The 135648-nt window shown below is 44.5% G+C and overlaps 3 protein-coding genes and 1 long non-coding RNA gene across 6 annotated transcripts in view; 1 reads left to right on the top strand and 3 right to left on the bottom strand.

Moving 5' to 3' along the window:
- Nucleotides 1-4528: 4528 nt before the first annotated feature.
- On the bottom strand, nucleotides 4529-60492 carry FOXK1 (forkhead box K1). Of its 2 annotated transcripts, none has more exons than XM_075058786.1 (9): nucleotides 58931-60492; nucleotides 32083-32280; nucleotides 21485-21641; nucleotides 20055-20201; nucleotides 18096-18289; nucleotides 16755-16921; nucleotides 15780-16061; nucleotides 13685-13912; nucleotides 4529-11393 (listed from the first exon to the last, which is right to left on the bottom strand). In XM_075058786.1, exons 1-9 carry the CDS (start codon nucleotides 59809-59811, stop codon nucleotides 11173-11175), a joined length of 2475 nt encoding a protein of 824 aa, XP_074914887.1. In that variant the 5' UTR covers nucleotides 59812-60492; the 3' UTR covers nucleotides 4529-11172. The 2 variants fall into 2 exon arrangements, with proteins under 2 accessions (XP_074914887.1, XP_074914888.1); XM_075058787.1 differs by having other exon boundaries at nucleotides 13685-13909; nucleotides 58931-60487.
- Nucleotides 60493-85994: 25502 nt separating this feature from the next.
- On the top strand, nucleotides 85995-97920 carry LOC142045112 (cytochrome P450 3A9-like). Its single transcript, XM_075058272.1, has 13 exons — nucleotides 85995-86134; nucleotides 88868-88961; nucleotides 89391-89443; nucleotides 90546-90645; nucleotides 91272-91385; nucleotides 91667-91755; nucleotides 92789-92937; nucleotides 93985-94112; nucleotides 94783-94867; nucleotides 95252-95412; nucleotides 95844-96070; nucleotides 96912-97074; nucleotides 97294-97920. The coding sequence occupies exons 1-13, from the start codon at nucleotides 86064-86066 to the stop codon at nucleotides 97390-97392; spliced, it is 1533 nt and encodes a 510-aa protein (XP_074914373.1). The 5' UTR covers nucleotides 85995-86063; the 3' UTR covers nucleotides 97393-97920.
- Nucleotides 97921-111582: 13662 nt separating this feature from the next.
- LOC142045310 (uncharacterized) lies at nucleotides 111583-116421 on the bottom strand. The gene is made up of 3 exons (XR_012654560.1): nucleotides 116384-116421; nucleotides 113926-114025; nucleotides 111583-112554 (listed from the first exon to the last, which is right to left on the bottom strand). It is a non-coding gene; the product is annotated as an uncharacterized LOC142045310 (long non-coding RNA).
- A 7395-nt stretch (nucleotides 116422-123816) lies between these two features.
- Nucleotides 123817-135648, bottom strand: part of LOC142045447 (cytochrome P450 3A29-like) — a 13826-nt gene continuing 1994 nt past the window's right edge. Inside the window, exons 3-13 of one of the 2 annotated variants that reach the window (XM_075058969.1) lie at nucleotides 135242-135294; nucleotides 134011-134110; nucleotides 133469-133582; nucleotides 132782-132870; nucleotides 132028-132176; nucleotides 131411-131538; nucleotides 130987-131065; nucleotides 129832-129992; nucleotides 129397-129623; nucleotides 127778-127940; nucleotides 123817-125601 (exon numbers count right to left, since the gene is read on the bottom strand). In XM_075058969.1, the coding sequence (XP_074915070.1) occupies nucleotides 125506-125601; nucleotides 127778-127940; nucleotides 129397-129623; nucleotides 129832-129992; nucleotides 130987-131065; nucleotides 131411-131538; nucleotides 132028-132176; nucleotides 132782-132870; nucleotides 133469-133582; nucleotides 134011-134110; nucleotides 135242-135294 (1359 nt within the window). In that variant the 3' untranslated portion in view covers nucleotides 123817-125505. Of the gene's footprint in view, nucleotides 125602-127431; nucleotides 127941-129396; nucleotides 129624-129831; nucleotides 129993-130986; nucleotides 131066-131410; nucleotides 131539-132027; nucleotides 132177-132781; nucleotides 132871-133468; nucleotides 133583-134010; nucleotides 134111-135241; nucleotides 135295-135648 lie in introns of those variants that run through there. The other variant, XM_075058968.1, reaches the window with a different exon arrangement.

The raw sequence follows: 135648 nt of genomic DNA on the forward strand, positions 1-135648 counted from the left end.
GTGGGTCGGTGGTGGCAAAAGCAGCCCTTCGACTCAAAGGGATCCTTCATGGCGCATAATCGGATGTAGGCAGTACTATGGTAATCAGCTGCAATCATTTTTATGTATATGTATACATAATCTGATTAATATGCAATTAGTTACTCTATAGAACCTGTTTGTGCTACAGCTGTGGTATGCACGCTAGGTGGAACTATCCCCCATGCATCTAGCACTGCAATAAAGAATGCCTGCTTTCCAAAACTCCAAAACGAGTCTTAGAGTTTCTTTGAGCAGCTTTTCAGTATCTGCATGGCATGAAGGAGAGCAGCTCTTGGGACTCGGACCTCTGGGGAGCAGCACTGCATGGCAGAGACATGGCAGAGTTTGGGGTCTTAAGAGAGTGATGATAAAAGATGCCTTATTAGCCTTTCTGGCAACCCATTCAAAAAACCAATGCTTTCCAAAAAGGGCAAGAGGTATTAAAAATAGCTCCTTGGCAGGTGGTCTGCAGAGCTTCCAAAAAGGTTAAAAAGGTATTAACATTTCTCCATTAGAAACGCCTCTCTCCTCCTGACTGCTAATAAGGCCGAAGCTCTGGCTGCCATGCTGTGCATCACCCTGCAGGGAGGAGAAGATGTCACAGGGGGAAGCTTGGCTCCTTGCCCTTTGGTACTTCCCTGCTCTACACCCCCCTGGCATTAGAGTTCATTAACAGCATGCCTTGGCAATTAGCCTGCAGAGCATCAGGTCCCTTCTGCCCCTCCAAAGATGCTGCAGCATCCGTCACCCCAGCCATTAACAGCCAGAGCTACTGCAGGCACCAGGCTGACGTGCAGAGGCAGGCAAGCATGAGCATTCCCATTTTTCCCTGCACACCTTCTCAGCCAGCTGCATCAGAGAACATCCCTGATGCACGCGGGGAGCACAAAGATAATAAAAATTTTAAAAGGTGCCAAAAACTGGCTCTGGCTGAGTATCTTCGCTACACTGTGCACAATTTATTTAAAAACAAAAAACAAACATTAGTCAAATACAGCTACTTTATGTCAACTGAGGTCTTAAAATACATTCCCATTCAATTTTGAAGCTCAGAATGACTTTGTTTAGTCAAAATAAACCCTGAACTTAAACTGTAGCTGCATTAGGAGGGAGGAAAAACTTAACTATAAGGTAGATGGAAAAGAACTATTGTCTGACCTCATATGCTTAAATGAAACACTTATTGTAAGTTACAAGGAAGTACACTGTTAGTACTTTTTGTTAGTTTATCTTTCAAAATAACAATGTTTCACTTCATGACAAAATGAAAGCTAGAGCTAGAGGAATGTTTATAATCTCCAGGGGAAGCATTACAGCTCTCGAACACACATACAGATGTTCACTCTGCTGCGAGTTAACAGCTTCCCAAATAACTGACACAGGATCAAAAGCAGGGTATCTGTTAACTCTAAAACAGCGCAACATATCCAGACATATACATCCCTCCTACAGCATCTAATGAAAATAATAAAAGGAAAAAACTAAAACACTCTGTCCCCTCACATTGTGAGAAGGGGTAGACTGTACAACACAAACTGCTGCAGGAATCTTAACTCCCCTATGATACTACACTGGAAGGATGCAAGTCTGTCACTCAAAAGCAGCAAACAATTTCAGGGAATTTTCTCTTTCATATATAATTTTATTTCTGGTTATAGAAACAAATGCTAAGAGGAGAAGCAACATTCCCCAACCTCATACATCAAATTAAGATAACAGAACAGAACAGTTAAAATAAATGAAAAAAAATAGTAGAAATTTAAAACTTTGTTATAGCTTTAAAATATTAACGTTCTTGATACATTAGAAATCACATTCAGATCTCAAATTACTTAAAAAATGTATGGCTCCATATTAAAAAAAAACCAAACAAACCACTGTATCCCATTTGATGTGGAAATGCAGGTCCTGCTCCTCAGATACTCGTATTTGCCATCTCCCCCGGTGAGCAGCAGCCTCCTCAGCACTACCAGGACACTCTCCCACCCCTCGTGGGTGCCACAGTCTGCCTGTGCAGTTAAGCATCTCACAGGAGCAGTGCTGCAACATGGCCAGATAAAGATGAACTTCACATCCATTGCCCCAGATGGAGCTTTCTTCCCCCTTGGGATACACACCAGCTTTTTAAAAAGCACTGATAACAAAAACAAGTCACAAAAAATACTTTTGATATCAGCTGTAAAAAAAACCCCCACAAACCCCAAAACATCTGGCTGGAGGTGTCCTGTACAGGCAACACCAGGAACTGAAATGCAAGCATGGCTTTAGTTACCCCATCCATTCCCATCTTTAAATTAAGTGCCGAATCTAGGTGAAAGGGGTAAGGCTCCCCCAGATCTCCATCACAAAACACTTCTGTCAAGCCAGTGAAGTATTTCAGGTCCTCGTCTCACTGCAGCTTTCCCCTAAGGACTCAGTGGGAATGCAGATCTGCAGAACAGGGGGAGATTCAGATTTTTCTGATTTTTTTTTTTTTAAGTAAATATTCAGAGTTGGATCTGAATTTCCAGCTTTACCATCCATTGCTCACATACATCTTCTGATTTATCTCTAAACAGCTTTTAACAGTCCTTTGGATAGCTACAGACTCTTAAATGCTTTTTTTGGCTACACAGAGGCTGGCTGGCAGGCTGGACAAGGTCAGTCTCATTGCAGTACAAACGGCATGTCCAGAACCAAAGACAATATACAGTCTTGTAAGATTTTTGTATTTTAAAGCCATTCCATTTTCTGTAGATGTATATTTGAATGAGGGTTGGGTTTTTTTGGTGTGGTTCCCCCCCCCCCCTCCATTTTCTTTCCCATTAAAGCAAAAAGATCTCACAAACAATACTCCGATTCCTTCTGCTTCAAGCCCATTTGGCGGGGGTGGGGGTGCGGGTGGGGGGTGGGGGGGTGGAGAGAGATAAAGCCAGTTTAGGTTTACAGTAATTAATTTGCTACAGAGCCAACTTGCCTACTTAGCAGCCCGTCCACCTCCCAAGAGTGGCATATAAATCAGCAGAACATTAGGATGTTCTGCACCAGACTTTTAGCAGCAAGGCAGTGAAACAGAAGGAAATCTCGCTTTTTCTGCTCCATTTAAATCTCATTTGTCTTCAGCGAACAGACATTTCTCCTCGATGCTGCTGTTCGCTTTAAGGAAGGCTCTGTTTCAGACTGCTTTAAGTGAAACCGAGGTGGGGTAGAAGCAGGGCTGAAAGGTCTAAATCACAGCAAAGGTGCATTGCTTAACTCAGTGGCAGACACTAAGCAGTAACCAAATACTAGGGGAAGTCTGGTTTTCACATGGGCTGTTTTCTGCTGAGGAGGAAAGCTGTTTCCTTTCACTGCTCCTATTCTGGTTACTATTCTTACCACCAATCCTGTCGTCCCTTAAGTATCAAAGCCCGATCACCAGACAGTAAGCACTGTGGTGAAACGTTCACTCAGGTCCTTGCAGAGAAAGGAATTTCTATTTCTGGAAGAGCAATTAGGATTAGTAAGCCAAGTATCTCACCTGCTTTTAAGAATAATTCTCAAAAGGCCCAAGTAGGTCAAAACACACACTTCTGTGAATTTAGTGATCCTTGTGGAGTTAAACCATGACTGAAATTTGGCCAGTTAGGTAAAATTTACTCCCTGTGAATGGGAACACTAGAATAACTCTCATGCATTTGTTTTTAAGGGGATATACACACACACCTCATGTCCCATGAAAAATTAGAAGCATCGTAAAAGGAGAAAAATCTCACCACAGAGGAAGAGAAACTATTTCATAGTGCCTCAGTGTTAGCTTAGCCACCTGACAGACAGACAGGGAGGAATTCCTCAACCTTACAGCACCCTCATGGACCCTCCCATTAATTTCCTCCGTTAGAAATAAGGTCCCATTACTTACAGAGCAGAATCTGTAAAGAACTCCCTGATACCGCATCTAGAGATAATTCGAGACAAGAAAGGATTCCAGCTTTCATTAGTGCCATTTGGGGGATTTTTTTTTTTTTTGCCAAAAAAGCAGCAAGGACTGGGGTTGCTAAAAGCATGACAAAGCCAGAAGCAAGGCTCCTACACAAGGAAGATGCAAGTACCAAGTCATCTCTTCTGCTCTGCAAGAAGAATGAAAGCAATCACTGAAGTAAAGCTGCTTCTACTGGCTGCTCACATTTGTTACAAAAATAGGTACATCATTCTTTCAGAATCAGTGCCTGGCGCAGGAATTTACCAACATACTGTATAAAAGTCTGTGTAAAGTACCATTTAAGAGAAAGAAATAGTCATGGACCATTTATATATCTATATTGACACACACACACTCACCCACACACACATTAATAAATATAAATTTTATGTTTACACAGATCTAATTTAATATTCTCTGAAAAAAATATTTAAAGGGTTTCTTCCTTAGCTGCCACCCATGAACTGTCAACGTTTTTTTTTCTATCTTGAGAGCAAAGGGGTAGACTTGGCACAACTACCCTCAGGCTCTGAAACTTAAAGTGACACGTAAGGAGAGGACCAGCCATACATTCTGAAGGATTTTAATTCAGTGTTGGTAAATTGAAAAGGTATCAAAAGAATTTTCTGAACATATAAATACAAAGGTTAAAAGTTGATTAAAAGTTTGGAATTTAAATATAGTGCTCCAACAAAACCAAGTATTTTTCAACATGTCTTGCTCAGGCCAAAGTAAAACGCTCACTGCTGTATTACTGCCCCATGAAAGACATCCTAACAGAGAAAGCCCACCATCATAGCTAGGCTAGGTATTTTCCACTGCTGATTATTATATATGCATATATCCACACACATGTACACAAACACAGGCATTGTCCTGTAAATAACCCACCTAGCAGAGAGAGACACTGATCTAACTCATCACAGCCAAATAGCCGCTAGGCAGCCAGAGAGAGGGGCTCCAGCATGAAGTCACAGCTACATTTTTATTAGGTGCAGATCAAAATGCAAGAAGGTATCACTTCCCAATCCCATCAGTTCCAGCAATCCAGATGACCTTGTAGTGTAACTGTTTTCTGCAGCACAGCTGGCTCCATAGTAAGCTACACTTTACGACAGTAGTGTATGCTATAGTAGTAGCAGCTTTGGCATAATTTTTCACCCAGAAGGAAACAAAAAGTTACATGACTGAACAATCTGTTGTATAACTGCGACCTAACACACAGATTTTCACCAGATGCAGACCTTCAAGCAATGGCATTAAATTAGGAGCTGGATTAAAGGACTCTGGAGTTGAAAGAAACAACTACAAAATAGAGGGGAAAAACTGTGATGAGGAGCAGAAACAGGAGCTGCCCGAGAGACTGGCTGGCAAGGGAAGACAAATAATTTGCTGCAGGATGGCATCTGCAAACTCAAAAGCTCAGTGTGCAGCAAGGGCAAAATTATGAAGCTACTTATGTTCCTTTAGAGGTTCAAGTCCCTTTAGAGGTTCATTCTTAATGCCCTAGTCCAACTTATTAGCAGCAGGACTGAAAAACCTGGACGATTTTGCATCAGGGTAGAAACTCAAAGCAAGTCCCACATTGGATTGAAACTATCATTTGATAAGGTAAAGCACAGATATTTTTAAAAGTGATCAGGATCCTTCAGTGCTGCCTCCTGCCCAAAAAACTCCAAGACCCAAGCTGGCACTCTTCCTTGGAAGAGAGGGACAAGATGGTTGCATATGTACAAATGCAATCCAGAGTATTTCCAGTTCACTCTGCGACTCTTGTTTCTTACACTTGTCTTCCAGCAACAGACCAAAGAGGTACTGGGCTGTACTTGCAAAAGTGTAGCTAGCAGGCTGAGGCAAGTGATTCTTCTTCCACTCCATCTAGCATTTCTCAGATCAGATCTGTAGTACTGTGCCTAGTTTTGGGCTCCCCAGTACAAGACAGACAGGGACCTTCTGCAGCTATTCAACCTGATGCCTGGGGGGCTTGAGCACATGACGTAAGAGAGACTGAGACAACCAGGTTGGTTCAGCCTTAAGAAAAGGAAGCAAATGGGGAAAACCTTACTGGTGTCTTCAACTACCTATTTGGAAGATGCAGAGAAGGCAGAGCCAGGCTCTTCTCAGAGGTGCAATGTGATAGGACAAGAGACAAAGAACCCATGCAGCTGCATGGGAAATTCTTCTCAGATAGCCAAGAAAAAGTTTTTACCTCATGGGTGGTCAGAGTAGAACAGGGACCAGAGTCATGGAACCTCTATCTCTGGAGACATTCAAACCTCAGCTGGACAATGTCACAGCAACGTGATCTAGCTGGACCTGCTCTCAACAGGAGCTTATAGCAGAGACCTCTAAAGGTTTCTACCAAACCCAAGTTATTCTATATTTCTACACAGCTACAACTGGCCAAAGGCAGGGACAACAAAAAGACATCTGATCTTTCCTAATACTGCAGTTTTATGTGATCTCTGTTTATCAGAGTCATAAACTATAATTTGTAAGTCATAGTTCAAACCTCAGAAGCAAGGATGGAACAACCAACCAGTTGGAATTTAATCCTTAGATGCAATAAGCTTGAAGAAACAGCATTTGATCCTCTATGGAAAGGTACAGAACTATTGCCAGATTAAATCCTTGTCATCCAAAATCCCCAAACCTAGGTAGAGCAGGAAAATGTTTCTCCTTTCACCCTACATTTTGACATTCATTTACATGCTAGCATGCATCAGAGTGATACCAAATACCTCACTGGGAAACCCCCTTGTCAACAGAGATGAAAAGCTCCAACACCAATTTAACATCCCCAGTGGTCAGTGAAAAGTGTCCCACACCACACTGTATGAAAGCTCAGGTCAGATGCTCTCACTTGCTTATATATAGGTCCCTAACCTTCTGTGCTTCAATTTTTATTTTACTGCTGGCACGTCCCTACTGAAAAAGGGGAAAAAATGCAGAAGTTAACTCTGAATGATAGTTCAGTACACAAGACAGATGTCTAAAACATGCAAACCAAGTTTACTCCCCCAAAACCTGAAGCCAGACTGTGACATTGATTGCAGAAGCACTGTAAGGCTTCAGCTGTTATTTAACTATTTCTTACCTCTTACAAAGCTTTAACATGTCTCTGGAAACACTCTCCTGAATGAGCTGTGCCCAAGAGTAACACGTCTAAAACACAGCATGAAAATTAAATACAGGGTGACCAAATTGACCTCTCAACCTGCTCTGGAACAACATGTATCCCACAGGTATTTTCATCCTTGAGTCCTCGGGCAGAGCTTAACGCAAGGTGCTGTTCCTGCCAGTGGATAAAAATGACTAGATATGCTACAGGGGACAGTGTTAATGGTATGGGGGAGGGAGGAATATGGGAAGAAAAAGGAGTTGAAAAGAATATATGAGCTAATCATGAACTTCAATTTTGTGCTCAGCACTGTGTTGTGTTATCGCTAAATCAGATTAAATTGATCTCACTGTAAAAAGCTTCCTGTATCACAAGAGCCAAGGTCAAGACAAAACAATAACTAAGGAATTCCAGTGCAATAGAACCAAGAACAACTGCATTCAGCTTTTGCAAATGGAGGCAAAAATTGCTATAAACTGACCACAATCAAAGTAAAGTTAGCCTTTGTCATTGCCCAAGGTAAAAAAAACCCAAAGAACAATAGGGAATGGTGAAAAGTGAATTCACACATTAACAACTCGGTTTTAAAGTCTAAGTTATAGCAGGTTAAATATTCAACATGCCTTGACCTTTGTTATACAGACAGCAGAAGATGCAGTGAAGCCTCCTACTCCTCTCCCCCTCAAACCTCCCTCAGTTAATATAATTAATTGAGGACATGAGATGCAACTTTTTACACAATAAAGACAAGTTAGACGATTAACTTAAAATAATCTGAGTACTGTGTATAACCATTAAGGTAAACATCTTCTTTCTAGTTGAAGACTTAATCCTACCCTCACATTAATTTTCATTCCTCTGCAATGCTCAAAACTGAAAGCCTGGGGAATCAGGAATGATATGTAAAGAGTGGTGCTGTCTTCCAGACAGAGCAGTGTGTTGAAAGAATTAATCTGGAGGCCTGAAACAAGATGTCACCATCTCATGTGTTCCAGATGAGGACTACATTTTTTCCACAGCTCTCAACTGGGTTTAGTAAGGACTGTTATTTTACCTTGTATCAGGCAACGATATAGGCAACGTATAGGCAAACCTACAAAAAAAAATATTTCAAGTGGCATGGCTGCTTTCTACAGTAGCAAGGAGATGCAGCAGACAAAGCAAAAATCCTCTGATAGGATGAGCTAACAAATTCCAGACACTTCAAGCAGAATGGGTGAACAGATCAGAGATATTTGCTTATCCTCAACTCACATTTTAACCGGCAGGCATTGTGAGCCAAAAACAGAAGAGCGAGAAAGTGTTATTCTGTTCCAAATACATACGAGGCAGATCTATACCTGCAACCTGAGGAAGGACTTTCAAGAGGTATCTATAAAGCAGCACCTGGTGTATGAAAACACTGTTGTTCAGCTGATGTATTTCTTTGGTGCTGGACTAGTTTACAGAAGCTTAGGGTCTAGCTGTCTAGACTTTCCAAGAGAAAAGAAGCAGTAAAGAAAAATCCATGAAACTTTGGCAGCCTTACATCCTGAACAGTATTCTGTTGGTCGCTCATCTTGCACTGACTCACCCAAAGTACTGGAAACCTAAAGGCTCCTCTGCTTCAGGAAAGCTCCCTAGCCTCAGGGCTGTTTGAGGCGTGCCTGTATCTAAACCAGCAGTCATCTGAAAGTAATGATTAATCACAGATAAACTATGCTGCACTCTCACTTGTGCGTTCTTCCTTGAAGTCCATTATATTGATTTCTGGCTTTGAAAAGGCTACAGAAAACAGAGCTAATCTGTGTGCTTTTCCGCTATGCCACACCTAGCCTTCCTAGCAGGAAGAGTGAGAGCTGGCAGCTGGCCTGCTTCAATTACTTTGTGGCCTGTAACAATCCTCCTTCACAAAATCATTTCAAAGTACTAAAATCCAATCTAATAACTTGTCACTAAAGGCACACACCCAAATTACGAAAGCCTAGCTGTAGATAAATGAACTGTCCTGAATATTATGTGTGCCTCTAACTGCAGAAAGTAACTGCAGATCACGAGACCAAGAAATTCTTTCCTTCTTTCGGAAGTATTTCTCACAAAACAATTGGCTTGAGAATAAAACATGGCTGGGTTTTGTTCAAGCGGTGGGACTTGGCTATTGAATAGGATTTGGCATAGAGAAAGGAAACCTAGAAGGGAACAAATGATGCCAGCTGTTACCTTGCGGATTTCCTCCCCCTCCCCACATTCCAGCAGACATTGAACGGTTGTGTCTTGCCCCCTAATCCCCGTGGACATACTGACAGTATCATTTACTGCACACTGGGGAAATCTTTTTGCAACATGTTTATGCAGTGGGCTTGCCTCTCTGCTCTGCAATAGCATTTTCAGATTGTATGAGACAGCAACATGACAATAAATCAGTACAGATAGGGGGATAACCTACCAAAGGTATATCCCATCCCTCTTAAGTCTCTTTTGCCATTACCGAAGCCATTTTCTAATTTATAAGATCTCTGCTGTGCTGCCAGAAGACACATTAGCCAAGGGGATTGCAAACAGGCATAAAACCAAAGGGGTTAGCTGGAGGCTATGCAGGGGTTGATTTCTTTGCCAGTCACAGGGCATCACATGCACCCACTGTTCCATGTGGCTGAAGTGACTCAAATCTGCTTTACTTGTAAGACACACTTGTACTACACGAAGAGAGCATGGAACAGAGTTTGAGTAAAAGCCTCCTCCTACTGGCCAACCCAAATGGTCCTCAGGGGAGGAGAGATGGGAGAGGAGCCAGGCAATGAAAGGAAACCTCCAAATTCCTTTTGGAAAAACCTGTTTAAGACATCCAGTGATTTCTGCCACATGGAAAACAATAGGCCTCTTTTGCCTTGGTCTCTTACACCGTTACAGAATTTGTAATAAAACACTGTATGAACTCTGCTGCCTCTCACCCCAGCTCTCAACTTCCCTCTCAGAAGAATAACGCAGGAGCTTTGCTGTTAGCCATGGCAGAGGGTCAGTGACAGACTCCTACCCAGCCCTGGCCTCCTGACCATCATCCATCTAGTTGAGGACCATGCTACCAGCAAGAGGTGAAAGCAGACTGTTTTAGTGCAGAAGACCAACCAGTATTTTCCCAAGTTCAGAGACAGTGGCAATGTCTTCACCTACAGTGCTATATTGAACAAAACCTGGTGCTCCAGCACAGGATGTGATCAAATGCACACAGAACCTTCTGGAGACACCCTTCCCCATGTGATCCTCAGTCATCAAGATACTTTGGCTGTTGTCCAGAGCAAGTGATGAATAATTGTAAGAAATCATTGAAGGTACAAAACCCTTTGTTTTTAATATCTTTACAGGAACCAAATTAATACAGTTCCTCTGTCATCTTATTCTCCCTCAGAGGGAACGGAGAGAAATTGCATCTAGAAATCCAGGTGGCTGAGCCCTGTAACTCTTCCTCCTGAATCCCCACATAAATAAACATTCGTTCATATTCAGAATTTTTCTGTTTTAAAAAACAAAATCATTTGCCTTTTTCTTTAAGCTTGGTACCATATTTCTTTAATGTTGTTGTGAGATCCTGCACCCATCTTTCAGCATTTGATTGCCTTAGGTGGCCTTTTAAAAATGGTCCTACGGTTCAAAGCTCTGAGAAGCACAGTATTAAGGCATAGAAAATGAGGAGTTTTCTTTCCAGGGAGCAGACTGTATTTGTGTTACATTCCTTTAGATGCTGAACTGCAAATTCCATCCCCTTGGAGCCAAAAGGGGAAAAGACAGTTAAAAATATCCCAGCAGTCATACAATCAGTTGTCTGTATTTTTTTTGAATCTTTTTAAAAAAACAAAAAGGAAAAAATATCCCATAGGTAAAGACAGAACAGACTTCCAGATATGGGTTCTTGGGAGGGGTTTTCCATTCTTTTTGGCACCTTGTGATTCTAACAGCTGTTGTCCTCCCATTTAAAAATCTGACTTTAAAAAGAGCTCTTTATCCGCTATGTTTTGAGCTGTTACAGTTGTGATTTGTTTTCTTTGAAAGCTGCTTTAGGGCTCCTGCCATCCCATGCCCACCCCGCATCACTCCAGCTCCTCCCACCGGTTCTTCATTCACTGGTTGCCTGTCCTTGTGGCATTGTAGACGTGATGACTCCAGTTTGGGCTGGGACTGCTCCGCTGGACTCTTCTATCCGGGGTCTTTTGACTTCAGGCTCACTGGAAGAGGCTGCTGCTGTCTCTTCAGTCCCTGTCTCACATACCCGGCTGACTACAACAGGAGTGGACGAGCTGGCCTGGGCTGCAAGAAGCTGCAATGGATTTGTAAGAGCTGGGAAGTAGGACAAGAGAGAGAAAGAGAATTAATGTGATAAAGTAGCACAAGTGTTTGCTATTCCAGAAAGCAAGAAAACAAAACACCACAGTCAAATGCAATAGCTGGCACATATTCAAGTGTTGTTTTCAAGTCCATTTTGAAAGGCTTGCTAGCCGTGCCTCTCCCTCTCCACCCAGTATCTCAGCTTTGTGCAAGTTTACCAAACTGGTAATAACCCCTTTCATAGAACTTCCTTCTTCCTATCCGTTGTCAAACAAGGCATTGCCAGCTAAGCATTCATCTCCAGAAGAAGAGGATCAATCCCCTGTTAAAATTACAACACATGTCCTCTTTGAGAGGCATGTTTTCTGGCCACCTACAATCAGAACTTCCTGCAAGCTACAACATCTGTGTCCTGTGCCTTCAATTTAGAGGTCTCCCTTTAGCTCTGCTTGCACAGTAAGAACAGCCAGTCTGTTGGGAAACTAGATTAGAATCCCAATATTGAGTATACTAACATCTCACTTGTAAAAGGGGTAGGAGAGAGCTTACCCCAGACAACCAAACGCATTCCCGTCAGAACTGGGATCAGAGCGTAGGAATTTCTGGCTCCCAATCTTGTATTCCAGTACTGACAAAAGATCTCACACTCCCATTAATAAAAGTGGTGAGAAAAAAAGATGATTTAAGTAGCAACCCTCCGTAAAAATGTCTACAATTCCTAGTTCCAGACAGAGAATGTGCTTACACACTGGCTTTGGCACACAACACTGCTTGGAAAACAAAACACATGCAGCTTTTGGACTCTGCATCAATCGGAGAGGCAGCCAAAGGGGACTCAGGAGACAGCACATCCTCTACCCTCCAGACTGATTTGCAAAGGATGGAATGACAGAACATTAGTGGTGTGTTCACTGCTAAGTGCATCAAAAAAGGAGCCCTAGGATAAATAAACAAAGCAAACAGAACAAAGGCCCTCAAAGCCCAGCAACTTCTACCAAGGCATGGGAAGGAGGCTGTAGAGTATCAAGAGGATGAAGGAAAAACCATAGGGTAAGGATAAGGGCAGTCACCAATTACAGTTCAGCAACTTAAGAGAACCTAAACCATGCAGCTGAGAAGTTAACTTCATACAGGCAAGAGTCAAGAGACTCAGACTGTTTTGTAAAGCAGAAAATTCACTACCACTTACAAAAACCCATGAGGCAACTGGAATACTTTCCAGTTTGATGAGAGAGCTAGAAAAATTTTGGTGAGATTAGAATATTTTAACATAAAGGTGTTAAATAAAAAAACCTGTCTGATTCTACATTAGACAAACACTACTGCTGGGTAGCAGCAACTCCACCTATCTGATCTATTTAATATTTTAATAGCCTAGTTGCATAAAAACCTTATCACTATCATTTTTTCATTGCTCCAATAAGATTCCTGCAATTGAAGTGCAAGCCAGGTGATACTGAGAAAAGATGTGGCAGAAAATTCTGTAGAAACATTCCTACCTTCATGAAAGCCATCAAAATCCCTCCAGTGCCCTTCATTTCAAACTCCCCATAAGCACCAGCCTGGGACAGCAGAGGTGCTTAGTATCTCATTAAAAGGGCTGTAAGAAACCTGGATATTACCATCCCCAGTCATCACCCTTAACTGAACAAAACCTGAAGTGCTGAGCAAGCAATAAGAGGAGGCTGCCAAGACATAGCTAGTATGGGATTTTAAAGATCAGGCTTGACAGATAACTAGAACACATCTTGTATATAAAAAAAGTCCTACATTCATTCACCTGATGGAATAGATCTTACTTCTTTCAGACTCTAAGACCTTAAGATGGGAAAGCATGTTATTTTCTTAATACTCTATGGAGTCATATTTCACAAGATCTAAAAAGCACCATGGAAATTTTATTATTTGGCATGCTGAAAGCAAAGCCTGTTTGTCAGAAGAAAACAAATGAAAACAGGCTCTACAGAAGAATCACTAACGCTTTCAACAAGTAACCCTCAAAAGGTAGAGAGTGTAAGTAGAAATAAATGCACAGCCAAGGACAAAGGAAAGACACTGGACTTTTCAGAAGCAATGTTAGATAGCAAAACTTTTCCACTAGGGAAAGGGAACAAAGGTGGACAGAAGGATATCTACCACTGACATACACAGCCTCAGAAGCTGAAGAATTGGAATACCTTTGAATTGGACACATGGAATAACTTGATATATACTAAGAAGAGAAAACCCTTACAGCTTTACAACCTAACTGCTATGCTCAGAGAGCAATCAAAAAACCAGAAAGCAATGGAAACAAAGCCTACCGTAAGCGCTGCCAGTGATGCTGTTGGTGGGGATGGCATGCTTCCCGTTCTGAGTGACTGCCCGCACAGGGAGCTGATGCTGTCCAATGGTCACTGGAGCTGCCTGCTGAAGGATCGTGACTGTCTGTCCTGGAACACCCTGTGCCATTTGACTGGCGACTGTCTGAATAACACGGCTGGCTGTAGGTATTGTGGCAAATGCAATCGTTGGCTTTTCATCCATGCCTGCTTAAGAGTAGAACAGACAACAATCATTTACTACCCTGGCTTAGGAGCAAGCTTTATTCTCATTAACATTTTAGCAGTGATACATACCCCAGGCTTGCAGAGGTGAAATACCGCAGCACCACAGAAGGTCAGGGATGAGCATTTGAAAACACTAAAATATTCTCTATTGCACATATACTCTCTCAATATTAAGAACATTTTTCTTATAGCGTAAGCCACTTAGCCCCACCCCCCCAAAAAAATCAAGATTATAAACTTGACCCTTTGTCCTAAAAAGGCATCATCTCCCTTATTGTCCATATCACAGCTATAATGTGCCAGCAGTCACTGCAAATCTCATAGCTTACTTTGTAATTACAGCCAAATTGGCCTTATTCTCAATACCACACAGCAGGAGAAGGCATTAAGATATTAAACAATGCCTGGAGCCCAAAGTCTGCAACAGCTTGCTGTCGGGCCTGCACATAGGTTGATTTACAAGGAGGTCTTCCCACAACTGCAAGCTTTTGCCAGCTATAGAAGTATAGGCAGAAACCAGGAGAGAGGGGGAGAAAAAAAATAAAAAAATTAAAAGGAAGGCTGAGTTCCTGGATAGAGATAACTGTTTGAGAGCACTCAACCACTTGTCTCACTTCCCAGGAGAAGTAAGGGGTCAATTCAGCAGATATGCAACAGATACAGGACAGCCTCCTGCTGGGCATGCAGGAAGCACAAACTCATTAGTCCTGTAGGAAGAGAAGACTTCTCCCATTTTAACATTAGTAGACAACAAGAGTGGAGTTAGATGGGACATAAGCATTGAGCTGAGACCTGCAGGCAGGCTGATGAGAAGTGGGGAGAGAAAAGGCAAGGAAAGTAGGGAGATTAGGAAGGTAAATGGAGCAACCAGGAAAAACAAAGGGAAGGTAGAGACTAGAAAAGGATATGAGTGGGAATAAGAGAGGGACAAGTAGAGAAAAAACAAGTGACAGCAAGAACTGGTGAATGAAAGAAGGGAGCAGGTGACAGACAGGCAGCTGCAACTGTTAGCGCTTCAGGAACATCTATGGGATTCAGACAGGAATCTCTAGAGAATGCAAGTGAAACTCAAGCAGGATAACCAGCGCTGAACTAAAAATGCCAGTGGTCCTGCTATTGCAGTAGGGGGGAGATCTCTGTAATTTTTTTCTTTCCCTTAGAGGAGAACCATTGCCCCACTGCCCACATAAAAGCAATCAGAGTAACTAGTCTTGCTGCTGGTACAACACATATCTATCTTGTAGCACTAAGCCCTTCTGAAATGGCAAGCAGACAAGGAGTTGTCTAGATCACAGGAAGAGAACATTTAACTCACTAAATCCCCCAAGGCTGGAATTTCCAGCTTAGGAAAAGACAGGCCTTTGTTGTAACTGGTTTTTGAAGATTGCTTTAATGGGGCACTGCCTGCACTTCCAGAAGCACGTGCTTTCCTCTAGGAATCCAGGCCTGCAGAAAAGAAGGGCTCAGTCGTTTATTTACAGGGCCATCCTGAAGCAGAGAGTTTCAGCCTTTCCCGGGCCATGTCTTTTGGCTAGAAAAAGCACACATTTCCATAGCACATCCAGCTGACCAATACACAGGCATGGTATTGTTATTGGAGATAATATACATATTTAAAGCACTGCATGTTTTTTAAGCCTCCAAAGTCTGTTAGATTTGTTCCCCACAGGAGACAAGGGAACACCGTTGTCCTGCTCACTGGTGGAGACAAATGGATGAGCTTATTTGGTTTAAGAGAAACATCTTTTATTAAGGGCTAAGCACACAGTGAGTGAAACAGTTTGACCACCCGCCCCTCCAAGCCTGCTCAAGACTTATTAGCAAAGTAGCAAGAGAGGTGAAAAGTTACCTCGGTGGTCACCAGCTAAGTCCAACACTGCTCCTGCAGCTTCATGAGCTCCTCCTGCTGTGCCCTGATTTGTGAGGATGTATCCATTTGCAGAGTTTGCAGAGGAGGTCACAACTCGGACCATTGTAACAGTGGGAGCTTGTTGAACTACGTGAATTGCATGGCATGAAGGCTGTTGAGAAGTCACTATTGATGCTGGCATATATGCGACTGGTTTTGCCACCAGGGTAGATGGTCGGGGAGGAACAGCCATTATCACTGGCTGGGCACTGACTGGAGATCCTAAAGAGAAGAGAGAAGCATACATTAATAGGAGAGGCAAAAAGGCCTCCATTCATTTTACCTATGCACTTCTAATCTGCAATACTCAGTCCTTCAGCACTGGCAAGAGTTGGGGTAGGGAACAAAAAATAAGGCTTCAAAAATACCACCTTCAATCTTCTCTTTCCTAACTTACAAAAACCTTACTTGCCATCTGAGCACATTTCTGTGAACAAAAGCCACAATAAGCAAAAAAAAAAGCTTTACCTAACAAGCTTTGCCTTCCAACTTCACCAGGAACACATCACACCAGTTACAGCACAGCTGACAAGCAGATACTTATCAGGGCTTAACTTACCAAGGCCCTGGCCACAGCACCACAGAGCTCTGCATAGCCAAGCCAATCTTATCCAGAAGTAAATTAGTGTGAGCAAGCTACACACTACCATGGCTACTCTATGGTCAGCTCTTCAGAGCCACCTAGTTCAATGTTAGCTCATGTGTTTCTACACATTCCTTTATCTCCTGCCCTCATCCAAAGGCTAGTAAGAAAATGGTCTGAAGTTGCATATGCATCATCAGTCTCTAACAATGAAGTGGAAAGAGAGACCTAGATCCTTCAGTAACACACTTGCAGAAGCATTCCTGCGGTGTCCTCAGTGTGGCTCCTGGTACAATTGAACAGTCACCCTCTGTGAAACAAGAGCTACTCACCAGGTGCACTCTGTGAATACCGATACTCTGGAACTGAGGCTAACTTTGACCCAAAGTCGTGATCATGTGGAATGGGTGAGCCCTCCCGTGACAGGCACTCTGGAGTCTGTAGGCCACTAGAGTGAGGGGACAGCAGGCCAGGGTGAGTAGGGGAGGCAGGAGCACTCCTGAAACACCAGAACATAGTGTTGGTGAGTGTAGATGCATTTCGACCACAAGACAGCAGCAGAGACCAAGAATTATCTCCAGTACAGGATTCTCTAGCAGAAGGACAGCCTTTCTTCCACACTACCCACTGCAGTCTTTGTGGGAAGAGTTGAAAGGTACACAGTAACCTCACAAATGCTCTAGCACCAAATACTGTCATGTTGTTCCCTGCTGAAGGAAACTGGACCCTTCAGAGTACACTTAACATTTCATTTTAAGAACCACTGCTGACAGAGAAGCTCTAAGTGCCTCATGTTCAGATCAGTTTTATGATTTCAGGCCATTCTCAAAGGATATTTGTCAGTTTTTGATGGGGAGAAGAAGGAAGATGCAATGTAGAATATAATGTAGATGCAAGTATCTGGCCCCGCATATGCTTACAGAGCAGTTGCTCCCCCTTCTCCCTGTTGTCTCCCTCCCCAGTCACTTGGTTCCCCACCTCTGGTTCCACATGGCCAAACACATTAGGAATTGTACATTTCTTTAACGACAAACAAGACAGAGCAGCTGATCAGCTGAAAACCTTTCTTCCTGTTTCCCCATTTTAACAGAGAAAAGAAAAGGGGTGGGAAGAACATTACATGAAACTGCTCCTGTTAGTGTTGAATTGCAAGTCTTATCCTCACAGCTTCAGGCTCAGAGAAAGATGTCATTGCACACAGCTCCTCTTTTGCAGTTACACCGCTGACAAGAGCAGCTACACAGAACACCCCACATTGCTTCACTGCTGTCAACCATGATCAACCTGATCTTCCCTATAGGAGAGTGTTTTAAATACCACAAAAGTTATTCCCACTATGATCTAATCTACATCTAAACACAGCTTTCCTGAAATGAGAGATTGGCGTCTGAAAACACTCACTCCAGTGATAAGTGCTTTGAATTTCTTTGAAATGATGCCAAAACAGATATGTTATTTGATGCATTTTTGTAGTTTGGTTCTGGATTTTTTTTTTTTTTTTTTTGGTAAACACTTAAGAAGTCAGAACAATTTCCAGATTATGCCTCAGGACTATCTAACTATGTTACTACTCCAACTATAAACAGAAGTAAAGTTTGCTCACTGTACTTCAGGAGAAGTTTTTGTTTTTTTGTAACGAGTTTGGCACAGAGATTAGAGGAAGTTGAAGTTACCTGGAAGAGAGAGGCCCAAAAGGTGTTCGGAAGCAGGACACTCCTCTTTGCCTTCGTTTTCTGAATGCTTGCTCTACTAGTTTGGCTTCAGAGGCAGGGTCAATTCGCCAAAAGGAGCCTTTTCCAGGCTCCTCCTGGGAGCGTGGGACTTTAATAAAGTAACGGTTCAAGGAGAGGTTGTGCCGAATGGAATTCTGCAGGAAGCAGAAGAATGAGATGATTATTTTACCATGAGGAAGCATATAACAAAGACAAATGGATTTTGCCACACAGCTTGGAAAAACAAAATCCACACTGCCAGAATCAGTGTTGAAGACAGAAACAAGTCAACTCACACAGCTCCAAAGGCACAGGAGAACTGCAAGAGAAAACCTGGAGAAATGTGTCAGTTTCTACCAACCATGCTGAAAGATGGGTTTGCTTGGTGCTACACCATCACTTAAATACATCTGCAGCAAGGCAGTGCAGTGACTTTTCTGTGGAAAGCAATGAAAGCAGAGCTTTTGCTGAGACATGGGGAAATCACTGTAAACCACATCAGAACCCTCTGAAAAGACAGGCTTTATTCTAGGCAAGCAGAAAAAAAAATATGCCTAAGCCTGTGCTAACTGCTTACCTGCCAAACGATCACTGGGGTGCCCAAACATGCCCTAAAGGACACTGCATCTCACAGTAATCATAGTGCAAGCCAGCCAACATGCCCTCAGACAGCTGTCTCTTAAGGAGAATCCATTATCTATGTGGCACTAGTCTAGCACTGTACGGCTCTCCAGATGTTGACAAAACTATTTATCCTTTTCATTGCAAAAGCCCACCTCTCACTGGGTGTAGCGCTGCCTTTTGGGCTAGGGGAAAGACTCAGTAAGCCCAGGTGTGCACAAGCTCATTCCTTTTCCACTTTCAAAAGAAAACAAGAGCTTTTGTAGCAGCTTTAGACAAGCTCTTCACAAGTGAATGAAGCCTTACAATGCCACTGGTAGGGGAGGGGAAAAGACAACTTCAGCCTCCACTGAAATGCAGCTCTCTTTGAAGCAGGACACAGCAAGTGGTTCGCAAGGTACAACTCTGCCGAGCAGGTTAAGGCAGGAAGTGAATTCCACAATTAATTAGAACTGCAGGGAAAAGCCAGGGAGTCAGAAATGTATTTATTCCAACTGTACTCAAAGTGCACCAAGCAGTACTGCTCCTGCCAGTTGAACACAATGAAATCAGCAGCTGCAAGAGTCTTTCCAGCTGTATTAGTATATTATATTCAAATGACAACACCCATTTCAGAGGTGCGATGCCAAGAAAAAGTCTGAAAGCAGGTGGAGCTGAGGTTTCTGGAACTCAGAAAGCAGCCCTCAAGTGAACATTTAAGCTTGATTTAGCATGTGTTAACTACTTCCAAACTCTCCTATGAAGCTGGTCAGATTTCCTTTAATACCACAAGGAAGGCACAGACTCGAAATTCCCCAAGTTCCCATTCTGAGATTCAAAACTTGCAAACTGTGACTTAGGCAATGCAGTTGATACAATGGGAAAACAAAACACCTGTGATGATTTAAGGTGTTATGATTTAAAACTAGAACCTCAGTTTTATGCTGGCATCTTCTGCTTGGACAGATCAAGCCAAAGACAAGGGGAAGGATTAAGCAAGATCCAGGCAAGTATCTGGGCAGAGGAATGACTGAGAGCAAGAATGTGGAAGAATAAAAAACAAAAACCAAAAGACACATGACTACAGCATCAAAAGGGTTTCAGAAAGCAAAGAGCCCAATAGTAACACACTACATTGCCCTAGAAAGCATTTAAAAAAACCTAATCACCCACAAACTAGTTATCTTACATTAAACAAATTCACTCTGGGAATAGTCAAAGCAGCTCTATTCCCAGTGCCCCAAATCTTTAATAAATGCATTTCAAAGCAGAGAAGCCCTGTCAAAGTAGCTTAAAAGCTTGTCAGTGTCAAGAACTCACCTGCCAGCCTTTGTCAGCAGTCCTGTAATACGGATAATGCTTGGTAATGTGGGCATAGATCCCACTTAGTGTTAATTGCCTATCCTGTGCTGAAGATATAGCCTGCACAATTAGCTGAGCATAAGAATAGGGTGGCTTGGACTCATCCTAAGGAAAAAAAAACAAAGAGAAATGTAGTCATTAACAAGTAATTCCTACACTGGAGTGTACCAACAACCCAAACTAAAAAAGCACATTGGGCTGTAGTTTTCACAGATGTTAAGAGAGCATCAGGGGCAACTAGGAGCAGCACCACCCTCTTCCCTTTCACTCCTGTTCTATACTGCCACCTCCCAATTTAGCACAAGCATTTTTGTGCAAACAGGACTATAGGACTGAGCCAGATTAAATTATCTCCTTCCCTCTCCCCACAAACACACACATAAAAGCTAACTTTAACCTGATTCCATTCCCCACTGAATTTACCACATGTGCTTATATCAGGCACAAGGAACCGGATCAGGACAAGCAATTGGAAGCAAAGAGTTAAGAGGGTGTAGGGCACATTCACTACTTTCAGCATTCATGAAACTAAAGCCTTCAATTCCACCCAGCTACAACTACACTTTGTTAGAAAGGTCTCATGCAAGTATGCTATCAGCTCTCCTCCCAGCAACAAGCCCAACATGAAACTTGATCTTGTCCTTTCCCCTCTCCAGCAAGATTTGTTTCATTCTAGGAACTTTAATCTGTTTGCCAGATCTCATATTCCCAGTTCTTCATATTACTCCATCAAGAACAGCCCTTCTTGTCTCAAGGGAGAATTCAATCTACAAAAAAAGCCATCTAGTATTGTGCTTCTCCACCCAATCCCAAATCAGGTGGTTTTGGATATAGACCTTTAACTTTGATCTGAAGATCAGCTCACCAAAATTAAATTTTATCATTATAACCAAGTTATTTTTTAATCTAAATTCCACTTGCTACTCTCCTCATTTAGCGCTTGCTCGACAGGCCTTCGTGTTTGTTTTAAAGTCAGACTACAGATTTCTCATGACAAGGATCTGGTTTCTTTCCCTGCTTCCCCTTTCTCCAACTGTGTTTTGAAAAATACCATTAATTAAAAGGAGAACACAAGACTCTGAATTTTAATGCACTTCTTTATATGTTCTTGATTTATCAAACAAGCAAAAAAATTCTTCTCGCCTAACCATTTTAGTGAATGACTTGAATACATTTTGGGCAGCTAAGCAAGCAGATCTATCATCTACCACTAATAAGACGCTGGTTGGAAGGCACGGTCTGAAAACCCTGGAGGATGCTGTATACAGCTCCCTTACAGCCAGGGTATTCTTAGACCCCTTTTAACTATATCTAGCACTGGCAATAAACTGCCAGGTCTTAATAAGCCTCCCAGTGAGCACTGCTGGGTAAGTAATGTTTCTCTGAACCTTTGGGCTGTCCCCGCCAGATGCATCTGCCTGCTGTTCTGATGCTGCTTTTGCGGCATACTCTGCTGCCAGCTGCAGATCCGAGGTAATGTTGTGAACAAAACGATATCCTGAGGATCCAGCACCACGTGGACTGGCTGGGCAAGAGTTGGGAACACTGGAGAGGCAAAAAGGAAATACAGTTATTCGTTACTTCATTTATTAACAAGACACATAGTTCTTACTCTCTAAGGTACAGTAAAGTTCCCAGGTCACTGAGAAGCAGATATGCACTGGACTTTTTGCCTGTGGCTTACCCAAAGCACAGACAGATTTAGAAAAGCAACTGTCAGAGATAAAACTGGTATATCTACAAAATCCTGGCACTCCCCCCCCCCCCCCTTCCTGCAATCGCAAGATGGCAGAGTCTCAAAGTATTAAACAACTCTGTGTTTAAAGAAGCACTTAAAACAATGAGGAACTTAAAACAACATACACTGTATCAGGGATGAACACTTAACTAAATAATAGCTTGCTTTTGTAACTTGTGAACGAACAACACACCACTCTCCTTATAAGACAGGTAATATTTAATCAATCCTTCTAACAGATACAGGCCATGTTCTTTTACAGTATCACAGTTAAAATATCCAGTGCAGGCATCTGCCATGAAGGTTCCTGTCTAACACAACACCCGAGCTTCAGAAAAATCATACCCCAATCAGTGCCACACAGCTAGAGACAGGCATTTCCTTGATTCAACAGCAAGCAAATGCAGCTAACAAAAGGGAGCTGCAATCACTAGTATACAACACAGAAGGTAGCTCACTCATGAGCTTTGGCTAGCATGGGGAAAAGACACATTTAGGGTCCCAGGGCCACCACAAGATGGCATTACAGGAACAACTACTGAGCAGGAAAGCCATGCTAAAGCTGATAAAAAGCTACAAACAAATAAAAGGTGGCTATAACTTGCAGCACCACTTGGCACACAGAAGTCAGTGCTACAAGATGAGAACTAATCAGAAAGGCTTGTCTAGGGATCACATATCCTTGATTTGCAGGGTTGGAAGGACAAGAGGAAAAGGATGAGTCTGGGAATCTGAAGTTCCCTTTCTCCGTCTTTCCTCTGTTCTGTGCTCTCTGGCATTAAGGGGTGCAATGACAGAGCAGCATGACGCACAGCCAAATCCCAGGATTACATATGTCTTCTACATAAGAGCAAAGAAACAGTGAACAAAAAAGCAAAACAATACACAGAAGATTTACATAGCAAAACAAGCAGTTCAGATTGTATGAAAAGATGCAAATTGAAGCCCACAGCTGGGAACCAGAATTCAGTAAAACTGGCATAAACAATCCTCTTACCAGTCAAATGCCCAATAGCAGTGCTAACCCTGACACAAATAAATGCAGTAACTGACACTCAGAGCACTGTACTAAATGCTGCACAAAAACCACAGAACATGGTCCCTTCCTCAAAAAGGTGACTGTCTAAACAGCTTCCCACACACACATGTACACAGGCAGACAGAAGGGAAACACTGTGACAACCCTTGTTTGCTCAATGGGCAACACCTTCCCTGCATAAGCAATCTGACAGTGTAAGGAATGACTGTTTCCTACCACAGTCCAGCCTGTAAATGAGAAGTGCTGCTTCTCCTTGTGGTGTCTTTGCAAGTGGCTGCAGTGCTGAACTCAGCACAACTGAGACCGATTTCTTTTAAAAGTGAATTACAGGATGGGGGGGGAGCAGAGGAGAGGGAAAGGGCAACAGAAATACTCAGCCACAACAGAAGTTTGCAATAGGAAACCCAACCTCACCCATCTCCCATATACTAGCCAAAGTGTTGCACGGCACCTGGTAACCCTTTCAGCACCCATTGATAGTCCGTGGCATTAATGGGTGATGCTGTTCAGAAGCACAGCAGGAGGTGCAGCTTTCAGGAGGTGCAGCATATATGATGTTGATGAGTCAATATGTATAAATCTCCCTTTGCCAGAAATAAAGGCATTTCTTACCTAGTCTTTCAAAAAGCAGAGACCTGTTTGTGCAGGAAAATGAACCAAAGTTCATTACTCCATGCTTTGAGCCCACTTTGGAAGTGGATAATGCTAAACCACAGAAGACACTCTTGATGTCTTCGTATTCACATGGGGAGCTGGTGTGAATTTAATTATTCTGCTGTCATTTTTCAATAGCTTCTCCACATACACTTCCTATAATGTGTAGATAATTACAAATGAAAGCCATTTTCATACACCAAACAATGACAAACCAAAAACACAGCAATTCTTTTTATCTTTATGTTTGGCACCCAAACAATTATTGTAACACACAGACGAGGTATGGAATAGGATGAAAGAGAGTTTTCTGATTTTGTTCTTTTCAAAAATACATGAACAGCAAGCGACAGAGGCAGTAGCCAAAACTCAGGTCAAAGATATAGAAGAGAGAAAAGTTCTCCAGTAAATCCATGCTCTGCACAGAGCTGTATTTCTTCACTTTTTAAAAAACAGAAAATCCCCCAAACCAAAAAAACTAGTATGGCTTCAAAGATTGTCCCATCCAGTTCAGATACAAGAAGTGATTAGCTTCAAGATCGGCAGAGCAAGTAGTCCAGTTTTTGCTGTTCAAATTCTAGCTTCTGAGGTTGATAATGAGTTTTAAGCATGATCTCTTGCTTTAAAAAAAAAAGAAAAGAAAAACAAACAACAAAGGGAGAAACCCTTACCCTGCAGGGCTGTGATCTCCAACCTAAAGTGTTGTTAACTTTTAGAAAAGCCAGCCTCTCCCAGTAGATAGTCACTGAAGAACATGATAGTCCCCTAAAGAAGCATCTGTTGCTTGGGACAGCCACAGCAGTAGCCCAGGATTTGGAAGGGGTATTATTCTTTTACCAGAATGGAGCACTTTTGTCCAGGTAGACCTGCTTCCTTTCAGCCTGGATCAATGTTCAAATCAAGAGACATGGGTACAGATCAAACAACAGGAACTTTTAGCCGCTCCATGCAAAGAGACAGGGTAACACACAGTGCTAAGTGTTCAAGCTCTCAGTCAATCATAAGAGAGCTTTTCAGAGGGAAGGGAGAAAGAGCTGACTACTGGAAAAAAAGCAAGGAGACACAATCTGTTCTCCCCCCAACATGGGACAGAAAGAGTGAAGAAACAGGTTTACTAAAAATACCCCTCTGAGGGTTAAGTTAAAATTAAACATTAGTGCAGTCAAAAGAAAACAAGCAAACACAATGCAGTGACATCAGTTTCCTGGAGTTCCTGGAATTCTCCTCACCACCCAGAGCCGGGGGCCAGCCAGGGATGCTTGCATGCACTCACACCCCCTTTAAAAATATTAGGGAACAAAGAGACTTCTCCCTACAAACACCTGTTTGTGCTATAAAACAAAAATCAAGTGTGGGGACAGTGATTACGATTTGCTGGATATTAATATTGCCATCAATACTTGGCAATAACTTGATCCATTTTGATACTATAAACTTTTACTGAAAAAAGTATAGCTAGGTCTGCAATTTCACTCAGCTCTCAGACATCCTAACTTACTGCAGTGATCCATGCTTACTGTCCATGCAGGCAATCTCAGCTTACAAGCAACTCAAGCTAATTTGGGTTAAGCTTGTCTGTTACGGAAGAGAACATTCTGGAGAGGAAGCAAGTGGTTTATACCATTGAAGAGACACACAGAGCATGTAAGCAAACCAGCTGCAGTTACCCAGTCTTAATCCCGAAGCACCATGGTTAATGCCCCCAGTCCCAAAGATGTTTGATATCCACTGAGGATTCAGCATCTCAACTTGAAACACTGACTACAGGCAGCCATTGAGCTGCAGTTCCCTAAATACCATGCTGGGAGTCAGCTTCAGAATCAGACTACAACCATGTGCTGAATCATATCGGTCCTTTGCAGCATGTTTTCCATTTAAGACTTAACCCTTCTTCAGCTGGAATGCCAGAAAGATGAGGGCTGAACACAGTGCCTGCAATACATTCACCCATGTAACAGGCAGAATGCCTTTTAAACACAGGGGTTAACTTCTGGCTATTGAAAACGTAACAGGTCTTTGTAGCATCATGATTCACTTTCAACTCCTGCCAACAAGAATCTAGCTTCTCAAGTTCACAGCACTTTCTAGCAACAATTAAGTCTTTAAACGCCAGCTATTAGAGAATGCGTACAACTTACTGCATTTGTGCTGGAATGTCCAAAATCAGTTTGCTTTAACTAAAGAATCAGAGTGCAAAAAATAGGATGTACCACTGTGTGCATGGTGTGTTCATACCCAGGATGCTGTGTGTCGTTTGTCTCTTCTCATTTCAAAAAAACGGATACAGCAGATCCAGAGAAGGTACTGACAGGGACAACTAGGATGATCAGAGATACAGAACAGATTCCATAAAGGAGACAAATAGTTTAAGACAGAAGCTGAGGTGCAAGGTGACAGAGCCTATAAAAATAAAGCCAAGAGGACGTGTTCAGCTCCTGGCCTCTTCCAATACAAGAGATGGTGAACAGGAAATGAAACTAAGTAGAATGTCCAAGACAAGAGAAAGTGCTTTTATGTTTGTAGTTACACTGTGGTACCACATGCTGTAGGACAGGCCTGATGCTAAAAGTTTATGTGAACGCAAAAGGCCATTATACAAATTCTTGGGCAAAAGAGGAAGACAGGGAATCCATCAAGGGCTTTATTAGAGAGGTGGTCAGGAAGTCCCTGCTCTGAGGCAGTCCCTGATCCAAGAAAAAGGTGGAGGCAGACTGCACTTAAGTTAGCATTACTCTATTTTCTGTGTTCTTATGTTACCCCAAAGATACCCATCTGAGGCAGAATACTGGGCTAGAGGGTTCTGGTGCCTCAGCACATATAGAGATTCTTATGCAAAAGCTTCCAGACTCTCTCAATACTAGCTACATTCTACAGACTGGGAAGAAAAAAAACAAAAATGAAGCAACAAGTGGTTAAATTATTTATTTACAGTCATATTACAAGTCTATGAACAAACTGGGAACAGAAACACTCCCAAACTGCAGTGCCAATCTCCCCAGAAGGAGGGGCAGTAGGAAAATGCAGGGAAGTTGCCCTCTTACTTATTTGATCCTTTTCTGCAAGAATGATATCTGTAGGGATCAAGTTATAGGGGCTTAATTTAAGCCAGGTATATGGATAAAGCACATACCCCTCTATGACAAAGAGGAAAGATTACCTGGGATCCCACATAAAATTATTCACCTGACTTGGTGCTAAGGAGGAAAAATCCCATCTCTTCGACTTTGTCGTTTAGGATATGGTATGCACATAGGCAGTGCCTTTGAAAAACGCTTAAGTGCGCATTTGTGAAGCAGGTACAAGAGACATAGTGATAGGAGTTAAAACCTTGGCAACACTGTCAATATACAGATTCCTGTCTGAACAAGCAATTTTTTTAAGCCCCTACTGAATTCAAAGGGAGAGTCTCTTAAAATCTTCCTCAGTCTCCTCAAATGCAAATTGCAGGTGCATTGCCCTGCACACAAGGACTATGGTTCGACAAATGCCACAAACCTCAGACTACCCCTGTATTCCATTTCATGAGTCTGCAAGAAGGGGCACCAAAAGACACAGGGACACTTTTTACACACAATAAGTGAGAATCAGGTCAAAGTACAGCACTTCAGCTTGCGAAACGAGCATTTCCATGATACACCAATCAGTGATAATGGGTGAGAATCCTCTGCCACTCTCTCCTTCCCCAGCCTAGCCCCAACATTGTAACTCAAAGAAAGGCAAGTCCTTGCACGTTGCATGTTTCAGACAGGTTTCAGAAACAATCACAAGTGGTGAGACTGCCAAACCAAGCTGGATTTTGATGTGAAAGGAAAAATCTGAGAGCTACCCTGCCGGCCTAACACCGAAGAAAAAACAAAGCTGTTGAACAAGCCACAGTGAAAGTCAGCAACCCGCAAAGGTTGAAATTCTATTACTTGTCTGTGCTCCAGTGGTTCCCCTCTTCAAAAGGAAGTGAGCTCACTCCGACCGTGAATTCAGTGAACATTTTCAGGGGAAGAGGAAGTGCTCATATAGCTGGTGACATCTGCAACCTTTCCTCCAGCACATGGCTTGGCACATCTCCTCTAGCACATGGTCCATTATCTGAAATAAACATGCGTAGGAACTCCCAAGCCCAGTACAGATTGTTGCTTTTCTTATGTATATGCATCACGATAGTTGGCTTGTGGTTTGGAGACAAGGGTGATTAAAAATAATCACCAGTCTGTCCAATTGTGGGAGTTACCCGAGCTGTATATTCTGCCTGAATGCAGGAAGTAATGGATAACCGAGACAATGCAAAAGAGCCTGCAAAAAGCCTGCCTTGGAGCTCTTCACCGGCTCTTCAGTTAAATGGCTAATAGTGCTATAGGAAGAAGGAAAGCCTGAATGAAATAGAGCAGGCAATATTTATGCATCCTGTTCCAGTGAGTGAACACATCCACTGAAGTCAGGGTTCATTCAGCTTCCCACTACATACCTTTAGAGGAAATGTGCAAGTTCAGATTAAATCCAATCCCAAGTGTTCTGAAACAGTGTTGGATGGCTGTCCCAGAGCCTATTAGAAAGCACTCCCTTTTTCCAAGCCAAGTCTGAATCAAAGCATAGCCAGCATTTGCACGTCTACTATAACATGGCTCACACCCACACAGTCTTCTATCATGCTTTATGGAATAAAAGCTCAATACATAATTTATCTACTACACACTCTTGGAAAGTAGTAATTACACTATACATGCATAAAAATCAGACAATGAATTTAAATGACCTGTTAAAGGCCACAAAACAAGTTGGTGGCTAAGCCAAGATAACTGCAGTTCCTGGAGTGCAGGCCTCAGTAATTCCACTATCAGAGCATGCAACACGTTACTGAACTAAATCTGCCTAGTGAAAATAAGGAAAAAAGGTTTAAAGAATATAGCTTATGAAACCATGGCAATTCAGCTCACATCAAGCTTATAAAATAGAAGATGCAGAAGGATACCAGCTGATCTTTCATTATTCATACCATTAAATTCATTGTAAACTATGTATCGACCCTTCTAGCAATGGCCAAACATGGGCAGGCACATTAAGTACTAACAATTAAAGTACAAATTAGGGTCCACACACAAATATGTACCAGTTTAGCTATTAGCACAGAACCTCACCAGACACTTTCCAAACAATGGTTGTCACAGGGCTCTGAGGGCTCTTCCTCCTCCAAGTCAAAGAATTTTTTTTTTTTTTTACTGATAAAGACTGTGTATGTGAGCTAACTATCCATGCCCTTTCAGTGAAAAAACAAACAAGACAAAGTGTTCAAGCCCAGTCATTCTGGTGCAGAGATAAGCCAGAAGTAGCAGCTGTAAAATATGAATAACGATACTAACCTCCGTAGTACAGCATTTAATATTTCTTTATTGTAGCTTTTTTTAATATTTATCAGTGAGAACATAATTGCTGTTTAGAATAGGGAAGCATGTACAGAGAAATAATTTCATCTTCATCAATACTAAAAAAACCAACCCTGAGGGGCAGTGCTGGAAAGAGATGCAATTTGGAAAACTGAGTTAATACTACAGGGTCATTAACACCAACTGGAAGATAATAAAAGGAAAACTAAATACTGTAAACCTAAACTCCAACTTGGCATGACTTTGAGACCAGGAATAGGCTCCCCTACACCACACCTTCTCCCTGTGGATCTGTTTATAATCCAAGCACAAGCCACTCTGGGGACTAGATTGCAACACATTTATGGAGTCACATTCATACACATATCATGGACTTACAGCAAAACCAGGCAAAGCTAAGTGTTTGTAGCATAGGTGAGGAACTTCGTATCACCAGTGTCACCCAAAGAGGATCCTCCAAATCCAAGGTGTAGAACCTTAAAGCCATGTACCAGAAGACCATCCCTTAACTCCTTAAGTTATGAATCAGTTGTATCTCCCAGCAGGCAGAGCTGAATTTAACCAAACTACACATGGCTTTCACACAGCTTTTCAATGCCTTGAATCTACTGAGAAGAGATTTGGTGCTACCCTGCCCTTTCTTACGTGGTGTAAAATGGCAGGCTGTTTCTACCAATTTCTTACAACCACAGTGGCCTTTTCCTTTTTGGAACATGCAAGTCTGACTTTTTTAAAAGGAATTTTGAACTCAAAGCAGGAAGAAATAAGCCATGCCTGTGTGTAAGCCTCACAGCATGCTGCCAACCAACATTTTCCCTTAAAGCTGTACAACAGCATTCAAAACACATCTACAAATGGCCCCTCCTGGAGCTAAAATACCTAGCTAAGAAAACAGTGGACACATTTCTCCCTAGGAGCAAGCAGGAATCTTGCTTTGCAAAGCTGCTGAGGGTGGCAGGTTTGGTTTTGTTTAACTAAAGCTCATTCCCTCTCTAGGCGGTGCACTTTGCAGAGGGAAAATAAATAGGCTGGAACAAACCCAGAAGCTTGCAGGGGGGAACCTGCAGGGAAGCAAGCTGCAATGTAAACAGGGAGGCAGAGCAGGGCCGGGGGTCAGGAGGGCAGAGCTGGATCTGGCAGTGGGAGTGCAGGTACAGCCCCTGCCCTGCGCCGGGACAGAAGCAGGAAAAGGGGGCCAGGAGCCACTTTCCAGAAAGGAAATTTCACCCTGCCCAGGATTTCCAAACTGCAATAATTTTCCATGGGCCAATCAGGGAGGAGCAAGGCAAACACACCAAATTAGGAAAGTAAATACTAGAAGGGGGAGAGGGAGGAGGAGAGCCCAGCTCATGCAACTACCTCCTAAAGCCAGAGATGGGAGCGGGGTGTGGGTCGCATGCTGTGCCCCTGCCAGCCCTCCCAGCCCTGCCCTTGGGAAGGGGGAGAGGACACTGTGCCAGCCTCACCCACCACTGTGAAGCCACCAAGATAGCGGAGAGCTGCCCTGAAAGCCAGATGGCCAGAATGCATAGCTACATGCTCCCCAAAGGGCATTCCCTTCTTTCTCAGGCAGAAACACCCAAATCACTTCCCAAAGCCTGGCCCACAGGGTATGAGAGCTGCAAGACCCTGCCAGGGGTGAGGGGAAGGTTGAAGGGGCTCATCAGGGATGTTTACAAACGTGTCAGTCCCTCCTTTGTAAGAGGAACTCGGAAACGAAAGGGGTTTGGCAAGTGAAACCTCAGATGTCTTTTGAGGTTTTCTGAAGACTTGGCTGGATTAGCTTCTGCTCAAGACAAACGGATGCAATCATTAATCATCCTTAGTAAACACACTGTTAGGGGCTGAGCACAATTCAATGCTACTATTTCCACTTTCTCCTTATGCAAAAGAAACATTCTCGGGGAGTCAAATATCAGTTGCAGGCATATGCCAGAGTCAAAAGATACAGCCTCTGTTAGTAACACAAACCACACTGTGCTGCTTTGCGCAAGATGACTGAATGGAAACTAACTACCATATGTTGGCAAAGAAACCATTCCCCTCCCCTCCCAGCAACAAGCTTCATCTAAAAAGGGAAGGTTAAATATAAACTAAAAGCAGGGCCTGAACAGAGGGCTAAAACCACAGCTACCTCCAGTCCCCTCTTTCTAGAGTATCTGCACTGCACATCTGTGCAGCTCTGCAAGACTGGCGGAAAAACCCAAACAAGCAAGTGCCTCCAGACCTATGCAAAACAAAACTGGCTTCATTGTGACACTGAAGTAATTCTCAGCCGTGTAAATTTGAATACTACTCACTGAATTAGTGCTAACTATCAGAAGATGTTTGTGTATTATACCTTTTTACAAATGTACAGACAAGAAAACAAACCAAAGGCTATTACTATTACCAGGTACACTCTTGCTATTCTGAGGCCCTGCATGCTTTGAAACTCTAATACATCATCCTATACCATGAGTCTACTTTACTTTATAAAATTTACTATACTTCAAGTAACAGCTTTAATGTTAAAAGAGATTACACTGCAACTCCATAACATCAACTCTTTGCTGAGAAAGAAAGAAAGAAAATATTCCAGACAGTAACTTCATGTTCACGTTATTTCTATTGCACATTCATGAATCAGGTAATTTACAAAACCAGATACTCACACAGATATACATTCAGGTTGCTACAGCCCCTCAGTATGTGGTCAGCACCCTACCCCCATTTCCTTCTATTCCCAGGAAACCACGTGCCAATGGCCACCCTTGTCCCTAAGTTCAGATAACACCAGCACTACCCAGAAACAACAGAATATTTTTGAGATAAAAATAAACCAGGCCATCTTAACATAGAAAGTATTTGCTTGCTTTCTTTTCTCCATGCATATAGGTAGCTCTTCATAGATATTTCTAATTCCACTGCCAGACTAGTAACTCTATAGTGTGAAACTAACACTCAAGTTCCCCCCGAACCCTTTGAGCTCTTAAACAAAACTCTTCTGCCCAACTTGCAGCCACCGTAACAGTTTTTAGCAGCCTTCCATAATTTTGAACACCAGATATTTAACTAGTTATTTTTAATGGGGCATTTCATATGCACCAAGTATACTAAACAAAACACAGCTGACAGACTGATGCCAGAAAACACAGATGGAGTTTCCAGAAAGGACACTTTGGATAGTTAACATCTTACCTGATAGTGCCTGTGGGGGATGGGAGGGGACTGACCACACTCCGGAGATCCGGCTCCGGGATGTGAATCTTCAGAGGTGATATTTGAGGGTAAAGTGGCCGAAGGGGAGGCGATGAGGCTTCCTCTTTTGCTTCCTCTTTATGGTATAAAGATGTGAACTGGATCTTTATAACCGTGCTAGGGAATCGGAAAGTACATCTGTAAGGGAAAGAAAGGGAAAAGTCAGTTTCACACATGATACTAAACATATTTAAGTGTTTTTGTATGCAACTGGTGAATCATTAATTCATTCATAGCACAGAAGTCCACCATTCTCTACAGCATATTTCTGCCCAGTGTCCTGTGCAGAATTACTGATCATTCATAAATCTCTGTAAATGTATCATAGTGTATCATGTATCACCTAGTGATCAGATGCAAGCTGAAGGTTTGGGTAAGTTAAGTGATTTCCCCAAGGCCATGTATTCAATCAATGACTAAGCAAGATGCAGAACCATAATGACAAACTCTTGGGTTCCTGCTATATCAAGGACTCAGATTTATCTTTTATTAGCTCCTTGCACATAACTCAGGAAGATACAAGTTGCTAGAAAGAATCAAACAACAAGCAACATGGAGGAAGAAAGCCATAAAATCCAGACAGAGCAACAAACAGCCTCCAGGTAAGAAGAAAGTGCTATTTAAAGACTGGCCTCTACATATTGTATAACTAATACCCATTTATATCTCTGCACATGATGCTAAAGGATCATCTAGCAGGTTTCAGATTAAAATACATTAATTTAGCAGTGCCTCCCTTTGGACAACATGGGTTATAGCTAGCAGGGTCAGAACAAGGCCCCTGCAAGCCTACAGTGCCTCATTTCTTCTCTAAATAACACTTCTTTCCCGTTGTTATTTAGGAGGGAGGTGGGGTGGGGAAATCACACACCTACAAGTATAGCCTCCAGGAGATGCTGGGAAATTCAAAAAGAAGCAAGCACTGATATTTTCCATATTTGAACAGAAAGCTTTCTAATTTATAGTATCTGCAATAGGCACAAGGCTGTAAGAGTGAGTGTTCTGCAATTCTTCTTATTGTGCTTTAATTAGACAATAATGTGCAATCAATACAAGCTTTCCAGGGATCATTTCACTGATACCAAGGTTAAAGCAGCAGGAAATAAAAACCAGGTTTCATCGTGGGAAAGGCCAGCAGAGCACAGTAATTGTGCTGGCTTCCAGCATCTTGCCTATAGAAGGAAATGAAGGGACTTGGGCAGTGTTATTCTAGTACTGTAAGTGCTGGTGTAGGCTGAACATAATACTTTTAACCAGTGCATTATTGAATCTTGCCAGGTAACAGAACAAGGTGGCGAGCAAGTAAATCTGTATTTGTGACCACCTTATCTTAATGCTGCTATCAATAGAAATGCAGAGAAACATCCTGTTACAGCTCTAAAAACGTACTCTCTTGCTCTTGGTTCTTCTGCACAAGCTAGTTCTGCTGTAATGTTCAGAAACCTGCTGTGAAGAGTATAAAATTATCATTCAGGCATCGGAAGCTCATTCCCATCTCCCACCTCATCTCTCAAATAAGCTGGCTCAGCATTCAGCAGCTTGGACTTACAACGGCTCTGCTACATACAGCAGGAGTTTGCACTGCATTTAATTCACTTCAGAGGTCCTGCCACCTGCACTCATTAATACATTAAATAAGAACATCATTGCTGGCAATGCAGCCTAATTGTGTTTATCTAACCCTTCTAAACACGATTCCCTGCAGACTCAATACAAACACACAATTCAAAACAGCAGAGTGTCTGTGCCTTGCAATGTCTGCCAGCAGCAGGCACACAGCTTACTGAGATGGACCTGAAGCGAGGCAGTTGAACCACTACTCTGGATTTAAAGCTTTTGTACTGCTACATGGATTTTCTTGTAGGAAAAAAAACCAAACCCAGAGAATAAATAAATTTGCAGTGAGCATCACATGAACTAAGTAAGGCTCAATACCAGTATGAGCAAAGCTTCATCATTTCTCAAGCCCCTACCAGGGAAAAGCTGAGCTTTCTTTCACAGAGCAATGGAATTCTTTGCTGTAACACCAGGTGCTCAGCGTTTTTCAACATCTGAGTCAAGGACAAATCAGTCCTTGTTTAACAGTGTTCAGTGCAATCCCAACCTGCTGCTGATCTCAACAGGCCTGACTGCACAGAGCCCTAAGGCAGTTTTGCAGCACTGTTGAGGCCAGAAGATCCCCGCTGCAGCTGCATACCAGTAAGGAGCTCTATCCCACTGCCACTTAAGTCTTCCCTTTCAGAAGGGCCCAGTAATGCAAGATCCACATCTCCTACATGTTACTGCTTCCAGATGATGGTGCAACTAACCCCTCAATTCTACTATACTCACTGATGCTCTAACACTGTTAGACAAGGCAGCAATACCTGCACCCAAAACACTGCAGTCCTATCAGTCTGCAGGTATGGGCAATCTTAAGAAAACCTGTTACTTTTCCAAAACCATGAGTCGACCTGAAATATGAAGTCTAAACTAACCCAGTAAACATGTGCTGAAAAGGCCCATTTAACAATGCTTTTCCCTGAGAGCCTCCCCAAAGCCACCCGACGCAGCCACGTGATTTACCCGCATCTCAGATTGGAAAGAGGGAAGAGAAACAGAGAGGCTGGGTTGGGCTGACTACACAAGCAAACAATTTGTAGGCTGCTGTGATTTCGTTTTTAGAAAGACAGGCTTCCCAATCCACTGAAGCAGAACCCAGGACATACAACTAGCTTTCACAGAATATGCTAGCTAGCACATACATGGCCATTTTGTAAGGAACCAGTCCCAGAAAAATCAGAGAGTAGATATATGCAAGGGTGCTCACAGCTTTAGAAGGCTTCTGCAGCCTCGTCTGTGCTGGCTTCCGGTATTGACACTGCCTGCAAAGCCAAGGTGCCAGTAATTTATCCGAATTTATGCTTTTAGTGCTGTAAAAACCTGGGACCCAAGAAATGGAAATGCAATGCAAAATAGATTGTAAATTCCTGCAAAACTCCTCCCCTCCCTCAGGGGTGAGAAAGTGCCTGGGATTAACATTATTGTTCCAGTCTCTATCACAACGACCACAGTAATGCAAACAGTGACAACAGCACAGCCCAAGACATTACTTCAAATCAGCATACACACACTAATACTGGGGAACTGTGTCAATGAGAAATGGGAAAAGCATGATTTCTGAATCATCTTGTCACAGGAAGCTCACTTTTCCTTATACTGAACCTGAATGCAGTTTTAATGAGCTTTTCTAATTGTTCCCTTAATTAACCTCTTTCCAACCGAAAGAGGATAAACTCAAATTGTATCAGGTAGTCCTATTTAGGAGTGAGGCACATTAACGCAGGATTTAAGCCTATGAGAATTATACTTCTACAGAAGATAAGCAGGACAAGACAGCCCAAGCAGAACAGAGCATGCATTCCTTAAGATTACTGTATATATTTCAAGTTATTTAAACTGAATTATACTATTTGATCCATGTTACATGATTCTTATCAAAGATGCATAGCAATTACTGCTTAACATTTCCATCATGAGAAGATCAATCTGAAAGCACAGATTAGACTCAACATAAAAAGCATAATGAAGTTAACTGGTATTTCCAAGGGTGCCCAAGAGGCAACTCTTTTAAGCACCTTTGAAATTTCCAGCTGATTAGAGGGGTTCATTAACGGTCTGCAAAATCTCTTGGTCTTGGTACAGGCAGGAAGCAACCTGCTTCAGTTCCAGAGCTGCTGAGTTTTACTCAATAACCTGTTAAAGACAGGTACATCCTGCAATCCCTGGCCATATAAACCATATGTATCGTACTCATACAGAGCCATAGTATGTTGCATACATCAATTCCTTGTGGGAAAGAATTCCCATTTCTCTAGGATGCCTTGCAAGACAGTGAGAATAGAAAGGGTTTTTTTTGTTTGTGTTAAAACTAAAAACAAACACACACACACCCCAACCTCCATAAACTGCATAGAAACAATTCTTGCCTTATTAGATTACAAGGAGAAAGTAAAAGAAAATGGATTGCTGGCTCCCTGCTGCATGCTTGAGTTCACAGACTCCATAGCACTTGGTGAATGCATGCTATATATACATTGAAGACCAAGGGGAAGAGGAGTGCACATGCCACACATGGTTACAGTGATATAAAAGATGTTGCCAGAATTGTTTTAAACAAGACAGATTTTCCACAAGTTTCCTGGACAAGCTCTTCACACTGACAACATAGCACCCATGCTATTAGGCATCCTTCATGTGGTGAACCAGTGACAGTGACCACAAGCATTTCATCTACATAAGGTCTGAAAATAAAGTGCTAAGAAACACTAGACTTTACATAAACAGTCACCCCTAAAGCAGACTTCAGGAAAAATGGTTACATAAAAAAACGAACGAAATTACTCCATACCCTGCATGACTCTAAGAAGCAGACATGTTTTCCCCCTCCTCAAAGAACCTTTTACTCACAGATGCAAAGGAAGTGGAGATGCATTTGCCAAAACATAGTACCGGGTTCAATACAAGCTATTACAGTCACCGATTTCTTTGTTAGAGCACCCTGAGTGCTGTTCAACACCAAATGACTTCTGCTAAGATCTGCTGCATAAAAGCAAGAAAAGGCTATTTAAAGATTTTTTAAAAGGAGACAGGAAAGGATGCTGGATTTATGTTTTTACATTTACAACATGGAAAACACAGTGACAAAATGCAGAAGACAAATAATGAAAAAGCCAAAGTGAAACTTATATATAAAGTATATATATACACAAATATATATAAACCCTGGAATAATATTTTTATATATTATGCAATATATAAAAGCATGTGTTATGTTATATATACACATCATTCCAGTTTATTATGCAAAAGGGAATAACCAGAAAAGTAAGCTGGAAGACTGTTACACATGCATTGTCATCAGCAAGTCAGTACCATCTTTGTCTACTTTATCTTGCCATAATTTATGAAATCCTGTTATTCCTGAATGTTGCAGATATAAAAGCACCAGTAGCATCTGTGTTACAAACAGTGCTGAGGTGCAGGTCAAGCCAGAAAAACTGTAGGAAGTGCTTCGTTAAAAATAACACTTTTCACAGTTTGAATCAGAACAGTAACACAGACCCAAGGTTCCATTAAAAAACATAGTTAAGCATCATTGTCTCCCTTTGCTGCAACTGCCACTTTTTCTTTTTAAACTTGCAGATACTACTACCACACCAGTGACTCTATTCTAAATCTTTCCCTCTGCCACTGACTTTATCAGAAATTGCATGGCCAGCAGGACCAGGGCAGTGATCGTCCCCCTGTACTCGGCACTGGTGAGGCCGCACCTCGAATACCGTGTTCAGGTTTGGGCCCCTCGCCACAAGAAAGACATTGAGGGGCTGGAGTGTGTCCAGAGAAGGGCAACCAAGCTGGTGAAGGATCTGGAGCACAAGTCTTATGAGGAGCAGCTGAGGGAACCGGGGTTGTTTAGCCTGGAGAAAAGGAGGCTGAGGGGAGACCTTATCGCTCTCTACAACTACCTGAAACGGGGTTGTAGTGAGGTGGGTGTCAGTCTTCTCCCAAGTAAGAAGCGACAGGACAAGAGGAAATAGCCTCAAGTTGTGCCGGGGAGGTTTCGGTTGGATATTAGGAAAAATTTCTTCACCGAAAGGGTTGTCAAGCATTGGAACAGGCTGTGCAGGGAAGTGGTGGAGTCACCACCCCTGGAGGTATTTAAAAGACATGTAGATGTGGCACTTTGGGACATGGTTTAGTGGTGGACTTGGCAGTGCTAGAGTAATGGTTGGGCTTGATGATCTTAAAGGTCTTTTCCAACCTAAACGATTCTGTGATTCTGTGATGTGAGGGGACAGTAGCCCAATGCTTAAGGATGAGGCAGTTATCTCTACAATCAGTAAATACCTCGGACTCAGCAAAGGTGGGCAGCCAGAGCTCTAATTACAGCAGCACATGTCTTGATGAAACAGAACTATGTCATTACTAGCTGAAGTTTGACCAAGGATGTCCACAAAAACCCCTTGTAAAAAAAAAAATAATTCCCAAACAAGCCCCACACAACAGCTGTTTCTGTCCCCTGTAACTTCTCTGAAACCAATTTGTTTTATGTCAATTACATATAGTTCACCCAGAAGAATACAGTATTATTCCCATGCACAAAGTTCCAAAAACAAGTTGGGTTTCTCAGCAGAAGTGAGAACTTCCCATCAGTCATCTTTGTCAGGCTATTACCATTACCAGTTATTTCAAGGTACCTGACATGATTTTACCAGAGGGCAAGGTGGATTCTTCGCACACCTTCAGTCAACATGTAGGATAAATACCAAAATTTCAGGCCACAATTCATGTGCAGGTACTGTAGATAGCAGCCGTAACAGAGAAGTGCCCCAATTACCTCCTGTAACTAATTTTCTTCATCTTCTGTAATCAGCTAAGAGAAGAACCACATGCCTGCGTCTATGAAAATCAAGTTCCCATTAAGTCATAAATCCACTCCCTATTCCCATAATACTTTGAAGCAGTCTGAAAGGAGGTGCCTTGGACAACATAAAAGACTCACTGGGAAAGTTTAGACACCAGTTCACCCAATATCAAACTAAATTTGGTTAGAAAAAGATAAGAGTTTGCTTCACTTAACTAAACATGTCTCTAAGCCCTGAAGGTCTGCCCCCAGAGAGATAAGCAGACTGAGACAAGAACTACCTCAGATTCACATTTCTTCAAAAATAAGGCTCTGATAATTGCTGTGACCACTGCAAAACAGCTGAGCTGGGAACATTTATTGACCAAGATTTGTTGCTTTGTGCTAACCGCACTCTGCCCAGGGAGAGCAATGCTATTCAAAACTTCAGCTTTTCTACAGCAAGCCTCACTGCATTAACCAGCAAAACCCAAAACGCTTCACCTGCAAAGTATTTAGAAGAGTTTTGCCCCATTTCAGGAACCAAAATAACCAAATTAATTTTCTGCCTTCACAAAAATCAACTAGACCCCTACTCCCCAATAGCAATAATCATCAGAAGTATTGTGCTCAAATTTATTTTGCTGGAACTACAGCTGTTTGAAGCAGCAAGGTGGGCAAAACCACAAGTAACAAAACCACCTTTCAATCACAAGTGAATTAAAATTAATATTAGTTCGAATGAATGTCATAAAACCGTACAACAAGCTCTGAAAGCTGTCTGAGCTGTCACAGGAGATTAGGTACTATTCACCCCTCCTTTATAATTCAATAATAATAATAAAATCATCCAACATTTCCTGTTCCACTCCCTACCCTAGATTTCCCCCCCCCCAAATAACACTTTGTAAGCAATACCAATGAGAAACCAGTTATATCATCCACTTGGCTAGTGCTATCTGCATTCCAAATTAAAAAGTTAATTGCACTGAGACTACAGAAAGAGATCTGGAGGAACGAAGACAAATACATTTTATTCTCTTAAGTCTAAATACACATTACAAAACAAGCATGTACCTATCACCATGGTAATTTAAGAGTCATTATAATTCTTTTCTTTACACATCTCTTTAGGCTAGGGGACACAGGCAGCATAACTGCCAGGTTTTTAAGAGTGCTTGGTTCATTTTGGAGGTTAGTGCAGTCTTAATGAGTTTTCAGCATTTGTTATTTCCCTTTCAATTGCTCTACTGATCTGACCAGATTTAACATCAAGTCCTACTGAAGGCCTACCCATAAAGTCCTTTATCAAACACACATCAGAGAAATATCTGTAACATGGTGGTTGGTAAAATAGTTTTTTGCATTCATGAAGAGATAAGCAAAAGGTCTGCAAGAAATGGTGAAGCCCAGAATCGACATTTGTTCCTCCTGTAATGAATCACTCAATCTCAAGAGAAGCAAGACAAGCACATTGCCAGACAGCAGCAGCAAAAGGAAATAAACTGCAGAGCTCCCTGCAAAAACACCTGTGGTACTATCCACTATTGTTTAATTAGAGGAAAAGCTATAAAAGTCATCATTAGTGTTTTTAACATAACTGAAGGAAAACTAGATTTAGAAAGTACTGATATTATCCACAAATAAAGAAGTATAGCCTTCTCCATCACAGCTGAAAACAACAGAGCAACCCATTGAAATGTTTGGTCATAATTATTCTGTAAGTCACAACATGAGTTTAGGTCAGGAGGACTGGTTTCTAACCCCACAGTTACCCTGCACTCACAAATCACTTGCCTGGCATGCTTTGTAACACAATCGCTTTATTTAATATATACTGTCATGCTTAACATTGCAGATATGCAAAGTACATATATCAGCTGAGTCTGAACTAAATTTGTCTGTCCATATGTGAGTGAGCTCAGGTTTAAAATAATTAGTTGAATTAAAGAGAGAGTGGTCTTACTTCTACTTCATGAATTTTAAATTTTCTTCTGTTGGGAACTTTTTCCAGAAAGTACCAGCAACTATTTCCATTGCCCTGTTACACCAGACACACAAGTAGCTCAACTTCAGTGTACTGGGGTCCCTGGCATTAACCACTTAGGTATCATTCCTATACTAAATCTAATGTAAACCTAGTTTTAGTAAAGGCAAACTCACACTGAAGTAATCAAGAATTCCTCATACCTGAATCCAGTGGAATTAGTATCGACCAGCCTGAAATTCCAGCTTACTGGAAGGATTTTCTGTCCTTCCCCTGAAATGCATCTGAGTTAGCTGGAAATTCTCCTCTTTCCATGGTCACCCTGGACTCGCTGGGATGAGTAACCAGACAACTGGGTAAAAGTCTGCAGCTCAGGAGGACAGCCCACTGGTTTCCTCTGCCTTAAAAATAATCCTCTTCCCAAAGAGATACCAATTATGCCACTCAATCTCATGCAGATTTATTTTAACACAATCTAAATCTGTTTCTCAGCTTAAGAGGCATTTTCTTTACCCCCCCCCAACCCACCCCCTCAGCCATTTCCTCTCAGTGTCACCCTTGTGCCAATACTGCCATCCAAACCACTGCACAGCAAGTCAAATCAGGTAGCTGAAATAATTAATTTCTTTTTTTTTGTTGAGAGTAAGGCATCAGGCAGATCAGATCCCTTATCTTGCCTTCCACATGGCAACACAGGCACCAACACCAACAGAGTCAGTGGAGTGGACAAGCATCAAGCAGAAGAAGGAAAGGAGGAGGTACCAGCAAAAATGTTGCAGATTTAGAAGACTACAAAAAAACCGAAGCACATAACCACAGACTCAGATTTAAGCATCACATGATCCAAACACTGCCTTCTCATTTCACAAAACGAAATGCAATTCATTAATTTTGAGAAAAGCTCTGGTCTTTACCAGGTAAATCACATCAGCCACCATGCTGATGCTCTAAGGCTGGAAATTTTCAAAAGTTCCTGAAACAGAAAAGTCACGATTTTTTGATTCAGCTTAATTATCTCAAACTCAAAGTCACTCAGCTGTATGCAAGAGGACCAAACAAAGACTGAAAATGTTTTTTGCATTCCAACAAGTGCTTCCCGTGGCCCTGTACCCATGGCAATTCTCCCATAGCAACCAGCAGGTCACATCTACAGGAGCAGGAGTGGCTTTGTGGTCGTCTCAGATGGGATATGCAGGCTCTGCATGTTGCAAAATAAGTGCTTTTTAGTACCTTCATGCTTCCAGAGTTTATTCACTAATTGTCCTTGAGAAAAGCAGGTGCAATAAGATGGCTGAACACAGACAATGCTTCAGAAAAAAATGAAAATTGCCATTTCTTTGTCACAGACAAGATCTTTTCCCTATACTCCTTGCTACTGTTTACCTGGAAGCATACACACAGTAAAGGATTTTTTTGTCCTACTGGGAGGGCACCACAGCTTACACTGGTATTTGCCTACCACTGCATACTACCATGTTTAAAACGAGGTTTCCAACACAGCCAGACAAGATTTCAGATGGGCAAAGAGCGTGTGCAGGCAAGTGTATCTATTTAAAACAAATACTACCAGCAGCATCAGGCAAAACCACAACTTATGAATAGCTATGTCTCTTAAAAGCACCAAGTAAATTAGCTGTAATGAATGTTTCTATTGAGCTCAGTTGCACAGGGCTTCCCTTTGTGCCATTTCATCAAGGTTCAAACACATGGAGAAACACTTCCACGCAGAGGCAGATTTTCAAATACGTATTTTAGCAAACTCCTTTGAAGACAGCAATGTTCACAGGAAAGTTTGGGCAAACTCTGCACACACAGACATACAAAAAAATTATTTTTGTTTCTTCAGTCCCTCCAGACTCCCCAGACTTCCCACCTCACTGTGCTGACCAACAGCAAGGTCTCAGCCACTACCCATCCCAGGAAAAAGCAGCAAGTGAAACTGAGCCAAGCAGGTGGTAGAGGGGAAACAGTATAAACACCCCTAGGCTGATCAGGAAGGCTAAAAAGGAAAAGAGATACCAGAAGCCCAACCCAAAGAACATTAAAATGCTGGTTTGGTTCATATGTATCTTCTTTAAAAGTTCACGGGAGAAAACAAGCACTTTTTTTTTTGAGGCTGCAACAACTAGATGTTAAAAGCAAAACCTTCAGGAGAGTTTGCACTATAATACCATGCTGTGACACTTCAATAATCATTTTATTCTACACTTCTTCCCTACAATTTCTTATCTAGCAAACCTTTTAATTGCTGTCACAGAGCAAACTGATAAATCGAGCAACACCACTGACAAATAGTGAATTTTTCATTCAAGTGAGAACATTTGAGGCTGTTTCACACTGGAGAATTAGTAGTGAAGAATCAAGAGCTGTATTTTTTTTATTTTTACATCCCTTACATCTCTTTAATAACGTTCTGATTTTACTCTTTGAGAATTATTTGAGACATCAAGCGCAGCTTCACTTCCAGATACTCCCCTTTGAGGAGTACAGTACAGGAAAGGAAATAAACCCACATAAGATATTGTAGTTGACATTTTTTCAGTGTAATGAAATACCACAACAAGGTCAGGGAATAAATTCACAGGGTATCAAAATAGCATCTCATAGAAGAACGGAAAAGAAATCACCGAAACTGCTGAGAACAGTGTTTCAATCAGCTAATGGAGAGCCAGCAGGAACAGTAGGAGGTTCCCTCTGAAGTCACCACCCTGCCTGGGAAATTCATATTATGGACAGGTCTTTTCCAGATCCTATCTGCAGCTTTGCAGGATGGGTCTCATAGCAATACTGCTCAGTCCAATGCCAAAAAATCCTCTACCAGAAGCTGCTCCAATCTCCTCCAGAAAGCTATCGGAGTGCAAAGGGCCAGGAATGCGAGTTTCAAAAGTGACCTTTCTGAAACTTTTCCAGCAGAAAAGCTGAAAAAGAACACCTTTCCACTGTAAGCCAGCTAACAGTGTCTTTCATTCACTTTAATGCCTGCAAAAAAAGCTGAAGGATATTCCTGAAATACCATCATTATCACCACTTATTTACAAATTCAGTGGAACACCAGTCAATCCACACCTGACTAGGGATTAATTCACTTGCTTATCTATTTAAAACATAGAAAACCCCAACCATAAACTCTTACATTAAAATTAATCCAGAAAAATCTTGACAATTATTTCTAGATGGATTATAAATATGTAAGACAATCTCAGAAACGAAGCCTTGGTATAATTAAAAGAATATCATTAACAGGCTTTTATAACAAATACCATTAAGGCAGAGTTTTGGTACTTTGATCGGGGAGTCTGTCAAAACCCACCACAAAGACCGCCTTTTAAATATGCACACCAAGACAACATGGCAGTTACTTGGTGTCCGTCCATCAGGCATAGAGAAACAAAGAGGTGGTGCTATAATTGTACCTCACTTAGCTTCACATTTCAAAACATTGGAGTCAGTTTCAAAATATGCCATTCACTCCAAACCAGGAGTGCTGGGCACAGGGCTTGCTATCAGAAGACAAATTCCTCTTCCCCTCCCAACCACTCCTATTCCTTTAAAAACAAGCAAGCTGCAGTTCAGCAGCACATAGGGCAGATTACATGGAGTACAGCGAGTCTGAAGCATTGCAAGATCTAACTCAAGTCTGCCGACGTGCTAAATGTATGAGCCTAGGTCTTACCTATGGCCACAAAAATCAGACATGATTTTACATCAATATAAATTAATCTGCAGCCTCAACAGTGACATCTAACTTTTAATCAATATTGATTGGGGTTTTCCTTTGTCTTTTTATTATTAAAGTCCCCCGAAGGCAAATTCTGGCCTCACTTCCACCACGCTGTTACAGAAGCTGCTCTGTTCCTCTGTGTAGTCCTTCCTATAACAATTTCATGTCTCTGAGCAAACTGTTAAGATACAGTGAACTTTTTTCCGTGTGTCATATGGTAAGCCACGTCTTAACCCAACACCACTCTGCCAGTCAATTAAAGTCTATCTCATTTATCATGCCTCTCAGCGTAATGTCAGTGGGGAAAAATTTTGCAGTTGCATTCCCAGGGATGTTAACAGCTAGCTGTGGAAAACATTTAGTAAGCTGCCCTTAAAGTTTGAAATTAACCATAAAGCTGCTGTTTAATTTGAAGCTTGGGAATAGGGAGGTGTTTTAAGTGTCAGAATGAGTGGCCTGACATCAAAAACTTGATATGAAAGTTTGCCACCGAAGAAGTGGGCTGGCACAAAGAGCAGACGATGCTTTTATTTAAATGAGGTTGGCTGCCAGCACCAGAAAGTTTCACTATCAGCACTGCAGACACCTGATATCATCTGTAACATACAGCAAGCCTATTATGTTTTGTTGTGTGTGTGGTTGTATACATAAAAATAACGATAGTTAAGAGACTCTGTAACACTCAACAGCCTGTGTACCACTGCTGCTCTAATCAGGTAGTCTAGCCTGTAGAGGTCTAGATCCTATCTTAACCATTTCTTCACTAGCCAATAAATATTTGATCTTCAGAGAAAACATAAATTACGTGCAACATTTGTGTGTGTATCTCACTTTTATCATCAAGTCTTATAACTGCAAAAATATCTTTCCATATTAGGCTGATCAATCTGTTAATTTTTTTAGTACATTGTCATCATTGTGTTTTAAGTTTTTTCTTAAAGCCTGCAAAATATCAACATCTGATTTTAAAATAAACAAAACCCAACATGCTACATACAGACTCCTTCAAAACCTAAATATCTATTTAACACCTCTGGTTTGTATGTAGCTAAGTGGGGCCAGGAAACAAATTGGTTTAGCTTTATAAAAGATTTTTTTTTTTTAATGAACTTACCTTCTTTCTAACCCTGATATTTTTCTATTTTCATTTGAATTTATTTTCCTAAATAGAGCTCATCTTCCCATCTTCTGTCCTGAACTTCCTTGCCTTCCATATAACAGCATTGGCTTTTAAGGGGTAGGCGTCTTTTTTAAAAGGATCCCTGTTTAAAACTCTTATAAGTCATAACCCTATTAGCATGTTTCAAAGCCTGATCTCTCTCCTCAGTGGTGTGCAAGCCTCTCCCACAGACAGAAAAATAGTGGTCCCCTGCTCAAGAGCCATGGGATGTTGTCAGAATCCCAAGCTCCAGAGGAAGGAGTGCATCCCCTACATACACTCCTTTGCTTGAGCTTTTACTGTACAAAGGAAAAAAGACTGTGCTGACAGGTATCAGTCCCTAGCCACCATGCTTTTGAACAGCAGCCTGACACACCACAGCTGTTGCACAGATATGTAACATCACTATCAGCTGGAAGTAGACACAGATGACCAGCCAGCCACTCCCTCCTCCCAGCCTCCTTTATGTCAATAAATCTTAACCTGGCTGTTTGAGCAATGTTTAATCATAAACAGTTTTGAACATGCTCCAGAATATAAACAAAGGTGAGTAGGAGAAAACCCGAGCGTCCAATACCGAGAATCGCTTGCCACTTGCTGCTGAACCAGGTAACAGAGAGCAAAGAAACAAGGAACTGTTGAGGAACAGAATATAAGCACCTGGTGTTCATTTAAAACAACCACCATGCAGCAACAATAAAGTGTCCAGAATTGCAACCACAGAAGGATTTCAAGGACTAAATGCATTAACATTCTTGGTTCTCTTAAAAAACAAGGAAAGAAAGAAAAATTAAATTGCTTAGAACACCCACTTAGATGCATGGAAATAAACTACCCTCACTGATCTCATCCCACTGCCACTTCTAATGCAGTCATCTTGATTCCCTTCTGTGTTGCTAATCAAGCTAAAATTAACTCTTCTCCTCCTGCTTACCACACATACTAGCACCACAAAAATCAACACCGGGGCAGGATCAATTGTCTCTCTCAAGTGCAGCCCACCCTGCTTATGTGGTAAATGTATATTTAGGACCTACAGAACCTCTCGTGGGATTTTAACTGAATTTATTGTGGGGCTGGATAGCCGTTTAGACTGGGCGACAGCAAGTAGCTCTTACAAACCTGGTTCAAATACTTCTGAACACCTAGTCATTGTTGGCCTCTATGGACCTCTAAAATGGGCTGCTTGAAAATGGGGATTTCAGTCCTGTTTAAGCCAATGTACATCTTAGAAGAATCAACCCCATACTCATCTTCACACTCTGTCAAAGCAGGTGTGACATGCCTTAAGCCAGCATTTCCACAAAGCCCTGGAGGACTCTTCATCAGCACGGCACTTAGTTAAACTGTTTGGGACATACAGAGGACACAATTTCATTTTACATGGTTGCCACTTGGACAACATTGGCAAAAATGTACATATCATATCCTAGTGTTCAGTTATAAAGCAGCTCCATTTTAGATCTCAATGTGATATTTCAAAGGCAAAAAAGCCAAATCAAAACAAAATCCCAATCCTACCAGGTAATACCCGTTAAACAAAGCTAAAGTACCGATCAAACTGGCAGAACTATGGAGTGGAACAGAAGCTTAAAAGAAAAAAGCACTCTGTGGAGATAAATGTTCTTCAAGTGTGTGCCTGACAGCAGCCAAAGTTTTATGCTATTAAAAAAATACAATGCATACCACAGTGACAAACAAGGTTATTCCATCCACCTCCATGCTAACTTGCTGTCCCACTAAGTTAATTCAAGTGCACAATGAAATGCAACTTGTATGAAACAAAGTAGGATGAGACTTATTTCTATATTCTGCTGTCACCACCCTTGTCCTACATCTATCCTTCATGAGACGGTGGCAAACTCTCCACTGTAAGACTGAAATGGCAGACGCTGCATACAGTCTTGGATCAGGAGTAAGTTTTGCTCAGCCCTTGCCAAGGGCTCACAGGTCCGACGCTTCTCAGCTTCCTGTAGGACTTCTCACATCCCACTTTCCCCAGTCCTAGGGCAGTACTGCCAAACCACAGCTCTCAGCCCCAATGATGACACGCAGCCCCTGGCTGCTTCAGGCCCCCTGGACCATGGCTATTCTGGCAGCACCAGGCAGTGAGTAGCCAGTCTGACATTGTTTGTTTTCCAGAGATGTCACAGAAATGGCAAATACTAGCTCTGTAACACGCACATTTGCCCACAGTGTTTCTGCACCAGAAAAGGCTGCCTAGTCCCCATTCATGACATGCTGGGTTCTCCCCCCATCCAAGATAAGAGCCTAAGTCTGACTTCCATTCTACCACAGCAGAGACCACAAGTGACTCAGCAGAGCGTGGTCACCACCAGCATCTCTCACTCCTTCCCTGCTTCTGTGAAATTCAAGAGCCCTTCTGAGAGGCTTTCCAAGCCTCTGCTGCTCACACTGATCTTGGTTAAAATGAAAAAGGTCAATATTAACTATTTTCCTTCTTTGCTCATCTTGGCAGAAACACTCAACTAAGTATGTTTCTCCCTCAACCATAAACCTCAATTAACACCTACCTCAGTGCCAAAAAAAGCCCCACCTGCACCCACGCTCTGGGGAACTTCCCTATAACAGCTTCTACAAAGAGTTCTGTTTTCAATAAGAAATTAAGCAGTACACCAAGAATTAAATACGTAGTGACAACATGGAACTAACTGCAGTGCCACAGCTGGCCTCTACAAGTAGCACTGCTTATTCATTTCCATACCTAACTCAACACCAAGCATTTTAAAACTTTGCTCTACTGCTGGGGAATTTCCAGCTTGCCACAGATGCTGCCCCTTTCACCACAGAAATCTGGCCACGGCTGCCACAGGCAACATGCAACTTTGATTCTACCCCTATTTTCATCCTACCTCCCATCTTCTTGGGAAGACTCTTCCTTTATTACTACAAGTATCCAGATCCTTGGGAAATTTTTATGCCCTGGAGAAGGAGGAGAAACTAACCATTTGAAAAGATCAGTTCATAAAATCTCCTAATAACCATCAGAGAGAGGCACTTGTTTCAGCATCTTTGTTGGATACACTACAGCAGTTTAATTCTCATGTAAATCTCATTTGCAACGCCATCAACTTTCTTCTAATGGGCCATTCACCATTGTACGGTTTGCTTTCAAGGAGCCAGTCCACCTCCTTGAAAGTTCTCACAAGCCATCTAGAAGACTTTCCCTTCCAAATCTAAGGAACCACCTATAAACACATTAGCAAAGACTGTGCAAAACAAAATAACCTCTGTAAAGCTCAGGAAAAGATCCTAATTCCCACATACATATGCCAGAAAAAGCTTGCATGTGGGATGTTACTAACCTTTGAATTCAATCAGACTCTCTAAGAAGGCTCTACCACGCAGAGCATGACTATGATATATTTTCCTTTGAGGCTGGTTCAGTTCATTTAGAAAGTGATTTGAAAGAGCTAATGTACTATTTATGTACATTAGAAAAAACGATCCATATGGAGTCAGACTTTGCAAAATGTTCACTCAAGGTCCTTTCCACTCCCTCTGAAGACATTTCACAATCCATTCGATACCCAGTAGAGGAAGCCAGCATTACTGTTTTAAAAGCAGCTCTGAGGGTAATTTAAATGTTTTAAAAGCTGACATCTTCTGGACTCGCAGCCAAATAAACATTTGGGGCAACACAGAGCATCTCTCACACAAATGTCTACAAAGTGACATCCACCTGCAGCCTCCAAAATACTGACATTGAAAGTAAAGGTTAGAAGACCATCCTAGGCACAACCTTCCTTCCTGCTGAAGAGGAGGAAAAGAAAATTTTTCTGTGATTCAGGAGGAGATGATGTACTGGACTGGCTTGTGAAAGAGCACCTAGTGGGATATGGCTGAGACTGCAAACAACGTAAACCAATCCCGAGATTATTAAAGTATTTTAAATCCTGCCAGCATATACAACTGTGCTGAGGGGTTTCTTCCTTGAAAGGAGTTTAACCAACTAAAGTGACAATGACTCTTGCAAAACAACAGCACGTATGTAAGTTGCTGCCACAGTGGTTTCATTATTTTTAAATTGGGAAATTTTAGAGAGTTACCTTGTCATATTACTCGCATATTCTAAATGCTCCCCTTCCTTTGCTTCAGTATAGTATACAGAATTAGGGAAATATTTTACTTTAACAGATGTATCTTACCTGGAAGCTTCATACAAACTTCATAGTTTGCAATATCAGCTTTTTGAGGAACAGGATTCTAGCCCTTCTCTGCTACAGGTTTGTTTAATAAGAACTGTCATACTTGCAATACTATCTGGTGGAGCACAAAGCAGGATGAAATTGAGAAGAAACTGTGAACCACTTCAAGAAGAGGATATACCCACTTGTCACGGAGAGACCTCACATTTGGAATCACTGTCCATCAAAACAATTTTGTTTCCCAAATTCATTCTGTGGCTCTGTTTGCAGTGAAGCACTGATCTGGGACACTCAACTGTAAACAGATCATGTGCAAGTCTAAACTACTTGATTGCGCCTATTTCTAACAGCCAGTTTGCATATGCCTTGTTTACACAAAATACAAAAAATGCTAGCAACACTTTTATTGAACCACTACACAGTAGAAATTTTCTCCTAAGAATTCCTACACCTGAAGAAAACTTCAGTGCGTGCCTTAATATTTCATTAAGAAAGACATTAGCAGCAAAACATGTGCCAGCCTTTCCTTTGCAGGTCTTCCCAGTGCAAAAAGTTTCATTATGGCTTGTCTCTAGACTGTCTGATGGAGACACGGTGGAAGAGAGTGATTATACAGCTAAATGGACAAGGCAGAAGGAGGCAAAGCCACCCAATTGCCAGGCTTGTTGACAGTCAACACCCCTTTACGCACAGTGGGCAGGCAGCCAATCCAAGGTACACCATGTTACACAAGCCATGAAACAATTAAGAAAAGAAAAAGATCAATAAATAAATAGCAGTTGGCACATCTCCCACACCAAAAGTCTACCTTTACTAGTTTGGGCTACACCTCAAACTGAATATGAAAAGAAAAAACATTTTTGGTCTACCCATCAGGTGGAAACAAAATTTGCTTTCTGTGTCTAGTCCTTTTCTCCTCCCACACAATCAGGATTTTGAGTGTTTAAGAGTCCATAGTTCTTATGCCCTGGAGAGAGGAAAGGCCTTAAGTTGCTCAAGAGCAATTCCTTTAGCAAGTGCACAAACTGGCTCTGCAGGGAGTCCAGTACTGCTTAGTCAAAATGTTGGTGGCTTCTGTATGTGGCCTTAAGGGAGATAGAAGATTAAAACAGTTTGTGTGGGAAGACTTCCCAAGGCTCTCTTTAAAGTGGCACAAAGCAGAAAAAAGGGGTACAGCTATAACACAGTATTTCAGAGAAAAGGGGAGGGAAGTTCTTTTCCACAGTGCTTAGACCACCTCTGCAAAGTTTTTTGTCTCCTCATTCTGTTCTAAAAGATGGAGTGGATTGTACTTGTAGATGAAAATAGTCTCTTATACTAGAAGATTCTTGAAACAGGATAATAAGTGGTAACAATGTGCTTAAAGTTTTATTCCACTTACCCTCCTATCCTAATCACACAGTATATATTAACAGAACCAAAGACTGTCCATATTTCCTCCCTCAGCTAAGGCAGAGCTCCCAATTAATTTCTACATTATTTCTCCCAAACTGTCAAAATGTCCTCAAACAACGTGAAAATTACATATCTGGTACATTTAAAGTAGGGAGGAAAGCCACCATAATAAATTGCACATACACAACAAACGACAACCCAAGAAATTAAACTCACTTTTAAATTACTAAAAATAGATTGGGTAGGGAGGGAAGGGACTATCAATCAAATCTTACTTAAGAGCTGCTGAATATTCAAAGAACAGGCTTCTAATAGACTGGTCTCTCAAGACTGCTTGAAATTTTTATGGTAAAAAATGCACGAGGACATGAAAAAAGGAGCCGTAGGATAACGAAGAGAAAAATACACAACACAGAAGTGGATACAGAGTATTAATTAGGCCATTAAGATCCTTAAATGTTTTACTGTCCAATAAAATATGTATTTCATAAAAATTAAGTGCCATGCAGAAGGAATGCACACATGCATTTTATTGAGCTGTTCTGAAGAAACTGAACGCATGAATTACTACCACAAAACTATTTGTGGACAAGAGTGAATAGACATTAGTTAAATTGTATCTGTGCTATGAAAACAAAGAATATACTATTGGATAAAATTTTTTACTCACATTTACCTAAGTGGGAGATTCAGCTGCTCTATAAGCATCTCGTCAATCTGCTTTTATAAGGAGTCTGCAGTCAACTGCAATAAGGAGACCTATAAATACTTGAAAAAACTATTCAGTGATTAATACCGAATTATTGACTGAAGTGAATGCATTACGACCACACAATAATTTGTACTCACAATTAGTCAATTAACCAAGTCTGGAAGTACATTAAGATGTCTTTTCATAGCCCACATTCAGGAGACAAAAAAATGCTTCAACTTTTTCATCTTACAGATTTATCAAAAAAAAAAAGTCACTGCAAAATGACACACAGATCTCCAGCTCTCTCTGTTTCTTCGTGTCAATCTTGCAGTCTGTTACATCAGGGCCCACCAGCCACTCCGGATGCATAAACCAACGTTTAAAAGCTACCTAAGTTTACTAGTCACAAAGCACCGCACATTTGCTGCCTGTCCTAGACATATGCATTTTTAAGACAACAAAGACCTTAACCACCCAATACACTACAGACTAAGCTCTACAGAGTATTTAGCTTTCATACTTTTCTTTCTTTAAAGTAGGAATCCTGAAGTGGATATCCTAGCCACAAGTCTGCAACCTCAGGAAACTCCTAAATGCAGGGACTGAACCAAAGACACATACCATAAAACAAAGCTGGTGTTAGGTATGGCTACGTGGGAGAGAGGCTTCTGTGTTCTGGACTGCCATTAAGAAAAAGGAGAGGAAAGAATCTGTACTAAGAGCAAATGAGATAATTCTTCTCCCTTTTCATTACCATTGCCAGCTCAAAAGAACATGATTTTTCTTTTTTAAACCACATTTCCCCTTGGATTGGGAAGGGAAAGCTGGCTCATCACATCTAACCAGCAGTAAGGTGAAGCTTGGTTGTTAGGCATTTCTGGTTATGGTGCCCCTTGGCTTTGACTGCAGAATGCTCAGACACTTATTAGAGCTAGAAGGAGCTCAAAGTAAATTAGCACGTCAGAAGACCTGATATGGAGCTGAGTGCTAGTAGAGATCCACCCTGAATAAGAAAGCCAGCTGGAGCTAACTGTCAGATCTCAAACAGTGGTTTAACAAGCATGTAATGAGCCTGTGTCCCCTTTGTTACCCCAGAGTATCAGAGTGCAGCCCCCCCAAAGCACACAACACAGTCACTGAGCTCCACACTGCCACTGCTGCAAAAATTGTCAATAGCAGACACTAATTACTACACATGGGCCAGTAACAAGACTCTATTTGCATGGCATAAGTAGCAAATTCAAGTAGTTTCCTGTTCTTTACCAACATCCTGTTGCCACATCTACTCCTCCAGGAAACTGCAACACTGAGCAAGAGAATTTGGCATCCCACAGAACAGCTCTGACGCCAAATGGCTATCAGAGCACAGTTACTAAGAGCTTGCTTACAAAGAAAACAATCACATTAACCTTGTCATTTATGCGTTCAGTTATTCGGTGCAAGACTGCATGTCCCATTTTCAGGGGCAGGGGGATGAAGCAAAAAAGCATTATTTTCATTTGTTACCAGAAGTCAAAACAGACACTCTGCAGTCAGGATGCTCACACAGCTGGCACCAAAATAACCAAGACAGACATTACTACAGATTTCATCATTTTTATTCCCGTTTTTGTAAAAGCAAAGACTCTCACACTCATTCATCCCCTAGATTTGTATAAAAACACAACAGCAGCAACTGGAAGAATTCCCCCAGTCAGCTAAGCATATGTGTCATGATTGAGAGTTTGTTAACACAAAGAAGTTACACCAGCATAACTTGAAACTACATTTAAACCTTTATAGCTGAGACTCTGCACAAGAATGTACAAGACAAGTGTGGCATGTTCTGGTTAGATTAATCTTTTCATAATCAACACATCAGCTAAACTGAACCAAGCTTGGTTTAAAAGAATACATAAGAGAACATACACTGAGTTTTGCATAGCCTTAGTTTATATTCACAATCTGACTTACAGCACAGCTGTTTTTGAATCAACAAATAGAGTAGTAGTTTCATCAGAGAAACTTTCCTTAAACATTTAATATAACCCATGACAAATTGAGCTGCTTAGCCAAAAATTACTTGACATAAATTCATAATTAAAATCAAGTAATCCTTTATCACCATCTTGCTGTGCAACAAAAAAACCTGTTCTTAAATAGTCTTTGAAATCAAATAAGAGCATGAAAAAATATAAGACAAAACACTAAGACAGCAAATCTTTAAAGAGTTTCTAGTGAGAGTAAAACCACCATCCACAAGTTGTAGCAAACGATGCAATTCAAACAAAGAACAAAAAAATGGTTGCAAACGCAGATTACGCAATATTTAAAAAGTAAAACTACATGAGGAGTTATCAGAGTCAACATACATATGCAGCATTTCAGAAACAACTAGTTCTGTAGTCGTGGTTATGTGGTCAAAGCATTTCCTTAGCATGTGTATGTACAGCTTGCAGCTCCCTCCGAGATGTAAGGATACCCGCACTCATACACACCATGATGGCATTGTTCTAACCACAAGAATGGAGGCCGAGTGGTTAGTGAGGTCATCAAAACACTGCGATACGTTGTATGTTTCTCCATTTTTCTAGATTATGACAATTTTTTGAACTTTCATCAGTGCCTCGAGTTACTAGCTAACAGACTGTACCATCTCCCTTAGAAAGGGAAATGAAAAGACTGTTGATCTTTCAATTTTCAAGCTTTCAATTTTCTGCTTGGTTACTAAACCCCAATGGTAGAGACACCCCCACTACCCAAACGCCAAAGTGAACTTGTGTACTTACAATACAGAAAGATTAATGTGTGCATAAAATTTTGCAGGATCAGCACCTTGATATGTGCTCAGAGTATTGGACTATTTATTTTTATTTTTGTCAAGTTTATTAAGTACCTAGGAAAACACCATTATAAATAAGGCAGCATGCTCTTAATTCACATGCACGGTAAGTTTTCAATTTATGATGGGGCTTATATAATTTTTTTAAATTTTAACTCCATATTTTAATTTATTTTCATACATCCATGTATTTACTTCCCTTGTATTTTATGCTCAAACTAAAAAAAATCCTCCATTTATTTCTTCCATTTCCTAAATGCTAAAAGAACTACAGGTTTAAAAAACTTATTTTTATGCTTAGAAATCTCATACTGGAAGTATCCATTTACAACGGAAAACACAAACTTCAGGCTCCATTAATAGCGCTACTGCAAAAATACAAAACGGTCACAGAAGCAATAAGTAAATATCCCACAAAATATTCCCAGACAAGCACCATTTTCCAATCTACTGAGCTCCCAGCTCAGAAAGCTCAAGTGCTATTATCAGGCTACGCTCAATCAACACTTGCAATTTTTAGTCAATAGAACTTTTGTACGTAGGAGCATTTGAAAACCTGACCCATAGCTGCTTAAAATTCAGGTTAGCAAGCTTAACTTTCAACTGTTTCAGTTCCTTTGGTTCTGGGGACAGGGTGTGTGTGTCTATCAAATAAGTACTTATTTTAGTTACTGGAAGTCTCTAACTTGTTGTCCCTTCTTTCAAAAACAAAGTCAATTTTGAAGATAAAGAAAAAGTTAATAATTCAGAATTAACCTGATCCTGTAAACATCTGATTACACTGTAAATTTGAAAAAAATACAGTCTTCAGCAGGAAAAGGTACTCCAGCTAATGGTTCCTCTCTTATGTTTTTGCTCGTATCAACAGTTTTAAAATCTAGTGCATACCCTACTGACAGTCTTGAGTTTCTCTCTTTTTTAATAGAAAAATACCCAGATATTTATTCACAGATTTCCAGCTTCCACTAGCACAGCTAAAAAAGTTTCCAGCAATCCTTAATTCAATTTAAAACACTTATTTTTTTAACATAAGTACTTCCATAATTTCATCTTATTTGTAATGCTTGCTGTAGTATGGCACTTGTGTTAATTAAATAGATTAAGGGGTCTTCAGCTGCACTACGAGCCCTCCACTCTTCCACCCACTTTGTTTCTAACTGTCGTTAACCTCTAGGAAATGCCCTCCTTGTTGGTCATCATTGTTTAATTATACTTCATAGTTATGTCATCACATCTGTGAAATATAATCTTCCATAACAACACAGCTGTGAAATACGATACTCCTGCCTAGCAGTGAAATTCTGGTTACAGCAGATTATACATACACATGATGTCAATGGAGGAAGTGATACGAAACTTTTCAAAGGCCCTTGATTTTGAACAGGTCTATTGTGTTAGGAGGGACGTACAGTCTTCGAGAAAAGTCTCAATCTCTTTCTCTTTCCTCCCTTCCCCACCTCTCCTGACAAAACTTTCCATTATTTTTAGGAATAACTACTTCTAAACTTAGAAGAGGGCTTATAACAGAGAAATTTTATACAGAAAAAGTGAAGTGAGAAGATACCTCAGAAATATAATCTACGAGTCCAGGATCTATTTTTTAACAAATAGTATGAATTACATCTGAAAGACACTTTTTTTCCTGGAACTCTCTGCTTCCATTCATGATCTCATGATGCACAAGCATCTCCTTTTCTTGTAATATAACAGCAGCAGTGACTGCATTGGTCCAAACAAAAGAGGATTTGCATGTTTCTGCTATCCTTCACAGGTGGGGAAAAAAAAAAGGTGGGGCGGGACACAACTATTCAAACAACTGGTTCTTAGAAGACTACCAGCAAGAGCTCCCCACATCACAAGGACCTCCCATCTATATTGTTGAATGGAATGGCCATTAATTCCTGAAATTTAACAAAAACCATACATTCTGCTGGTACATGGAGAAGGTGTGGCTGTATCAAACAGAGCAGTAGTGTTACCATAAAATAATATTCAGAAAAAAATGTGGTTTGTACCATAAAACCTGTGTGGTACAAACTATCTTCACTTTGTCCTACTTTTGACAATATTAGTTGGCTAGCAGTAAGCATACAGGCTTCTCTACAGAAGAGAAATGGCACCAACCAGTGCTTTGTTTTGTTTACTGGGGGAGGAGGTGTGTGTACGTGTGTGCATGTGGAGGGGGGTGACTGGGAGAGAATTGTCTGATTTTTCAAGAGTGGATGTAACAGCGGACAGGAGAACAGTTTAAAGGCTCAATCATGACTGTGTATACGAAGCTTCAACAGGATTTTCTTTTTTTTTTTTATTCCCCCCCCTGGTCTGGGTTACAATCCCTTGACTGGCCAGTAGAAGGCAAGGAGTTGTTTACCTGTTAGAAGCAAGGGGGCAAATTCCTTTAGATTGATGCAAAACGTTTTCCTACTCTGGAAAAAAGGAGGAGCATCAAGTTTATTTATGTAGCTCAAACAGCAGCCAAGCAAAGAGGATGCTTTATTGTGCAGAGTTCATAACTGTAATTAAACTCCTCCCTTTAAAGCAACGAAGAAGGAAAATTGCCATTCCCATTCCAGGAGTCATGAGCAAATGGAAGGGGAGAGAAACAAGCAACCAAGTCACTGCTTGAGAGAGTTTTTGAGCACAATGCTTATGATTAACCAACTGAAGAAACAGAATGACAGGGAGGAGAGAGCTCGCACAGATAAACTCAGAGCCAGAGGGAGTGACAACAGAAATGCCCTGGGCTTCGGGTGGTCTTGTTTTACAAAGCAAGATTAATTAAACAGACACTAAAGGACATCTCTTTTAGAAAATGGAACACGTTACAAACCAAAACGCCTCAGAGAGCGAGTAGCTAGGGAGTTATAACTAAATTACTAAGTACAAAATGAAGCAGCCTGCAGAGGAAATGAGTAATTAAAAAACCCTCCCCTGAGCAACAGGCTGGTGAGAGAGGGATAACTCCAGGACCCTGGTGCTGGAGGTAAACAGTACCAAAGCCAAAAACTGCCAGATGAAAACAGCTTTTTATACGAAAAAAAAAAAAAAGCCTAGTGGAACATCATAAAAACCCCAATCTCCTGCCTTTACAGCGTGTTTTCACTTAGAGATGGCATTAGACACAGTCTGTCTGGTACAACCTGAAGAGATGCACACAGGAATTACATCACCCACCACTACCATGCTGCTGCCCCTGGGGTGAAGCACTGCAGTCGTTGGACAGTGCTCAGCAACCATAAACAATGTTTTCAGAGGAAGAAATAGATTAACGTCAACCTCATTCTTCTTTCTGCAAGACAGTTTATCTAAAACACAGCACACAAACTACCTCCCTGCGAGCACAGAAAACCCTTCCGCATCCCTCTCCCCTTCCTCAATGAAGCAAAGACACCCCGAGCACCTGCTCTCCAGGGCTCCTGGTGAGCAACATCACCCCTGGCCCGGCCCAACTCCCTCTTTTTTCTGTTAGCCCAGAGAGACACCAGGAACAACACCCAACTTGCCAACCCTAAAAATAAGCACTCTGGCAAAGTGGTTTTCCAACTTTTTCCACTAGATCTTTTCCAAGGAAGACAAGCCCTGGGTGTAGCAAGTTTTAGCCCACTGACAAGAGTCCTCCTCTCATTTATCTTTTGGAAACCCCTTAAGGGCCACCAGTTGAACATGAGTCTGCTGGCAGGCAGGCATGGAGGACAATGACCATGGGGCACAGCCCGCTGGAGGGGCACCCTGCGGCGAGGGGCTCACACTTTTTCCCCAGCCATGGCTCCCTCAGAGAGAGCAGCCCCAGCCCTGACGAACATCATCCCCTTTCTCAGTCGTGGATGGCAGCAAGGCCAGGAAGGTGAGGAGACCCCTTGTTGATGCTGAGGTGGATGTCGAGCGGATCCTCTGGCAGGTCACCAGGCAGACATCCCTCAATGCCACCTCGGGCCCTCCATCAGGCGAGGGTCCCTCACCCACCGTGACCAACTTCAAGCGAGGGGCCCCTCTCCATCCCCTCAGGCTCTCCGTGGTCTGGGGAGGGCCTCAAGGCCACCTTCTTCAGAGGCAGCCCCTCACTGTCCCCTCAGGCCCTCTGTGGGCAGGGGGGGGATCCCTCACTGTCCCCTTCACCCGCGGTGGCCCCTCGCCATCACCTCAGGCCCTTCTCCCGGCAGACCCACGTCCCCTCCCCGGGGCAGAGGCACCTCACCGTCTCCTCGGTGGGGGCCGAGGGACACCTCACCGTCCCCTTCTTCTCTTCGGAGGTCGCTCTCCGCCCCCTCGGCCCCTCTCCACCCAGACCCGGGTCCTTCTCCGCCCCTTCAGGCCCTTCCCCGGCTCCCTCCCCGCAGGCCTCGGGGCTCTCCCTCTCCCTCCGGAGCGGGCCCAGCCCCGCGGGCCCCCGCCGCCGCCTCCCCGCGCTGCCGCCGCCCCCGCGCCCCCGGCCCGGCGCCCGCCTCGGCGGCACTCACTGCGGCGGGAGCTGTAGGGCCGGGCCGCCGCGGCGCTGGAAGGCACCGTCCACGAAGACGCCGTTCTTGCCGAGGCAGCGCAGGTAGAAGTGCGGCTCCTGGAAGCTGAGCTGCAGGTGCCGCCGGGAGATGAAGCTGGAGTGCCCCATGTTGACGTCCACCGAGCCCTGCGAGGAGTTGCGGCCTATGGTGACGGCCGGCTGCCGCATGAGGAACTCGAACTCGCGGCCCTGCAGCCTGGCCAGCACCGGGCCGGCGGAGGCGGCGGCGGGCGGCGCGGCCGGGGGCGGCGGCCCGGGAGGGGGCGCCGCGGCGGGGCTGCAGGGCGCCGAGCGTAGCGCCAGCAGAGCCCGCGCCCCGCTGCTGTCCTCCCCGACTTCGGCCATGTTCCCAGGCAGGGAGCGAGCCAGCGTGCCGGCCTCCGGGGCGGAGCCGGCGGGGCGGGAGCGGGGGGGAGAAGCGGGGCGGAGCGGGAGCCGAACCCGCCGCCGCCGCCGCCTTCCCCTGCCTGCCCGACAGCACCGCCGGGCCCGGCCGCCCAGCAGCGATTTATGGCGCGGGGCGGGGGCTGGCAGCGCCGGGCTCGGCGGGGACGCGGCGCCGCCTGCAGGCCCGGGCGGGCCGGCTGTCGGGCCCCGGGCCCCGTTCCTCGGGCAGGTGCTGAGGGAAAGACCCCCCCTCTGAGGGGAATCCGGCCACCTCGCCCCCGAACCTGACAGAAAAATGGCTTTCTGCCGGGTCCGTGAGTGGAATCGCCTCAGAAACTCTCCGTCCCCCGCCCCGCCGCGCTGGAGAGGTGCCCCCACCCCAAAAACTGTCCCCGCTCGGGGGTTTCTGTGGGGCAGGGACACATCCAGCCCCACAGCCGGGCCCCGGGGCATCGCCCGGCTTTGGGTACAGAGCTGCCGGGGGTTCAGACCGACTTAGGCCGAGTGAAGCGGCGTGGTGTTGTTGCCTCTTCATGTCATGACACCGAAACCCCTCCGCGCTCTTAGGGGGGGATTTAATGGCAATGCGATTTTAATATCCCTGGACTGCTTGCTGAACAGGGAGATTCATCCCAGGTACAGAAAGCTGTGAGTTTAAAACACCTTAACACGCTTTTATAGAGGTTTTTTTATATATATATGCACACACCCATATATTTATATATGTATATACTCATATAGCATTTTTAAAATATACAGCTTTAATCTCGTATAGTTTTTCATTATAAGGGAGTGTGTGTAGGTTGCTTAGCTCACATTACACTATTTATTACTTCAAATTACTTCTTATATTTTTTTATATTATACGAGTTACTTGTATGAATGACAAAGGTCATGCTTTTTGCAACAACAGCATGTATTTGGATCATGTATACTCTATACTGGTTAGATTATCCAGATTAAACAGGTGAAACTTTTCTGTATAGGTGAGCCGGTGATACTTTGCAGAATCCCAAATTGTTAAGTAACCAGAAAATACAATGGATTTGATAATCTTGGGAGAGGGAGCAGCCTTAATTGCTTATTGCTTCAGCTCGTGTGGGGAATATGGCAGCTCGTAGCAAGGCTGCTCGACAGCTTAGAGGAGATGGAGAAAAAAAAATCCCATAACTGGTCAAAAGTGCAGAGCAAATTTCAGCTATGAAGACTGTAATTAAACGAGCTGGAATCGGTCCAGGACCACAAGGTTAACATCCCTGTTCCTGGAACATCTTCCCTGAGATGTTTAATGACTGCTGAGCAGTCGGGACCTGAGTTAGACATCTCACCCGAGACATCATCTTCAGTAAGAGTGCTCTTTGCCACTACAGTTCAATACCAACCGAGAGGAAGAAAGAAAAGGACCGTCTTTCTTACAAAACACCAATACCACTTCCTATGCAGCAGAGTCTGCTCTCCAGCAAGGCTCAGCCGAGCCAGGCACAGCAAAAGGTTGCAGTCCCCAGGGCAGGAGAGGGAGAAAAAGAATCCCTGGAAGGGGCATGGGGAGGAGGGAGGTGATCGCAAGAAATGGCCATCCCGCGGGCCTGGAGTTAAATTGCAGCCGAAATAGTGCTCTCAGATGGCAAGGAACAAATAAGCAGGGTCACTGCACAAAGCGGCGGCATAACCTGGACGCCAGTGTGGAGCTGCTCCGCTTGCACCCATCTGCCTGAGCTCCTCTCCTGCTCCAAACTGCTCAGCATCAGCAAACGCTCATGGCCAGAAAGTAAAATGTGGCCATCTGGTAGGTGAGAGCCAGTGGCACACTGCCTGATGGGAGAGCTAGCTCAAGCCTTTTGCCCGTTCACACCAGGACAAGAGTGCTGCTAAGTGTGCTTAAAAAAGGGACTCAGGCTGGTAGGCAGGCGTGTGGGAGCAGGCAAGGTGAGACCTCATATCACAGCAGTGTTTGACCTATCTAAAAGAATAGAAACCAGCTCCAGAGAGATTTTAGTTCAAGTCTAAAGCTTTTCTAAAACCCCAAATGGTGACATTTGACCAGAAGGACCCTGAAAGGATCAGAAATAGGGTGAGGCTGTTACCAGATGTTGTCAGTAAATGTTTCCACGGCTTCATGGGAAAATGCGTTGCGGGCAGGCTGGCTGGCAAGGCAGGAGCCAACCCTGGCATGGGCAGGAGTGGGGTGGTGGCTCTAAATACAGGAGTTGCAGGCAGCCCTGTGGACCCGTCTGATGTGGGGCCAAGAGGCGTGTCGCTGCCAGGGCTGGGCGTCATTACCCATCCCACATTGGATACAGGCTACGGATTTCTGCAGCTCCAGTCGGGGAATAACCCCAGGGCTGGCACGTGAGGCTGGCTGCGAAGATCCTCACGCTGCTCAGAGGCTTGTCGGGCTCCTGGCGCAGACCCAGTGCAGCCTTGCTGCTCCAGGGCTGCCGAACTGGGGGTGCCAATGGCCACATCCGCATGTGTCACGGTCACTCTGCAGCCACCAAGACACTCCCACCGCTCCAATCAGTGAGATACTTTTCCTAACAAGTCTTTTTCTTTCTGCCTGGACATTTCTTCTGAGTGGAATTTGCTGCTTAAGCCACTACCGCCGCCGAGATAAACCCCAGCTTCATGCAAAATGTGATCAAGCGGTGTACAGAAACAGGATTCCTCCGAGCTGCTTGATGGGTTGTGCTTAGCATCGTGTCTCACCAGCCCATCTGCCTGTGGCATCCGTTCCCTAAGCTCCTTGCGCTGTGAGGAACAGAGCGCTCTGCTCGGCTCTAATCCACCCCGCAACGGCATCAAACCAAGGGCCCTTCAGACAAGGAAACGCTTTGCGCTTCTCCAGTCAACTAATCCTGCTTAAAGTCAAGCCGGCTGCCCCACTGTAAATGCCTGACGTAAATGCACTCCAAATTGTTTGAATTAAATTAATCTCATCCCGTATGGCTGGATTGACTTTAAAGTGGTTCATTTTCCTCAGCAGGGTTTTAGACGGGTATGTCTGCAGGTGCGGCTGAACTTCCTGACTCTACAAGTTGCCTACCAAAATATTCAGGTGGCCGGGAGCTGCCAGCCAGGTACCGTGAGCTGCGGGGAGCCGAGGGGAGGGAGCAGCCCCAGCAGGAGCTGGGGAACAGTACAGTCCTTGTGCCACCCCTGTGATGTGCCAGGCACTGGTGCAATGCTCGGATGCAGGAATGGCACCTTGGCCATCCCCAGCCATCCGAACTGGCCAGCTGTGGGCTCGCTCCAGCCAGGTCTGTGCTTGGGCACCAGCATGGTGCGACGCCAAGACCCTGTACAAGCATGACTGCTTGTGCACATGCAGAAATAATCCCTTCTGGCACTTACTTTGTAGAGACACCTTGAGCCATTTTGAGATGCTGCCCTGCTCCGCCACGTCTATGCAATAGGGCAACCTGAACCGTGAGGAGAAATTAAACATTCAAACGAAGCAGCTGGGAAGGGGACAGCGAGAGCAGAAAGTAGCTGGGATAGAGTCGACGTTAATCAGAGAGCGGTGCAAAACCTGACTGTCCTTTGTCAAATATTTGTCTGGCAGTGTGTCATCTCTGACTGTCTCAATACAGCAATATATGGCAGTAATCTGTTCTGCGCTATCAGTTGTGGGCAAATGAATGTAATGGGTTGTTATGGTCACCCAGATACCACCACATTGGGCAAACACAAATCTTGCAAAAACAGTGATAAAACGGTACATTTCTGCATTTATCTGCTGGATGGCATCTGCTTAAAAACACTTAGTTTATGTAAGTGAAATGCTGCATTTCTATAGCAATTCTGATGCATGAGACTGAATGCATATTTATCAAGCCCCAATTCAGCAAAGAAGCTGCCCGGCTTCGACAGTGCAGGAAATCTGCTCTACCCCCAGACCAAAGCGTAATTGAAAAGCAGCTTCGACAGAAAGGAACGATGTGAGCTGCACGCTGGGCATGAGCTGCTTAATATATTTACCCAGTAGCTAGACAACACATTGATGCTCACAATGAAAGCTAGCCTAATGTGCACAGTGTTGACCCAGGGAAGGAGGAGGAGAAGAGTGAAAGAAACCAATTACTCTAAGGAAAAGAGACACTCCTGTCTCCAGGCTAGCCCATTCCAGCATTTCTCCTGAGCGCGGTGCCAATCTGATGGGGTTAAGGGCGATAGGGCTTCCACTGATGTAAAGTGTGCATCATTAGCGAGCGAGTGGAGAATTCAGGACCCGCACCACACAAATACTTCGATAAAATACAAAAGAAGAGAGCAGTGTTCCCTCAAATTCCTGCCCAGCTCCCCGCAGCACTTTTCCCTTTCCCTTCCCTCAGCCATCAAGTAGGTTTTGAACACTGTTGTGGTTTTTGTCCATACTGATTTGAAGTAACGTAAGTGATAAACAATGTGCCCTGTATCTGTGGAACTACTTTCCCCAATGCATCTGCACTCAGGAGCAGCCTCACTTCTTTCTCCAGCTGGGTGGGTTTTAATTCTGCTTTGTGTCTCAGGGAAATCACAGTGCTGTGACACTGGAGCAAAAAAGGGTTTGCACTTATACACGTCTGGTAGGATTTTCTTAACCAAGCGGCTGCAAGAAGTTAAATAAAATTCATTGTTTTGAAACATATTCAGGTGCATGATAGTATCTGTCTCTCACACACACACACTCTTGCACAGTGTCTAACCCAGCCTCCCATGGGCTTTCTACCTGTTTTCTCAATTCTGTTGCATGATCTGTGCTTTTTACCCCAATCCTTATGTCTCTCCAGTGACGACCCTTGGTCCTGATTTGGGGCAACCGGTATAAATCTGCCTGCCTGCAGAGGCTGCATCCACAACACAGATCTCTGACCAGGAGGGCACCTGTGAGGCTCGCGGTGGCATCAAGGATGTGACCCGCCACTGAGGGTCTGGGGAGCACAGCAGAGCCCTCATCCCATCTGGGACACCCGTAAATACCCCTCCTCAATTAGAACAGCTTTACAAATCTTTCACAGCAGCTCTGAGCCAGGTTTTAATCCAGATGGCCTGATAAGAGAGGGTTGGCCTGTGGAGGAGGTGATACACTGGCAGAGGAATTCTTTCTTCTCCCTGCACAGCTTTTAATCAGCAGAAGGTTGAAGAAAACAGCAGCAGTGAGCCAGAAATGTGGTTGGGAGCACTCATGGTCCCGAAAGCTCACAAAGGATACAAACCCACCATTTTTTCCCTAATGCCAATAGGCTGCTATGCTGAAGGGAGCAGCATCAGAGACAGAAAAAGGCATGCAAACAGTGGGACCTGGTGCAAGGGGGGCATCATTTAAACCCTGCTCGGTCAGGGCTGCCTCCTGCAAGGTGCTATGTGCTTCGTGCTGGGTGCTGAGCAGTGGCCTTGGTGCCTGGCAAGATGGGGCTAAATGAGATGCTGCATCTGTTAGCTCCCTCCCAAGAGCAGCACAGCCTGGAAAGATTGTTCTTTCCATAGTAATGAATTTTTTCATTTTTAAATCAGCTGTGATCCTGTTTACTGTAAACTCCAGTATGCTGGAAATGTTTCTATCATGGTTTATTTAGGTTTCAACAGGGATTTTTTTCAAATCACACTTATCAAGAATGTATTTTCACAGCAAGTTCTCTGAAATACAATAAAGTCCTAGGAACATCTGATGCCCAGACTCTGCCATTCCCTAAGATATTATATGATCTGCTCATTCCCCATGCAGAAATGCTGTCGCTTTTCTAGAATCCAAGCCAGAGCCTGTCTGATGTATGATAGCCCATTTTGGAAAGCCTTGAACAAGACCATTTGTTGTCGAGATAATTTTACAAAAGCAATACCATTTCATGGGTTGCAGTTAAAATAATTCATGAAATTTACACTGGCCTGTGCGCTTTGAGCTTTAAACCTGCTTAGCTAACTTACTTTCATTTTGGCTTGAAACTTAGACCTTGGTGAAATACACAACACAAGCCAGGTCTAAATTATTTGCTTTAGTCATTTTTGAATGATCTCATTTTCTCACTTTCCATCAATGTGAACAGAGGAAAAAAACCCCACATTACTTTTCAACAGCTAAAAACAACTGAACCAATAAGTATAAAATCTGATACCAAACACGAAGTGTTTCAGCCCCAAATGACTATGATTTTGGACTTTTATGAGCAACTGTAGCATAAACTGCCTGTCGCTGCTGAAAACAAGCTCCATGCATTGTCTGGAGGGTTGGAAGCAGCCGCTTTTAAATATCTTGCTTTAACAACCTGCCCGAGAAGGTAGAGGAGCCAGTAAAGCTACAGAATTTGCCCTGTATTATTACAAAACATTTAAACAAAAAGCACAGGACCTGCATATTTACTGTCCCAAACCTTATATCATGATTCACACTTACGAGGTTGTGTATCATGATACGCAGCCAGTGTAACATGCTGCCAAAACCGCAGTGGTCACGCCTGATCCCGACTTCCTTCCTATATTTTTACAGGCATAAACCACACAGGCAATCTGGAATCAGATCCATAACCAGCAGGTTATGTGTATAAATGGCCTCCTTGCTACGTTATCTCTGTGCTGCGACCCAGCAGCCTGGACCCTGCATTATCCCAGGCATCGGAGGTGGCTTCGTTCAAGTGCTTCTTCAACAAATTCCCCCTCCAGAAATGGACAGTGTCCTTTTCTCTTTTAATCAACTATCACCTATCAACATGCTGGATACCAAAAACTTTCCTTCTGAATGGGAAAAAACCCCACTGGGCCAAGCCATGCCAGGAAAAAAGGAAAAGGTCTGGATTCAGCCTTTCTTGCCCTGCTCAGGGCTCCTAGCCTGGAGCATCCCGGGGATGCACGTACATGGTGGACACCCTCCTGCCTGGGCTAGAGCTAGAGGAAGGATGTGGTGGCTGGTCTTCAGGTGGCTTTGGTTTTTCTCAAGTAAGGGACAGTGGACTGAGGGCAGAGGTGAAGGGTACAGTGCCCTGACATGGACCCAACCAAGGTGTCCAGGGACCCATGTGGGAATAGCCCTGGACTTCAGCCGCTGCGTAGCATCCCAGTAGAGGAAATTTGAAGTTGCTGTGACCTATTCTTGGCTTTGGCTGTTAATGGGTTATCTTTGAAGTAGGAACTAGCAAAGGCACTTGTAAACCATATTTGCTTTCAGTGGGTCCTGAGCATCCTTTGGGATCACTGGAGCCTCTCATCAGGGAGCAGGTACTGGAGGAGGGACTCCTGCAAACATCCTGCTGTTTTGCGGACACCTCTGAAGCACGGAGCAAACCTAAACTTTGATTATATTTCCAGCACTAATGCCGGTTCCCAGCAAAATCCTGGATTAAGTGTGAAACTCTCTCCTTTTCCCATTCAGCGCTCCCCTTTTCAGTTGGTTGCATTAGTTAGATATGTTAGTGCAATGAGGGCATTTGCCGTAAGTGCCGGAAACCCCTGTATTTACAATCATCATGCGTCACTTTAAGGGCACACTGTCAACTTTAGAAAAACATCTGCTATAAACAGTTTTACTTACTTACATTACTAATAATAACCATAGAGTATTAAAAGTGAAAGGATTTTAAAAATCCAATTTACTTGTCCTTCAGCTTGGCCAGTGAAAAAATCAATGAAATGCATCTCACTTTAGAGTAATTTTCACTTACCAGTTTCCTCATGCTAATGCCTTGCTTTACAGGCAGGAGGGGACATGTTTACCTGCTTAGAAAAAAACCCTGTGCGCCCTGGAAATTGAAAAAAATAAACCCCCTTCAAAAGCAGGGAGAGAGAAATAAGAAGGCATGTAAACATGTGTATTGATTTGTTTTTATAAATACATGTTTTATAGAAATGAAACAGTTGCTGAATTTAATGAAAGGTCATTTCTTTATCAACAGAATAATAATCATGTAAGAGTTCAATCGTTGAATCGAATTCAGTTTGTGTTCACAAAAGATTACTATTAGGGAGTAATATTTGATGAAACTAAGGGTGTTATTTTTCTTTTAAAAGGTAGGATTTAAAACCCCCAACAGTTAAAAGTAACTTATAGAAAGTTTGGGTCTTGGACAAAGTTTGCATTAGCCAAACTAAAAGATAAAAATAGGAGCTCTGTAGCCTTCAGAAACATTGACTCTAACCCCAAGGGCTTGTTTATGCTGGGGTTATATGTTCGCTTGGGGCTAGAGAGGGAGAAACCAAGGGAATGTGATTTGAAACAGATTTATGCATATTGGTACCCTTATTTTCTGTACAGCTCAGAGCGGAAAGCAATTTGGTGGATGTCATCTCCCAGCAGCCTCCTTCCACCTGCCTGTCGCTCCACCAGCAGACTGTCCCCATCCCGTCCCCGCTCAGCATCTGAACTTTGCCGGTGTGCAGAGATGCGAACCAGCCGCCCAGGCGAGATTTGGCAATCAGCAGTGCCACAGCCCAGCCGGGATGAGTTTTACCACGGGTGTCCCAGCCAGGTCGTGCCAGTTTAATGCGTCACCTCGACAAGCGCAGACCCCAGGGTCTGCTGCTGCAGGACCTGGGACCCCACAACCCTGAACCCACTGATTTTGGGGAGCTGCGCGTGTGCCAAGGGCCTTGCCAGGGTGGAGCTGAGCGACCAGCCCAGGCAGTGGGCGACCGGGGGTCGCGGGTCCCCCCAGGCTCTCTGAGCCATGCTGGAGCCCACGGTCCCTTCAGCCCTTTTAATTCCCAGCATCAGTCACCCTGGGGCGCAACCCTGGGCGATGGAGGGAGCCTTCCCCGGAGGCACCCAACATTAGGATGGCAACATCTGGTTGTACTGAATCCTTTCTGTCCCGTTCATCTAGAAGTTGCTTTCCCTCATCATTTCTTTCCGTTAGGTGTTTGCTCAGACGGGTATGCCGCCAGCAGCCAGTTCCTTTTGGAGGTGCCTGTTTGGAGCCTCGGTGCGTTCACAGATACGTGTTTGTGTTGCTACAGCCGTCTGATGGCACGGAGACCACCCCTGGCAGCGCGCTGGCTCACAGGGTACAATACAAGACCTTATTGCTAAATGCCCGTCATGATAATTTGGTATTCCCCCCCTCGCCCCGTATCCTGGCTATAGTAAATTGGAGTGTTGCTATCTCAGGCTTCCTCCGTGCTTCTCCTGGAGCTTCTAGCTAAAATTCAGCATTAGCAAAATGTGCCTCTGGAATAAGGCCTCGTAAAATATTGTTAGGATTGCTAGGCAACCCGGAGGCATGTTGGGAGCTGAAAGGAGCCTAAGTGGGCGTAGCGAGCCTGCGCTGGAGTCTCAGATGAAAAAGAGGATATTCTTTGTTTCTCCATGCTAGCAACACTTGGCCTTTGATTTTCTTTTGGAAAGAGGTTGAGATACACTGCTTCCACATGCACAAAGGTACATATCTGTGTAATTGTTGGTACGGTGGCCTCTAACCTCAGATTAATCAGCTAGATGAGAAATGCACCTATCCGGGGCTTTTCAATAGCAATAAAAGTATAATGAAGTTTTTATGGTCATGAAAATATCCATATTCCAGCTGCTTGCATCTTCCAAGGGCTCCTTTTGCAAGAAAGAGGGGCCATGCTCAATAATAACATGTTTTATGTGGCCACCAAGGCGTTGCCTGAACCCCTTCTGCACGCTGCAGTGGTATTTAATGCAAACTGACTCCGGAAGGAAGGGAAACGAATAAAAAGCATACAATTTATTGGCAAGGTCTAACACGAGTAATCGGCTATTTGCAGATACATGCACAAGAATAAAAAGAAAATTGAAGTAGGCTTGCAAGAACAAGGGGAGGAATCACTGTAGGTGTAAATGGGGAAGGTTTACTGCTGATATTGTTAGCTAGGAGGCTAAAGTGAGTTTCTGGTTTACCCATTCCTGCTTCCAGCACAAGAGCAGGGGATGCTGGCCCTTCACGAGGGCACATGAATCTGCATCTCATCCTTCCAGGAACACCTTGGCTTGCCCAAAGAGCTTTAGCCAAGCAGGTTCCACCCTTTCCCTGGGCAAGCCTCCTGCTTTGCTTCCACCCCAAGCCAAGCCTCCAGCAGGCAGCTCCATGCCGTACTTTCCTTAGTGGAAAACTGGGAAAAATACACACACTTTGGCAGCAAACACAGCACCCACGTGCTTAAGCTGCCCTTGCGACTCCTGCTTTTGTTCCATCCGTCCAGCATTGCTAAAGGCAAATCCTGGCAGCAGGTCCCGCAGGAGGTGGACGTGCCTCTGCTGAGAAAAGCTGTCCGTGCCAGAGGCTGGCCTTCCAGCCAAGCTGAGTGTGCAATTTGTTTCCCAGTGCTTGATTTAGCATATAATTTTCTGTTAAAACAGCTAGTGGCCAAGCTGACTAATGCATCTATCTGCAGAGAGCCTGTCCGACTCCTCCGCACGAAGGGCTGCTCTCACCAAATCCTTTTGAGAGGTCACGAACGGCTCCCCCTCAATCTCCAGGGTTTTTGGGTGACTGAAATCCCTTATTCAGGAAAGCCCACCCCACTTTCCTCCCGTACTCACACAGGGCTTCGTCTGCTGGAGTAGTTACTCATGCAAGACATTTCATACTCATCACCGCAAATGGGGGTCAATGAAAATTAATGGTGAGAGCAGGAGCTGATGATTCTGGCCCACCCTTTGTCAATGAAAACATTTCCAAAGCGTCCAACCCCCCTAGATATTCCCATACAATATAGAAAGGGACTGTAATAAGCTAGATATGCATTTCCCAAGACCACTAATGAATATTACAATGAGGCTGTTGTTGGGATCAGGCATCCCACACGGCCTTTCTGTTGGAAGCTGCTCTCGAGCTTGATCTTGAAAAACAGAGAACTGATGGGAACAAAACTCAGATTTCCACAGTATTACAAGGTTTCTTAGATAACTACATATGGCATGCATACGATATCACTACACCTTTTATTTCTCATGTCCCTTTCTAGCTACATTCAGGTCAGGAAAGCTGCCTGTGAGGTATTTCTCCATTGCTGGCAGTGAACTGGCTGTGCTAGTTTTCTGCTCTGTTAGCATTGCAGGTCTCCTGGTACATATTTCAATACCAGATGGCCCAGGCCAAAGCACTTGACACTGCCGCACAGTTCCTCTGCCCTCCTGCCAAAGGATGCTGGTGGGCCATGAGGAGCACAGGGGTTTTTTTCTGGATTTAGGGCTCCCCACCTCCTCTGACCTCCATCTCCTTCCCCAATTTCACAGGTCAATTTTGAATGCACGTGAGGTTGGGCCAAACCTGGGCTCTCTCTTAGTTTTCTCAGCAAAGCTCCCTCTTCAGACTGCGCCAGAGATGAGCTGGTCCTCAGCATTATTTTAGTGGTTATTTTAATAAAAAGTGTGGCAGCTGGAAGTGTAAGAAGGATGGGAGCCAGGCACCTTAAGCAATAATTGCAGACTTGGAGCAGTGCTAAGAGTTAACAGAGGGACGTTTAATCCAATTCTCAGCTTCTATTTTAGGATCCTTTTAACTTTCCAAATCAAAAAAACGGAAGAGGGGAGGGGAAAAAAAATAATCCCCATCACAGTGCAATTTCTTAAGGTTGTTCACAGCCCAAAGGTGAATTTTTGTGCGTGTGAGGAGTTTGAAGAAAATCCATTCAGCTGTTTCGGAGCTTTCAGAGCATGAAAGCAACATCTGGTTTAAAAATCAAAAATAAAGAGAAATTCCCTTTGCTCATCAGAGTCAAAATGGGTTTTGGTTTCATGCCTCTGATTTAGTATATCTTGAGCTGTCCCCTGGAGAAAGCTGGCCATTTCTGTATTGATTTGGAGGGGATGAAATTCTATTGCAAACCCCCTAAAATTAGGGATGCCCAGACAGGAGGGCAGGTGGGACTCACACCCCAAGCTCCTCCCCTCCCATCCAGTCCAACACAACACGGGCCACGGTCCCTAAATTGCCAATTTAATTCATTGCACTAAGGATTTTCTCACAGCCTGCTGCCTCAGTTGTTTTTTTGGTTTTTTTTTTTGGCTTCTGGTTTGATTTTTGCAGTGCTGTTTGCTGTGCGCAGCGCTGCGCTATAGATGGCAGTGCAGGATGGAAATTGCAGACCCTTCGCTCTTTAATAACAACCCTGGGCTGCGATGGCTCCTACAGCTTGTCCCAGCAGCAGAGGCCAACCTCAGATCCCTATTTTCTGCAGATCTGCCTGCAAATCTCACTCAATTTTTTTCATCTGGTTATTAATAACAACACAAACGCGAGCCCCAGAATTTACCGTAGGCAAAAGTGACAAGGAAGCTCTCCACAAATTAACTGCTGCTTCTAAGAAAAAACACAAATGCTCAAAATCCACTGGCAAATTTGGCCCTGATGTTGCAACACAGGAATATTTTGCATTTCAAAGGGAGCAGGCAGCTGATTTCTCTGTATGTTTCTCAGTGCAAGATCACATCTATGAAAAGACTCTGCTCATACTGGAGTTCTGCTGCTGTAAATGAAAGCGTGCACCTTCTCATCATCTCATTGGTTATTTATAAGGACACTAAAATCTACCCAAATGTAACCATTTGCAGCAAATTTTGCCCATTTTGTTCTCCCTTTGTACAGTTCCCTGGAGTTCTGGGACTAAAAGTAAGAAAAGAAGCAGAATCCAACTCAGTTCTGCAATAGGAGATGCAATGCTGGCAGGAATAGGGATGCTACCAAAGAGATCATGATGGGAAGTGAAGAATATCATAAACAATTACAGCAACACGCTTTTGAAAAATCCCTCCAGGTACCCAGCTGCATCTGTTGATGCTTAAACACCTTCAGAAATCTGGCCAACAGCCCACTGCTCAAGATGTTAAAAAAAAAAAAAAAAAAATCAGCAAAGGGTAAAAGGCATAAGAAAGACAAATTCCTTTTGCCATTGGCAAGGTGAAAGGAAACCCCCAACTTTTTTAATGAGTGGGGTGGAGAAAACTGCAAACAATAAATGCCATGACAGTTGTCCTTCTCTTCCTTCGGAAAATGGAGCTGGATCGGTATTAAGTACCAGCAGACTTTTTTCTTTCACCTTCAATGAATGGTCCGACAAAGAGTTCCCCTTCACCTGCGCCGTCCCGGGGCTGGATGGATGAACTGGCATAGCCCTCTCTGACAAGGAGATATGCAGCACTTTTCTCTTACAAGATTTTAATGTGATCTTACACATCAAGAGGATTCAAATGACAAGAATGAATGGCAGTAGTCAACCTCATGGCTTGATATTCTGATGAAATGATGCCCTGGCATATCCATCACACTGTTCTGTTGTCAAGAGAACTCCCAACTCTGGAAGATGAGTGTGTTTTTCTTTTACAGTGTTAAAAAAAAGAAAGGGGGGTGGTCGGGGGGAAAGCATCTATCCTCAAGCCTAACTACTACATAAAGGTAACTGAGACGAGACATGGCCAGATGCACAGGATCTATGGTTCAGCTCCAAACAGGGAGGGCACAACTGCGCCTGGCTCCATCTGAAGGCATGTGTGTGGGGTGAAACCCGCACGGCGTGCAAGCACAGACCTGGGACTTTGCAGAACACAGCAGGTGAGACAAGCCGAAAGACTGAAGGAAGATTCATTTCTCGCCAGCGGCATATGTAGGCTTCTTGTGCCAATCCCTGTACATTCACCTTGGAGAAGCAGATGCGGACGCGAGTGAGAGGGAGCAAGATGTAAGCCTGAGCGTGCACGGAAGAACCACGGTGAGGATATTTGCTAAGCACGGGGCTGGGGATATGCAGGGATGCAGATCCTGATGTTGCCCAGGCAACACTCACTTTTGCAAGGTGCCCCTTTGTCTCTCCTGATTTTTAAGTACGTGTCTCACTCTAAAATGCAGATTCTCCAAGCTGTAAATAAGACTTATTATCTCCTAGTGCTCTTTCCCCGTATCTTTTCAGAGCTTGTTACCAGCAGCACTGCTTGTGGCTAGGTAATGCAGGAAATTAAAAGCAGCTCCACAACTGTGGCTTTTACAGGGTGGGAGAGCAGATCTCCGGAGAGAAGCACAGGTAAGACGCGGTGCCTGGGGCGGTGGGTGCAGGACACCCTGAGCTGCATTGCCCACCCCGCCGAGCGAACGCACCGGCTGCAGAGTTAGCAGGATTCAAGGGAAGGACGAGCCTTTACAAAAAGCCTTGAGTTTATCCTGCATAAAGTCCTTTCAGAGCCCCCGATAAAGTTGCGTATCGTGTTGCTGTTATTGCTCTGCGCACTGCAGGGCTTCATACCCAGAGCATAAGGTTTAGCGCTGCACTTCCCACAGGTTACATTTGTGTGCAATAACCAGCGTTTGCCCCCTCCAGACTGCTTTAGAACTTTAGGGTTGATGTCTCCCAGGAAGCATTGGGGACAGTCAGTGTTTTCCCACCATGTCTCATTTCCCAGGATGTAGCACCATGGTTCGCACTAATTATGGGACACTGATCCCATTATTATGGAGCAAAATTACCAAGTGCTGGAAAGAGCACAACAAAAACCGGTGGAGTGGGAAACTTGAAATGAGGTGGAAGTAATATCTGCTGCATACAGGAGGCCCAGATTTGCTAATTGGACATTGCTGAGGTCAGTAAGGTGGAGTGAGGAAAGGAAGACATCGCGAGTGAGATGAAATTACCCTTCCTGATGAAAAGGCAGGCAGGAGATATACGGGATAAACTGTCACTCTGCACCTCCCAGCCAGAAAACACGATTCAAACACAGCGAGAGAGGAATCACGGCAAGTAAGAAACGTCTTCACTGAGCGTGGAGGTGGCACAGGAGGAAGTGGGGCAGCTGAAGAGATGTATTTGCATTTGAAGGAGTGGGGAAGGAGGAATGCAGACCAAAGGCATGAGCTCTGCTGCCTTGTTTAAAGCCCTGGAATGTCCTCTTCACCTCAGCCCAGGCGGCTGCCACAGTCCCTGTGAGTCCAACAGCCCCTGCAGGCAACGTGACCTGCCCTGAGCACAGGGCAAAGCAGGCAGCAGCCAACTCATTTTCGTTGGTACATAGCATTTGGTCGCCCTATTTTGCTGCTTTCCCTTTGATGCAACGAGCCTGTGGGGAATAAGGCTCAGTGGGAGATTGCTTACGTGGTTTCTAACCCATTAGTTTCTTTTATTGGCTGTTGCCTCAATAAAAAAAAAAAAAAAGGAAAAAAAAAAAGAAAATCAAGGAAAAGTAGTTCAAGGTGTGAAAAATTCATATGGCAGGAAAATATATAAAATGTTATTGGCTCTGTCCCCCTTGGCTTCAACCTCAATCATCTCACCATGCTGTGCATTTATCCTTCTATTATTACAAATAATGACAGGGAAATTTTAGCTAGTCCTATGCAAAAAGCCAGCCTGCTCCTCTCCCCTCCCCAACGAGAACCATCCTGGCTTGAGCTCACATTGCTTGGCATCTGATTTCAGCCTAGCAGGGTGTTTCAATACCAATAAACATCTTGTTTTCATGTGAAGAGCTGTTTCAGCTACATTCTTTCCCATCTTTTGTGAGCATCCAAGGCTCTGTGTAAAACTTTTTATTGATCACATAAATAGCAGCTCTGCTTCCCTACAGGCCCCGACTTCACAAAGTGTTTTGATATCTGGAGAATGAAAGGTTCAATAGAAAATGAATTCCCTCGGCTTCCTGGGACTGTAAACCCAGGGCTGCTGGTTTCTCCTCTCCTTGGCAGAGTATGGTCCGGGGACGAGAGTAGGGGAGCAGGGAGATGAAATTTTGTTTTGTCCCAGGTGTGTTTAAGACGGTTTAGACACGGGCACACAGCTAGTCTGCAACAAATGCAGAAGCGAAGCCACTGCGCAGAGAGCTGAGAGGCGATCATTAAAGATTTAATTGCTCTGAAAGCATCCTGAAATACAAAGGAGAGACCTAAACCACACAACTTTGAGCAGGAAACCTCCCAAGCTGGGGAGCACGGGTGGCTTTGCTGCTTACAGACACTGGTATCGGCGTGGTGGGCAGTCATTTGCACAGCCCTCGTGCCAAGAAATTCTCCAGGAATGGGATGCTCTGGCCCCACTGGTGAGAAGCAGCTCCCTGCACCCCTGGAGAAGCTGTCTTGAGCCACCAAGTCTCACAAGCCAAGACCGAGACCTCTCCTTGCAGCTGCATTTCTCCAAGGCACTGCTGAGACATGACAAAGGACCGCCGTGAAATCCGTGGCCTGAAACCCAGACGAGATCCTTCCCGTCCGTGTCCTGGCTGTCAGACCCATTGCACCGCCGCCGTCATTTGTGCAAATGAGTGAGAGCAAACACAAAACCTCTTCAGCTGCAGCCATGCAGAGCTCGCGGGGAAGAAGATTAATGGGAGCTACCAGGGAGCCTCATCAGTCCTTGTTCAGGAATCAGAAATCCCAATCGAAACCTGCCGTGACTCATAGCTATGTGCTGGCACAAATTCGACCTCGTTTGGATAACAAAGGGCAGATCCTGTTCTGAGCTGTATTATAAAACCTTTGTGACTGTGTGTTTATCGCAGCAGGCTAAAAGGGCAGTAGCAACTTTGCTGACCTTGCTGCTTGCAGATGACAGTGCGTGTCAGCCCCGGAGACGACAGGGCTGTGGCAGTGGCTTTTGGAAGATGCAATGCCAAAGGTAATGCCTGAACCCCTCTGCGGCTGGAGGGTCCCAGCCCAGCCCGCCAGCCTGGTGCTGAGCCACCCACAGATGCCCCAAATCAGCACAGCCCTTGGGGAAAACAAAGCTGCCTCCCTCCGTCGAAGGTCTGGCTGGCGGTGGTAGCTACGGAGGGCACAAGTGGAGCGATGGCGAGTGCCCGGTGCGATGGATGGGAGAAAGCATCCTTCACAGGTATAAAGTCTCCCCTCATCTCAAATGCTACACTGTCAATTAATGAGAGCGATTTGAATAGCAGCAATTGCTTGAGACCCAGATGCCTTCGGAGAAGGGGAGATTTGAGGTGTCTGTGTTCAGCTCTTGGGGCCAAAGAACGGACTCGTCTCTATCTCTCGAGGTCCTACCAGGTCCTCTGTGGGGATCTACTACTGAGCTGCCCTTGTCCATGGAGAAAAGGATACAGAATAATTTGCAGGCTGGAATTTGGTGGCCAAGCCGAAATCCAACACCTGTTTCACCTCAAGTACCTGATCCTGACTACTCAGACAACTGCTTTTTAAAGCCTCACCTACAGGAGGTGATGATGGTGGGTTAGGTTTTTTTTTGTTTTCTTTTGCATTAGTAATTTTTGAGATTTTCAATAGGTTTTCTTACAAGGAAAATCCACTCACAAATGTAAAGGCGAAACCTATTTCCACACCAATGTTTTCCCTTCTCTGCTTCTCATACAACTTTATTTGTAGGTTGGTGATAATGAGAAGTCTGCTGCTATTGATTTTTTAAAAAACATATATAACTTTGAAACACTGTAGATATTGCATGGACTTTGGAACAAGATAAGAAGAGGTAATCACATTTGCAGCCTCTCCAGCCCTTTAATTAATCTGGACAGCAAACTCTAGCTGTATTCCTAGAACAGACTGACTATCTCTCCTGTATATTCTCATTTTCTAGAGAGATGTAAAGATACTCGAGGTAAATCAGCACCCCACAGGGATCTAACTTCTGACACAATATTTTTATAACAGACAGGAGAATTGACATGACCCTGCTTCTTTGAGACCAACTGCTGCACAGTGCTGTGGAATGGGCTGGAAAACAGAGAAATATTGGTTTAACTTCTGCTAAAATAGCGAACAGTCTCCCTTTCTCAGAACAACCTTAAGATGGAGCAAAACAGTTAAGCTGTAAGAATGTACCACAGAGAGAGAATAATAGAAATCACAAAATGAGAGGGTTACAGTCCAGCTTCCTAGTGACCTGATTTCAGGCAAAATCTTTTATTCTGGAAGAGCTTGTCCCTACATGTTGGTCCTCAGGTTTGCACCACACGCTGGGGCCCCAAATCCCCCCGAAGTCTCCTGGGGATGGTGCAGGGAGGATGAGGGAGTCGAGCCGAGCCGGTGCTCCGAGCTGTGGTCTGCAGAGCCCGGCTCTGCCTTCCTCCTCACCCTTAGCTCCGATGAAATCAATGGGATTAAATGAGCACAAATGAGAACGGAGCTGGCTCCTTCGCTGCTGCGGTAAGTCAGCGTGGAAGCTGGCCTCGATACATCTATCTAAAGCTCTCTATTGAATCTCAGCTGACAGCGCCAATAATGATAATAGATATGGCCAAAGCCGCTTCGCATTTTCTTTGGAGGAGGCCAGGTTCCTCCTCCCTGCTCACAGACAGGCTAACGGTGCTGCCAGCCCTCATCTCTCAGGCATTTTGAGGGTTTCATAAGCAAACCGCGCTCCTCACGCTGCCAAAGCCCAAAGGGATGACAAAGGATGACCTAGGTACCCCGCACAGTTAACCCAAGCCCTTACTGGGGTTTTTGCAGGAACCCCTCTGGGTTCAGAGGCTCGCTAGCACCCAGGGGCATCCCAAGCTTCACCTTTAATCTAATCTGAAACTTTCCCAGCTTGGATTAGTAAAAGAAATGGTACCGCTGGGATGCCACAAATGCATCCCATGAAGGTCTTCTCCAGGAGAAGGCTGCTGCTGCAGGTCCAGCCAGCTCCCAGCCCCCAGAGCCAAGGACAGAAGTGCCAAGGACACGGTGTGGGCAATGACTATGTCTGAAGATGCAAAGCCAGGCTAAGCTAACCCAAAGCTCAGTAACATAACGTCAAGCCACATCAACACGAAAGGCCTCAAGAAAAAAACAAAAAGGCAGGAAAGTTAAAGTAGCTGGACTTCATTATGACATTATCGACACACACATGCTGAAAATCACTTCCGACACTTTGCCCCTGCAGCCAGCTATGCCAAGTTAACCGTGCCCAAGCACCACAGCCCCGGCGGTGGGGTTTAGCAAGGCTCAGGTTTTACCCCGTGTCGCAGCCCCTGCTGAGCTCAGCTCCGCTGGGGATGTGTCACTAAACAAGCCGGGTCAGGTAGCAATAGAGTAGCTCAGGGATGTTTATAAAACCAGGGGAGATGAACCCTAAAGGAGAGGGTATCCCATGTATTTGGGGAGCTAAGTCAGCAGGGAATAAATTGGGCTGCCTGCAGTAAGTGATGCTTCAGGGAGGCATAAAGCAGGGAAGCAGCTGGGGCACGCGTGGCCATCCCTGCGCAGGGTCTCCGGCACGTTCCGTCTTCCCTGTGTTTATGCTGGTGACTGCGAGCTCTCCAGAGCATCATCAGGTTTTATGGCGTGTACGCATTATTAGTGCTTCACAAGTAAATAATGTCATATTTCACTGTTTATTGCTGAAAATGCACAGTAAAAAGCTAAAGCCTGAAAAGTGCAGAAAATAATTTATGTGGGAGGAATGAATTTCCCATCATGTCAAACCGCTGCCAGAATTTATCACGGTGCCCTTCAATTTGGGTCTTTGTCCAACGTTTTAAAGGTCTGTCTTTGTCATACATATAGGCTCGGGGAAGCTGAAGGTTATTGGGAAGAGCAGGAATTGCTGCTGGTGCTGGAGTGAGAGGGAGAAAAGCGTGTGGTGGGGGTCTCCAAAGAGCTCTTTCCTCAGTTAACACAGAAAATTAACAGCACGGTGGCCATCAGGAACCATCCTGGTGAAGGATGAAATGGCAGGAGGTTCAGCATCAGCTCCGAGAGCGGCTGAACTTCGCATTATATCTGCAATTCTTGAAATGCATAAATCGGCACAGAGGTGGACAAGGGCTGCTGGCCGGACTGTTTGCAGTGATCAATATCTCTTAATTAGGGTCTGATTCTCACTCTTCACTCAGACACTCAACACCTGTAACTCAGATCACAGATGTAAGAATTTCTCAGGAGTATAAGGATTACAGGATGAGGCCGTGAAACTTCAGAAAAAGGTTTTGAAACTGCTTTCCCTACCACTGCTTTTTCCTTGAGAACCTGCCGCACTGCTGGGCAGGAGCGTCAACCTAAGGGAATAATTGTGTTTTAAAGCTACTATTTCTGTCCTTGCCATTTATACATGTCTTGTCAGATTTGCACCTGAATTCACCTCCGAGGCAGCAGTACCAGCCAGCGTGAAACCACAGCCAGAGCTCTCTGGTGAGAGCATGCCGAGCTGTTTTCCAAAATACACTTGTCTCTAAATTAAAAGAGCAGCAAGAACAGCCTACGAAGCTGGGGGCAGCGCAAGTGTCCTTGCTGCAGAGATAAGCTCTCTGCTTCTCAAAGCTCCTGAAAGATTTGGGGCTTTGGGGCTGGAGATGCCCTCATCGGCCAAGCCAGGCATTTCTGCATACAGCCAGGGTGCCTCCTGCCAGGGAATGGGAGCTGGTACGGATAGGTCAAAAGCTAGAGGCGTGCAAAATTGCATAAATGCACAGAAGGCTCAAATAGAAGTCCCCTGGTTTGGAGAAACTAGATGCCTGGTTTCTTGGGACTTGTGGAAATTTTTCTGGTGGGACCCATCCTCTCCCACCCCTCTCTTTGGGATTTCCAGGCTCAGGGATTTGAATACCCTCACACAGACTAGTAACTGGTTAAATACTCAACAATGTAAACTGCATGGGCAAATTGGGCAGAGAGAGATGTTTCTACATGCAGACCTGAGATCAGAACTTGTGACATCCCAAAGGACTTATTCGCACGAGTTCCTGAGTTCAGATAAGCCAGTTTCAAGGACTGTTTGACCTTGGTCCATGCTACTGGATACTTAAAACTAATTGGCCCTCTCAGACTTGTTTTCTTGTTTTCTTTCTTTCTTTTTTTTTTTTTTTTTTTAACAGCGTAACTATCTTAACACAAATGCATACTAAAAAGGACTTATCACAGAGTGATTCAAACAACAGCCTGTATAGCTGAGGTGACCTAAATGCCCATGTATTTTGCTCACGTAAGATAATTTTAGGGACTGGTTCTCAAAATAATCCCATTTACTTTTAACAAACAAAAGGTCTGACTTAAAGCTGAAACTTTAGACCCTGAGGAAATGCTATTTAGAAAACAGAAGAGAAAAAGGATATATCAGGGTGCGCTGACATGTGATATGAAAATAACCTCAAGATAATCCTTTTCTAGCATTACAGGTAGCTGGGAGCATATCAGGTAGCTGACCAGAGGGAGTAGGGGTGAGGGAGCAGCAATTTGGAAACACTCCTATTCAAGTGAAACGCATTAAAAACCAACCATCTTTGTTATTGTGTACAGCCCTTTCCATGAACATCCATGCATGACAGCCCTGACATCGACCGCTTTCACACATCTTCATCGTGAAAGGCTGCCTCATCTATCCCAGTCCACCAAGGAGCGATGAAGAAAGCAAATCCCCCCCGGTCAGATGATGGAGAGGCAAGTGATCTGTGATCTAAAAGCACGCTGAGAAAGGATTCTGGTTTCTTTTATTACAAATGCTGGAGTCTGATGATCCTTACTAACTAGTGTAACTACAGCCACAGTGGAGCTGAACCTGCTGAGATACAGTCAGAGCAGGTCACCCCGTGGAAAGCTGCAGCGGTGGCAGGGACACTGACTGAAGACATTACGTTATTCCTGCTTTAGGCACAATCTTACGCAGTGCTTTGCATAACAAAATCCTTAAGCTCCGGATGAACAGTCTGATTTGTCACCCTTTAAAAGATCCATCGCTCTGAATGAGTCAAGTGCGCTGACTTCACCAGGCTGTGACATACCAATGCAGAAGTCTGCTCGGGCAATGACGTGTGCAGACACTTCTCGCAATGACTTTGCCAAAATTACGGTGTAACAAAGCAGCACTCGCACGCAACTACCCCATCAAAGTGTCCTCCCCAAAAATACCCGGGAAAGATCGTGATCTTACACCTTATATTGGAAATACATCTCTTCTACTTTGCATTTGTCCAGGACTGTTGTTGCTGCTCCCCTGTGGGACGTAACCTTGTCTTTCATTGCATCGTAGGTAAGAAGTCATGTGCAGAGCTAGCAGGCTACTTAATTTTTTTCTTAACTCATTTTATAAGGTTAAAGTGAGAGAACCTCAAACAGACATTTGTTTTGGATTGGGCAAAAGAATGCAGTGCTCAGAGTTAATTAGCTATCCAGATATCATATAGCTTTTGTAGCTGTCATTTCTTAGAATGAAAAGGAATACAATGATATATTGTAAAGATTATGTAGGAAGATCGGTATGTATCAAGGATATTACTTTAACTGAAAAAACATCAGAAAAATGTCCTAGTTTCTGTGTAGTTCCAAAGCTCAGTATATGGAACAAAACATCCAGGGGAATTAATTACTTTTTTGTTGAGGTTTTTTGTGAGCTTTTTAAATCCCAAGGAAATCTATGTGCAGGAGGGTATCAGTCATATATACAAAGAACTACATAAAGTATCATTAGAGACCCCTCCAAATACATTGATTTTTTTTAATCCAGAAGTAGTGTATCAATATTTCAACCATTGACAACAAAATGTAGCCTTCATTATGAAGTATTTTCCTATGGGCAACTAAACCACTGTGTATCGGGGAAAATAAATACTTGCCTCCCTACATCTTCTGCCTATGCAGAAAGTGAACTCCTCACACTGCTCTGGCAGAAGACCGTTGGTAAATTTAATGTATTGGTCCCTCCTCTCACCAGCAGCTGTCTTATCTAGCCCCATTGTACATTATCTGAGTTTTTTTCCTTTCTTTTAACCTCATGATGGGAAGACTTCTGAGCTTTCCAGGCCAGGACTGTGCTCATTTCCAGCCTAGCATTTATTTGTGGCTGGGTTATACCCATTTGTCTCTGCGCCAACATCATTATTTGATTAAATATCTCTTCTACCTGGCATTTATCTCATAGCAACCACTTTCCAGCCCAGCTATCACTTAGCTAGACTAAACAAACAAAGGGTTTTGGGGGCACATCTCCAAGGGGGCGAGAAGTGCCACTGATATGCTGGACCCCCCCCCTAATTGGACCCCAGTGAGCTGGTATGTTCGAGCACTGGGCTGCTCTGAGTCAGGCACAGAAACGAGCTCCCATCCCAGAAGACCTTATGGCTAGAATGTATAATAGTATACCTTGAACCACAAAATCATTGCTTTTTTTTTTTCTCTCCACCTCCTACCTGGTTGGTTTATTCCAAGAATCTTTTTTAATGTAGCTGTTCAGGCAATTGGGTGTAAAGTCCATTTGTGCGAGTCTCTTGGCATACAACTGGCTGATAATATTAGCATTGTTGACTTAAAAAGGAGGTTAAACACAGTCTGCACCAAAGGCCCTGAGATCTTCCACTGGTTTGTTTCATTAATTTGTCCTCTTGAAAAAGAGAGCCTTAGCTATAAGCTTATTTTTGTTTATACTTCCACTTATGTTAAACTAAACAAATGTGTTTCATTCAGCTCAAGGTAATTTTACTCTTAACTGTTCTTCTAGAATATCTTAAATTACTTATCAACACCAAAGCTAAACCAGTTCCACTGCTTGCCAGTTTGGTGTTTCTCCAGTGCAGAAATCTGTCATCTCCCATACAGATATTATCTGAGCTCTGCATCATTAGTAGCATTTTTTATGATCTGTATCTAGAGAGTTTAAAGTACTCTGTAATGATACAACTCCCCAGCAATATTTATATCCCAAGTACCACTGCAGAGTCTCTACCGCAATGGGTCCAGCACTGGGAATCTAAAACAAATTCCCCAAAGTATCTCAGGAGAATGTCTTTCATGATCATACTCAAAAGTGAGTTAGACCTAAAGATTCAGGCTTATCCAGCCTGGCCCTCCTTATTCCTGTGCACTTCTTTTCATCATGAACACAAATGTTACCTGCTGCGGCTTTTTTTTTTTTTTGCTTTTTTTTTTTTTTCCCAATAGCTCTTTCTCTTCTGAACTGCTCTTTCTTCTCCACACCTGTGCCCCAGCCATAATTGCTATCCTACAGTGGTTTTTTTTTACCCTACATCATTTGGTTTCACAGCTTGTGGAAGAAATACATGTTCTTCCATTTTACTGCCCAGCCCCCAGTGATTATTATACAAGAAATCCCTCCTGCTCATCACACCTTGTTCACAACCTGGATTAGGAGCACTCCTTTCATTACACTGCAAATAACAACGCGGTGTTATTCGGCTTTCCTGAAAGCCATTAATCCATTAATCTGAGCTACTTAGGGGCATTAGAAATGGAAAAGCAGCTCAGTTCTCTTCTGAATTTGCTGCAAACTTTGGCTTTTTAAACCTCTCACCCTCAGCCTGTGGCTGTCCTGGGAGGACGGTGCCAACAGGGGAGTCACCATACGGTGCAGCAGCCTAAACGACGAGGGTGAGCATTGCACATCCACCGTGCGCTGCACCTCGCGTGTGACATTGTCACCCACGAATGAGACCAGCTATGTCACTAGCAGGGTGCTCCCACCGGTATAATTGTACCTTCTCCCACCGCCCAGCACTGTGCCTCTTCTCCAGGCGCCCGCGGCGGTGGGCTCACCAAAACCTGTGATGGGATGCAGCGCACTTCAAAATGTCCAGGAGAAGCAGAGGACGGGTCTAAAAGCCTGTGGTAGTAAGGAATAAGATGCGTCTAAAGGACTACGATAGGGTGAAGGGAGAATCGTGGTGGCTCAGCGCAGCTGCATCCCGGTGGGCAGAGACCTCGGCTGGGAAGGGAGAGGGTAGGCTGGGGCTCGGCCATGGGGTTCTCCTCCTTCCCACCATTTCTGGGAGGTGGGGGTCAGCCTTGGCTGAAGACGATGCCAAACAGCTGAGGTTTTTCATCCCTCCCAGAGATGGAGGGCAGGAGGAGAAGTCTTCCCCGGGCTCCCCTCTGAAGGTGCCCAAGCCACCTCTCACATACGACTTCCCGGCTGGCTTACCATAGCCCTACCAGTTTAGGGGACACCACAGCCTAGAGTTGGAGGTTTACGGTTTTAATATAGGGCAAGTTAGGGCATAAATCCATCTCTGAGCTGGATTTACACGTCGTGTGAAAATTGGTCATTTGTTCCCAGGTCATTGACTTTCCTCTGGCATGGATTAATCACATGAGGTTGGTTTTCTTTGTTTATCTATCAGCTTTCTCAGCGGGATGGTGGGTTTTTGTTTATTTGAAGTCAATAAGCACAGTCCATTTGGCAGAGACCATAAGACCGCAATGCAAAATCAGCAACAAGACTTTGCACCTATCTGGTTTTTTAGCAAGTTTTTCCAGAGACTATTCTTACCCTTAAAAATGACCCAAACAGGACAAGGATCAAAAGTTATTTTTACTGAGGATGGAGAGCCCTACAGCAATCCTATTTCATGAATAAACTGTATTAACCTGTTTCCCAACACGGTGAGTCAGGAACATTTGGTGCCCAGTAAATTCAGATTTCAAGGCTATGTCAAAATGCGCAAAGGGGAACCCTGGAAAAACAATCACTGCTGTGACAAGGTCCTGAATGGGAAAGCACCTATTTAATCACATGCTCTTTCAACATCTCTGAATCAAGCAAGGTAGGACGTGACACAGGCTTGTATAACTATGTCATGAACTTGCCTTTTCATGTCAAACTAAAGCAGCCTGTGTTTATTACAAAATAATCTGCAACTGAGTTGTCTCTGAAGGTCAGAGCAAAGGCCAGGCAAAGGTGAAATGAGATACAAATGCTGCTGAGCTAAGTCAGATGATGACTCTCAGAATGTGTCTTGTATCACCATATGGACTAAGGTGCACTTATCAGTCAACCCAGCATCAATCACAGCAACATCCTTGGAGACACGAGGCATTTGATGTGCGAAATATTTATAACATCCAGCTATTTGCACCCAGTGCAGTCAGTAAACTACCTTTTGAAGATGGCAGCTCTGCCAATAGGAAGGCAATTGCTCATTTCAGAGTTCTGATGAAGCCCTAAAAATGCTGTAGTACACATCTGTGCAAACCATATAGCCTCCTGCCCTAACATTATGGCCACTAACAAACACCATCCAAATAGCCCAGTAATCTTCTCTTAGCACATCCATACCTCTAGGATGCTATCACTTTTCTGCACCGTCCTTACAGGAGAACCATTACAAAATTTGTGTTTTCTCTTTGCTTGTGTCTTTTTGCCAGCTGCTGCAGAGGGGTGGGTGCTGTTTTTATTCATGAGCCATGAGCTGGTGTTTTGGAAATGGTGGTACTTTAACTGCTTACAGTTGTGGTACGACAGTATTTCTCTTACAAAATACCTGGCCACAAACCAGCAAACAAGGTGGACTCTAAAGCCTTTATAAGGGGCAAATTCCTGCCTTTGTTAGAAGCTGCTTCTGACCCATGGCAGGCAGAAGCAGGCAGCACTTGCTCTTCGCAACACAAAGACAGACATTCTAAACAAAATCTTGAATTCTGCCAAAGTTAATTCAGCTGCCAGAAGAGATCTTGTCATATATTGTATGAATAACCTTTTCACTTCTCTTTCCCTTTTGTAAACCAACTCTGACACCTGCTTTGGGATTAAGCTTTTCATTGTAACTTGATTTTATTTATTTTGGTGTAGAAGCCCAGGAGCATTACTCAGTAAGAAGTCAGTTATTACGTACTATTACAACACAGAAACTAGCTGAAACACCTAGCAACGTATGTACTAAAAAATTTGAACCTTAGACAGTTCAGCCAGGCATTTATCTAGCACATGAATCATGTTTTTTCAGATTAGCATACTTTGCTACCTTTGCCTTCCACTCCTGCTCCTTCACGACAGAAGGACAGCCCCTAAATCATGTGATTGGACACAAAAGATCGCACGCTGCAAAACACTCCTATTTCCCACAGACCTGGGACAAGCACATCAAGACAGAACTCAAAGCCAACCAGAGAAGAACCCAAATGAACCTTCTTTCCCTCTTCTCTACAGAGACATGGGCCCTTTTGCTTCTTTTCATAGCCCTCGTGGTAGCGTGAGTAAAACATTCTTTATTGGTTCTTTGCTCATGCCATTTTGCTGTTCTTGCCATTGTTCATTTTCATGCAACTAGTCTGCTGAAGAGCAAACGGGTAGGTGTGATTGCCAGATTTCCATCCTCTAACGAGGCTCTGGAAGTAGCAGAGGAGTCTAAAGACTGTGCAGACCCGTGATCTTGCTCCAAGGTTTGGAGTATTCCCGTGCACCGTTACAATCTTGCCGCTAAGCATCAAAGCAATAATTGAATAATAATGGTGCCAGGCATTCGTTACCAGCAGAGTACTGCCTTCAGCGAGGCTTGTGATCCATTAGGTTATTTTCCACAGAAATACAGTCTAAGGAAGGCTGTGCCTCTCCCTGACTGAGGTTGCCCTATGGAGGGGACCAGGCAGTAGATGACCCTACTGCATGACCCGCAAAGGTGGAGAGCAGCAGAAAGGCACCAGAAAAAGAGCATTCATAGGATGAATTCTTAGTCTCCCAACTCCTTCCATAGTGCCCAGGTAAGATGCTCCACGCACAGGCACCTGGACCAGGAGGGATACTTTGCAGAAGCTGGATTTGCCACGTGCCTGCAGGGACAGCATCCCAAGCCTGTCCCCACAGCCCACCCTTGCTGGGGAAGAAACGAAGCCCAGAGCAAGGTCAGCTCCTTGCTCCTGGCTTTTCAGACAAACTCCAGCAGGCAGAATTGTACCCCGCTGCTTCCGAGGGGCTGTGCTAGTGAGAAAATGCTTTCGTCCACTTTGCTGATACTGTTCGGCGCTGCAGCATAGCAGGGCTGGCTGAAAACCCCCTTCTGCTGGGACATACAGTGTTTCTGCTGGCAGCCCCTGCCAACAAGGCTGGACTGACAAACTTTGCAGTGTTGACAAGCCCTTAGGCAGAGACAGCATGTTGCTAGCCATAAACCTTAACGATTAATGTGGTGCACACAAGCACAATCCATTTGTCTGCCCTGGCAATGCTCCAACCGTGGCAGTTCAGTAAACTCTGAAACTTTTAGCCCTGTTTTTCAAACCCTTTCCTGTGATTTGGATCACTTAAAAGCCTATTTGGGGAAGACTCTTAAAAGAAAGAAAAAACTCAAAACCCCCAAATCCACCCTCCTTCTTGACCCAAACCCTCATATTTCAATAACTCTGTGGCCATCTAAGATTGCTGGTTACCAGACTCCCACCTTCTGCAGCCACTTGCAATTTTGTTGTGGTAAAAGGGATGAAGCCCAGATCTCTGTGCTCTGATATCTGAACTAAAATAAGAATTTCACTGCCCATTAGCACAGGGAGGTTGTTCAGATGCTTCTTGTCCATCTGGGGCAACGCTGTTCCAGTTCACACATGAAGGAATATCAGGCATTTCTGGTTCACATCCATGGTAAGAAGTAGTAATGACTATTCTCTGGCTTTACACTAAATGGTCCTTCTCAGCCTGCAGAAAACCATGTCACGTTTTAGTCATAAGAGCATTAGACTGCGTTTTCCTGGCCATATTTCAAATGGATTAAGCCTAGCCTACGTTCCCATACTGTTTCTGGGCTTTGTAACCAGCCCAGCCTAACATTTGCTGGTCTCCCCACAGCCCTGGCTGCCCATAAACATTACAAATGAGAACCCACAAACTTTTTATATCTAGTACTGAATTAACGTTTGACAGAAAAGTTAAACATTGACAAACAGAGCTCTGTAAAACCTTTCTACACCTGCAAACACCCCATTCCCTGGTTTTTGCCTCCCGTTTGGACCACAAGATGAGGTCCGCTTTTGCGCTCTGGCAGAACCTGTGCTGGGGGGACTGATCTCATTTGGGGTCCCCCAGATTTAGGAAAGTATTACTAATTGCAAGGGAAACCCCCTTAGGTCTCAGCCTAGACTCTGGCTTTTCAGGAAAGCATCCACAAGATGCTGGCTGGGTGGCTGCTGCCACATGGCCCAGAGAGGATCTCTGATAATGTCCTTCTGCCAAACCTTTGCAGTTTTACATCCCTTCTGCAACAAACTGCTCACTTGGGAAGCTGCAGCTACTAACTAAAAACAAATATTTTGAGGAGCTCTTTCAACACAGCCAAAGACAAGCTTCAAAGGGCTGCAGCCCAGGCCCTTTTTGAGAAACAGAAGGCCCCGAGGTAGAAGTAATAACTTTACAGCTGCCAAAAAGGGTGCTTCAGAGGAAAGAAATCTGCAAAGCTGTCAATAAAATCTAAAGAGAAAACCATCAAGACAAGACTTCCTGATGCACCACTGAGCTAACGCTGGGCTAAGGGGAGGGAGAACAATAAATGAAATTAAAGTGCAGCTTGACAAAAGCCTTGTTTGGGACATCACTTCTGGCACTGCTTTGATTTGTCTTCAATAAAAACATGTAAGCTTGGTGTTCCTTCTTCCAACTCCCTTTTCTGTCTCTCCTTTGGTTGGCAATGAGCTCCTCTTTTGACTTTTACTAAAAGCTTCAAGGTCCTGTTTCCACCACAGTACCTATGCCTTTAGGAGACAGCTGCTTTTACATCAAAGTGCTCTCTCTGAAGCTCTGTGTGGCAGCCTTGAGCCTTACCATGTTTATTAAGTAGTTTTTACAGGGTAATTTTCTTTTGGGCCTCTTTTTTCCAGCTCCTGGATGAAGCTCCCCTACTTAGAGCCAAAGGGACATTGCTGCAGTCTCCAGGTTGAGGAGAGCTCGCAGCCCCCGTGCCATGGTGATGTACCGCTCAGTTATCTTTTCTGTCCCACAGATATGGGACCTGGCCATTTGGTTTGTTCAAGAAGTTGGGTATTCCCGGGCCAAGACCTCTGCCTTTTTTCGGGACGTGCCTGGCATACCGCAAAGTAAGTGACTGAAGCCTTCCTGACTCCAGAAATACCCACCTTTGCTCATACAGCTGTAGCTAAAGATACATGGTGATGATAAGTTATCTCCAAATGCCAAGCTCAGCTCTGATGCACAGGTTGTGCAAAGGCCAGCACAGGATAAGGGCTCAGTAACGCAGACCGTGGGGCCTTGCCCTTAGAGCATCGCCAAACGAGCTACTCGTGGGTGGCTGATTTACAGCCGCCCTTTGCCAGTGTCCTGGCAAACAGCTCATTCACAAGCGTGCTGTACATTTACGCTGTCCTTCATGATGTTTTTGGAGAGGAGGAGAACTCAGAAGGCAGCTCGGAACACCAATTTACAGATATTCCTCCCAACCCACCATCTCCAACATCATCCCCTCGACTGCACCGTCTCAGAGAGAATTTTTAAATTGCTTTCCACAGGGTTTCTTGGAGTTTGACAATGAATGTTTCAAGAAATACGGGGAAGTCTGGGGGTGAGTATGAACCACTGATCTTTTCTTAAGGTAAAACTAGAATCCATACAAAGGGGAGAAAAATTCATTAGGAAAGCTCCCTTTTCTCTACTGCAGCCCTGATGGTCCCAGCAGGATGAGTACAGCAACAATAAGGTGCTCGTGGTGGCTTACATTAAAGCCTGATGATTGCAGGGCAGTGCCACTGTCATGCTATGTGGAAATTGCTTTGACCTATACTATGAAAGTTGTTTTAAAGCTGATAACAAAAGGCCCTCACCCGCTCCTAACAAAATCAGCAGCAAAACTACTATTTACTTAAGGGAGAATCTGGAACCAGGAGGTTTACCAACAGCAGAGGAACATGAGTGACTCCCAATATTGAGCGAAGAAGCAGATCCAAAGTCTGCCGACGTCCTCGTGCTGCTGATCCTTACCTGCTGTGGTGGGAGCTAGTGCAGCTATCGTTGCTCTGCTCTGGACACCTCCTATAGCTTTTATCGCTGCTGTTGTAACTCACATAGCCTCTAATGCATCCATCAGTCCCTATAGCAACTTTAAAAAACGGAATCTGGAAAAGATATCTTTACGTAAATGGTGAAAGTGCATAAATCTGCTTAATCTACATCTGTTCCAGGAAAGCATTCAGAACTGGCAGCTTAAAAAGACAAAAACAAGGTTTGAGTTTCATCTCCAAGGCTATTTCGGTGCTGTCAGCCCAAGTCTCCAGACACCCAATTCAAGAACCTGAAAGGGGTTGAACAAGTTGCCTTCTAATACTGTAATGTGTTTAAGTGCCTGGAAAAACACAGAGTCAGGGGAGGAAGTGAAGACACTTGCTTCATTTAGTACGTGGTTCTTTGAGGGTCTGAGCCCTGCTCATTTCCCAGTGAATTTGGAAGGTGTTTAGCCCCCTTTATCATTTACAAAACCAGGTGGAAGAAGGCCTGGGAGTCCTTTTCCATCTCTCCTTTCTCCATTTCTCTGCTTAGGCATCTACAGAACAGCAAGGCTGGTGATGGAGGAGCATTTGTTTAACACATTTTGTTTCATGGGCATCAGCCAAGCCTTGCACTTCAACTGTCTGGGGGTGTTTATCTGTCTCCTCTTCTCCCTCTGCCAGGATTTACGATGGCAGGCAACCTGTGCTGGCTGTCACGGACCCCCAAATCATTAAATCTGTGCTGGTTAAAGAGTGTTACTCCACCTTTACCAACCGGCGGGTAAGAGCAGAAGAATCGTGATGTACCACAGAGTCCAGAAAATAAAGTACAGGAGGAGAGAAGGATGCCAACCACGTAGCGGGGTTCCCATAGGGGACGAGTGCCTGCACTATAGGGATTACTGTAAATGGCCACTGTATGTCACTGTTCCCCTGCCTTACAGCCTGGGGACTGCATACCCAGGCTGGCAGAGGAAGCTCTTTGCCTGCACATCAGAAAAATTCTGCTCTCACACTTATATATATCTCTATCTATCTATATATATATATTAATTTGAATCTGTGTGAGCATTCAGGAATCTGCAAGGGTCCAGCTAGCACATGTGCCACCAGCTGGGATGCAGGCTCTGGGTGGCACGGTTAGGTGTGGGTACATACGTACGGGCGTTGGACTTGTTGGATTACTTGTTCTAGACATGGGAATGGCATCTCACAGATGGTTTACTGCAGGAAAGGGGATTATTTATATATGTGTGTCTTGAGAGAGGCTGTTTGTAAGGTCTTAGCCTGCTGCCAGTAGTAATGCCCTTGAAATAGCCTGGGCAGGGACTTGCATGCTACATTCCCATCCTTGCAAGAAAACCGCTGTCTTTTCTGGGGTTAACGCCTTGCCTTTTTCCCCTCTAGCATGTAGAACTAGCAGGGGTGCTGAACAACGCTATCTCATTAGCTGAAGACGAACAGTGGAAAAGGATTCGTACTGTGCTCTCTCCAACTTTCACCAGTGGGAAACTAAAGGAGGTAAAACACGGAGGAGCAGGTACCAACTAAATCAGAAAGTCAGTAGGCAGTGTTATGAGGTTGAGATTGTCACAGGGGTCTGATTTCATTAGTCAGAGCCTGGCAACGAAGCTGGTCTTTTTAATTTATGCCTAATTTAAAACAAAAAAGGCTTAAAATAAAACCTTAGCAGAAAGATCTTATTTGTAAATATTCATGAAACTCCCTGTAGTCTTCATAAGCCTGTCTTAAAGAAGTAAAATGTACTATACTTATGTGACCATATCTGGTTTGTGTTACAGATGTTCCCTATAATGAAGCACTATGGGGAAGCTTTGGTGAAAAATGTTCAAAAGCGAGTGGAAAAGGACAACGCTCTATCTGTAAAGGAGTAAGTAGCTGCTAGGAGCAGCAGGCTAAGCAGCAAACCTTGTTAGCAAATGTTGCAGTTCATTCGTTACTGGCAACGCAGATTGCTCGCTGGGTAAACCAGACCTCTGAAATGAGGAACAGGGCTACCTGAAAGCCTGGCTGGAAATTTGAAAGGGAAAATTTAAGCTGGGATGTTAGTGAAACTTCCTATAGGCAGAGACCCAGAAAGAAGTCTTCTAAAGGTAATTAGATGGGGAGAAAAATGCTCCAGCACAGCTTTGGGAATCCACAGATCGGAGATAACCCCAAATCCACCAGGAAAACCCAGTTTTCCCCACATATACTCAGGAGCTCTGTGCACCACCTTCTTATACCACAGGACACCGGGGTTGCTGGCCTCTCTGCCCACACCCCAGCACTATGGGATGCTCATCCATCACTTGCCCCATTGCTGGGAGGAGTGGGAAGGGAGGCTGTAGTGTGGCCCTGGGTGTGTCATCCTCATCTGTGCCCTCCTTGCGGGCTCTGGAACAAAACCCGTGTATTTCATCCCCAATTTCAAAGCACAGATGCAAAAGGGGCAGCTGCACACCAGTAGTCACACACCAGCAAAGCTCTCCCCTACCAAAAACCCCATAAGAAGAGGGCTTGGACAGTTTGTAATATTATAGGGCTGTGCTGAGTTGAACAAGACCATTTTCATGGCGTGTTTGAAGCAAAGTGTGTTACCACTCCTCCCCAAGAAGCTAACATGCTCGAGAGCTACATGCTGACCTTGCACTAACCTGTTCATGTAGTTACATGCTGGTTTAAAATCCTCCAAAAAGCTGTCTGATTTCAAAAGCCACACAGGCTTGAAACCAAAGCTCTCTAAAAATCTATCCCTTTCACTGTAAGTGCTTTTCAGTTACCATCTAGCCAATTTCCTTTTCAAAACCAGGGCAGGAGGTCTTACGAGAATTTATATTTGAATGTCACATAGGCATTAGGAAAAAATACATTCACTTGGTCCAAATATTTAAGCACAGCCTATCTTTTCCACCTTTCCTCAGCATCTTTGGAAGCTACAGCATGGACGTCGTCACCAGCACTTCGTTCGGTGTGAACATCGACTCCATGAACAACCCCAAAGACCCCTTTGTCAGAGAGATGCAGAAGCTGGTCAAGTTTGATTTTTTTGACCCACTCTTCATCTTGATATGTAAGTGACTTTTTTGTTAAAAACTTCATTCAGGTGTCGGAGTACTATGGAAGTGTGACTTTAGCGAGCATATCAGAGACTGGTGCATCCCATACATTAACCAATCAACTACTGCTCAGATAACTTCACTAGCTAGGATGGAAATGCTAATGGCTCTTGTCTCATTGTTTCCTCGTTGTTAGCTTCCTGGTAAAACCATGGGAGGGAGATGGGTAAAAGCTTCCTCCACCTTTGGCATCCACAATGCAAGAAACATATGAACATCCCAGCCCATATCCAAATAAGTGCTGGAAAATGATTCAAGCGTTGAAAAGCAAGTTCAGCTGTGCGGCTTGAGGAGAGTGGTGCTATCTGAAATGCATTTTCTGGAAGAGAGTGCTGAGTGGGGACTGTAATTAGATGCAATTTCCTAGCAGTGCAACAGCTTAACAGTGATGGTGATGGACCTTAAATCACTTGCAACCTTAAATCAAGATTAGACACCTTGCTAAAACACAGGGAAAGTTGTGATCTGTGCATAGAGGAGGTTCTGGTGCTGTAGATTTTATGAATCTATACACAAGCTCAAGATCCAGTCTCTACGATGAAGGAAATGCTCTGAAGGGGACTTGAAAATGTTTGCATGAACACAGCATGGCAGTGACATAGCTCAGCCTGAAAAAAGAATTCAGAATTTGCAAAGTTTCTCTTCTGAGCCACATTCTTGTTGTAGTGCTGTAGAATGTACAGAAGTAACCTGTCCTTAGAAAAAAGTGGCTTAGAAAAAGAATGTGGTATATGCTTCCATCATCTCTTAAAGCAATGATTATACTGAGCTCAGTTGTGCCCATCTGACAGAAACTTGAGGGAGGGTTGCATCAAGACAAACTATCCCAAGGGAAGGAGAAAGAGGAAAAAAGGCAAAGTCCAGGCTTTTCCCAGGTAAAGAATTCAGAAAAGGAATAATTTCTCAGTAACATCGTTACTTCCTCAGTAACTTCCATAGCTATCTTATATGAGGTGGAGTTTGTTTACAGTGTGCAATTTTATTCTCAATTTGTTTTTCAGTTGTATGCCCATTCCTTGTTCCTCTTTTGGCCAAGATGAACGTAAGCTTCTTCCCCAGGGATGCAGTAAATTTCTTCATGAGATCCCTCTCCAAAATTAAGCAGGATCGTGAAAAGGAGGCTCACAAGGTAAGTGAGTGTGAATTTGCTAGTAATTGTGGCTGAAAATACACTTAAGTGAAATATAATTAGGGTAATGATATCAAAGGTGAAGTCAAAGTACAATGACTCAACAAAACCCTGAATCTACTTAAGTGTAAACACTTCCTTTTAGTAGTCAGAAAAGCCCCAGCTGACCAGTCCTGGCAGAGAAGCAAGTGGACTTTATACATCCGTGATCTGAAGCTAAATCCAGATAAAGGCTCAGTAGAATTGCACTAAGCTTGGGTTTGCAGAATTTGTAATAAGTCAAAGTAAGAGACTCCCTGAAGAAGATTAGGCAGAGGATGAGAGAGAGCAGAGTAAGCAGCACAAGAGCAGCAATACCACCTTTCAGGGTTGTGCCTTCCCCTCTCACTTTTCAAAAATTGAAGCTGCTTCTTGGCAAAATTCTCCCTTTTAGAGTTTGGATCCCTTTTCCAAAATTCATTCGAGACACTGCTCTCCCACCCAATGGCTTCACAAAAAGGACAGATAGATTTCCAAAATAAAAAGCAAGTGTTAATGTTTTTCAATAAGGAAGTCACGTGCATTTTGGGGACGCTTTCAGTTTAAAAATTATGCTTGGGTTGTGAAATCTGCTTATCTGAGCCCTCCAAGGGACCTGTCACCAAAGAAACTCTCCTGCTTTTCTTCTCAGGGCAGAGTAGATTTTCTGCAGCTGATGATCGAATCCCAGAACTCAACCAGCCACAAGAGCAACGAAGCAAACCACTCATATAAATGTAACAACATCCAAATATGTGTCACAGGAACAGGGGCTGCGGGAATGAGGAGAATATGGGGAGCTGTTTCCCAGAGAAAGGCTCAATGGGTCACCACCACCTCCACTGACCAGCTCCAGGCAGACGTCTCTGTCCCTTGTTGCCAGCACCAGGGCTAAGGGGAATCCCCCGGGTCCTCTGCCAGGGAGTAGGACTGCCGTATCAATCGTTTATACCCGGGAAAATATCTGGCTCCTCTCTCAAATCACTTTTTCGAGACAGATAGCAGTGTAGCTCTAAATATGTGACCAGAAAATAACTGCAACCCCACCCGTTGCTCCCTCTTCCTCGCTGAGACCATCTTCATTGGTTTTGCTCATTTCCCCGCATCCTCTCTCCTCACAGCCCTGACCGACTCAGAGATCCTGTCACAAGCATTCATCTTTATATTAGCTGGCTACGAGCCCACCAGCAGCGCGCTTTGTTTCCTGGCATACGAGCTGGCCATGCATCCCGACGTGCAGCAAAAACTGCTGGAGGAGATCGACACGGTTTTACCCAACAAGGTAAGGGGACATTGAGTGATGGCAAAGACCCTCTGACCCCGCTGTCCTCCTTGTTCAGCCAAGACGATGAGAAATCTTTAGCTCCTAAACACCCTGCCCCTGGGATCTTGCAAGAGCTCTAAGAGGCACACGCTGAGACAACTCAGCCCTGTAGCGATTTTCTTTTGGCAGCTGAAACCTTCCAGGCCACCCCACTGCACAAACCCATTTGACCCACGCACAAAGTGGGTGTGGATTTCCAGGCATTTCCGTCACTCAGGGATGGAAAATGAAATCAACTGTGCAATTTCTACTTTGTGTTTTGTTCTACAGTGAGTCCGAGTCACAGCTGGGGCAGTAGGGTTGGGGACACCCTGGTCTCAGCAGTCGTTTTAGGACAATCCAATCCTCACGCCAACATACCTGGTCACCTTTCTCTTGTCATCCTACAGGCTCCTCTCACGTACGAAGCAATGATGCAATTGGAATATCTTGACATGGCAGTGAATGAAACCCTTCGGCTCTTTCCCCTTGGAGGACGGCTTGAGAGAACCTGCAAGAAAGACGTAGAGATAAAAGGAGTGACCATTCCCAAAGGAACCGTCGTTACAATCCCAGTCCATACCCTGCACTACAACCCCAAGTACTGGCCAAACCCAGAAGAGTTCAGACCAGAAAGGTACAAAAAGCATAATGAAAGGGAAGAAATAGCATGCTTTTTCCTCACATAGTAATTAAGTATTCATCTCTGATTATCTTCCTAACTGTGTTCTTCCTATCTTTTTACAAACAATACCGATGAGTAATTGCAGGCTCATGGGAATGTCATTTTAAGAAGAAAATGAGCTTTGCACTTAAAGCAGGTTTTCAAACAACATAATCTTATTGGGAGAATAACATTGATACCTCACAACATCTTGTACGCAGTTTTTAGGCTTGCTGACAGAGTGGGTAGTTGGTGAGTTTTTGTAACCGCTGGCCATCCTTCTGTATAATCTTCATTGCTGAACCTGTGTCCTTCACACAGGTTTTGCTACCAAATATACCGGAATTGATCCTTCCAGAGTTGCCTTCCCTCCTTGTTTTCAAGGAGGTGATAATTTTCGCCAGTTGGTTATTTTTTAGAATTGGTCTCTACCTCTTGTTCCCAGTAAGACTGAAGCCATAGGCTGCTCCTAACCAAGATGACTCCTGGTTTCTCTCCCAGTAAACACAGCAGATGATAGAAAATACCAGTCACTTTGGGAAAGCATGTTGCCTAGATTTTCACCTTGCTTCCAACTTCTACCAGTCTGGATGGACAGAATTAAAATCAAACACTCAAGTGGGATCCCACCCTGTCCTGGACAAGGGCTCTGACACAGCACTCGATTGCTGGGGTACGCTGAGACACCTTAGCGAAAAACCAAACAAGTCTCTGTAGGGCACCAGCAAGAAATCTCTGGATAACTAATACAGATATGTAGCTTTTTGATGTTTTACTGCCTTCATTTCTTTTTCCCAACCTTGCCATTGTCCAGGTTCAGTAAGGAAAACAAAGACACCATAGACCCGTATATGTACCTGCCCTTTGGAGCTGGTCCCAGGAACTGCATTGGGATGCGGTTTGCTCTCCTGACTCTGAAAGTTGCCATCACCATCATATTGCAACATTTCACTTTCCAGACCTGCAAAGAAACTCAGGTGAGGAGCACGTTACGTTTTGAAACTGGCACGTGAAGAACCGGGTACCTTGTTTCTCACCGCGGGTGCTAACACCCGATGATTTGCACTTTCAGGGGACGTACGCTTTCAGGCACTATGGATCAAATTATGTCCAAATCGTGGCCAAGTGTCTTTCCTTTAATCTCTACTTATTTAATTTGTCTATCTCCAAGTGTGTTTTTCCTCTTATTGTTGCAGATCCCTCTCAAGCTGAGTTCACAGGGATTCTTAAGACCAGAGAAACCGATTATTCTGAAGTTGGTCCCCCGGACGAACACCGCACCTACAGAGGCGTAAAACCCGGCTGCGTCTGCAACAATTCTCCGGCGTCTAATGAGTGCTGTGCTAACAAAGGGAACATGCATCGCAGGAAATCTCTCCTACACGTACAGACACAGAAGAACAGCTCTAGTTAATTCGGGAAGCAATTACTACATATTTACTAATAAACATAGCTGTCAGAAATGTAATGTGGATCACTGGGCAGTGACAATACACAGTCCCCTTAATTTTGATTGCAGAAAACAAGAAATAAATCCAAATGAGAAGCTGATCATCCACTTACTTCTAAGGGGACTTCTCCATCTGGAGAGAAGGAATTACTATCGCATCCAAGAGAAACAAGGTGTGATGGAAATTCAAATCACCAGACCTTGCTGGGCAGGGACGGGTGATGTTCTTCTTGGTGTATTGATGCTTGAAATTTCACGTGTTATAATTGAGATGACTGGTGTGAGACTACATCCTAGTTACCAAACCTCTCTTGTGCCATGTGTTAATTAAACTAAAGTGTGTACAAATACTGTCATTAAAAATGTTTGAGAGCTGCTCTGTGTTGTGTATAGCAGCTGATCACTTCCTATTTAAAAACCGTATTCAGCCTCAACCCTTGAAATTATCCATGTACATTGCTTTCCACTTAATTTAATGAATCTGATCCTTCATTTAATGCGATCAAATCCTCCCATTTGTACAGTATTTTACAAACACTATAACTCCCACCTCTTAGTTTGATTAAGAGGTTGCCTTCAGTTCAGCACTGGCCAACTCTTTCCCACGCCGGAGTGAGAGGACAGATTGCAGACAGCAGCAGGAGCCGCTCGCAGGAGGGGGTGACGGCACTGCAGGAGGGTCACTGCTCCTGCAGAAATTGTCTGGACACAGCTTGTGGCTGAGCCTTGCCTCCCAGAGCCACGGATGGGGTTTACACCTTGCCCGCGGTGGGATGGTAGCCTGCTGCGAGCTGCTTTGCTCTCAAACTGCTCTAGAGCAGTCTATGGCTTGGGCCCGATGGGCTGGTCCTGCCATTAGTGTGGTGCTTTGGCCAAAGGACTTATGCCATCCCTGACCTTATAAACAGGGAATATCAAAAAGCAGGTGGGAGGCTCTCCCAGACCTGAATTTCACACACCAGCTAACGCCAGTATATTGTGCTGGTCCTGACACCTACAATCCAAGGATGCTAGTAAAATGGGAAAGGTCTTTAGAAGAGCTGCAAACCAGATCAAGTCAATCCTTAACTTTCTCCCAGCATCCTTCACTCCAAGGCAATATTTTCCAAATCACGGTCTATAATTTTCTCCCACGGCCACATGCTTTTCTCTTTAATCTGGTAGACAAAACTGCAACGTGACCCAAATGCTGCAATCCAACATAGTACAAATTTATTCAAGAATTCACGTCCATTCTTTAACAACAATGGCATTTAAGGGATTTGGGAGTGGTCAGCAAACAGTGCAGTGGTTTCCTGATCACTGGAAATCCCCAAATCAAAGCTGTCCATTTTTCAGGAAGATACAGCAACATTCATCAGGCTCTAATTCAAGACTAAGCAGCTTGTGCAGTCCCAAAAGGCAGATAAAACAATTATAGTGCTCCCTTCTGATTCATCATCTGTGAAAAATTGTTTGGGTTTTGCTATGTACACAGCAAGGCATATTTAGGAGTGCTGTCAATAAGGCCCTTCCTCAGTTTTAACTTGCTCATCTCTTACCAGGAGTTAAAAATCATCAGTGGAAGAGCCGGGCCTGTCTTACTGCTGTAAAGCTGCAGCAGCTCTGATGGGGAGAGTGTGATGCCCCTGCATGGACAGACTAGTTAAAAAATGCATTTTCCCCATGGAATAACAGTGCTAGGCAAAACTAACTCCAGATTCAAGGGAAAGGAAAGAAAGGGGAAGCTATCGTGAAAGCAGCAAGTCACCTACATGCCAAACAGCTGCTTTGAAGTAAAGAAAAGTCGTTTTGGTATCTCATGAACAAAATCCAGCACCTTGGCATGGTGCTCAGAACCAGAAGGGGTTAATCCAGCTGTACCCCAAGACAGGCAGTCCCTGCCCAGCACGTGGCATCTCCGGGAATGAAGTCATTAGAGTAGCTGTACAGATCATTCTTCCAAATGTGAAGAATGTGACTAATTCTCCAGCTTCAGCCAATTATGACCTGCCAGGACTATCATAACAGCCCATAAATAATGTGTAACAAAATCATGGTAATGAGTCTTCTAGAAGAAAATTAGATCCTCTGTGTCCTAACTCCATAAAATTACTTTGCTTATAAGGGCTGCCTCCGTCATTCCCAGCACTTTCCATTGCTTCACTGGCCATCTCTCAGAAATGGATGTGACTTGGCCAGGACTCTGCTGGTCCTGCTAGCTGCACATTCATCAGATGTGTTTTCACTGGTTTGGCTGTTTCCTCTTTAAACCAGACATATCACTGCTTAACTCGACTTTCAAATGTTTTCACTGATAAAACATATTTACTTTATCTAGACCTTGCCGATTCCTTTAACTGTTTCAACACATCCTTGGCAGGCCTGGGACATCGTATTGTCCCAAGATAGCAGGGTCTTTGTCAGAGGAAACAGCTTCCAAATGCAGTACAAGGCAGAATTTAATTTGGGGGACACTTCCATTTCACTTCCTTGCCTAAATCCTGCCAAACCCTAAGTAAGAAGGAAAAAAGAATGAAGAAAAATCAATGTTACATCAGCATTTTAAAAAAAGATGGTTTTCTTAAAGATTTTACAACTGTGTCTCATCAGAGAAGTTATTGTCAAATCACCGTGCAAGCATGATGGATTCACACCCTGGTAAAACACTAGCATCACTCACAAAGACTTCTATAAGTATGCAGAAATATATTCCCCGTAATACAGAAAAGCTTGCTGGGAACTTTCCAAAGGAGATATATACCCCATGATATGAGAAGTGTTATTGCATCAGTCCTATTGAAAGACAAAGATGGTTATAAGTGGGGAGATTTGTTTTCTGTTTCTCAGTTAACTATAGCAGAGTAACCATCAATGTTACAGTAACTTGCCTAAGTGATGTAATACTTCCAGTTGATTGCAATGATCAAATGGATTTTATGAAAAACAGGTTTCCTGCTTACAGCAGAGGGATATTTCATGTGCTTCACCAAGTCAGTTATTAGGTGTTTCAATACCAGGCTGAACCCTGACAGATAGAAGAATGGTCTGACTATTACCAAACTAAGCGCCCCTAAAGTATTGAAGTCTTTTGCAATTCCACCTTGCCTTTAAAGTGAAAAATGAAACATTTCCAGGCATATTTCACCTGAAAGAAAGAATAGGCAGCATTGCTCCTTTTCCCTTACCCTTGACTGAGGCACAGTTTCTCTATTGATACTCTGGCATCAGAAGCCTACAAGTCAGAAGGTGCACAAATGAAAAAGCTGGCACGCAGAATTTGTTTAGTTCTCACAGTCCCTCCTTCCCCTCTCCATCTCCCTGTTAGAAGTAACAAGCCAGCACGGGGAATTACCAGGGTATGACAGATAGCTTGGAAACATGGAAAACCTGCAGCTGAATTTATGCACTGACATCACCTTTATCTGCTGTAATGGAGAGAATTAGGCATATTGAATCGCTCACCATACAGATATGGAATTCTGAAAACCCTTACTGTTGCACAAATGTTGACAGGATATTTTATTTACTGCATCATTAAAGGTTAAAGAGACTCATTCTCCAGAGGATTCATTTTTTCAGCCCTTAATATCAATTAAAGCTAATTTCAGCTCTACCCTAATGATTAACATAAAATATGGAAAAACCTCTAACTGAGCATTTCTGTTCATTACTTCAATTCTCTTGTATTGCTAGGGCACTTTATAGGTACTGATGCAGCATTATATCACCCATGACACGGTTAATTTTCCCCTCCGAGCTTTTTTGTTACTGAACACTTGAAGATGTTGCAAAGATGCACAAAACACCTTTGATGACATGGAACAAAGTTTTTATTTAACCAGTTCATAGTTGATGATCAGTGATGTTCTCTATGGGCTTTCCTACACAGCTGGGTACAATGTCTAGATACAGATTTATTTTGTTACATGGCCTACAGCTTCCATATCATATGTATAACGTATAAACATACCTTGATATATTTGTGCAGCCAGAAGTTTGCAAATGGAGTGGGGAGGACAATATAACAGTTCAAGAGAAAATGAAAAAACCTTGCCTGCCACTTACGAACTGAAGCTAGTCCAGTACAGCTGGATGCATTTACCCATCTTTGCTTGGCAAAATACTACTTCCATCAACACACCATAAAGTACCCAGAAAAATAAGTTATAGTCCATCCCCTGGACTATATCAGGGCTTTGTGCAGCCCAGCTGAGAAGGCACATGTGCCACCACACGGCAGCTTCCCCATCCTGGGGCTGTCCAGCTGGTTTTGCTCTGGAATCGTAGGTAATAGGACTTGAAAATACTTTTGGAAAATAGACCACACAGACCAACCGCCAGCCTGGCGAGCGGAGTCTTGCACTAAGCTGCCCCAAGCTTGTCTAACCTTTTCAGAACTTGTCTACTTGTATCCTAATTTTAGGGTATTTATTGTTAACAAAAACACTAATCTGGGATCGATCTGTATCCAAAGGTCATAGCAAAAGCCAGAGGGAAGGTGAGGAGCGATACAGATGCTCCTAAGAAGGTCAGCTGCTGCCACTCAGGCTGCTCTCTGGTGGTAACCACACATCAATCAGCCCACCAGTAGCCTTAGCAACATCCATGGAAGCGAGCAGATGTCTGATGCTCCCAATAATTATAACAAACTCCAGTAGAAATCAGCAGGATGTAGAAGCGGGGGACATGCATTTGCAGGTTCCCTTTGCCAAGGAATGAAGTGTTTCCCATGCTGGCTGTTGTACTCTCATGTCCTGCCACATAGCGCTCTGGCCCAGGACTCCATACTGAGCTATGTGCATCTTCTCAGACAGGTCATTGAACCCACTGCTCTTGTTTTCCCTCATCTTTTCAAGACCACGGGTGGCTTTCTGCTTCCTCCTCCTGAATTTTCATGTTTAGCTTTCAATGACTGGAATTCATTTGGCTGGGAGTAAGTGAAACAGCTCTCTTAAGTGGAAGACCTACCTAATAAAGTTTTAATGGAAGATATTATTTCTGTTCTTTACATTACATTAAAAGCCAGTCAGGAAATGAAAGCCCAGGAGGGTTAGGCGTGTTGGAAACACTCGCAAGATAGTCTTTTCTTCAGGGAGTTCACAGTCTAAATGTTGCCCTAAGAAACAGAATGTGCAGCAAACAGACAGCTTGTGCTGTTACAGACTTAGCACGCGTGTGTAGATAGATACAGATATATATATACACACACACACATATGTGTGTGCATATATACACACACAAAGGGCAGAGGGGTATCTATTTTGTCTTTGGAGGGATTATCCAGTGCCAGGTCTGGTATCCACGTGGGCAGTGCCTGGGGTGAGAAGCGCAGTGCCTAGACCATGGCATAGTGCATTCACCTGCTCTGCACCACCAAGGTGTACAACTGCTCTTTACCAGCAACATTTAGATACCAAACCCGCTGCCATCTTCGGGGGCTCTTTTGTGCGACTTGAATAGAATTGGTCAGTTTGGGCTCTTCACTAACCCACAACCTGAATTTAAGAAACCTTCTCACCACTGGTTCCTAGCTGTTATTTTCTTGCTGTGCTAAGCTTCTGTGCAACAGCAGCACGAGCAATTACAGAAATCTGTTTTCAGTAGCAATAGCAAAACTGAGCAGTTCTCAGCCTCCCCATGGAGGGGCAGTGACATTCAAGCATGTATCAGGAAAGACGATTAAAATGGGTCAAAAGAGTACTATAAATTTTTGAAACATTGGCCTTTGAGTTTAAAAAGTTGACCTTTCAAGTTTTGGTTGGTTGAGAGGGACCACATTTAGTTATTGATGTTTAAGATGGTTCCGTACCAACTTAAAAAATAGTATTCTTATTTTTTAAGATGGAAAGCAGAGATTTACACTGTCAGCAACACCGAGAACTATGAAGTGCTAACACTTCAAAATCTTCCCTCCAGGTAAAATATCCAAGTACTTTCAGCCCTTGGATCTGGGCTATTGCAGATCCCAGCCTTACACATACCTGTCCCTAACCCGTGTTGCTAACCCTGAAGAGATGGCTCTCAACACATCCAGGCAGAGCTTGGGTCCCAGGACCTGCCGTAGACCTCAGGGCATCAGATGGGTGAACACTGTACAGATACTCATTAATGGCTTTCACAACTTCGGGTCTCAGCATTTATCAGCACTTAGGTTTATGTGGAGAATGTCATTGAGAAGTAAAAATCATCCCCGATAGAAGTCCACTGTCCTCTTTAGTGTCCAGTGCAAGAGGTCTTTTCTCCTGTTTATCTTACAAAGGTCTTGATCTGAAGTGATGACAGGTGACAAAGATCCAGCCCTGCAAGTTAGTAACTTACCCCAAGTTTGCAGATGACACGAAGTTGGGTGGGAGTGTTGATCTGCTGGAGGGTAGAAAGGCTCTACAGAGGGATCTGGACAGGCTGGATCGACGGGCTGAGGCCAATCGTATGAGGTTCAAGAAGGCCAAGTGCCGGGTCCTGCATTTGGGTCACAACAACCCTGTGTAATGCTACAGACTTTGGGAAGAGCAGCTGGAAAGCTGCCCAGCAGAAAAGGACCTGGGGGTGTTGGTCAACAGGCAGCTGAATATGAGCCAGCAGTGTGCCCAGGTGGCCAAGAAGGTCAATGGCATCCTGGCCTGTATCAGAAATCGTGTGGCCAGCAGGAGCAGGGAGGTGATCGTCCCCCTTTACTCGGCACTGGTGAGGCCGCACCTCGAGTCCTGTGTTCAGTTTTGGGCCCCTCACTACAGGAAAGACATGGAGGGGCTGGAGTGTGTCCAGAGAAGGGCAACCAAGCTGGTGAAGGGTCTGGAGCACAAGTCTTATGAGGAGCAGCTGAGGGAACTGGGGTTGTTTAGCCTGGAGAAAAGGAGGCTGAGGGGAGACCTTATCGCTCTCTACAACTACCTGAAAGAAGGTTGTAGTGAGGTGGGTGCTGGTCTCTTCTCCCAAGTAAGAAGCGATAGGACAAGAGGAAATAGCCTCAAGTTGTGCCGGGGAGGTTTTGGTTGGATATTAGGAAAAATTTCTTCACCGAAAGGGTTGTCAAGCATTGGAACAGGCTGTGCAGGGAAGTGGTGGAGTCACCATCCCTGGAGGTATTTAAAAGACGTGTAGATGTGGCACTTTGGGACATGGTTTAGTGGTGGACTTGGCAGCGCTAGAGTAATGGTTGGACTCGATCTTAAAGGTCTTTTCCAATCTAAACGACTCTATGATTCTATAATCACCACCCCAAGTCAAACGCATTCAAAAGCTGTTTTAAACTAGCAAAAGGCAAACTTCAAAATGCCAGAGCAGACCCAGCAGGCCCCAAGGTGGAAGCAATCAAGTTGCTGCAACAAGAACACAGTGCTTCAAAAGACAGAAATCTGCGATGGTGTCCAACAAGAAGCCATCACAGGGAAGTGGTCGGACCCTCTGCTGTGCTAACCCAGCTCTAAGGACAGCAAGAACAATAAGAAATTGAAATGCACGGTCACAAAACCCAGTGCACAACAACTTCTGGCACCGGTTTGGTTTGTTTATTATGAAGCCACATCGGCTTTGTGTTGATTTTTCTGCCTTCTCTTGCTTGCTGGCAGCAGCTCTAGAGAAGATCTCTGGCATTTTGCTAAAAGTTTCAGATATTGGTTTCCTTTGCAGCACCTGCTCCTTTGCAAGATGATAGAAGCTACCTCCAGGCTCTCTCCCTGAATATATGCTGCAGCTACACAGCTTATTGTTTGCCCCATTTACTTAATAATCACCAAAATGCTCGGGCTTTAAACCTGGTTGTCTCTGCCCATCTCTGTGTTGGCTCCCAGGTAGACTTTGAGACCCAGCAGCCAGCCCCGCCGGGCTGTTCAGCCCCAGAGGAACGTTCCCATTCCTTAATTCACCCCTGAAGCCACGAGCGAGGAAAATAAACCCATCGATCAGCTTCTCCTTTCCTCACTCCTCATATTCAGAGCTGAAAGAGCAATGCAAGAACAAACGTCAGGCCAAACGGCACTCGGCTGAACACGTGTCTGAGCGCGACCGACACGTGCCTCTGTCCCAGGGCAGTGATTGCCGGGGCAGACTAATCTCCAAAGTCCTAAGCTTTTCCTGACAAATAGCTGCTGAAATTGTTGTCCATTTGAGTATTCATCTTTCATTTGTAATTTCATTTTAAATCCATTTTTGCAGCGTTTGCTGGCCTTCAACCAAAATTGCTTTCAGAAATACGGGAAATCTGAGGGTGACTATTTTTCCTAGGGAAGCCTTAGCTCACTGCGGCTTCTAAAGCACAGCCAGCCATCGAAGTGAGCGGGTGTGATTCCTGGGAAGGGTCCATCAGAAGAAGCAATCTTAAAAGCACATTATGTACTTGTTAACCTGGCCTGCCAGGTGAGAACCACAAGGACTTCACATCCGAAGGCTCCCACTGAAAATCAGTAATAAAAAATAATCATCTGGTTTTGAGACAAGTGGGATCCAAAAGAATTTATAACTCAGGTGGTTTCTTGGTTAAAGTTTTGCAGAAGAGGGTGTGCACAGCCAACGCTGTGCTGAGACACAGGGAAGAGGGACGGCAAGGCAGGGAGCAGCAGCTAAGCCAGCTAGAAAGGATCTGCAGCTTCAGACGCATCGCGAGCAGTAGGTGGGCTTTTTGAATAAGGAGAAAATTCATTAGCTTGATGTCAAAGATCGCACAGAATTTAACGAAATCCTTAAGTAAAAGATGCTAAGCGTTTCTTAGGCCTCCTGGATCTTTCCTTGAAGATCTGCAAAGAAATGTGAAGGAACTGCTCCACTTTTAGTATCATGCTGTGAGATTAGATGCTATCCTGCTATACATTCTTTTTTATAGCCCACTTTCTATTTTTATTCCTGTTCTACTGTGGAAGTGTTTGCTAATAATGTATGATAGGATGCTTTGTCATGAAAAACCTTGTATCATTTATCTGTTTCTGAAAAGAAATTCTCAGTACAAATCTAATAAGGAAAAAAAAATCCTATTCTAGCTCCTGTTGGAGTGAAAGGATTGATTTATGGAGAGAGATGAAAAGCACTAAGTATGTATTGCTTGGCAAAATGAGGAATTGTAGAGAACTGTCTTTATGCATTTGAAGGGTGTAAACATCAAAGAGGCAGAGGAGCTATTTAGAGCATTAGGAGGAGGCACATCTAGGAGACAAGAGCTGAAATTAAATGAACATCATTAACTTAAAAATCATACTTCTGCCTGCAAATCTATTTCCTGGTATTATTACTTGTAGCACTCTGATGAGTATAAATGAAGCTTATAGAAAAAAATATCTAATCTATTTTTCATATCTGATCAGCAGACCTTACTGTAAAGTTTATAAAGCCCAGATCCTGCAGCTATTCCTGAAAACCTGGGAGAAAGGCATCATTTAAATCTCCCCTCCCACCTTTCTATTGCCAACAAGGGTTGATCGGTATGATGGATTACTTCCAACCTCCACCCCCCCACCCCCCCCATGCTCTCTGATTGCAGCCTGTGTTGCCTAGCTGAGATCCGACTGATTGAAGCTGTGTGGGTGTAACACCTTTTACCCCAGCGGATGGATAAGTTCCCAATCATTAATAACCTTTCTGAGAAACAACAGCATCCTTGCTCCCACCCTGCAGGAAACCCATGCACGGTCCTACAGGATGCCCAAACTTGTCTGCCTGGAATTCAGTTAATTGCCCACTGTCCTGAGATAAAGCATCAGGGGGGGAAATGCTCTGTAGGATATAAGCATCTTTGCTCTCATCAAGGCTTTGGACTACACATCAAAAAGCTGCTGAACATCACGCGGCCCGACGGTGTCGAGAGATCTCAAGGACAAAGTTTTGCTCTCTGGTAAATCAGGTTTTGCGAGCTGCCTGTGCCCGTCTGCGGGAGCGGGACGGCGGCAGAGCCGTGCCGGGCTCTGTCTCAGCCGAGCCCTCCGCCGCTGCGGAAACGCAGAACACGCCAGCGCTGCGGGGGTCTGCGCATCCATATGTATGTGCTTGGATAATTGGAAATGTCATGCAGCTGGAGGCTCGCAGACGAAAAATATAATTTGGTTACATACCTCCCTTCTGATTCCTACCAGACAGCCCGGGATAACAAGACCTGCCCCTCTCTATGCCTTCATTTCTCGAAAAGCATTTTACAGCTGACCGATGCTGACGGTGATGGGGGAGGACTCCCTGCTCTCAGCCTCCCCAGAGAAATTCTCAAATCCTTCCAGAATTACAGATTCCTTTTATGTTATTTTTTTTTCTCCCCAGATTTTTAGTTTAAGGGGGATACTGGACTCTGCTCTCATGTTAGCCATGAAAAAGAAGTAAAGAGGCTTTCTGGGCTCCCTCGCTACCTTCGCCAGCGGGAAAAGGGGTAAAACCCAGGGGAACAGAGGCAACTAAATTGCAAAGTCAGAGCACAGAGGCCACGCGGGCTGTGACTTTGCAAACGGCCTGATCCCTTCAGTCAGAAGCCAATTCATCATTAAACACAGCATTTCATGTGCGTAAATAAAAAGGAAGGAAAACGATTGCAATAAGCTTCTGATAATAGCCAAGATTCACAACTAAATGTACGATATTTTAACAGAAAACATATATTAATGTAAAATAAATGTGGTGCTTGTGAATGACAAGCTCCAATTTATATTCCCGATGTTTCCAGCCCTAAAGCATCGTTGTAATGAAAAACATTCAGAAGTAAATAGGAAAGGATGAACCTCTACGTGTAAGAAGAGAATTACACTGCTTCCCATGCCCCTGCCTGGGGGCACCAGGGTGCCACACTTGTTCACGTCCAAACCCATCAGATCCTAAAGGAATTGAGTTTCTGACGTAGCCGCAGCTCTGTGCAAAGCCTGCGCAGCGGGTTGATGAAACGTTAGCTAAGCCAGAGGCCGGGAGCCGCAGCGCTCGGGCACGGGGCTGTGGCTGGGAAGGGGACGGAGGATGACGGGGGTCCGTAGTCAGGCAGACGCGTGGCTGCGCTTGCACTGGAGACCCGCGCATCTCCGGCTGAGCTCAGGGAGAGGACTGTTGGTGCCAGGCTGAGCTTAAAGGGGCTCTGGGTCCATGGGTGGGGGTGGAGAACCCAGGTGAGGCTGGTTAGGGTCGTTAAGACCTGTCAGTGCCTGGGCAGGTTCATGCTCTGCCCCAGGCTCTGAAACTCTGCCTGCCCCCACCCAGGCACGTGGAGGATGCAGGAGACCCTCTTCCATCCTCAGCAGGGGGAAATCTCTGCCTGACAATTTAGGACCTGTCTAGTTGAGGTTTGAGTGTCTCCAAGCTTGGTGCAGGGGTAGGAAGCAGAAGATCATAAAAGCCCATTTCAGGCCTTAAACACTAAATCTTTGTTATCTTTTTCACCCTTTTTTCCCCGGTGTGTTTGGATCTGACAGCCTGGATGTGGCATTAGTACTTCAGAATGGGCACCAAGAAAATGAGCAACCCCAGCACTCCCTTTGTCAGGGTAAGGAGTAAGTAACTAGTTAATTTTGAAGTTATTTTTTCCTTTTTCCTCTTAGCAGCAAGAGGAAAAAAAAATATTAAAGTAATACTTCAGCTTTTAGGTGACTGGATCGGACTTTTGATGATCAAATTCTGTGATCATCCATACCCAGGCTTCTCTTGCTGCTTGCATTTAGCCAGGGAAGAGATCAGCTTCAGTAGTCAGTGGAATCAGTGCATGTAAGAACAAAATCAGGTCCATCTAATATATAGCGGGTAGGAAAGACCGTAACAGAGCAGCAGCTTGGCAGTGGCTCCTACGGCACGGGATGTGAGAGAAATAGGAAAATTCAAGATGGTCAAAGGGAGGGAGACTGTCCAAGAGTCCAAGTATTTTCATGCTGGGCTTCCTCTGTCCTTTCACCTCCCCTTAACGTGAGCACAACATTTTCACTGCAGGCTTTCATAAACTGCGGCAATAACTGGAGCAGAAAGGTAGTAACCCGTACGAGGGCCAGTGCGTAGCTGCATTGCCCGCAGGAGAGCTGAAGAAGAAATCAGCCTGCTGTGCGTTTCCTGATGCTGCAGGCTACCGCAGAAGATGCACCATGCCAGGGCATGTGGCTTTGTAAGTGAGAGATGAGTCCATTTATTTCAGGAGTTAATTTGGCCTGGGGCTAGTGCTATTTAGAATAAAGTTGGACTCAGTGACCTGTGGAAAGCACTTGTTCAGCACCTGGTTCAGTTAAGAGCCCAATTTGGAAACAGTAAAATCTGGATGCTCTACCAACCAGCACACGTCCAAACGCTGTCAGAGTTTACTGTTGAGGTTAGGATTTTCCTCTCTCTTAATGAAATGGACTTTTGTTCTCAGGGTATCGTATCCATTTCACAACGGATTTCACTGTGTTCTAGGTGAATATCCTTTCCTAAGTCAGAGTGAATGTGAACGCCCTCCCCAAAAGCTCTGAAGTTCTTCTTGTGGTCAGTTATTAAAGGAAAGGCACAAGAAAGATGCTCAGAGGTGAGGAGATCACAGCAGAGCCAGGGAAGTCTGGGTGTGGAAGCAGCCGGCAGAGAAGAAGAACTGGAAGAAGGCGGCATGAAAGACTGCCTTGTGCTGCTGGTCCCTGTGCTAGCAGGTCACGGAGATCACAATGCATCGCATGCAGGGCACCCAGACCAAAAAAACCACAGTACACACTAAACCACAGCCAAGAGAAAGGGCAGACTGATGAATGAAGCCATTACGGGTGATGGGGGACACAGCCACAAAGCAGAGGAGTTGCAGTGTTGCTTAATGACTCGTGTGGGGGTGTGGGAGAAGATGGAGAGACAAAACATCCCAATCACTGTCAGCTCCTAATGGGTACAATATGCTAATCCGAAACTCAGCAGAAGGTCGCTGGCCGCGGGAGAGCGTGAGGAGGAGCCAGCAGCCAGCACCCCTCGTCCTCGGTGTCACCGCAAATAACCCTGAACCACCTACACGCGCACCGTGGTGCCTGGGGGCACGTGGGGCTGTCGGGGAGTGAAAGGAGGTTTGTTTTACAAGTTCACCTTCCTCCACTGCACCGCCTTGAGCTGAGGTTTGCCGCATCAGCTGGGCCATACTGTAGCGTTAATTGCTACCCAGGAATTGTGTGATGAGGATTTCGGAAGCTCACTCACCTCCGTTGATCACCCACCTTTGTTGACTCTGAAATCATGGGATGGGGATGTGTGGCAGGACTGTCCGCGATGGCTTCGCTCTCCAACAGCTATGCTCAGAAATCCTTGCAGGAATCAGTCTGCGGCACCGCTGTGGGTGGCTGCTGCCTTTCTCTGCCCAGGGGTAAGTTTCTTACGGTTGACAATAAACTCTACGGACTTAAACATGAGTCGGGAAAGTAAGAAGGTAGGTTCTCATCTAAAGGCAGCATGACAAAAGGCTTCATCATCACCAGGCTTCTGGAGGGAGGGCAGCAGATCTGCAATTGTTCACCTAACTCAAGTGCAGAGATACTCTTCCTTTGCAATGTGTGCATAGTCTTTTGCATGAGAAATTCTTGTAAGAGAAGTAATTATAGAAAAACGTGTCTCCTAACTAAAAGAAAAGGAAAGAAAAGAATAAGCACGTATGACACCACCTGGGGTACATCAATCAGAGCAGACCAGTGAAAGATAACAAGATGGATAAACTCTTCATAGGAGCCGCCAGCTATTTATCTAAATTGCATTTCTAGGCACTGTTGAGAAACACTCTCCCTTCTTTCAAAGGACAGATGAAAGCGGGACTCCTGTGATGTCTCTTCCCCTCTTCCATTCTCACATGTCCCCCCCCATCTGGGAACTACTCTCTGCTTTGGGAGCCCAGCAGCTGCCTGTTCACCAACCCACCTAACACAAACTGAGCTCTTCCCTCAGGACCAAATTTACTGCTTTGGTAATATTTTGGCATCTGCTTTGGCAACAATGGGCTAATTTGAAATCCAAACACAACCGTTTACCTTTTAAACCCTAGTCCAGTCTTGCACTGGATTTATACTGCTTTGGGGGTAGGAGGATATGGGGAATATGCTCTCCGCATCGCCCTCTTCATCGGGTAGCAGAGCTGCACTGCATTCATTCATCCTTTAGACCGAGAACGTTTCACCAACTGATTTAATTACACGAAGCTTATGCAGGAGTTACAGAGGGATTATCTGGGTTTTATCATGGTTATTATAGAAAATTATTATATCGTTACTATTACAGAGTTACAAAAAGTAAAGAGGAATCACAGGAAACTTGGCAAGAGCTCATTAGCAGTGTGGTGCAGTCTGCAGGAGCTAATTAAAAATGCCTATACCTCATAATAACCATTTATCTCATCACAGCCTCCATTCTCTATGTCTCTCTCTCTGGATAGAGTGAGAGGGAATGATGTCTCCTCACCGGTGAATGTGTATACAGCAATACATACCGAGTACAGCGTAATACAGATGGGTTTGTTCTGCGATATGAAGCCACCAGCTCCATTCTTGCCTGCCTGAGCTGTGGGCTGCCTGTCTTTGCTTGCACACGAGGCCACATTAGATGCTCAGGGATTTCCTAGAGTCACTTCGAGAAGCATCTCAGCCAGCCGTGCTAGGCTGAACGCGAGAAGATGGAGACTGTAACCCTGGAGGAGATGCTGGTTGGGAGATGTGAAAACAGGATTAAAACAGCATAATAACACAAGCATTTACATTTACTGCTCTCAAAGTCTTACAGAAGTTGCTGGTACCCCTGGTGTCTCTGTTTCCAGCAATCCGTTGGTCTGAATCGCTTACTAGGAGGGCAGGATTCTCTCAGACAACATCTGTATCTCTTCTGTAGGATTTCTCTTTCTGCATGCTTTCAAAGCAAACAAAAAAAACGACCCAGCTCCCAGTTAATCTGTATTATCTGGAAAGATGAAATCAAGGTGAAATTCAGTTTGTCAACAGGGGTGTGAAAGCTGACAGGAGATGGATCGGAACAGGCGAACACTAGCTGTAGTATTGCCCGACAAGTCATTTCTCACACGCACGTGGCCTGGATGCAGATGGATATTCTTGAAATGACATTTGATGAACTTGTTTTCTTTTGGAGTTTGGATTGACGGGGTCTGTAGGAAAAGCAGAGAAATAAATCCCAAAGGCTGTGATGGTTGTGATACCATTTTCTGCTCTGCTCCATGGTACTGGCCAGCATGGAGGAGACCAGAGCCAAGAAGCAGAGCTAGCCTGCCTCACTCTCCAGGGAAAGGAGAGTACTTCTATTTCTTAATCCATCCCAAAATATCAGTCTCTTGGAAACAAATTCCTTGTCATGTTTACTCTTTGCACACATTTTCAGTAAAGCAGATGGAGTGGATGCTGAATAACGAAATCCTTGAGCCTGTAAAATCAACCTCAGCAGCACGGAGATTATGCTTCTCAGGACCGCAAGGACTGAGTCTGAAGTCCATTGGCCTCCAATGCGACCTGGCTGATCCTCAGTCTGCCAACACACTGCTCCTCTGTTCAAGAGTTTACAATCTCTTGGCCAACTAAAGGCTCTCCCTGCTCCCAGCCATCTCTTTGTCACCAGTTGACCATGGTTTTACTGTGTTTCTTTCATCAGATAGAGTTCATGTCCATAACCTCAGGCAGAAGTCAGAACTATTTTGCACCAAGCCATATATTTTTTTATTGTTTTACCCTAAGGAGAACCTCTGTTAGGTCTCCTATTATTATTATTTTTTTTTTTTTTTTTTTTTATTAATGCATGTGAACATAGATGATCAGATGAGTACTGCCTGCTCTTAACCAGCATATACAGTCGGGCCTCCTTGGCAACTGGGAGCACTTTTTCTCGAAAATGATCAATTAAACCTCACCACTATGCCTGTTGGGCAGGCCTGTCTGACACTCAGAAAAGAAAACCAGGTACTGAAAATCCTGGCACTTCCCCCAGAAATATCATCCTCTTTTTGAAAACAATATGAGAAAAATCAGGATTTTGTTCCTATAACTTCTGCACACTTTCCCCTTTTCAGCTTTCCCTGCCAAACTCCATCCTCAGATGCATTCCTGCCTGAAACTGTGTTGTATCAGCCTGTCTCCCAGACATCCTCTGCTTTCACAGGCAGTTTCAACCGCACACAGCAGCCCAGCTGCTGCCCCAGATGGGGAAATATCTTTTCGCAACAGCAGCAATCAGTAAAGTTTGTGGTGGGTGAAGCAATCCCATGACTCACTTCCATGGCTTTTCCAGGAGATGCTGGAGACGGAGGCAGGACATTGAACTGAACTGAGATTTCCCAACACAGAAAAGAGTCGAAGAGCTGTTGTATTGTTTGGGTGGCCAAACATGGGTCATTTCTAAATGTAGAGCATGCTTTTCTCCCCCTGAAATCAGACTACCTACTAAACCAAACCAAAGAGAAAATTCCTGGTGAAATCAAGATGGGTCACCTTTCCTGAAATGAGGACAGTTATGAGGGGCATGAACTTACCTCCCCTTTGAGTTTATCTGTGCTGGTACCTGGGAGCAGACTGAGAAAAGAGGCAGGAGAGAGCTTATATCCCATCAGATCCTGTCCTCTGAGAACGGCCCTGGGAACCGAACAGGGATGCAATGCTGCAAAATCTCACCTGAGAAAAACCCAACCCCACAAGTCTGATGAAAAATCTAGATTTTCTTGTGGTAAACTGCTAAAATAGTAATTAAATGAACTATAGAAGTTGTTTTGGAATTAGCAGAGATAAACACAGTGGTATAAACTGTAATACAGGCTAAGAAAGACAATAATGTAATCTGCAGGATTTTACCTGTATTCAGTGCGTGTAGCATGAGGTGTATTGACATACACATGCAGTGGAAAAAAGCTGAAAGGAAGAAAGAGCACCGAGTGGCGAGAAATTAGGAGACAGAAAAGAGGGACAGGGATTAACCAGTATAAGTGCTGCTTTCAGTCACTGGGTTCCCTATAGAAATTAAATGGCTTGACTCATACCAAGCTACCCATTATCAACACATGCCGTCGCTTTCATCCCTCACTTTCCTGGGCAGGCAGTGGCGATGTCCTTGTGCTGAAGCCTTGGCTACAGCGTAAAGGGGTTAATTTTCTCTCGCTCCCCATCTCTTTAAATATAACCTATAAATTTGATTGTTTGCTTGTTTTTATTACAATAGCTGTAGTTCTTCTGGAGAAAATACACCTCACACCAACACAGCGCAGTTTTCCAAAGTGAAGTTTAAGCCTCCTTCAGCAGATTTAATGGTTACAGGTTTTAAACCTTACGATGAGGGCAATAAGCTATTATTGGCCACAGCATAAAAGCAAAATACAAGCCCTCACAACCCGGAGCCTGCAGCTCCAAAATATGGATGTAGCATGACAAACTTATATATATGTAATCCTTTGTATAGCTGTCATATATACATGTTACACACAAATGGTACTTGCATACATATAAATATGTACACGTACATACATATACATATAGTTGAAGTGGCCAGAAATGATATCTGAGCAAAACAAGTCTCTCTTTTTCATTACCACCTGTAATTCCACCTGGGCTCATTACTTCTTTCACTGAAGTAATGAATAAAGTAATAATTCTCCCTAAAAGCTGTGCTGCGTATTTCACATCTTGAGCACCAGTCTGGCACAGCAGTGGAGCACTGGGACGGGTGTTAGGAGTGGTCAGATCCAGGTATAAGAGCTGAACTTTCCTCCCTACCCCAAATTTAGAAGAAACCCAGCAGTTTTAGGAGATTTGCATTTATTTTCATGCTGTAAGCCAGACCAAACTGGAGCTGGGGGGAGGCTGCAAGCATCTGGAGCTCTTCATGAAGCCAGCGCTCAGCATGAGCTGGAAACTTGGCCTTGTGTCCCTGAATAAGCCCAAAATAGTTTGTCCATGGGGACTAACTGACCTCCGTGCTCCCTTCCTAACTCTGTGTATTTTATCTGATGGGCTTCACGGGATTTCCTCTGATTATTGCAAAGGCCTCTGGAGATACATTCAAAAGGATCCTGAACGCCTGTAAAACCTCTCCCTGTGAAGTCAGCCTGCAGAGAAACCTCACGGAGGAGATGTAAATCTTGGGAGGTTTTATAGCAGCTCTTCCAACATCTGTAATTCTTGTATCAGCAAACACTTTACACGTTGCTCTGGGAGCAGGGTGTAGAGAAGGGAGAGTTATTTCAGAGAGCAACTACTTAATATCTACAGCTCTACATGACAGCCAAAAAAATGTAATCCCAAATAACTTTCCTAATTTGAACTATACTAAAATGTGTGTGTATATATCTCTATATCTATATATAAAGTAACAACATTCCACTCACACGGTCATTTTCCACTGGCTGGTCATGGATAAACTCTCAATCATGTCCAGACCCTGCTGTGCTACCAGGAATGCTGAAAGAGTTAAATAGTTAAATATTTGCGCTGGCTCTCTTCTAGTGGTCTTCCTTCCTAAAAAGAGGAAAATGTTTGCCCCATTCTGGATGCAAAGGAGATGTTTGGGTTAAGAGCAGAGCTGCACAGGGAGTTTCACTGAGTGGTAACAGAGGCAGCAGAATGTGGATGAAAAATGAGGGAAGGGGAAGAGAGTTTTGGTGCATGTTGGTATTTTGATAGTATACCTAATTTTGGCCAGAATAAAACCTCAGACTGCTTTAGTTGTGGCGAGGTGATGGGTTTGTAGCTGTGGCGGTTTCACTCCAGCCAGCAACTAAGCACGACACAGCCACATGCTCACTCCCCCCACCCAGTGGGACGGGGGAGAGAATTGAAAACCAGTAAAACTCGTGGGTTGAGATAAAGACAGTTTAACAGGGCAGAAAGGAAGAAAATAATAGCAATGATGATAATGATGATAATAATAATAATGAAATGACAATAATAATAATAAAAGAATTGGAACATACAAAACAAGTGATGCACAATGCAATTGCTTACCACTTGCCGACTGATGCCCAGTTAGTTCCCGAGCAGCGATCCACCCCCTCCGGCCAACTCCCAGTTTATATACTGGGCGTGGTATGGAATATTCCTTTGGCCAGTTTGGGTCAGCTATCCTGGCTGTGTGCCCTCCCAACTCCTTGTGCCCCTCCAGCATTCTCGCTGGCTGGGCATGAGAAGCTGAAAAACCCTTGACTTAGTGTAAACATGACTTAGCAACAACTGAAAACATCAGTGTGTTATCAACATTCTTCTCATACTGAATCCAAAACATAACACTATACCAGCTACTAGAAAGAAAATTAACCCCATCCCAGCTGAGACCAGGACAGTAGCCTATCCTACAATACCCGAATGTGTTTTGTATAAAGCGTGCCATAGCAATGAGAGGAATCAATAGAGATGCCTCTGCATGTGCGTGTTTTATATTAAGACTTAGTTGATGACTTCTCATCATTTGAAAGAAATGTTCAGCCTCAGTGCTTGAAATTATCCAGCTGCAGCATTTTCTACTCAATCCAATCTCCAGTTAATTTGATCCTTCATTTATCTTGAACAAAGCCTCCTAATAAAAACATTTGTATTACAAATGATACACTTGATCAATGGGATTGCTTTAGGCAAGTGTTTGATAATTTGAACACTAGCTATAAAAAGTTCTCATTTCATCAGTGTAGCTGGCCAAAATTTGGAGCAAGAGAAAGCCCCAAACCTGTACATCACTATACAAGCCAGACTACAATTAAATATTAGGTTATTTAGATGTTCTTACCAACATTACTGTTAGTACTGGCTAGTGTAATCTGTGTGATATTAGCCCTAATTATTTTCGGTAACAGGATTAATTATTTAGTTCACTCAAAGTGACAAGACTGGAATGAATCAAAATAAAACGCTGGCTGGGTAGGGAACTATTAATTTTCTTTCAATTCTGTAATTCCTTTGGTCAAATCAATGAGATAAATATGCAGATGGGAAAAGCCAATGAACATGAACAGAATCCAGGTCCCATGCAGGTCAGCAGATGATATTAGATCCTTTGCAGGGGCTGGGAAGCTGCCCTTGGGAGCATTCAGGTCTGCTGCATTTCTGAGATGGCTTTTCAAACACACGAGAGCTTCAAGGTCACGGGCTGCTGCTACGGGTGGTACGTTCTCCCACCCCCAGGCTTGGGTCTGAAGTAGGAAACATTATCCCTTGGCAGCCAAAGTGGATTTCTGCTTTATTGCATCTGTTGCTATCCCTGGATGCTTTGAGAAGCAATCATGGTGCCTGGAATTTTAGCCTGTGTTTATTTTCATTAACGGTGGTATTAATCAACATTTTCCTCTGGTCTCCACAGACTGCTCAGGGACGCTCTTGGAAAGCAAAGATGAATTCCAGGTCAGGATTCCTGTTGTTTGCTATTATTATATGTGAAAAGCGAAATCATTCCTCTCTTTGCTCAGATTTCTACATGAACACACTGAAAAATTTCCAGCAGCTCCAGCATCCCTCCTGCACTTTGGTCAAAGAGCTTTATTTTGACACAGCTACCGGCAGATGTATTATGAAAAAAGTTCAGAAGGTCTAAAAAATGTCCACAGTGCGCATCAGGCTATTTTGTTTTGTTTCTCCAACCCTTTTAAATCAGCATTTTTAGGATTTCATTTAAAATGGAAGACCAGGAAGCAGCGCGGTGAGGACTCTCTCCTGTCACATCGTGCACCAAGTTGTACGACACAACAGCCTCAAATCTCTTTCAATCCATCACTTATTTCCCTCTAGAAACTTTTTTGCGCTGTATTGTCTTTGACTGTTATTTATTTATTTGGTTAGTTGACTTCAAGGGACATTTCTCCTGGCTGGATAAAGACATTTTATAAACAAATGCATGGAAACATTTTTGATAACGCTGCAGAAAACAGCCAGCATGCTGGGTCCCCGTGGGCAGGTAATGCTTTGTGTCATCCAGCAGCCACCGCTCTGCTCGATTAAGGAGCAGCATTTTTCACAGCCGGTGCGGCTGCTACAACAACAGGCCCCAAGCAGCGGTGAGGACCAAAGCGGGAGGAATTAAAGGGCTGCTCGAGGTTCCACAGGGCTCTAAGGACTCCCCTGGGGAGGATAAAAAAGAATTAGAAAGGGCTTTTATTGACGAGGATATGTTGCTTGTGCTTTGATACGCACACAAAGGAGAGTAATTGTGAGTATGGGGAGGAAGGTTCTCCGTGGCTGAAGCTATCGTTTATACCCTGTGGAGAGTTAAAAAACCCCTCAGCTAAGAACTTGGGTAGACACTCTACCTCTTGTAGTGTTTTACAAGCCACCCCAAAAGGCCCAAGGCCCAAACAAGGGTTACTAAATAGGCAGAAAGGATTTATAAAGCAGCAATAGATAACGAATTTTTCCACTCCCCCCTGCCCCGTTTCAAAGAGCACCACGTCTCCCACAGCACCCCGAGGCACCGAGAGGGAAAGATGTGCATCGCTGTCAGCAAAACCTATTCTGCAAAAAAACCACCTTTGGGTGAGTCTGCAGCTGCCGAAGGAGAGGCAAACGCGGCGGAGGCATCCCTCCAGCGTCTGGAGAGGAGAGCAGCTGCTTCGAGACACCCCGACGTTTACTTTGCGTGAGAAATCTTCGCTCTAGCTGTAATACTTCACGAGCGAGACATATCAAGTGAATGGAATCCACAAAAATGAGATCGTTAGCATAACCGAATACGCTCTTCTTTCCTTCAAGAATGAAAAATATGAGTAATTCCCTGGCAAGGCCCAATTACAGCCTGCCAGCACTAGCACATGGGCTATATCTATTATGAAATAATAAGATAACATTAATAAGATTCCCAGAAAGAATATTAGACAGCCAGTCTCCCAACAGCGTACAACTGGTCTAACTATTCAGGCTGTCTCCTGCCTGCGTAGCTCAACACTTGCCAGGTCTTTCTTGTCATCTTCAGTGGGAAAAGTTCAGGTCTACCAGCTTTTAAGCAGGAGGCTCCGAATGGGAAGCGGGATGAGAGCTCTGGGAGTGCTGAGAAACACTGAGTAGCTGCTCTCTTTTAAGGAGTTTCAGTATCAGGCATAAACGTGAGAGCTACAGCAAACAATCACACAGCTCGTGAAACGTTACTGTAGATGCAGAGCGATGCCGGCAGCTGTATATTGGGTCATTAACCTGAGTGCACAGGCACATGCTGACAGCGCTTCCAGCCTCTTGCTCCGAGAGTGGCTGAATAATCCTTTTTTAGCCCATTTCTTTGCATCCTGAGGCTCGTGACCCTGCATGCACACGCAGCATCCCGACTTGTTTCATGGGCGTATCAGCACAGGCAAGGAACTGGGCTCGTGGTCTTTCGGATGAACATCACTCCTCCTACTTCTGGAGGTAAACTTAAAAAAGAAAAAAAATAGACAAAAAGACATACATATAGTTGAGTGTAACATCACACGTTGCTCAGAAGCCTGGCAGGACAGGAGGCAGCTGAGATTTCCATCACTATAATTTAGCAAGATGCATCTCAGGCACTGGCAAGGAGCATCCAGCTCTCCGGGACCAAGGACACGTTGATACCGGCAGTCAGACACCGCAAGTTTGGCAGGTGGCTTAATTGGCTCCACAGCCTCCCCGGCCCTTGTCGGGGAAAGGAAGATGCCGAGTCTCAGCACAGAGGGCTGTAATGAGGATTAATAAGGCGTGTGAAGACGCTCTGTAATTGTCCGGCTGGCTGTTTCCTTTGCACCTTATGTTATCATTTATGCTCATGCAAAGTGGCTGTAAAATGCTGCAGGTCTGATTCAATATAACTCTGCAGACTCTTCGTACAGGTGTAAATTGCTCTGTGACTTTCAGGGCAATGTCTAAATGCAAACTAATCTGATCATCTCTGTTGTCTTTTTTTTCCTTTTGTAAACTCCTCTGCAGCCAGTTGAACATTTTAATGCCCGATAAGCTACAAAATATCAGGTTTTTCATGCATGAGCTTACTCCTCAGAAACAAAATTTGCAGTGCTGGCTCCAAGGAGGGTTGGAGCTGCAGCAAGATGCTGTAGCTGGGCCACCAGCATTGTGGTCCTGTGGGTTGGCCACTGCCCACAGCCATAAGACCAAGCAGAGGAACATTCATATCGTAAATCTCAGGGGCTGGTGCACAGTGACAGCGAGTCTGAACCCAGGAGAAGCCATGAAAAATGAGGTAATGACATAATTTTGGAGGGAATGGGCAAAAAACAATGCCTGACCTTGCCCAGCCATAGGAAAAAACAACTGCAGACCTATGGCAGCTGTAAAACGAGCCTGAACTAAAATATATGAGCTGATATTACAGGGAATAACCCTTAAAAGGTGGAAGGCTTTGATAGACACACTCCTACAGGTAGCTTCAATCCCTGGCAGTTGCAAGGCTTCAATAATGAATGTCAGACTGCCGGCCAGCTGCGAGGGGAATAAACATCTATTGGCCTTCATTGGAAGTAGCATCAGTTTGACATATGACATTCAAATGATATGAACTTTAAAAGCGTGGTTAAATGACTGCTGTTTGACTTGAAGCCTTGAATTCACCGAAGCAGCATCGCAGCCGCTTACCTTAGCTCTGTGGGGGATTGAATCACTGGACTTCAAAATGAAAGCTCAAAGTGTTTCTGCAAATTCAGTCCATGGTGTGTCGTGCGTCCAGCTGATAGCGTACGTGTGCCTGAGTGATTAGAGGGGTAAAGACTAGGTCCTTCTGCCGTTGCGTCCTTTGACTCTGGAGATGACTGCTGCTGGCACACGCGGGACTGAGGAACCACAGAGGTGTCCCTGTGCGACAGACGGATGGGGACAGGCTGGGAAGGGGGAGAAATTTGGGACCATGGGGTGGAATGGGGTGGGAAAAAGGGGTTGTCCCCACCTGGTCCTGGCCTGTGGTCTGGCACTCCCTTCTTGTATCCTCCACCTCCTCCACGCTGGTGGGTTGCTCTTCAAGGCTCTTCTGCATTTTGCCTTGCAGGACACCAGGCAGCCTGCGCCGTGTCCATCACCAGCTCGTTTTTGAGTTGTCCAAGAAACAAGTGCTGCAAAGAATTTAGGTCTCTATTTTAGAAGACCTCGTTATGCACTTGTTACATTAGCCTGTCAGTTTAATACTAGCAGTCACAACACTTTCATAACCTACCTGCTGAAGTGCTTTTGCTTGCAATCCTCACACTAAAACAAGAGCTCAGGACCAAACCTGCCGCAGGAAAAAAATCACTGCTTCCTGACCTTTGGGCAGACTCTGTGGGCTGATGATTCCATTGATTTTAACCGAATGGAGCATTCAATAAGAGCGTCTGGAGGCCTGTCTCTCTTCAACAGCGGATCCAGTCCAGCACCAGCAGCAATAATACAGACAACCTCTATGCAAGCCTGGGTCAGGGTCAGGAAAGCTCCAAGCGTCTTGCAAATTGTGGCAGGCACGACCACTCTACCCGGGACTGGCCTGAGACCTCCCGCTTGCCAGCTCGCACAGCGATGGGAGAAGACCGAGAGCCAGCAAAGCACTCGAGCGCGTGTTAAGCCTGGCAGCGATACCACTTCAATGAGCAAGCACCATGGTAAGTGCAAGTGGGTGCTCTCGCTTGAAACCAGCCTAAATAATTGAAGCATGAGCCAACGGGGCCAGACTGGAATGATGCAACTTGGTGGCGGACTACCCTTACAGAAGGAGCTGTTGCTAAGCTGAAGCTGTGTTTGCATTTAGGAAGCAGTGCTGTGCTATAGGAGGGGGATAGGCAGAGCAAAGGAGTTGATGCTGAGGGCCCTATATTCTTCCTATATGTTTTTTTAGGGGGAGTAGAGGACTTGCTTCCAGCTGTCAGCAGCTGGAGTATGTTAGATGAGCTCCTGAAGCACTTCTGCTTTAGTGTCATCCAAAAGGAAACCCATTTGGTCACTCTGTGACCTTGCTGTGATCTAAATCAAAGCATGGCATAAGGTGGATGCACACCAAATTTCACTATTGCCTAAATGTAAATAATTTTTAAAACAATTTTATGGGCATGTAAACTGAGGCACGTGGCTGTTGAAGAGCACAGCTTTATTTCCCTTTGGGGGAGCGGTGCACGCTCATTACCTCTGGAAATCAGACCAGAAAGGGTTCACATAGAACAACCCTCAGATAGATAGCTGCTCAGTCTGGAATAAAGCCAAGAAACAGTGTCCTGTGTGCTGTGCCTGCTGGAAAACTCACTGTATCCGAGCAATTCCCCACTGCAAGGTCCCCCCCAGCCACTCCACGAAGCCAAAACCTGACGGCAAACCTCCCTCTAAGACAAGTGGGAACCGACGAAGGTGCGCACTTTCTGCTCTTAAGCACGACCGAATTCAGCAGAATGAAGCTGAGATTTGGCACCCCTCGGCATTGTTTTGTTCCTTGCCGGAATCCCGTGCAGACACCGGGAGATAAAACAGTGCTGTGTGTTCACCGGTCGGTCTCTCCACAGGTACGTCGGTGTTGCTGGTCGCAGCAGCTTGCTCACCAGCTTCATCGGCACGGGGTGCCATCAGATGAAGACGCCTTTGAACAGAGATGAGAGGGGCTGAAATCCTTTGACACCTGTGAGTGAACTGTATATTACCAAAATGTTAAGCAGCTTTGTGAGAGAGATTATCCTGAAGGATGTTTTCCGTAGTGTTGACATTTGTACGCGAGCGATTAATTCCAACACGGGCGCGGAGCAAGGAGGCAAAACCCTTCCCTCGCTGCCACCAGGCAAGCTACGGCCTTCGCTCCAGCAAGGTCATTAATTCATCCCTGACCTGTGACACTGTGTGTGACTTTGTCACCCTCATCTTCACGGTCACCTCTCAAGGCAGAGACCTGAGGATTTTCCATGCCCCTTTTTATGAACTGCTGTGATGGTGCGGGCACTTTTCGGCTGTTTGTTCTCCAGGGGTCTGACTGCTTCTCTGTTTTGTCATTCTCCCCTGAGATGTGCCATCAGAGTCAAACACAGTGCCATGGCTTTAAAAAAGGGGACAGTAACAGCTGAAAACAAAGATGAATTGTCACTTTGGTACATTGGTGGCAGAAAGGAGCTGCGCTGCTGCAGGTGACGAAGGCAGAAGGGGAAGATGTGGCTGCCCGAGCTGCTGGGAATTTTTCTGACCCTCCCACCCAGCTCTTTGGTGACTCTCTGGAGAAGCAGCCTTACTCTTCTCCTACGCTTCCAGTCAAGGGTGTCTTTCGCTGGGGAATTTAATCTGCTGCAGAAAGGTTATTATGGCTCTTTTGGGGTTTTCTACTCAATTCTTAAAAAGTATAGAAAGAAAGCATAAAAAGAATATAGAATAATATATGTATAATATATCTATCTATATATAAATGAATATAAAAGAAATATAAACACTGCTATGTAGTGAATAAAGTTCCTAAGCCCAATTTTGCAATAAGAACCACTTCACACCATCAATGACTCCGCTCAGCCACTTATTTTGGACTGTTGTGTCTTACAGTCTGCATCTCCAGAAGCAGCTTTTACTACTGATGACACACTTAGGGATTCATTCAGGATATAATGAGTTTTCACCTCCCAGGAATCCAAGCACCAATATATACGCTAGTGGCTGCGTTGGATGTATATGCACATGCAAGTATTTCACCCAGTGCTGAAATTTGACAGTTTGGAAGCAGAAGACATCCTCCTGTAGAAAGGTACAAAAAAAGCAGGTGCATGAGAGGTTTAGGAGAGAGCATGGAGAGCACTTTGAACCCTGCATGAGGTCAGCTGCTCTGCAGCATGGACCAGATGCTGGAATCAAACCCCTCCACTTTCACAGAAAGACAAATGCTTGGCTGAGACTAGCAAGACCGCATCCTCAGTAATTTGTGGTGCTACAGGGTGACAGCGAAAGGATGAATTGCGAAAGAGAACTTCTGTCTCCACTCTGTGGCACTGATTTTTGAGGATCCCACTGAAGAAGTGAGGAAGCCCAGCTGGGAGAGGTGATAGCACCACATTGTTTTCTGGCCAATGGCTTACGAGACCTACAGATGGATTCACTTTTGTATGGAAGAAAGTGCAGAAGCAGAGACTGGCATCAATTGGTTACAGAAGAGGTATGTGAGTTTTTTATTGCAGTTAGCCCTCTGGTAGCAGTTTCTGGAGGAATGATATGAAATGTGAGTGTACAGATCTTCTAGGGTCTAAAAAATGACAGAGCCTAGCAAGACTGTCCAGCTCTCAATAGCCAAAGGCAACACCTTCTTCCAGACTGGGGTTCTCCAGGACACCTGAAGGCTCTCAGTGCTGCACCCTGCATCATTATTAATTCAGTTAAGTTGGTCATATGATGGCCTAATATAAATCAGAGACTAAAAGGTGTCATGATAGCAGTAGAGATGGTGCCTGTGTTGACAGTCCCTTCCATTGGAGATGGCTGCACGCCCGCGGTAAAATACGCAAACAATCAGGAAACACATGAGGGGCACTTCTCTCCCACTCTGCAAATCTCAGTCATTAGGGGTAACTGCTTGTCTCTGGGCTCCTCCAGTTAACTCATCTGGACTCTGAATCACGCAAAAGCCATCTAAGATCATAAGAAAAATCTCAATAAATCAGCATCAGAAAATTTGCCGCAGGCGTTCATTCCCGCAAGGAGGCAACCATTTTAACACTTCTCAGGGTCATAGCACACAGCTGAGGAAATAGCCCCGGACAACTCTGCATTCCCAGGAGAATAAAACCAGAAGACATACAGAGTGACCCAGCAGGCAGTAGGAACAGGAGCAATGGTAGCATTACTTAACTATGTGCAATTTGCTCTCCCTATCTTGATTTAAATTACACTGCCAGAAGAGACTGACAGTGTCTGGAATCAAATTGCTTAGAAAAGTGCCTCTTCAGAGGAAGAGAAAAAATTGCCCAAATAACTTGAGTGCAAGTGGTCTTGCAAAATGCCTATTGTGATTGGGGACAGTGGGATCTGGGGCTAGTTTTCATTAGGATAATGTTCATGTAATTATGCTGGGCTAAACCCCTAATGCCCTGTTGTGAAATGGGGGGGTTGCACCACTGACATTTCTACAGCGCACACATCGATCTGGGTCTCCTCTCAAGAGCTGGAGGAGGCACCATCAAGCAAGAGTCTCTGATCTGTGTCTGCTTCCTTCACTTCTCCAGATCGCCGTGGGCTCTGGGGACCATCTTCAGGACGATGGGCTTCTTCGGTTGCATGAAACCTTTCGTGTCCAGAACCAGCGGGATCTTGAGCAAGAGGAAAAAGACCAAAACAGCCACGTAAGCTGGGAAAAAGGACAGTCATGACGCTGACAGGACCTCTACAGCCCACGTATGTCCCAGCCACCCCTTGTTTTCAAGGCATTTTCTAACTTACAGATGTACTTATGGCAGGACTATCACTATTGCTCATGCAAAACAGCTACGAGCTGGGATTTAGTAGCCCTCAGCTCTTGAATAAACCCGTTAGTGAATTCTGGCTTTCACATGGCGTGGTAGGAAGACCTGCACTGATCAACAGGCTGCACGTGGGGGGAAAACCCAGCCAAAATCCATCCGGGGAGCCACAGCTAAGGAGGGGCATGCAGTGCCATTTTGTTTAATGCTGAAGTGTCTCAGCACTAAGTGGAGCTAGATCGTAATGGGAGCTGGAGGAGCTATAAGCTCTCCAGGAAGAATGAAACTAAGATTGCTGCTCAGGTGGAGTACCAAAGAAAAAGCATCCTCATACAGAAAAGTGACCGGGCTCCCTTGGGGTGAGCTGGAAATCTCAATGAAAAGAACATTTAAAACTGGTTTTGGAGGGAGTCATCTTGCAGGGGAGGGAGGAGTGTTTTACCAAGTCTCCTCCGTCAATTCGATGCTGCTCATATCCCAGCTCTCCTTCTCCCCATCAGGACAAGGGTAACACACCCCAGCCCGACAAGCTACCTTAAAATCCCCATATCCCAGTAAGCTTTGTTTCAGGAAATTTAAGCAATGTGGCTCAAAGCCCAGTGTGCCATCAGTGGATGAGTGAGAGGAGGCTGCAGCTTCCATATACATATTCCAAAGGGATATTTCGGCATGAATTTTTCCCTCCCGCTCTGATCTGATGTACGTGACATCTTCTGTAGAAAAAAGGGCTGAAAGAGCCCCATAAACCTATGGGCACCAATAATACAATACATATTTAACTTGTCTCCTTTTAATTAAAGGCAGTTGTAAAAAGAATCGATTTTATGGATTGCAGAGGACTAGAAAAATGTCATTAGACTTGGGGGAGGGTGGATAGGTCACTGCATTGTTAATGGACTATTACAGTCTTTCACCTCCAGGTTACTAGTTGAGTTGCAATCTGAATCTGCAGAGATTCCAGCTGAGCACCCGTGCCAAGTAATAATTTAATAAGGATTTTTCGGTTTCTTACAACAAATGTCCTTTGAATACACTTGCTGCCCCCCCGCTCCGATTTCCCAGGCTCGCCTTGTGAACAAAAATGTATTAATGGCAATGCCTTTTGCAGCAGTCAATGCAGAAAGCCGGGTCAGGGTTGGAAGCTAACATCAAACAGTGCTGCCTGCCTCTGAGTCATAGGGAGTCGTCATGTTTTCAGGAGGGCTTGCTTGACATCCTACAATTTCCAACAGCCATTGCATTTACTTTATGTCAAACAGCCCCATCTTGCAGGGCCTGACCCATCAGCACTGAATGCGGTGTTCACAGGGATCCCGGGCAAAACCAAAACGTGGTGGGAACCTGCATAGCCTCAAAGAGGGAGAGGGTTGCCAATTCAAATTTAGCTCGGATTGTTCTTGCTTGAAAATTGTTACCCTTTAGAGACTGCCTGGTGGCCCATAAGAGATGAATTTTAGCGTCTTGGGATCTCTCACAGAGAATAGCTGCGTTTGTGCTGCAAAGCGCAGCTTTGGAGAGGGCTGGGGGAGATATTCCCTTTCTGCTCTCTAGAGCAGGGTCTTCCTAAGGCAGGTCAAGGCAGACCGGCAGCGCACCATGGGGGAGAGAGCACCCCACAACTTAGGTGCACCCAAAGAGAGGCAGAGGACTTCAGGGATTTTGGCCTGACATTTTCCACCAAAATTAATTTCCCTCTGTAGAGGCTTGAAAAAATGTATCAGTAACTTGTGGTGAACCTTTTAAATTAGCTGAGAAGATTTAAATACAGTTATTCCCATATGCCTCTCTAAGCCACAGTGAAATCTTCCTCCCTGATCTCTGTGTGAAGTAGTAAAACCCCAGTCCGCAGACAAGGTTCAGCGGTCCTGAAGCTAGTGGTCTCTGAACTCCTTGGGGAAGAGAGGGATTTAATGTGCATGAGAGACAGTTCCCCGTTTGTCTTGAGATATAGGCAAAAGAGAGCACGCAGGACCATCTCAGTGGGACTAAAGGGCAGATAATGAAACACATGATCCCGTATCCTCACCGGAGTGTCTTCGCAGGTTCTGAATGAGAATTTTTGCAACAGGACGACCATAGCCACTTTCACGATGAGGAGAGCAAACCTCATTCCTATGCAGTTCCTGGGGCCAGCCCCAAATGGCAGGAAGGTGTAGGGGTCAATAGACTCTCTGCTCTCTTTACTGAACCTGATTACAACAAAAAAAAAGTTAGAAAGAGCTACTGTTCCAGGATGTGTCAGCTTTCAGATCTGAAGTGATGAGGGGTCTGGGAAGGCAAAAGCTTTTTGTGTTTCCGTGCGCATTAGAAGAACCCAGCTGAGTCCCTTCTTTCTGTCTCAATAGATACCTTATGCCTCTGCTTTTATCCTGCTGTTTGGAGTTGGTTGTGCATCTCCAGGGGCAACAGGTGAACAGGGAATACCTGAAATATGCTAATGGATTTCATAACTACTCTTTTCTCAGAACTTCCTCTCAGCTCAAAATCTGAACCCAGATTTCAAACCCTAAACCACACAGGTTACAGCTTCATGTCTTCCCTTCAGATCAAAGGACTGAGCGAACACAAAGACGTTCTCCCCCTGCGTGACTAAAGGGAGGGTTGCTTTTGAGACACGCCAGCCATTCCTCTCCTCATCATGAAAAACAGGGAAGAACAATCAGCTTCACAGAGAAATTTGCCACTGAGCATTTTCAGCAATACTTCTTAGTGATCAGTCAGTTTTCGTGTCAGAAAGCTTTTCATTCCCGATGCGTGAGGTCCAGGTACAAACCTCAGCCATGCTAAGTCAGCAGTGAAGTGTCTTGCTACTGAAACACCAGCACATCCCTCTGATGAACTCCCAGCAAGGCAAGTGATCCCTAAAGAGCTCCTGCCCAGCTACCCGTGCCCGGTTTGTCAGCTGGAGTAAGGATGCAGCTACTGATATAACCTGCTTATTGGCATAGTACTCCCATTTGGGTGGTTCCTTCTGTGTTCAACACAAGGTGACCGTAGGGATCCATAGGTGATTTCAGCAGCACCCATCCCTCTCCCTAACTTCTGTCTGGTTCTGCTGCCACGTTTTGTCCCAAAGGTCACTGTATCCCCACACCGGGGTTAGCTTCCAGGGGTATATCAACTCCTGGTACAAGGGCACAGATCTGGTCTTTCTCTCTCTGGACCAGCCCTCAATGTCTTCATGGCAACCTGAAGACTATCAAGCCCAAGGTCCCCCAGGTCTGCCTTGGGCGATTGCCTCATTTCGCAGGGTCTGACAGTGACTCCTAAGCGAGGATTGTTTCATCACCTGAGTTGAAAAATGAAGTTTTTTTCCTAGTCTTTGCCCTTCCACTGCTGATTTGCACGGCATTGTGCCAGTCACCCAATGGCTCTTGTTTTAATATCTGGCCATAAACCCCTCAGTGTTACAGCTGCTGGGAGCTGCTCTCACTGTCGCTCCCTTCAACGCAGTTAATTAAATTCCATGCACAGTTTATGGATGTAGATCATAAAACTCCCCTCACGGTAATGCTGAGACTAGATGTCAGACAATGATAAATGCCTGATTTAAATGTTATAATCATGCATTCCCCACTTTCACTGCCATTTCCACTCCCAGGGCTGAGGTTGAGCGTGCAGCTATTCCCCCCGCCTGGCCCTCACCTCTCAGGCCTGAACTCCTCCGGCTCTGGCCAGTACCCCGGGTCACGATGCAGCACGTAGGCTGGGACTATGACCACCATGCCCTTTGGAATAGTCACACCGTTGAGCTCCACCGTCTTCTTGCAGACCCTCTCGATCCGGCCCCCGGGAGGGAAGAGCCGGAGGGATTCGTTCACCACCATATCGAGGTATTCCATCTGCGTGATGGCGTTGTATGTGGGAATAGCCTGGGGAGAGGAATCGGGACGGCTGTGAACACGGGATTTCAACCAAAACCCCCGCAACGCTTCCCCTTCGGGCATCGGAGACCAGAGGAGGGGAAATCTCAGTGCCAGCACCTCCCGCACTTTGCTTTTTTTTTCCAACCTGGCTTTTGGCTGAGGGTCTACAAGGCACAGATGGGAACAACCCCAGCATCTCCCCACCCTCCTTTACCTTTTTGGGCAGGTTTGCATCGATCTCATCCTGGAGTCGCTGCTGCACGTCAGGGTGGGTGGCCAGGTTGTACGATATGTAGCTGAGGGTGGAGCTGGTGGTCTCATAACCAGCAAAGACAAACAGAAGAGCCTGGGCCAGAATCTCCTCATCACTTAACGCTGAAAAGAGGCATAAAAGCACATGCAAGAAGCTGAAAACTACAGTGATTAACGCTTGGGAATTCAGGATCCCACTCGTCAGTCTAGGCAATGGTGTTCATAACTACTTAACAGTTGGTAAAGGAAACATAGAGCTAACCCTCCGCTACCACAAAGGGGTGGATCTGGCAGTGCTGTACAGGCAGAAAACCGCTGTCAAGATCAGCAGTGTTACGTTGCTTTCTTTAAGAGCAGAATCAAGGTATGTGCAGCCTGAGCCTGATTCAGAAAGTCTCTGCTGTCTTCTGGGACCATGCTCCCGGGTCACAAAAATAAGGGCATGTGCCAGGAAAAGTTAGAGATGAAGAGATGTCCAGCAGCTCCTCTAAGTCATGAGATGAGCCTTGTGCTGCTGAGGGATTAGTAGCCCTGAGCATAACGTGGCAGTGGTAATAAGGCCAGTTCAGGATTTAACACTGGTACTGCAGTAGTGTCCAAGCATTGCCAGGGTGCAGCCTGCAATGCAGGTTGCTTTACAAATACCCTGTCCTGGCACCTCAAAAGTTTACAAGCATCCTGCCTTGATTGAGGTTGATGGATTGGGACTATGCTTTGGCTGAGCCATTATTTTCTAAATCTGAGAGTTTAACTAGGATGCAGATCAGAGATGAGCTTAGAGATGAGCAAGGTACATGCAGCGTATGTATGTGCTTTGTGTGCTTTATGAAATACAGCCAACATCTCTGGCCTTCAGAGAAGATAAAACAAGAAAAGGGAGTAAGGAGATATTCACTCTGTTTGCTCTTTGTTGCACAAACAGACCTCTGGATTTATCCCAGGAAATGGGATATAATAAAATATGGCTGATGCGTGATAAGCATCATTACAGCCCCACTACTGAGACCTTGAATTTCCCGTAGGATTAATGACTAAAATCCTCTCCTACTTCATTCCTTTAACCGCACGAGGAACTATCATGCTTTCTGCTGAGAGGAGGACAGATCTCAAGACATACATTTGTACGAGTCGGGCTCAGCAGACTTGTCATGTGAGCTCTGCGAGTCAACCATGAGTTGCAAGAAATCAACCCGGTCCTGGGGAGAAACAGAGGCAGTCAGAGAAGATGTGGGTGGGGAGGAGGCAAACCTTGCCCAGCACAAGCTCCTTGCCTAGACCCCTGCTCCATTCACAGCCCCAGCGGCAGGGTCACACCTTCAGGGCACTTTGAAGTTCCCACTGGAGACCCTCTGTGAACACAGATACTTTCTCCATAGGGAAGCCCAGGCAGGGCATGTTTCTGGCCCTCCCCATGTCTGATGAGCTGGGAGCTGTTCTGGAGAGTAGGTGATACACCACAGCTTCTCAAGATGCCACCAGGTCCCTCCTGCACTCAGAAGGACAGCACAGTGAAGAGAGAAGGCCACCTGGGCTGGACCCACCGTGCTGCTGCCCTTTTCTCGTTCCTTCTTCATTTTTGTGAAGACGCCCTTGAAGAAGTCCATGACGTTTGAGGGTAACAGAGTCACATTCATCTTTTCCAGCACTGGGATAACGAAGGGGAACAACACTAAAAGGAGATAAACCAACATATTTTAGCTCAAAGGGGCCCAAGAAACTAAAAAGCGGCACAAAGCATAGAAAGGAGAGGGGTAAATCTGAACTCTGGCCCAAAAAATTTCTTTTTGTTGCCTTCAGCTCTCTTTCTACCTAACCATGGCTGGCATGCAACAGCACTTGAGAATCTCCTCGGTGTATCCCTCTATGGCCCCAATGCCACACGGAGTGCAGCTCCCTGTGACAGAGAAGCTCTCCATCGCATCTCTGCCAACTGTAGGAGCGTGCTGCAAAGATGCACATGGGCTATAAACATCTTGACTGTGGTTTCCCTGGGGAACTGTTTCTACAGATCTGCTAGGGTGAACCTCATCCTGCAAAGTGCTGAGCATCTCCCATATGGCAAAGAGGACTCAAAGCTACTAAGGGAGCTACCGGGAAATGCAGGTGGTCACCACCTCTGAGATGGATTCAGGGCTGTATGAGATGAAGTGTGTCATACCTAAGAATACAAACACAGGGTTTAGGAAACTGAATTTGAGAAATTTCTTAATGTTGGTGACGAAGGGGTCACTGGGGTTGCTCATGGAGTCAATATTCACACTGAAAGAAGTGCTGGCCACCACATCCATGCTGTAGGCTCCAAAAATGCTAGGTAGAGAAGAAGAGAGAGTGAATGAGATGAACCCAACCAGAGTAGTGAATAAAAGCCCATCTAGGAACAATCCTCGAGAGAGGGAATCTCTTTTAATCAAGGACTCAGTGCAGAGTCCTAACATACCAGATCCAGTCCTGATCTGGTAGTAACTGTCATTATATTTTCCCAAATTTCCCCCATTGCATTCACCACCCCAATTTTTCTCAGCGTCAAAAACCTAGCCTGTAGTTGGAAAGCACTGAACTGCAGTTTGGGGTAACAAAGACTGTATTCTGATTTCCATCTGTAAAAGAGATTGTAAAAATGACTTCCCAAAATACCACATCTTGCGGGGCTTCTGGAACGGGCCCTACACCTCCCTCAAAATTCATCCCCAGTAAAAAGAAACAGGGAACAGAGCATAGTTACTCCGTTTGAGCAGAGCAGAGCACAGCAAGCCCACTGCTGAGGAACATACCATGCCCATGACCACTATGGAGTTTGCCTCTATAGTTGACAAGGGATCTATGCTGCAGCATGGAAAAGGCTCTCCAAAATGGCCCCTTACCCACACCGAACACAAACTTTTTCTTGTCAGCCCCCCCCCCCAGTTACTTACTCCTTCATGGTCACGAACTCATCATTAGCCACTTTCTTCTCAATGTTTTTCACTAATTTTTCGCCATAGTGATTAATGATAGGGAACATCTGAAATGCAAATCAAAGCAAAAGGCACTGTCGACTCTTTCACCTCCACCAAACAAGGCTGGGTGATTCCGCACTGCCGTCTGCCACTTGCCAAGTCTTTGGCTTGTGGAGGAAGGGCAGGCAAGGGGAAGGTACCATTTCCAAGCTTCAGGCTCTGCTTTCTCACATCTTAATAACCAGTCCACAGAGCTCATATGACTATGATTGAGCAAGGTTCTCCTCCCAAAATCCACACACTGCTCCCATTCCAGCTAAGCATCCGCTCCAGCTGGGAGTGAACATGGCTCCTGAGGGCATGGAAAATGGGCATCCATGGTCTGAGTGATGCGCTCAGCAAGGAGAAAATACAGGTCATAGGGCCAACAGCCTCAGCTTGCAATACCTTGTGTGCCATTTCATCCCCCATACCCTTCTCCTGACTCCCTCCCCGTGATGGTAGACAGCCATCGTGTTGCTGAACTGCACCCGACAGCGCAGGTGCTCAGGGATGTGGTCCTGACAAATGGGGCGACTTCCCCATTTGGGGAAGGTCTGCACTCAGAAATGTCCCAGTCCTCCTCCAGCTACTGATGCAAAGTACCGGTGGCCTCTGCTTTACCTCCTTCAGCTTCCCACTGGTGAAGGTTGGAGACAGTATAGTACGAATCCTTTTCCACTTCTCATCTTCAGCCACGTTGAGGGCTGAGTCCAGGATCCCGTTCAGACCGAAGTTCTGCACAGGGCGAATGTTACAGCAAAAGGCACACGGTTATACAGGGAGATGGGTGAAGGTTTCCAGCCCCCTTCCACATGACAGAAATACAAAAAAAACCTCACCACAGAGTGTTGACTTGGTCCCTAAAGTCATATCAGCTCTACCTCAACCAGCAAACCACAGAAATGGAAACAAAAGTGTGAGAGGCATAAATGACATCAGCCCCAGGGTACATCCAGGCTGATGTCCCGAGGTCCCAGCCCGAGCGACCTCTACACCTCCCCAGCAGAGATTTGTTGTTGGTACCATCATTAAACCGGGGCATCACATAGAGCAACTACTTGCTGAAGGGCTCGGAGAAGGAAGACAGAAACCAAGAAGAAACTCCTCCTTCCTTGCTGCCCGTGCTCTGCACTGGAGAGCAAAGCACAGCACTAGATACTTACCCGGCGATTAGTAAAAATGGCATAGCACTCTTTCACCAGGATATTTTTGATGAGGACGGGGTCCAAAACGGCCAGCACAGGCTGCCTGCCGTCAAAAATCCTAAGCCAAGAGAAATCCAGAGTCAGTCCATTGCTCACCGTCAGTTGGAGCAAAAGCAGCCTGCTTTGTCTGCGGCCAGAGCCGTGCACATCGACTGTTGGAGCCCAAAGGGTTTGGGCCAGCTGAGTCCCCTCCGACAAAACAGCCAAAGGGAGGAGGCTGAAACTGTTTTATTATGTAGTAAAACAGGAGAAAGAGAAATAAAGTGCCAAACGCAGACAGCATGAGCATTTCTAGCAATCGTCTGTGGTATTAGAGAGTTGCCAAAGCAGTGAGGGTTTAGATAAAAGGCAGCTTTTGCCACAACATTGATCCCCTGCACTTGGGCTGTCTGAGCTCTGTTTCCGCAACTGGTAGCTGGTGTCAATAAATCCATACCGAATAGCCTGCCTGTGGGGTAAAGAGATTTCCCTGCCTGGCCTACGAGGCAATGAGAGGGGAAAAACTCATCTGTCTCCTCCATTTTCCAATCAACAGAGACAGAAAAACTTAAAAGCCATGGCGTGGGCTAAAGGGCAGGGAGCCTTGGGCCACAGCTGAGGGAAGCTGCCGTCTTCAAGAGGCTTGAGAACATTTAATCTTTCGAAAAAATGTGCTAGGTTTCATGAAGCCTCCGAGGACTTTTTTTGTGCAACAATTTTGCTTCAGTTTGAGAGGTTCTCAATAGAAGCATGATAAGAGGCCCCTGCACAAAACCGGCGCTGTGCAGGGAGCAGGGAGGAGGGAGGCAGGTTGAAAGGTAGCTCGTGCCCCGGCTCTGGGAGAAGCAGGGAGCAAGATGAAAAACACTGCGGCAGCCTGCAGCTTGCTTTCTGCTCAAGACAGACAGAAGAGCCACTTCAAAGGCATGAGGCTCAGTTTGCCACCAAGCAGTGGAGGTTATTTTCAAAGCTTATGCAAACAAACGACCCCCCAAACTGGCCACCAGCATCCCAGCCCTGCATGGTATTGAAATCCCAGCAGGAGAGAAGCCTTGGACAGATGGCTGGAGACTTTCCCAGTGGTGAACCTGGATTTTTCTAAGCTGGAATTATGGTGCTGAGACACGGTGGCAGCACACCTCTTTCCATTCTATTTTGGGGCCGCGGAGCACCCCAAACAGGCAGTTTTGTTCTGCAGAAAGAAACTCACCCCCAGATCTTGCCATACTTTTCAAAGCACATCTGATCAAAATTCAGGACTCCCTGAAAAAGAAGAAAGGGGAAACGAACAGTTTGCCAGGGAAGAGTGATCAAAGCAGGTCATAGCTGGCAGCGCGGTGCATCCCACAGACCCCTTGTAAGTGGTAGGGGTTGGGGGGTGCATGGCAGTTCTTAAGAGTCACATAGACTCTTAGGGGACATTTGCACTGGAGGGAAAAAAGAGAGCAGAGAGGGGGGAAAAAAAGCCCTTTCAACTTCCACTAGCCAACCTGAGCTAAAAACGTAATGAAGACAAGGTACAACAGGTACACAGTTTTAGCGTGAGCAGAGTAGGCAGGCAGAACTAGATCCCAGGGTGTCCTCAACGAGTTAGAGCTGCTACTGCCTTGTCCTCAT

The sequence above is a fragment of the Buteo buteo genome, chromosome 27 (genome assembly GCF_964188355.1).
Source record: "Buteo buteo chromosome 27, bButBut1.hap1.1, whole genome shotgun sequence".
In the NCBI taxonomy this organism is placed as follows: domain Eukaryota; kingdom Metazoa; phylum Chordata; class Aves; order Accipitriformes; family Accipitridae; genus Buteo; species Buteo buteo.

Bases quoted from the DNA above. Each gene is read 5' to 3' on its own strand.
- FOXK1 (XM_075058786.1), bottom strand. From the start codon at position 59,811: ATGCCCCGGGGCCCGGCTGTGGGGCTGGATGTGTCCCTGCCCCACAGA. The intron at 20,202-21,484 runs GTTCAGAGAAAC...TTTTTTCCTTAG, and splicing joins CTGGCGGGGACAGCCCAAAG to GATGAGTCCAAGCCACCCTA. The intron at 18,290-20,054 runs GTGAGTTCTTGA...TGCTTCCTGCAG, and splicing joins CTGCTGACAAAGGCTGGCAG to AATTCCATTCGGCACAACCT.
- LOC142045112 (XM_075058272.1), top strand. From the start codon at position 86,064: ATGAACCTTCTTTCCCTCTTCTCTACAGAGACATGGGCCCTTTTGCTT. The intron at 91,386-91,666 runs GTAAAACACGGA...TTTGTGTTACAG, and splicing joins CCAGTGGGAAACTAAAGGAG to ATGTTCCCTATAATGAAGCA. The intron at 96,071-96,911 runs GTACAAAAAGCA...GCCATTGTCCAG, and splicing joins GAAGAGTTCAGACCAGAAAG to GTTCAGTAAGGAAAACAAAG.